Genomic DNA, 139224 nt, shown 5'->3' with positions numbered 1-139224 from the left:
CACTGTAATGTTGAGGCCTTTGAGGTCATCTAGCCCAACCCCATCTTAGATGTAGGAAATCCAGCATCCTAAGCAGTCAGCTGTCAGGACTCTGCTTGAAGACCTTCAGTGAGGGAGAGCCCCCACCCCACCCCGGCCAGGTAATTGGTTGCATTCTCAAACTGCTCTTACCGTCAAGACGTTTCTCCTAATGTTCTACCTAAATCTACCTCACTGTAATGTTGAGGCCTTTGAGGTCATCTAGCCCAACCCCATCTTAGATGTAGGAAATCCAGCATCCTAAGCAGTCAGCTGTCAGGACTCTGCTTGAAGACCTTCAGTGAGGGAGAGCCCCCACCCCACCCTGGCCAGGTAATTGGTTGCATTCTCAAACTGCTCTTACCGTCAAGATGTTCCTCCTAATGTTCTACCTAAATCTACCTCACTGTAATGTTGATGCCTTTGAGGTCATCTAGTCGAACCCCATGTTAGATGTAGGAAATCCAGCATCCTAAGCAGTCAGCTGTCAGGACTCTGCTTGAAGACCTTCAGTGAGGGAGAGCCCCCACCCCACCCCGGCCAGGTAATTGGTTGCATTCTCAAACTGCTCTTACCGTCAAGACGTTTCTCCTAATGTTCTACCTAAATCTACCTCACTGTAATGTTGAGGCCTTTGAGGTCATCTAGCCCAACCCCATCTTAGATGTAGGAAATCCAGCATCCTAAGCAGTCAGCTGTCAGGACTCTGCTTGAAGACCTTCAGTGAGGGAGAGCCCCCACCCCACCCCGGCCAGGTAATTGGTTGCATTCTCAAACTGCTCTTACCGTCAAGACGTTTCTCCTAATGTTCTACCTAAATCTACCTCACTGTAATGTTGAGGCCTTTGAGGTCATCTAGCCCAACCCCATCTTAGATGTAGGAAATCCAGCATCCTAAGCAGTCAGCTGTCAGGACTCTGCTTGAAGACCTTCAGTGAGGGAGAGCCCCCACCCCACCCCGGCCAGGTAATTGGTTGCGTTCTCAAACTGCTCTTACCGTCAAGACGTTTCTCCTAATGTTCTACCTAAATCTACCTCACTGTAATGTTGAGGCCTTTGAGGTCATCTAGCCCAACCCCATCTTAGATGTAGGAAATCCAGCATCCTAAGCAGTCAGCTGTCAGGACTCTGCTTGAAGACCTTCAGTGAGGGAGAGCCCCCACCCCACCCTGGCCAGGTAATTGGTTGCATTCTCAAACTGCTCTTACCGTCAAGACGTTTCTCCTAATGTTCTACCTAAATCTACCTCACTGTAATGTTGAGGCCTTTGAGGTCATCTAGCCCAACCCCATCTTAGATGTAGGAAATCCAGCATCCTAAGCAGTCAGCTGTCAGGACTCTGCTTGAAGACCTTCAGTGAGGGAGAGCCCCCACCCCACCCCGGCCAGGTAATTGGTTGCGTTCTCAAACTGCTCTTACCGTCAAGACGTTTCTCCTAATGTTCTACCTAAATCTACCTCACTGTAATGTTGAGGCCTTTGAGGTCATCTAGCCCAACCCCATCTTAGATGTAGGAAATCCAGCATCCTAAGCAGTCAGCTGTCAGGACTCTGCTTGAAGACCTTCAGTGAGGGAGAGCCCCCACCCCACCCCGGCCAGGTAATTGGTTGCATTCTCAAACTGCTCTTACCGTCAAGATGTTCCTCCTAATGTTCTACCTAAATCTACCTCACTGTAACTTAAGCCCATGAGATCTTGCCCTGCCTTCTGGATCAGCAGCACAGAACATGCCTTTTCCCTCTTATTCTCCATAGGGAAATTTATTCATTTATTTATTACTGGTTACATTTATATTCCGCCTTTCCCCTGCAAGGAGCCCAAGGGGATGTACATGAGCCTCCTCCTCACCTTTTTATCCTCACAACAACCCTGTGAGGTAGGTTAGGCCGAGAGTCAACACGTGGCCCAAAGTCACCCAGTGAGCTTCATGGAAGAGCGGGGAGTGGAACACGGGTCTCTCCAATCTAACACTAACCCAGGCATCCCCAATTTGATGCCCTCCATATGGAGGGCACCGCCGTAACCACTACACCACCCTGGCTTCTTGGTGGGGAAACCAGGTGCCATTGAACAAGATCTCCTAAAAGGACTTTAAAATCACGGTTCCCCCCAGCCCTTGGCCTTGATCTGACCTCTTCTCCCAAATCTTGGTTTCTGACTCTCGGGTCTTTCGGTTTGTGGCGTGAAAGAGTCATGTGTTTGAGGAAGGAGAGAGCAGGCCTACATCCAAGGGACATCCTTGAAACGTGAGTGAGTCGACTCGGGGAGGAAGAGGAAAGATGACTAAACTGAAAAGTATAGAGGAACCTCACATATCGTGCCAGCAGCACTCAGACTTCGCCCGGAGCTCTTGGGCTCCAGCCATCAGAGGCCTGGTAGGTTCCACGTGTGGGTCCCGCCCGCCGGCTCGCCAAACCACATGGCACAGGAACCCTGCAGCTTTGCTTTCTTTGCATGGTAAGTGGACAGGGGTGCCGAATGTCCACCAGTGATTGTATCTTTCTTGGTGGCGAAGGGCTCTCCTACAACAGGGGTGTTGAACCTTTTTCAGCCAGAGGGCCGGATTCCAAGAGCCCACACCCCAGCAGGGCCCCACTGATGACAGCCCCCTGGACTTGCCCCTCCTCTTCCCCCCTTGCAACCCGCTTGTCCCCCTGCCTTTCACTCCGGCCCAGACAACAGTGGCGGTGAGGAGGAGGAGAAGTGGGAGATGCCGTGGCCTGCTTGCTCCCTGGCACTCTGCCTGCCAAGCAAGCAAGTGGTGGCCATGATGAGGAAGAGGAGGAACAGCATCTGGTGACCATGGCAGGGAAAAGGTAGACTCACGGACGGAGGGAGAGGGCCTATGGAGGGTGTCTTGCCCAAGGACCTTCCAAAACCTGGAGCCAGGACTGGGGGTTTATTTAATTCATTTTTTAAATCCTGACCCATCTGCAAGGCGTTTAAGGCAGCGTACATAGTTCTCGCTCCCCTCTGCCCTTCGCTGTGCCTTCATCTGCAAAACAACCCTGCGAGGTAGGCCTGACTGAGCACGACTGGCCCAGGATCACACACTAGGCTTGATGGTTGAGTGGGGCCTTGGCCTCAATTGCCCTTGAGCCTAGTCGGGGACTCTATTCACCACACCACGCGGGTGTTAATGTCTGTTAATGGTTAAAACCACATTCCCAGAAGAGGCTTGGGATAGAGCTTTGGCGAGCCGTCATGGAACAACGTTTCACACTTCCCATGGTGGAATGATGTAGGGTTGAGGTGGCTACTTCTGAACAACCTCTAGCAGAGTTTGCCTTTAGCCGCACAAATGAACTTGAGGCTGGATCCTACCCAGTTCTTTTGGCGACCCAAAGTTCCTGCTTAATAGGGGGCGGCCTTTATTCTCTACTCCTTATTTTTTTCCCTTTGGGGGAAGGTTGTGATGATGTTGTGAGTGTGAGTTGCTAGAATCAACCACCTTTGGCTTTCCACTCCCTCCCCGGCAGGGTCTCCAGAAGTAAAACCTCAGAGCGGATGAGATTTGGGGCGGGGGTGTTTTTCTGTAGCGCGCTGTGCGGTGCGCATCCTGCCATTTCGCCCAATATCCTCCTCTGCCGGAGACCCCAGAAAATCAGCGCTAGTCGGAATATTTAGCACTGGGAGCAATGGACAAATAGGCTGACCAGATCCATAGCGGCTTCCTATGTTGTGAAAACTCAGCTGGTCTCTCAGCTTGGCTAGAAAGTTAGCTGGTGCTTTACTCCCTTCTAAATGTGCAATGCACCGTTTGGAGTGGTCTGAAAATCCTGCGGAGTGGGAGCTTTGGACGTCTGTTAGGGTGGCAGCGTCGGAGGGGACATAATTTATTGTGAAACCCAGCGAGAGCCAGTTTGGTGTAGCGGTTAGAGTGTTGGACTGGGAGCTGGGAGATCTGGGTTCTAGTCCCCACTCGGCCATGAAGCTCACTGGGTGACTTTGGGCCAGTCACAGACTCTCAGCCCAGCCTACCTCACAGGGTTGTTGTTGTGAGGATAAAATGGAGAGGAGGAGGATTATGTAAGCCACGTTGGGCTCCTTGGAGTAAAGGCGGGATATAAATATAACAAATAAATAAACCCCAGCTCTGTTGATGTTCAGCTGTTTCTAATAGGAGTTGTTAGGCTTGGTCCTATGGAGTCCTGGCCCTGAAACTATTTCCCAGGACCCCCGATCTACTATTTCCCAAGGTCCTGAACGTCCATTGGTACCAAGAGAAAGTTTCCCTCTCTCTCTCTCTCTCTCTCTCTCTCTCTGCGTAATTGCCATGCAGGGGGCAATTTTCAAGGGGGAGGATTCCAACTGGAAAGGGAAGGGTTAACTCTGCATCACACCCACCCACCCAAATCTCTCCCTGCATGGGTGTTATTCTTGGGGACGGGGACCAATGGGGTTTTCCATTGGTTTGGGATGATCTGTGCCAGGGTGCAAATGAGCTGAAGGATTTATTTGATGTGAGATTCTTTGGATTAGAAATGAATTGGCTCCCTTTGCCTCCTGTGAAATTGAAAAAGACCTTTGTAATTATTTCTGGATTTGCATATCCAGATATCAATCAACGTGCGCAAATGTTAGGCAGATTTGTGTCCTGGGAGCCTGGGCTGTCATCTTTTCAAAGTGCCTAGCAGCAATTTATTCCTTCCACCCCTCCTCCTTGGGAGGGGCTGTAGCTCAGCGGTAGCGCCCCTGCTTTGAATGCAGAAGGTTGGAGGTTCGATCCCCGGCTTCTCTAGGTAGGGCAGGAAAGAAGCCTGCCTGAAACCCTGGAGAGCCACTGCTGCCAGGCCGTGTGGACAATACTGGGCTAGATGGACCCAGGGCCTGGCTCAGGATAAAGCAGTTTCCTATGTTCCACCTCACCCGCCAGGGCCCCTCAAAACAACCCAAGGAGTCCCAGCTTCTCATGTCTGGGCTAGTCTCATAGGGCTTTTAAGTGCCCTCCTAGGCTCCTGCTAGCATCTGGGGGCAAGCCACACGTATGCTTGGCTCCCTCCCCTCCCCTCCCCTCCCCTCCTCCTCCAAGGTGAGTCACCAAAGTCCTATAAGGGTGTCTCATATCCTGCCGGATCTCAAGGGAAGACATTCTCCTCGTTAACCCTCACGGATCCAAGGGATGGTCAGGGAATCCCCTCTCGTCTGGAAATGAGCAAAGATGTTGGACCCATTTAGCTGTGATGGCGGAAACAACGTCTAGTCCTTGGGGTGGCGAGATGAGCAGTGCTAGAGAAGGCAGTATCTGATAATGGTTAGAATTAGATGCCTGAGGAAGCGGGGAGGGGGGAGGTTTACAATCCCAGCCATGCAGTGCCTGTCTGATTTTTTATGGTTTATTTGCTCAGCCTCAGTTTTCCCAGTGTGTCCAATGGGAATAAGTGGCCCACCTCCAAAGCCAAAGAAGCACATTCAAAAGGGTCACGTGAGTAGCGAGTGGCCATAAATGTTCCCAGCGGTTAGATTTCTAACATGAAGAAGCAACCCCTTTCCCCAGCTCACTGGGACTGTGATGGGGCACCCTAGGGATAAGATCTGGCCTTGGAAACAACTCTGAGGGATCGACCACCCGTCAGCCTTGATTCAAAGGGTAATGCATGCGTGAAATCCATCGACAGTGTAAATTTTACGCCACATGGCCTGTGGCCCTCTAGATGTTGTTGGACAACGACTCCCATCATCCCTGAACATTGCCCCTGCTGGCTCAGCCTGATGGGAGTTGAAGTCCAACAGAATCTCAGAGAGGTCCTCCACTCCTGTCTGACAGGATGCCGGGAGGCGGTTTCTTGCTTGCTCTGATTGTTTTCCATGTTAGGAACATTCAGTTTCCTTTTCAATTACTTTCTGTTCCTGGTTCTTGGGGCCAGAGGAGGAGAAAGAAAAGAAAACCTTGCCACCTGAATCCTACTCATACCTCTCTAGATTTTCCACTCACACTCTGAGCAGGTTCACCTTAAAACCACTACGTTGGCACGGGACGAAGTCTGAGACTCAAGCAGACATGTAGCCGGGGGGGGGGGCGGGGGGCGCCCCTCTGAATTTTCTCTGACCCACTAGTTTTTCTTTTTCACAAACAAATAATTAAAAAAAAAACAGTTTTCAATTTTGTCTTTGAAAGGCCTGCAAACCAGATTAACGGCCTCCCCTCTACTTTTGGGGTAGCTCCCCCCACACACCCTGAACTTTTAGACTGGCTCCAGGCTTGGACTCAAGTTGCCCCCCCCAAAAAAAAAATCTGGAAAGGGAGGTAACAGCAGTAGCCTGCCTTACAGGGCCGTTGTAAGAACTACAGCACAGTAACGTATGGAAAGTGCTTTGAACCCTCTAAAACAAGGGTGGGCAGAGGGCCGCTCTCCAGACATTTCTGGACTCCCAACACCCATCAGCCTCCGCCAACATGGCCAAGTGCCAGGGATGCTAGGAGTTGACATCCAAAACATCTGGGGATCTACTTTCTGCCCACCCTAAAGCAGGGAACCTGTGGATTCCATCACCCATCATGCCTGACCATTGGCCATACTGGCTGGGGCTCATGGGAACTGGGACACTATCTGGAGGGCCACGGGTTGAGTGACGGCCTTCTGTGCGGGGAGAGGGGGTGGAAGTTAATCTGGATTCTCTCCCCCTCTGAGCAGCTCTTCACGAATTTGGAAAAGAGACCCGGGGTAAAATCCAACATAAGTCCTCCTTAGAGCACACCCATTGAAATGAAGGGGACTGAAATTAGCCATGACTCACTTAAGTTCAATCCTTTTCAGTGGGTCTACTCTAAGCAGGACTCAGGTTGGATCTTACCCCCAGGAGTCCGGATTCCCCTTGTATTTCTTCAGAGACCCTGCTTTCTTTCCAGAGGGTCCTGATCGTGTGTGTGTGTGTGGGGGGGGGTCGGTCTTCGCCCCCCCCCCCCGCAACATCTCCAGGAGGAGAGCGGTTCTGTCGCCCTCCCTGATGAAACAGGGCGCAAGTGAGTTTCTCTATCTAGGTATCTTACAGGCTCAATTCCCAGTGGGGAAAGATTGGGGATTTCCCTGCTGAGCTGCCCACGGGGGCGTGAGTCACACCCGTGAAAAATGCAGAGTCGCCGACTGGATTAGACCGGTAAAATGAGCACGTGCCCGGCGGAGCGGGGTGGCGGAGAGGATATCACTTTCTCCGTTTCCTGACTTCTGCGCCCCCTGAACCAGGCCTCTCTCCGCTCCGGCGCCCGTCCTCCTCCAGTTCTTTGAGTGAAATCTCAGGGCCGGGAGCCATTGTTTTTTAAGGCCAAGATTCAGCAATAGCACAGACAATTATTATTTTAAAAAATGCTCCCAAGCATGTGCAGAGTGCCCCGTGCGCAATGAATAAGCACTTGAAATTAACAAGGGAAGGTTTACGGGGGAGGAGAAGGGAGCGATTTTTTTTAAAAAAAAAATCGAGACAGGTTTGAGCCCCGGCACCTCTCCTTTGAGCCCCAGAAAGCACGTCCTTCCATATCCCCAAAGAAGCTTTCGGGCGAAACAGGGCTTCTCAAATCATCAGCATGAAGAATCACGCACGTGAGAAAGCTGGGCAAAGGGGAATCCTTTTCTCAGCAAGCTAAACAGGAAGACATCAGGCCATTTAAGGTCATCTACGTCACCGCGCCGTGACTCACGCCGCGGAATGTACCAAGCGCGGCTTCGCCGTGGGGGAAACAGCGGCTCGGGCTATCTTGCGGGTTTCCTTAAGAGCCGCCTGCGCGTGTCTTTTTCTGTGTGGGGCCCCTCGCTAAATTTTATAAGATCCCCCCCGCCCCACAGAAATGTGCTGGGGGCGGGATTTGAAGCTGAGTGGCGGCTTTGCCATTTCTCGCCCCCCCCTCCGTAGAGAGCAAAGTCAGAGTAACGTCGGCCGGGAGTTCCCATTCATAAAAAAGTCGGCGGATGGAAAAGCGCTCATTCAGAGCGTGGGAGAAGCAGCGGCCGGGCTGAGATGTTCAAGGATTACGGCGGGGGAAGGCCACCCGCTCCCGGAGCTCATCGCCCTCGCTTGCAGGGCCTGGCAGCCGCCTTACGCCCAGGGGCACAGCAGCAGGTAAGCCTCCCCCTCCCGTTCCTTATGCACTCTGTACGTGCACTGTGAACTCCGTTGATTGGACTTGTCGCCTGAAAGTGACTTTGAATGCACGCATGATTTATCCTTCTCCTCCACGTGTCTTCCAAGGCTGAGGCCTGGTGTTGAAGAGACGTTCAGGGGCAAAAGAACCCTAACTCGAATTGCCTTTTATTCCTGGGGCGGGGGGAGAGGATGGAATCATTTTTATAATGATTCCAGGTTTGGTCTGAAAAAAATAATAATGTTCCCACCTGGGAGGAAATCGGTTGCTTTTGAAATAGGTGCTGGGGTCTATACCTGCCTTAGAAGCCCCGTTATGGCCCCAAAGAGCTGTTTCTCCCTCGTCGAGGACGGAGAGCGGGCTGCAATGCCTCGGTGGAGTAAGAGAGAGATTAATAAGCGTTACTTGGTGGCAGATATCTTGCAGATGAAATGATTGCCATTAGAAATTTCGTGGAACTCTATGAATCTATGTCTATACTTATTTATTTAAAGCGTTTCTACCCTGCTCTTCAGTCAGAAAGGTTGCCAGGGTGGCTTGCAGATCGATGAAAACAAGGCAGCCCTCAGGCTTAGAATCTGAATTTTAGATTCTAGACGGACACAACATAAAAGGAAAAAGGGATGAAGAGGGAAGAGGAAAAAAGCAGTCTCAGGCACCAATTTGTGTGTGTGGAGATAAATAGATGCGTTATATACCTTCTAAATCTGTCCTATAACTTATGTGCATGTTTTATAGGTTGCTTTATGCCAGACTTCCCTCAACCTGGTGCCCCCCCCAATGTGTTGGACTAACATTTCCAGCTTCCCCAGCCATCCCCATGCTAGCTGGGGATGATGGGACTTGCAGCCCAATGCATGTGGAGTGCCCCAGGTTGGAGAAGGTTGTTTCCATTAGCTATCAATTAATTATAAATACTCTGACTGCAGCATCGTTTAGAAGTATGAATATAAATTTACTGTGCATGGGCAGAGGGCCTGCTCTGGCTGCAAGAGACTGGAGCGATGCCCATGCTCTCCAGTCGAAGATGCTGGTATTTCAAGTCTGGCCTGCTTAGGATCAGATCAGCCGTTGCTGAGAAGAGCGGGGGGGAAACCACGTTATTCTGACTCGTCTTTCTGGAAAGGTCAAATAGGATTTGGGGAGTGTTCGCCTTGAGAAGGAAGCAGTCTTTGGGCAAAGGATGGTTCTTTGGGCAGCCAGGATATCTGGGTGCTTTGGAAGGAGAAAGCTGCAGGAGTGTATGTGGGGGGTGGGAGGGATTTGGGATAGCTTGGGTTTCATTTGAGCTTTAAGCTAAAGATGAAGAGTGAGCCTAGTATGCTGGCTGAGAGGAGCCATTTTTAAAACATGCTTATGTTTTGGGGCTGCCTAACCCAAAAGGCAGCCCAGAACTGCTCAGACAGCCTCAGCTGTTGGGCAGTATATAAATGTAATAAACAAACAAGTAAATAAACCTGGTGCCCTCCAAAAAGAAAAAAAGGCAGAGGAGGGAAGAGGAAAAAAGCAAGCTCCAATGTTGTGCATGTGCTCCTGTGCGCCTGCCTATCTATATATATTTCTGTTCCATATCTTATGTGTCTGTTTAGAGATTATTCTATAGCAGCATTCCCCAATCTGATGTCCTCCAGATGTTTTTGGACCACAACTGCCAGTACTTCTGGCCATTTGCAATGCTGTCTCAGGCTGATCAGAGCTGAAGTCCACAACTTCTGGTGGATACCAGGTTGGAATAGGCTGCTTTAGGGTGTTCTTGGGAGTGTAAAAGCCCAGATTTGGGAGACAGTGAGAGGAAAAGGAAGTCTGTCGGGGCAGAGGGAAAGGGGTTAGGAACTCAAGTGACGTTTCCTATCTATCTTCAATTCTGGTCATGGTAGGGGATTTGGACAGGGCAGAACCTATAAGAAGTCACCCTGTGGGTATGATGGGTGACTGGATCTTTCTGGTGGCGTGTATGTGCTTGCAGGGTGGATAGGCTGGGTCCACTGGAAACTGTATACTGGGGAGATGATAGTTCTTTAGAGTTCCGTTCTTATCTTCTGGAGGGGAGGTCTGGTCATTAGATCGAAAGGGAGGTTTCAGAGCAGGGGAATTGGAAACCAGTGCTTCTGAGTGAAAGATGCTTTGGGGGTGTTGCAGGTCACTGTTGATCATGATTGGGATCTTTGACCCAGAAGATAAGAGGCTCAACACATGAGCCAAGATTTCCCTCTCTCACTCTCTCTTTGACCTGTTGGTGAGGAAATAAGTATGCCAGCCTTTACGCACCACAGAACTCTTTGACAGGGGCAGAAAGAAGGGACTGGTGGAAGACGAAGTGCAGTGGATTGATAGCACATGGAAAGCAACCCTACACCTTGGTCTAATCCAGCCCCCCTCAAACCTGGCACCTTCCAGATATGTTGGACTACAAATCCCACTATCCCCAGCAGTACTGATTGCCCACTGTGCTTGGGGCCCTTTTCCTCTTAAACACCACAAAACAAATGTCATGATTTGGCATGTTGTAGGCATAAGGAGTTTGCTTTTCCACTCAGGGGGAGGTGGGGGACGGGAAGAGAGAAGGACTCCTACAAAGGCAGCCCTCTGATGGAGCAGACCAAAAATCCATCTTGCTCAGCATCCTGTTTCCCACAGCGGTCAAGCAGACGCCTCTGGGGAAAACCAGCCCTCCCTTCGGCTGTTTGTTTCTTGCCATTCAGGGATACACTGCCTTTAAAAATGGAGGCTCTATTAAGCTCCCTGGGCCGTTGCTAAACTCCTCATCCTCCATCTCTTGTCTGGTCCCCTTCGAAAGCTCTCTGAACCAGGGGCCACTGTAGCTTCCTTGTGGCAATGAGTTCCATAGATCTGAAAGCTGGGTTACCGCAACGAGCCGCTGGGCATGTGGGGAGGGTACCCTTAGTTGCCTCTCCAGCAACATCAGACCGGCAACCTAGGGGGGCTTCCGCCGTGTATAGGGGCTGTAATAGTCTTGGGGCAAAATAAGGTAATGCCCCCTTTTCCAGCCCCGGGTGAAATTATATTTAGATGTTCTTCTCTGCCACCCACATCCCAAATTCACATTTGTTTTGTTGGGGGGAGGGATGAGGGGAAGTGTGTGTGTGGGGGGGGGGCGTGTGTGTTAAATCACAAATATTGTATTGCAGAAGAAAAATAGCCTCTTTGAAAAGAGAGAGATTGAGGTTTTAACTGAGTAACCGAGGAACAATTTTCTCCACCCTTCATCAGCATCCCAGATGAATGACGGATCTTTCAGGTCTGTGTAGTTAGTAAAAAGGTGACCTCTTTCTCTTTTCTGCCCCCCAACCCCCCCCCCCCCACATACACACACCTGGGTCATTTTGCCTGGAGCAGGATGGGAGGATCTGTACTTTTTTATGCTGTGTCATCTTCTGCTGTGTCATAACAAGGTGACTCATCAGAACAGTCGTCAGACCGAGTCACTCCCTCGGCAGACGGAGAGGGTGGGGCCCCCCTCCTCCTCTCTCCATCCTCACCCCCAGTTTCAGTCGAAGCAGGGAGATTTTTCTCATCCACTCACCTTCCTATCCTCTTGTGAAATATATACCTGGGAACGCTCCCTCCTCCCCGGACCGCTCTGCGGGCCTACCTCGCAAGGGGGTTGTTTGGATGGCCGATGACACATTTGGACCCTCCCAATACTCAACGGCTGAGGGTATTTCAGCAGCGCGTTTCAAGAGCCGGGCATTTGCTCAGCCGTCCTTGCGACAGCCCTGCAAGGGAGGCCACTGTGGTCAACCTCAAAAGGCAGATGTGTGAGATGAGATTTGACCCACTGGGGTGGCGGTGGTGAGGAGGTGCTCCTCTCAGATTTACTTAAAATCTGGTGTGTCAGGGTTATGATCAGTCAATTGCTCTCAATGCTAGCCAAACCCCAGGGGTTTCTTTTTAGGCTCCCCAGTTTTCAGTCTCCAAAAAGCTGGGTCAAGACTCAATGGATGGGAGTGGACGCCCTTCCCCCGCACTCTCAGATATGTGTGTGATACGTGGGTTTGGGGGTGGCTTGCAGTGGAGAGAGGCGCTCTGTTGCGTCCTGACTTTTGACAACTGAGCCCTCCGCCCTGTTCCGGCCAAGAATAAAGACCTTGCTAAACCGGGCCAGACCCAAAGTTTCATCTAATCTAGCGTTTCATGGCCAGCTGGAAGCTCTCAAGAAGGGCTTTTACTTTTGGTTTTGTCCTCAGCATCTGGTGTTCAGAGATAGACTTCCTGTGAACATGGGGGATCTACTGAGCCATTGTGGCTCAGAATTGCTGATAGACAGATCCTTCGTGAATCAGCACCGCATAAGCACATCAGCACGTCTTGTGCTGGCAAGTGATTCTGTGTGTTGTGTATATACTGTGCAGTCTCAGCCCCGAAACTATTCCCTAGTGCCCTGAGCACCCATTGATGCCAGTAGAAGGCCTCTCTCTCTCTCTCTCTCTCTCTCTCTCTCTCTGCTGAATTGCCATGTTGGGGGGGGGCAGTTTTCAGTGGCGATTGCAGCTGGGGAGGGAAGGATTAATTCCCCCCCTCCCCACACGCTGCAACCCCACCCCAGTCTTCCCCAACATGGCAATAAAACCTAGAAAAAGAACTTTTTCTGTTGGCTTGAGATGAGGATGCAAATTAACCGGAAGACTTTATTTTACGTGAGATGGTTTGGATGAGAAATTAATTGGCTTTGCCTCCTGTGACATTTAAAGAAATCCTGGTAATTCTTTCTGAGTTTGCATATATAGATATAAATTAGCATGTGCAAATTTTATGGAGATTTGTGTGTCCTGTAGGCCTGGGCTCCAAATCTTTTACGTGTGCAGCAACACTGAGATGCTACTGCAGCATGTCGAGATCTCTGTCAGTTATTGAACCGAGTGGCCTTTTGCTCTAGCCACTACACCTCACTCCCCTCAGGGCATGGGAGTGTATTACTCTGGAATCGCAACTAGTCCAGCAGTTTTAGTTGCAGCTTGAAACATGCATAGCACCTAGTAGACCCTGACATAAACATTATGCTGCGTCTTCCCTCATTCCAACGTAAGTCTGTGACTAAATGCAGATTCCATCTAGACAGTTCTGCAGAACCTGAAAGCTTGCTCACTCTTCTGTGTAATGTTGGTTGGTGGCATAATGGCATTCCCCTGGCGACTATAAATTAGGGAAGTTTTATTGTGGGCTAACACATCTACCTTTGCTTTCTGGTCTCTTGTAACCATGCAGTGTAGTGGTTAGAGCTGCCTTTCCCAATCTGTGTTGGACAACAGTTCCTATCAATCCCGGTCGACAAGGCAAATGACTCTGCTGGTGAGAGATGATGGGAGTTGTCATCCAACACATCTGGCAGGCCCCAAGTCGGGGAAGACAGGGTTAGAGTGTGTCAGACCAGGACTGGGGGAGACCTGGGTTCAAATCCCCACGACCCTGAAGCTCACAGGGTTGAACATGGGCCAGTCGCGGGATCTCAGACCAGACTTCCTTGCAGGGTTGTTTTGTGGGATAAAACGGGAGAAGGGAATCTTGGCCAGTCACGCTCTCGCTGCCTGACTTACCCCGCAGGGTTGTTGTGAGGATGACATGGGAGGGGGGAATCAGCTAGGCTGCGCTGATCTCTTTGGAAGAAGGGTAAATAAACAATAAAAATAAAATTGTAATCCTGATTATGACCCCCTCCTATGCACACACACACACACACACACACCCAGAGATTCCACTTCTGAGATTCCACTTGCTGATCTGGCTGGGCGTAAGATCTTTCACGCTGCTCTAATCCTTTGTTCCCTTCCCCCACCTGGGCAGAGAACCCAGGAGTCCTGGTTCCCATCAGGCCATGGGGGATATCCGCCCGCCTGAGCAAGTGGGCACTGAAGTGCCCCGCCCTCACCTGGCTGGAGGCTGGGTGTGTCGCAGACAGGAGGCCGCTTCTGTGCCGATCCAAATGCCTCACCCAGCAAGTCAGGTGGCGGAATGACGCCACTGCCCTACACAGAAGGCCAGGGTGTGACTCCCTGTAGCGTGCCAGGATGCTCTGGGGCAAGGCAGAGGCTGCCAGGGGAAATGGGTCAAGAGGCGTGGAAAGGGCACAAGGTTCGTGTGATCCAGGGAGAAGGCGGCAGCTGCCGCCTCTGACCCACTTCTCGCTGGGCCTGGCAATCCCACAGAGTGCCGTCCCGCGGACCACGTTTTTCATTGCCACAACTCAGCCCCCAAATAAGGGAGGGAGTGGCAAAGTGCTCCTGAGCATGTCTAGACTGAGGGAGCGACAAAGTGCTCCGGAGCATGTCCAGAGTGCCCGACACCCTGTCACGCATCAAGGCGATGAAGGAAAGGCAGATTCTTGGCCAAGGCGTTTTTTTGCGCGGGGGGGGGAAGCGGGGGGCTGAGGTAGAAAACCTGGTGGCGTTCTTCTCTTCTCTCACCACCGCCACCCTCACGAGAATGTGGGGCCCAATCCACCAGGAAGTCCTGTGCAAGCTTTGTGGAAATGAACCAGGCTCCCTTCCCCTTGCGCAGTTCCTGGCCACGTCAAAGGAGGCTCGGGGAGGAGAGCTTCCCGGTGGATTGGGCCCTTGGTGTCAGTTCTGCCTCTTAATGGCAGATCAAGGGGGGGGGAAGGCCTTTAAGAGGCCACATAGGTTCGGGGCAGACCTAGGGCTGGCTGGGGAACGCTGGGCGTTGTAGGGCTTCTTTCTGTCTCAACATGCGTAAGATTGCACCTGAAGTTCAGGGCCGAAGATGACCTAGCTGTACCACCGCTCCTGCTCAGGGACCCAGCCAGCCAGGCCCTCTTCCAAGCAACTCCATTCCATTCCTCCGCCTTCCGGTTCCCATTCCATGCCTACCGAGCCTGCTCAGTCGTCGTTGGGCTGTTTTGGGTCACCCCCTTAGGGTCCCCCCCCCCAAAAAAAATATGTGGCGGCGGTTCTGCAGACCTTGGGGCTTCCCCGGGCTTGCAGATGCCTCCCCTCTTGTGCGCGGGTGATGCCGTTCTGGCGACATAAACCACAGCACGCCACGCCTGGGCGTTGCAAGTAGAGGGAAGAATGATGCTGCCGGTCCCAGCGCCAGGTTTTGAGGGGCCTTGGGACGGGCCCCTCCCTCCCTCCCTCCCTCCCTGAGCCCGCCTTCTCCCCGCCACAGTCCCCAGCTGCTCTCGCCCCTCCTCCTCTTCCTCATCATGGCCGCCGCTTGCTTGCTTGACAGGCAGAGAGCCAGGGGGCAAGGAGGCCGCGGCATCTCCTGCTTCTCCTTCCCACCAGCACATTGCCTGGGCCAGAGCAAGAGGCAGGAGAGCAAGCAGGCTGCAAGGGGGAAGAGGAAGAGCAGCTCCAGGGGGCCCTTGTCAGTGGGCCCCTGCGGGGGGTGGGCCCTCGGCAAGTGCCCAGCCATGCCAACCCTTGACAGCACCTCTGGATGCTGCCTTTGTGTGTTTGCTCTTATATTTCCATAAGCAAAAGGTAATTTTTTAAGAAAGGCCGCAGGGGATATCCACGGGGGCCAGCCCCATCCATGGCCACCATGTAGCTCTGCTCTGGAGCATGTACAGAGTGCCTTTTCCCTCCTCAGCCAGCGTATTTGGCACATCCGTGGCTTCTAAGCAGTGCAAACTCCAGCGCCTGTCTCCTCCCTGGATGCCAAAGCCCTGCCTGTAATGCTTCCTTCCTTCCCCACATAAATGTTGTTGTCGTTGTTGCTGTTATTATCATCAATACCTCTCTCCTCCCAAATGTGGTGCAGCGGCGAGAGTGTTGGACAGGGAGCCGGGAGATCCGGGTTCTAGTCCCCACTCGGCCATGGAAGCTCACTGGGTGGCTCTGGGCCAGTCACACACTCTCAGCCCAACCCACCTCACAGGGTTGTTGTTGTGAGGATGAAATGGAGAGGAGGAGGGTAACGTAAGCCGCCCTGGGTTCCTTGCAAGAGGGAAAAAGGCGGGATATGAATGCAAAAAATAAATAAATATCAAGGCCCTGTCTCTAATGCTTCCTCCCTCCCTCCCTCACAGAAATACCAGTCCGATCCCGGGGCGGGAAGCAGCACTAGCGTCAGTGGCTTCGTCCCCAACCTCAACACAATCACCACCAGCCACAACCTCCAGTGGATGGTCCAGCCCACCATCATGGGCGCATCTCCGGGAATCCCCCCCTACCCGCGGCCTTACCGCTGCCCACACTTTGCGGCCGGAATGCGGCCGGGCGTGATCCGCACTGCCGGCCCGATCCTAACGCCTCGGAGGCGTCATTCGGAGCATGTGAGTATTCGGGGGAACCCAGCTTGTCAAGGCTTGTGGGAAAGGCACTGAAGAATATCTTTCATTTAAGCGTCTGTATTTATGACGGGGGTGGGGAACTTTGGCCTGGGGGAACAAATCCGGCCGAGGTTCCCCAGATGACCGCAGCCCCTTTGCCCTGACCTTGAATCATTGGGTTGTTTCCTGTTTTTTGCGTAGTTCCTCCCCCGTTTCTAAAAGGTTGAAATGCCCCTCCTAAGGCTCAGCGACCAGCAGGAAGAGCTTTACTCTACATATGTTTGGGGGTGGGGCTTGTCTTTGACCCCACCCCTTCCCCTCTGGCTCCACCCCTTTTTCTTTGGCCCCACCCACCAATGGAATGTGGCCCCAAGAGCTTCTCCAGCATTGAATTTGACTCAATAATAACGATAGTAGTTAGTGCTGTGTTGAAAATTCCTCCTGCATATTTTTTCGACGATGCTCATTCAACTTAATAGGAAAGAAATGGCTTTCAAAAAGACATTCAAAGGGGGGGGGAATTTCAGAGCAATTCCCATGGGCTGGGTTCGGGTTCTTCAGTTTACCTTACTTATCAGGTGGCCATGGAGCGTACAGAGATTAATTGTGCAATTAATCTCTGCGGCTGCCCGTCGCCTCCTCGGCTTCCCACACTCCAGTCAAAGCCGTCATGAGGAAGACGTCATCAGGCAGTTCCTCCCATGGGGCCTTTTCAGTTTGGGAAGTGCAGGTGGCCGGGGAGGTTGCAGAGCAGCGGAAAGATGTGTAAGGGAGAGAGAAAACACACGCAGCCCCCTCGGCCCCCTTTCAGTGATTAGGGAAGCTCAAAAATACCTCCAAGAGAAATGCAAAATTCTGCCTGGGAAAAGTGGAAGCCTCAACCCAGCTGATTCTCTTGCCACCTGCAGAAGCAGGGCAATAAACCCAAAACCCCTTAGGAAAAAAGGAAGAACCTGTGCGACAACCCCTGCCAAGAGTGAGCCCTGTCTGTGAGAAACTCTTGGAGAATTTCTCCTCCCCTAGGAGAAATTCAGTGAAATTGTCCCCTCAGTTTCTCTGCCCACAAATAGGCTGGAGAAGTTTGAGAGGCCATTTGCACCTAGCTCTGATGGTGGTGGTGGTGATGATAATTTGAGCCAAAAGAGGTTCGCAGCCCCTGATTTATGATGTCATAGTTTTGGTTTTTTGCAGAGGTTACGATTTGTCCTCTGTCCTTCTGGATAGAGCAGGTAAAACACACACCAGGCCTTTTCTTTTTCTTTTCTTTTCTTTTCTCTTCTCTTCTCTTTTTAAAGAGGTTTCATTGATTTTTCAAAACAAAATTAAACAAACCAACGGGAGGGGGGGAGAGGAAAAGAAAACACATTGGATTTAAATTTAATTATTAACAGAGGGTAATGCATTAAAAATTTATTTATTTATTACCTTTATATCCCACCTTTTTTCCTCCTTAAGGAACCCAAGGCGGCGTACGTAATCCTCCTCCCCTCCATTTTAGCCTCACAACAGCCACCCTGTGAGGTAGGATGGGCGGAGAGCCTGTATACATACGCACGCATGCACGCACGCACTTTATATAGTGTGTGTGAGTGTGTGTGTGTGCGTACATTTTTCCTTTACCTTGCAAACCAAGCTATAGGTGGGATCCACATGCCACTTGGATTCTTCTTTTTGAGACAGGTTTGCCAGACTCTGCTGCAACATGCAAAGCACAGGCTAGAGTGCCTTGGGATATGTCCAGAGTGCCTTGGGATATGTCCAGAGTGCCTTGGGATATGTCCAGAGTGCCTTGGGATATGTCCAGAGTGCCTTGGGATATGTCCAGAGTGCCTTGGGATATGTCCAGAGTGCCTGTGCTAGGCCGCTCAAGCCAAGAGCGATTTGTAAAGGAGCTGAGCCAGCTAGCACACAGGCAGGGCCCTGTACCACCAGTGTCATGCCAACGTGGCCCTCTTTGGTTGGAGTGGTAGGACTTCTCGGCCATTTGTAGCCACATGATCTGCAAAAAAACTCCAAGGTACCTCTTTTTGATGGCACAGAGGCTGGTTAATTTCCCTGCCTGTTGTGTTACCATTAATAACATCATAGAATCATAGAATAGTAGGGTCGGAAGGGGCTTACAAGGCCATCGAGTCCAACCCCCTGCTCAATGCAGGAATCCAAGTCAGAGCATCCCCGACAGATGGCTGTCCAGCCTCGTCTTGAAGGCCTCCAGTGTGGGAGAGCCCACCGCCTCCCCAGGTAATTGGTTCCATTGCCGTATTGCTCTGACACTCAGGAAGTTTTTCCTGATGTTCAGCCGGAATCTGGCTTCCTGTCACTTGAGCCCATTATTCCGTGTCCTGCACTCTGGGATGATCAAGAAGAGATCCTGGCCTTCTTCTCTGTGACAACCTTTCAAGTACTTGAAGAGTGCTGTCATATCTCCCCTCAGTCTTCTCTTCTCAAGGCTAAACATGCCCAGTTCTTTCAGTCTCTCCGCATAGGGCTTTGTTTCCAGTCCCCTGATCATCTTTGTTGCCCTCCTCTGAACCCTCTCCAGTTTGTCTGCATCCTCCTTAAAGTGTGGTGCCCAGAACTGGACACAGTACTCCAGATGAGGCCTAACCAGTGCTGAGTAGAGGGGAACTAGTACTTCCCGGGATTTGGAAGCTATGCTTCTATTAATGCAGCCCAAAAGAGCATTTGCCTTTTTTGCAGCCACATCACATGGTTGGCTCATATTCAGCTTGTGATCGACGACAATTCCAAGATCCTTCTCGCTTGTAGTGTTGTTGAGCCACATATCCCCCATCTTGTAACTGTGCATTTGGTTTCTTTTTCCTAGGTGCAGAACTTGGCATTTATCCCTATTACATGTCATTCTGTTGTTTTCTGCCCAGCGCTCCAGTCTATCCAGATCACTTTGAATTTTGTTTCTGTCTTCCAAAGTATTAGCTATCCCGCCCAATTTTTTTGTCATCTGCAAATTTGATCAGCATTCCCTGCACCTCCTCCTCCAAGTCATTAATAAAAATGTTGAAGAGCACTGGGCCCAGGACTGAGCCCTGCGGTACCCCACTCGTTACCTCTCCCCAGTTTGAGAAGGTCCCATTGATAAGCACTCTTTGAATCCGATTCTGTAGCCAACTGTGGATCCACCGGATCGTTGTTTCATCTAGCCCACTTTGAGCTAGTTTGCTCATCAGGATCTCATGGGGCACTTTGTCGAAAGCTTTGCTGAAGTCGAGGTATATGATGTCTACAGCATTCCCACGGTCTACAAGGGAGGTTACTTGATCCAAAAAATTAGATCAGATTTGTCTGGCAGGACTTGTTTTTGACAAATCCATGTTGGCTTCGAGTAATCACAGCATTGTTTTCAAGGTGCTTCCAGATGGATTGCTTTATCATCTGCTCCAGAATTTTCCCAGGGATTGATGTCAGACTGACTGGTCTGTAGTTCCCAGGTTCCTCCTCTTTACCCTTTGTGAAGATAGGGACAACATTAGCCCTCCTCCAGTCGTCTGGCACTTCCCCCGTCCTCCATGATTTCTCAAAGAGAACAGACAGCGGTTCTGAGAGTTCTTCTGCCAGTTCCTTTATTCTCTAGGATGCAGTTCATCTGGCCCTGGAGATTTGAACTCATTCCAAGTAATTAGGTGTTCCTTGACCATATGCCTGTCGATCTCAAGCTGCAATCCTGCCCCTTCAGCCTGTACTTCGCCTTTGCCAGGGGGGTCATAGACCCCCTTTTGGGAGAAGACTGAGCCAAAGTAGGAATTGAGCACCTCTGCCTTTTCTTTGTCATCTGTTATCGTTTTGCCATCCTTATTTAATAGCTGAACAACCATTTCTTTCCTCTGCCTTTTACTATGCACGTAGCTGAAGAAAGCCTTTTTGTTGTTTTTAGCATCCCTCGCTAACCTCGGCTCGTTCTCAGCTTTAGCCTTCCTGACGCCATCCCTGCAATTCTGTGCTACCTGCCTGTACTCTTCCTTTGTTACTTGGCCTTCTTTCCACTTCCTATATGTGTCCTTTTTTGTTTTCAGGTCATCCCTAAGCTTTTTGTGAAGCCACATTGGCTTCTTCTGTTGTCTTCCACCTTTTCTTCTTGTTGGAATTGCTTGTGATGGTGCCTTGAGAATTTCCTTTTTTAAAAGCTCCCACCCATCTTGGACTCCTTTTCTCGTTAGCGTCGCTTGCCATGGGAATTCAAGGCACAGAACCCTTACCGGACTAAACATTCAAGGCACAGAACCCCTACTGGACTAAAAGGTGTCGACCTTCAGAATCTGAACCCACATCTTCTAGATCCGAGACCAAATATCCTTCCTGTTCCTGGGACAAAACAAAAAGACACTGGATTTCTGTGGCACTTGCGCCCTCTGGTGTCCACTGCTGGGGCTGCAAATGGCTTCTTCAACAGGCTCGACCAACGACTAGAATCACCCCATGTTGCTGCTAATACTACTAATAATTTTATTATTTTTATTTTTATTATTAATTGAATTTCGTAGTTGCCCTTCTCTTAGAAAAAGAAGAAGAAGAAGAAGAAGACCCAAGGTGACTTTCCAAATTATTAAAACATAAAACAATTCCCATGAAAATACAAAAAACAGTTCCCGGTTTTGTGATCCATTCTACTTTTCTAAAACAGGAACTGCCTTTGCTGATCCTGAGAGGCAGAATGCCTTGGAATAGGTGGTTTCCACTGAGTTGTCAGGGTTCATTTCCTTTGCTATTAGATTCATCCTGCAAGTCTGAAGAAGTGATTTTTAAAAGCTTGCCTCATGCCCACACATACCTTTTCAGCCTGAGGTTGTTGTCACCCATTATTATTATTACCATTTTATTTTTATTAATTTATGTTTGTTATTTTTTTAAATTACATTTATTATTATTATTTTATTCTCTTCTCAGATATTCACATTGTTTTATGTTGCTTTTGATTGCTGTTTTATGGTAGCGTTTTTAAATTTTGATGTCTTGTTTTATTTGTAACATTGAAAACTGCCCTGGAAACCTTTTGCTGAAGGGCATTATTTTTTTTAAAATTGAATAAATGAAGCTTAGATTCCTGTATTGAGCAGGGGGTTGGACTCGATGGTCTTATAGGCCCCTTCCAACCCTACTATTCTAGGATCCTATGAAGCAGTGGCCACATCCCACCTTGTGGCTCTGTCCGTTAGTTATGGATTGAGAGACGGCCCCGTTCCTCTATTCCTTCCTTGAACGTCGGCCCCACAACCTTACTGGTTCAAGGAGCAGGAAGGTCAGTCCAGCAGGGGAGCTGCCCAGCAGAGAGTGTTGCTTCAGTTGGGAGCAGCTTTATAGGAATGCTGATGCTCTAGCCCTTCCTGACTTGTCTGTAAGGCCCGGGATCCAGACCACATTTCCTCCCCATGAGTAGTGCTCAAAGATAGCTGACGTGTTGCCAGAGGTTCAGGTCCCCATGAGGGCTGGAGAATGCTAGGAGTTGCCGACTTTTTTCTGTCTCAACATGCATAGCATTACACTCTGATTTATGTATTTGCTACATTTATACCCCGACTTTTCCTTTAAGGAGCCCAAGACAGCATAGATTATCTTCCTGCAAGTTATCTTCCCAACAACCCTGTGAGGTGGGGTGGGCTGAGAGTCTGTGACTGGCCCAAAGTCCCCCAGTAAGCCTCATGGCCGCGTGCGGACTTGAACCCGGAGCCCCCCAGTCCTACACTGTCACCACTACACCCCTCTGGCTCTTGGTGGAGGGACAGCTTCTGGCTACTTAGGCTGCAGTCTAATTACACCCTTACCTGGGAGTAAGTCCTGTGGAATTCAATGCAGCTTACGCCTCCCTTCCTCTACTTGCCATCACTGAAACGTAATACGTGCTACCCCATGTTAACTTAGCCAAACCTGGTCCACTCCAGATGTGCTGGGTTACACCTCCCATCACCCCTAGCCAGAATGATGGGCGTTGTCGTGTAATGCGTCTGGGCAGCACCAGACTGGGGAAAGATTGGCTTCTTATACCTCATTGTAACTAAGCCAAAGCACGTGCAATTGAAGTAGCCCCATAGTCTTTGCCTCCATTCTCCCCGCCCCCACTTCCTCTCTTGTTTCCCTGTCTATATTTGAATGTAAGCTCCTTGGGGCAAGGGCCTATCATATGTGTTCTTTGTAAAGAGCCATGCATATAGATGGCATTATATACATCAATAACTATTCTTTATTTATCATATGGCACATTTACATCGCATTACAATAAAAACATTCGAACCGTGCTGCTGGAGAAGACTCTTAGGAGTCCCCTGTACTGCAAGGAGGTCAAATCAGTCCATCCTAAAGGAAATCAACCCTGAGTGCTCATTGGAAGGACAGATGCTGAAGCTGAAGCTCAAATATTTTGGCCACCTAATGCGAAGAGAAAACTCCCTGGAAAAGACCCTGATGCTGGGAAAGACTGAAGGCAACAGGAGAAGGGGACGGCAGAGGATGAGATGGCTGGATAGCATCACCGATGCAATGAATATGGACTTGAGCACGCTCCGGGAGAGAGCGCAGGACAGGAAGGCCTGGCGTGCTATGGTCCATGGGGTCACAAAGAGTCGGACACGACTGAACGACTGAACAACAACAACAATAAAAACATAGAGCATAATAAATATGAAATGTGAAATATAAAATATAGACAAGAATATTGCAAACGTATGTCCAGGTTACAGATATAGTTTTTTGCTTCAGTTGTCACAGCCAGGAAATCGGCAAAGTCTCCACTGCAGGCTCGGTTTCGACACTGTCGCTATATGTTGGATAGTTTGTTTTTCAGCCCCACAATCACAATTTGATGATGTTGTTTTGCCCCATTTATTCAGGGCATCTGCACATCTACCATGACCCGTGCGAATTCGGTTCGAGGTTGTCCATATCCATATTATTGATGTATATAATAATAAATAAAAGGTTGTGTGTCTCTCCATCTGTCAGGGCCATAGCCCCAAGACGGTAAAACCTAGACAACTGAAACTTGACATACATATTAAGGGGACCCTGGGGCTGTGTTCCTTGGAGTTATTTTGCTTCTAAAACACAGTAATTTTAATTACTTTTTTCTTTTTTTAAAGTTCAACGAAAGAAAACCACAGAGGAAAAACAAATTGTAGCTACATGGATTTGAATACATCAGTTTCAGTACATGCATATGACTGGTGTGTGTGTGTGTGTGTGTGAGAGAGAGAGAGAGAGAGAGAGAATACAGCTTTCTAAGAATTATACATAAACTTCAGCAAAGGCAGACTAAATATCCATATAGGTATCCATTCACAAATATCCCACCCGTTCAAATGTTGAAAGCATTGTAAGGTCCTCACTCCGTTGCATATAGGAGGTGAAGGTTCATCCTTCCAATGTTGTGATATCAGTCTTTTAGCTGTCAAGAGGGTGCTGAGAATCCATTTGCACTGATCGTGCATTGACTTCCAGGAAGCAGGTAGATAATTTAAAAGGCCACATGCATCAGTGAATATTAAATAGTGTTCCAATACAAAGTTTATCCGTATAATAAGCTCCTCCCGCAAAGAGGCAACTCTCAGGCACTGCCAAAACGTATGGTTAAAAGAAGCTGTATGTTACACACCTGCAGCAATTAGCCGACTTAGACAAACCCTTATTAATTAACTGTGATGTGTCTATGTGGTTGAAGCCTACAGTGGCATTTTCAGCCACTAGGCACAGGCTTCCCTAAGTAGCACACAGCCTTGCCGTCCATCCAGTTTGAAGCCAAGAGAGATTAGTAGAGGGATATAGGCCTGCCCCCTAACTCCTGCTATGGGGCAACCCCCCCCCCCCGGGAGAATGGAGAGGACAGACCCCTCAGGGGATTATAGGGGTGTGCTATGGCAGGGGCTGTGCCTTGGGCTACTAGCAGGCATGGCTTAACTCAGACGTGGCAGTCATAACGTGCCCAACTCTGACAGCTGCGTAGCTCTGCTTGAAGGCTTCTATCACACTAAGGGCTATTCCAACCCGTGTGAAAGCCGGGTCGGTTTGCTAGCAATAATATGTAACGCTAGACTTGTATAGGTTTGCAGGGAAGTGATGAGTTTCAAGCACTCTGTACATGCTCAGAGGCATTTTCCAAGGCTGAGCCCTTGCACTGTGGCTGGGTGGAGAGGCAGCTTCTGTGGCTGAGCCCCGGCTCAACGGAAATACTGCTTTGCCGTGGCCAGGTCCCGGTGCTCACCCCCAGGGCCTCCTTTGGCCTATAAACGGGGCGTGTGACTCCCAGCACAAGCCGCAGAAAGGCAGGAAGGAGCAAAGCAGAAAAGAGGTTAGTTCTGGGACCCATCTCGCTCAATTGACCACTCTTCCCTCTGCAGCTGACGCCCGACGAAGAGGAGCGACGCCGGTTGCGGCGGGAGAGGAATAAACTCGCAGCTGCCAAGTGCCGAAATCGACGGAAGGAACTAACAGACACCTTGCAAGCGGTGAGTTACCCTCCGGGTACATCTTTACCTGGTGGTTCTAGGAGGGGAATGTGGAATCTAACTGAGTTTGTGTTAATTGGGTATTTGTGGGTATGTATGAGAGGTGTGCGCCGACCACAAGATTTGATTCAGACCCCGATTCGGAAAACAACCCGATTCAGAGGCCACCTGATTTGACTCGGGTCAGCGTCCAAATCTTGATTCGGAAACCCAAACTCCACTGGACCCTCGCTGGAAATCAACGAACAGCTGTAACTTTTTTTCTGGCACAACTGGAGAATATTCTGCAGTCCCTTATGATGGGACTACAACTGCCACATTTCAGGCGAAGGCACGGGGCTTTTGCGCCACACGCCTTTCAATTTTGATTATTTCTTAAAGTGAATTGCCAATAACTTTTAAATTTTGTAATCAAATTGGATGGAATTTGCAGGGATAGTTGCCCCTTCTGAGGGGATCACACTTGCCACGTTTCAGATAAATCGGTGTGGAGAGCTTTGTGTAAGAGCAGCCTTTCCAATTTGGGGTTTCCCCAAAAAGGATGTGTTTATCCCCACCCCTTTTTGGGTGGGCAATTGTTAGTAAAATTACATAGAAGTAGCCCTAATTAAGAAACCTTAAGGATAGGTGCAGCATTTTTTGTGTGAGTGTTCAAATCGGGGATGGGGGAGTAAGTGATTTGCTTCGCCTTATCCCCCTCCATGGTTTTTTGGGGGGTAATTTGTGTGGGAATGGCATATGTCAGAGAAGTGTTCCTAGGAAAGAAACTTGCAATATTTCAGGAGGATCGGTGCAGGGGCTATGGAGTTATGATGAATGAAAAACAGTGTAAGGCTTTTTTGGTTTTGTGTCTTGCTTAATTGGCACCCAAATCATAGAAAGAGTAATAGTTCAGGGATGGGTGCGGAGCGTGCAGGGGCAGAACGACTTGAACATTCAGCATTTTCCAAGCAAGCACCCAACGTTACACCCTCTCGGGTCCCACACACTCCACCAAACCTCTTTTAACTGTCCTGCTCCTGGGAGAGAAAACTAGCAAGGAGCACTGAACATGCATGAGTCCTGCAATATATTACTTCCCCCGCCCCCTCAAAAGCACCGGGATTGGAGAGCCCTGGTAAAACCAAGCACTGTGATTAGAAGCTAGTGCCAGTCAGAAAACTACACCGCTGTTTTCTTTATATGGAGAGCTTGGGAGAAATGCATCCGTTTTTGGAGACACACTGACTGGGTTCACACAACACACTAACCTACAATCACTGGTTTAGTGTGGGCTGTTGGTTGAACCGTGGGTTAGTGTGTTGTCTGAACCCAGGACATATTTTCTGCAGGGAGGCTTGTTAACCATGCAGTGTGGCTTATCTTTCTCGATCAAGCCCTCTTGAGTACCCATGGTTTGTCATTGGGTTGTTCAGGGTGGTTAACAAGCCACACCGCGTGGTTAAGAAGCCACCCCGCAGAAAATGTCCTGGGTTTGGACAACATGATAACTCACCATTCAACAGCAACCCACACTCAACCACTGAGTGTGGGTTAGCGTGTTGTGTGAACGGGCCCAATATCTGCGTCTCCGTGTTCCTCTGAATCCCGAATCTCCAGATGTGGATGTTCGGATGTGGATTCGGTCAGATTTGGGAAGCGTCTGGATTGAATCAGCCTGATGCACTTCAGGATTTGGCTGAGTTTGAAGAACTACTCGAATATGCAGTGCTGGATGAGACCCTTTCTCCCTGCAGAGGAAGGCATGGTGCTCTCTGCCCCGCCCCCCTCTGCATAGAGAAAGGAAAAATGGAAGAGGGGCTTTGGGGGCCATCCGGCTTGGTCCGGGAGGGTCATGCGGCCCCTGGACCCATGCAGGCTCTCCGCCCCATCTCCCGTTTGCTCCTCCAGCCGCTGACCCGAGTCTCTCTCCGTGTGTCTTTCACCCTCAAGGAGACGGACGAGCTGGAGGCGGAACAGTCCGGGCTGCGGAAGGAGATCGCAGAGCTGCAGAAACAGAAGGAGCGCCTCGAGCTGGTCCTGGAGGCCCACCGCCCTGTCTGCAAAGTCCCGGGGGAGTCCTCGGGGGAAGAGGAAGAGGGGGGCAGCCAGTTTGCTGCCTTTAGCCAGCCTCCTGTCAAGCAGGAATCCCCGCCAGGGCCCAGCGTCCCCCGCCGACCTGGTCCGGTGCCCCCAAGCATCACTTTGCCCCCCAGCGGCATGCTGGAGCCAGAAGCTCTGCACACCCCAACCCTGATGTCCACACCTTCCCTCACCCCCTTCACCCCTAGTCTGGTCTTCACCTATCCGACGCCGGGAGACCCTGATGCGCCCTCCACTTCCGGCTTCCCGCCAGAGCCCTGCTCCTCTGCCCACCGGCGCAGCAGCAGCAGCGGTGACCACTCTTCCGATTCGCTCAATTCCCCGACCTTGCTAGCCCTCTGAGCGCCAGGAGCGAGACCCGGGGCTCTCCAGCACGGGAGAACGGTCTAGAACATTTTCTTTTTGTCGAGATGGCTGGGTTCTAGGCTGGCTCCTCTTCTGCTCAGGGTCACTTTTCAGGGTCCTCGCCTCCCATGCTGCTGAGCACCGAACATGGTCTTCTACCTCTTGCACCCGCGTGCGGGAGTCAAGTTGCCGGTCCTCAAGAGTGACCAGACAATCCTTTTGCTTTGGCAATGAATGTCCTTATTCCAGAGCAGCAGAACTCTGGCCATTACCCATTCTTTACAACACTTTTAAAAAATACAGCTTATACTTATATATTTTTTTTAATCCATTCACTTCTGAAACCACCATTTTCTGACTTGTGTCCTGTTGTAGAAACTTATGTCCTCTTTCAAACTAGGCACAGAAACACGGGGCAAAATGAACCTCAGCCTCACCCCCATCCTTTGGATTGATCCCTATGCCCAGAACGACCTATAGCCTCCTGGATGAGGTGGGATATCTATTTGTTTCTCCCACTGATGGAGCTGGTTGAATGTAGAGAGATATATATTTTTTATCATAAACTTATTTGTTTCCTCTCTCCTTGTCTTTATTCCTGGTGGAGATGACTGCATTAAAAGTTACAAGCGACAAGAGTGCGGGCATCTTTTCCTGCAAGTTTTAAGTAGGAATGCTGGAGAAATTCGAGACGGATTAAAATGAGCTTGGATTTCTGAGAATCCAACCTGCGGGATCCACTGCAGAGCGACCCTCTCAGGCTGCCCAGAGTCCGTGGACTTTCAGAAGTTTTTTCTTACTTTCCCAAAATTTACCGAAATGTATTTGTTGGAAAATACACGGGGAAAAGTTTAATGGGATAGAGGACGATACGCTAAATGTTACGTAGTGAGGTCAATTGTGTAAATAGTCACGAACCCTCTTACGGAATTACTTGTGTATTTTTCTGCACGACGGGGAAAAAATTGGATCTGTCTGTGAACGGATGACAGCACAAAAGGCGCCTGGCAATCCACGAAACACAGGCAGAGCGGATTTCACACAGCCTGTACATCCCTAGTTTTAAGAGGGTGGCTCCTTTCTCAACAAAGCCCTTGCAAAAAAGGATTTTTATATATAAAAAATAGTATACCGAAAGTGGTAACGTGTCTTACTTCTCGTTTGCACTGAAGGTTGCAGTCCTCTGTTCCTGGGGGCACCTCTTTCAGTGGGGGCGGGGGAGATTCAATTTCAGAGAAACTTTTGGGGGGCTGCATTCCAGTGGTGGGTGGAGCCGAAGGCAAAAGGGGGCAGGGCCAAACTTCCGAAAATTAAGCAGCGTCTTCCTGCCAATAACAAAGCCTTGGGAGGCATTTTAACCTTGTAGAATGAGGTGGGGAAACGAGAGCTGTGCACAAATGGCCTCTCAAAATTCTCCAGCCTGCTTGTGGGCAGAGAACTGGGGGGCAGGGGGATGACAATTTCACCGAATTTCTCTGACGGGAGGAGAATTGCTCCAACAGTTTTTCACAGACAGGGCTCACAATTGGCAAGGGGTGTCGCACAGGTTCGTTCTTTTCTCCTCAGGGTTTTCGGTTTATTGCACTGCTCCTGTAATAAACCTGCGTTGAGGCTCTACGCTTCTGAGGCAGAATGTTGCATTTCTTTTGGTGGTATTTTTGAGCTTCCCTGATCATGCCGAGGGGGCCATGTATGTTTTCACTCTCTGTTATGCATCTTTCCGCTGGTCCGCAGCCTCCCCGGCTGCCTGCACTTCCCAAACTGAAAAGGCCCCATGGGAGGAATTGCCTCATGACGGCTTTGACTGGAGTGTGGGAAGCCGAGGCGGCTACGGGCTGCCACAGAGATGGCTACGATGACAGACATGACACTCCAGCATGCTCCTCAGCCACCTCATAATCAACAGAAGCCCAGGAACCCCAAGCCTGACCCGTGAGAATTTCTCCGAAATTTCTCCTCCTCTTTCTTTTCGAGAGCCATTTCTTTCCTGTCAAGTTGAATGAGGCGGGTCGGAAGAAATGTGGGAGAAATTCTTGGCACAGCACTAAAAAAAACCTGCCTGAAAGCTAGGAAGCCACTGAATGATTGGTGAGTTGGGGTGAAGGGGGGGGGAGCAGAAGATCCTCTCTGATGCATGTGCGAACTTGTTTGGGTCGATTTCGTAGGGACGTTGGCCGACTTAAGTTAGCTTTATTGCAAACTATAAAGCCATATTTTATGGAAGCTATCTTTTCGAGGCAAAACCAGCAGCACTGACTGGGCTCAGTAGGTTTAAGGGACCCGAAATCCATTCATGCTGGGTTGAGGGAAATTTGCTCCAGGGCTTCATGAAGTCCGAAACGTTTTTGTTTCCTAGCAAGAACAACCCAGGTTCCTAGTCCTCATGGAATGCAGAGAGGCGAAAGCACTGAAGCCCAGGACCGCTGTTTTGGCAAAGGCTCAGAGGCACAGGCGCACGCACAGAATGTGGAAGTGATGTTAGGAGCAGGGATTCGGTTTCTTGAGGGCTGAAGAGTCGATGTTGAGAAGAACCCTCTTGGGTCACTTCCACTCGGAGGCCGCTGGAAAGCGGGGACTCGGACGCCACGAATTCTTGGGTCCTTCCACTCGGAGGCCGCTGGAAAGCGGGACTCGGACGCCACGAATTGTCTCTGAACCTAGCTAGGTTACACGTCCCAGGTAGTAGCAGCCATTGCTCGATTTAGCCTCCATGAGTCTCTCGTGTTCAAATGACAGGTCAGCCTAGGAATCGCAGGGTAGCTACGCTGCTTCTCCTAGCCTCTGCATCACACCTGCAAAATGGGAACGTGCGACGTACCTGGGATTGCAGAAATGATGCTCTGGCCAGCTCCCGCCATCGGTTATGAGGGCTGCTGGGTCGGTTGCCGACTTCTATCCAAGCAAGACCGCCAGTGATGGAAAATCACCCTGGCGCCAACCGGATATAAATGCCTGTTTACAAGACACTGCGTTGTTCTGACATTACACCAGTTTCCTTCCATTTCCCTGGGTGCCATGTGTTCTTATTATTACATTCACATCCTGCTTCCCCCCCACCCCTTGCAAGGAACCCAAAGCAACTTGCATAATCTCTTCCTCCTCCACTTTTATCATCACAACAACCCTGTGAGGTAGGGTAGGCTGAGAGTCTGCGACTGGCCCAAAGCCCCCCACAGTGAGCTGCCCGGCCAAGTGGGGACTAGAACCTGGCTCTCCCGCGTCCCTGTCCAGCACTCTAACCACTACGCAACACTGGCTCTGTGTGGTTTTTAGTTTGCAAGAGGGAAGGCGGTGCCCGTCTCTCATTTTTTTAAAAAAATGGATCTGAGCTGCTTCAGGAAACAATATTGGCCTGAAACACGGGATAGCAATATAATAAAAGCTAAACGCATTAATTATCTCACAGAGACGATGTGAGCGTTTTGAGCCAGGATCTAAGCCAGGGCTGCAGAGCCTCTTTCAGATCAAGGGCTGAATTCCATTTTGGAGACGCTCTGGAGGTGGGAGGAGCTTAGTCTAGGGGTGGGCAGGGCCAAAGGCAAGGGGGGGCCAGTCAAAGGCAAAGGGGCAGAGCCAAATATCAACAGACTATAGCTTAAAGCTCTTACTGTCACTAATATAAGAGAGGCACTTCAGCCAATTAGAACGGGTTGAAAAAAGACTGTGCAAACACCAGAGAACCACCTGGGTTAAACAATCAGGAGTCAAGAAACCCTCCTTGATGTACCACAAATCATCCCTTAATCTACCAGTCCAGCACCGACTGGCATTGGCTCCCCGGGCTACCAGACTGGGTTTTTTCCCCAGGCCTGCATCCTGGGATCCTGCAGGCCACGCATGCACAACCGAAGGGCTGGATGCGCCTGATCTCAGCAGCTAAGCAGGGCCAGCCCTGGTTAGTACTTGGATGAGAGACCGCCTGGGAACCAGGCTTCCTGCACTGAGCAGGGGGTTGGACTTGATGGTCTCGCAGGCCCCTCCCGATCCTAGGATTCTATGTTTATGGGCAAAGCGCAAAAAGCCAAACCGCAAACCTTCCTTCCTGGCATCCTGGTTTCCCGACTCCTCTTCCCTGAGTCACTGCTATAGCTTTTCTCCTACGTCCCTCACCCCCGACAGTGTTAGGAATGCCAGAGGTTAGGAATCCCACCCCCACCCCGCCCGCCCCTTTTCAGCCCGGGCGAGATCCAGTCTCAAGGAGGCAGGGCAGAGAGCATGTCCGGGGATTGTTGACGTTGGCTCCTTGTTATCAGCGATCGAGGATCCGGACACCTGCTTCCTGGCTCGGAGACCTTTTGTCTCCAAATAGGCTGGGCAGGAAGAAGCAGAGGCCTCCCAGCTCTCCGGTGTGTTTCAGTTTTATGCGCTGCGGGCTTCGCTGGAGCAAAAAGGGGCAGCCTGACCTAGTGGGTGGTGAACATTTGAACCACAGCAAATCAGCCAAAGCCACGTCCCTCTGGCAGCTTGCCGGCCAGTGTCCCATCGGCCTGAGTGCACCAGCGGCGGGGACAGCTCCAGAGACAGCGGTGCTGTCAGGCCAGGACTTTAGGGCAAATGTCAAGGGCCCCAGACCAGCAAAGACCACACCGAGCGAAATGGGCCAGCAGCCTGGCTCAGTAAAAGGCGTCTTCCTATATTTCTGTCCCCAGGGTGGAATCAGATGTTAATAGCCCTCAGGCAGGGATGCCTGGAAATAATTATTTCAGATCTGAATACTGCATCCTTCCTTCAAGGACCAGCTGGAAAAGAGGTGTGGGGCTGACTCCATTTTATCCTCCTAAACCCTACAACACGGAGAGAAGACGGACCTATTGACAGGATCCAACGGCACCTTCTGTTAATTGCGTAGCGTGTGGCTGAGGATAATCTGGGTGAAATCCAACACAAATCCTCCTTAGAGTAGGCCCATTGAAATGAATGGAACTTAAATTAGCCATGACTAATTTAAGACCCATTCATTTCAATGGGTCTACTTGGATTTTACCTTCTATTTGTTCTTCCTCTAGAATAAGTGTGCATGGCCCTAATTCAGATCAGGACCAACAGCCATGTCACCGGGTAGGGGTTCAACCCCCCCCCCCCCCAGCAGTCTTCCACTGCAATCCTTCCTGGGTGGTTTTTTATTTTTAAAAAAGCTTCAATCGATACCAATGGAGACTTTTTAAAACCCCTGCACAAGTGTGGGGAATTTTTTCGGGGGGAGGGGGAAATAGCGGGGGGGGAGTTTAATCCTCCCTTCCCGGTGGTCCTGATCTAAACTGGGCCCCTGCACACTTACTCTAGAGCAAGGTGGGAAACTTCAAAGGGTTTGGGGGGGGGAATCAGCAGTTCGCTACTGAAATTTGGCAGCAAACAGCGACAAAGGCTTAGAAGAGCCAAATCCAGTTTGTTTTCAAGCTGTATTTGTCCCTCTTCAAGCTGAAATTCAGCAGCAACCCACAACAGAGACTTAAGAGGGACAAATCAGCAAACAGTGGGGCAGGGGACCTCACTGCCTATGGGCCACACTGAAGGCCAGGAGGGGGAGCACACACAGCCTGCATGTTGCCCATCCCTTCTCTAGAGTAAGAAAACCAAGATTATTCTCAACGACACAGTATGCAATTAACAGAACTTGCCGTTGGACCTGAATCCAGACCTTTCTGGCGCCAGTCTAATGCTCTGGTCTAACCACTACACTACACTGCCAGAATCTCCAAACCAGTGGGAGAGGGGGTCTTCCTCTTTGTAAGCCGCTTGCACCCCACCGCTGTCCTCTGAAGAAGATTTTGCTATTCCCTTTTCTCCACTGCACCACACACCAGCCTTTTGCTGACCCCAGAATGTTGAGATCATGTTTAGCACGGGAGGAGGGAAGGAAGATTCACAGCATCCATTTCTCTCTCCCCCTCCCTGAAGTGGCAGCTGGGAAACTATGCAAGAGGACAGAATTTCCCCGACTTCATCCATGAAATATATCCCCTCCTCCACCGTTTTTTAAAAACAGGACGTTTCTCTGGCTTCAAAGTCCATGAAAATCAGAAGGAATTCCTCCCACCACCCTATTTGAAAGCCAGGGTTGAAGCCCCTCAAAAGAGAGCATCATGTCCGAGTTAGGCAAAGCGACACATTGCCCCTGAGCGTGCACAAAGTACTCTCAGACCCACACCGCACAGGAATGGTTTCTATGCAGGCTTCCAAGTTTAAACACTGGTACGTGCTGCTAAGGTTTGCTTTTTTAATCCTCTGGCCTGGGGGAAATCACCACGATCACACATCTCTGTTCCATGTTATGGGGCTGGCAGGCAATTTCAGAGTTGGGGGTGGGGAAGCACCCACCTGCTCCAACAGGGGCTGGGAAACTTCATTCAGCCATAGGGCCAAATCCCATTTTGGGGAAGCTTTCGGGGGCCACATCGGGGTGGGTGTGGCCAAAGCCAAAAGGGGCAGGACAAAAATACAAAGAAGCGCCTGCATATTTTAGCTTAAAGCTCTCGCTTCCAGCTACTAAGTCTTCGGAGAGGTATTTCAACCATTTGGGGGGGGGGGGCACATGCAAAAGCTGGAAAAATACCCCAAATAATTGTTGGCCCAGGGAATGGGGGCGTGGCTGTGGCTGTCCGAGTTGGCCTGTGGGCCTAAGGTTGCCCAACTGTGTTCCCGAATCAGTGCATTCCCATGGTCAAAAGACAAGGAGCAAACACCTCTCCAAAAGCAGCAGCTTTTAAAACATTTATTAGCATCCTGAGTAGGCAGAAGGAATTCCTTGCTGTTTGGGGTTGGAGCCCATCCTCGGTCCCAATCTCGGAGGCTGTATCAATGCAGCCACACGCTGCTTCCCAATGCAAGTTAAGAGGATATGCCCTCCCCACAGTTTGACTACATCCCGGAAAAGCGGGGGGGGGGGGGGTCAAATCCAAGAGACCTGCTTCAGGATCCTTGAGAGAGGGGGAAAAGGATGCTGTTTTCCAGGCCTCGATATCCTGCTGTCCAAGAATGACACTATCCTTTTAAAAAACAAAACGAAACGAGGGGCAGATGGATTTTTGCTTCCAAGCATCTCTCTGCACACAAGCCTCTTATGGATCGCAGAAGCTTGCTACTTTCACCGGCAGCCGTCTCTCCGACGAAAGGCATGGTTCCAACCCCGATGCAGCAACAGCCTTCTTCGGGAAAGTAAATCTTGCACGGAACATGCGCACCAAGTCAGTTCTGGCATAGATCAGGGGATGTGCCCCGCAGTTCAAGTGGAGGGGAGTTCCTAAGATCACCACCCTTGAACAATCTATGTTCTTGGTCTCAACTTAATCCTCCATGCTATTGCTAATCAGAAGTTTTTTTGGGGGTGGCTTCATCACCTTATGCTCCGTCAGGCAAATCTCAATCTCCCATTTATTCCCTAGGTAGGAAGAGGGTAACAATAAGGGAATACTTTAAATAACTGGAGGGCCGTTTCTTCAGCCCCCCAACCCAGAGACCCTCTAAATAACTGTGTAGGATGCTGTTTCCTCTAGGATCCCCTTCTAATATGGGGGTTCTCAAATATGTTTGGAGGGCAGCTATATCTTGTTTCTTCCAAGGAGCGGTACCTTGTCCCATCCAGATCTCCCATTCCATGCAGCTCTGATTTCTGCCAGGGGGCTCTGCTGTTGCTAGTGGTGGGCTGGGGATGCTAGGATTTGTAGTCCAACATGCCAGGTTGGGGAAGGCTGAGCTATGTGGCCTTTAAAATTAAAACCACCCCCCAAAAAAGAAGGGGGGGGGAGAAGTGTGCAACAAGGTCAAAGCCAGTAAGATCTTTTTGCATGGCTCAAATCTCATGCCCTCCCCCCAGATGGCATCTTGCTAACTCCAGCCCAGTTGATGCCTTGCAAAGCATCAACCGGGCCACCCTGTCCGCACCCCACACCGCCTCCACCAGGCCTAGAACCACTTGCAAGCTGCAGGAATCAAATGATCAACACCACTGCTCTGCCTTGCCCCCCGCCCCCCCCCCGATGTACAGGAGGCAAGATTTTCTGAATTGAGGGCAGGGTGAGCGAAGAGCGCCCCCCCCCCCAATTCCCCATCTCTCAGGCCAACTGGGGAAAGCCTGCCGCCAGAACCAGCACATTATTTTTTAAGTGCTGCGAGTGCAGCCCGACAGACGGTTTGAAGAAGAACCCTGTGCAATCCAAAACCTTGCTACTCTCTTCAGCCCACCCAAAAAGGGTTAAAAGTTTTTTTTTTTTTTTTAAGCCTCAATCAGATCACATCGGACTAGGGGTGATGGGACACTCCCGGTATATTCAGCTGGTCTCGTTTCCATCAGGACGGTTCGGAAGAAAATACATTCCCGCCCGGCGCCAGTGGTCCGATTTCTCCAGGGAGCCGGTCGGACGCCAGGAAGCACTTTCCCGCTTCCACGGGGCGGGACGGCTGGCAGCAAGAGGCGAGGGGCGGAGGCCTCCCGAGCAGAGCGCCAACGCTTCCCGCCAGGGCTTACCGAACCGAGTAAGAAGCGTCCGGTGCGATCCAGAAGCTGGCCGCATTCCCTGGAGCAGCTGACCACTCCCGAGCAAAACCAAAACAGATCCTCGCCGCCACGCGCCCACCCCCGGGCGTGAACTGAGTCCGGGGAGGGAGGGAAGGAGGGCGCCCCGTCGAGGCGCCCTCCAGCCGCGAAGGAGCTGCCCGCGGCCGGCGGGGCGCTCCCGCGCTTCAGTCGTCGGGGGAGCAGGCCGGGTGCAGCTGGTCCGGGCTGCCGACGCTGCCGGCGCTGGAGCTGCCGTCGCCCAGGTCGCGGGGCCCGCAGGGCAGGCCGAGCTCCGAGGAGCCGGCGGCGGGGCCGGGGCCGGCGGCGGCGTCGGGGCGGGCGGCGGCGGCGAGGGCGCACTCCCCCTCGAGCGCCAGGCACAGCTCCTTGAGCTCCAGGTTGTCGGCGGCCAGGCGCTCCTGCAGGCCCTCGAGGCCGGCCAGCTTGCGCAGGCAGGCGCCCACCTCGTCGCGCAGCGCCCGCGCCGCGTGGCGCCCGAAGAGCTGCCAGCGGCGCGCCAGCCGCTGGGCCCGGAGCCGGTCCTCGTCGAGGAAGCCGCACAGGTCGCGCAGCTCGCGGTTCTCGGCCTGCAGCCGCGCGTTGGCCGCCTTGAGCTCGCGGACCTCGCGGAGCTGCTCCTGCAGCTGCCGGTTGACGCCCTGCATGAGGCGGCCGCGCTGCACCAGCGCCGCCAGCTTCGCGGCCTCCTCGCGGCGCAGGCGGCGCACCAGCTCCTCCTGGCTGCACGCGCCCAGCTCGGCGTCGCTCAGCTCGGCGGCGCCGGGCGGCGGCTCCGCGCTCTGCGGGCCGGGGGCGTCGCGGGCCGGGAACATCGCCGGGGCGCGCGGCGCGGCGCGCGGCGCTCAGCTCCGCCCGGGGCGCGCCAGCCGCGGCATCGCCCGGCTCGGCGCCGGCGCAGCCCGCCCGGCTCGGCGCCGGCCGGCCTCCCTCCTCCTCCTCCTGCTGCTGCAGCTCCCCGGGATAGCGGGACGCCCGGCCGGGCGGCTGCCGCTTTGGAGAGGCGGGCGGGCGCTGCGGTCGCCCTTGCAAGTGCGGCGCCTCAACGGTAGGGGAGCAGGTGCATGCTCGGCGCCGGGGGCGCCTGCGCCGGAGGGAGGCGCGGCCGCGGCTGCCGGGGCTCAAAGAGGGCCGGGGGCGGGGAAAGCGGCTTTGGAGAGCCGGAGAGGGGCCCGCGGCCGAGCGGCTCGCGGCCGCGCGAGCGCCCGGCCTTAATCCGGATCGAGGCGGCTCTAATCCGGATTGAGGCCGCCCGCGCCGCCGGGCCTGCGCGAACGCTTGCCCCGTCGGATTCCAGCCGGACGCGTCGGGGAAAAAGGTCCTGAGCAACGCGACGATGGAGCCGACGACCCAGGGAGGGGGCGGGCTCTCCCGCGCTGGAGGCGTTCACGGCGAGGCTGGACAGCCATCCGTCGGGGGTGCTCTGACTCGGATTCCTGCACTGAGCAGCGGGTTGGACTCGATGGCCTTGCAGGCCCCTTCCAACCCCGCGATTCTGTGATCGTCGTCATCGTTGTTCGGGACTGGACGGCCACCTGGCATGGATGCATTCAGCCGGATTCCGGCGCCGAGCAGGACGTGGGAGTCTGTGGCCCCTTCGGACTCCCAATAGCATCCAATATTAGTCCTTTGTAAAGTTGGAGCCCTTGGAATGAATGGGATTTCAGTGAGTCATGACTCACATTTCATTCATTTCGGCCTACATAGGACTAACATCGGATGCTACCTTATGATTCCATGATTTGATGATGGTGATTAATAGTAATATTGCCAGTATGGTGTAGTAGTTAGAGCTATTAGTCCTGATGCTTATATGCTGCCCCCAGTATCAGAGGCAGGATGCCAGTGTGCGCCAGTTGCAGGGGACCATGGGCGGGAGGGTGCCGTTGCACTCATGTCCCACTTGTGAATTTCCCGTGGCAGCTGGTCAGCCACTGTGAACAGAACAAGGGACTAGATGGACCCTCGGTCTGATCCAGCAGGGCTCTCCTGATGTTCTGTTCTTACAGTGTAGGACCGGGACTTGGGAGATGCAGGTTCGAGTTCCTGTTCGGCCATGAAGCTCACACAGGATGGCTTTGGGCTCTCAGCCGAACGTACCTCGCGGGGTTGTTGTGAGGAGAAAACAGAGGAGGATCATGTAAGCCGCCTTGGGTTCCTTGGAGAGAGAAAAAGCTAGATATAAATGTAACAAATCAATCTATTAATAATAATAATAATAATAAATATACGCCTCTGTGAGTCTTTTCAGGGGTTATGAGGCTTGTAAAACACAATAAACAAAACCTTCCCCAAAATGAAGGGGGAATAAAAGGACAAAATCTCATCCACTTCCTGTATGTTGGGCGGTGAGGCTTCTTCAGTCACGGAATAACTTCGAAAAGCAAGCCTCAGGAATTGTGCGATGCAGTCCTATGTATGTCTTCTTGTTGTTCAGTCGTTCAGTCGTGCCCGACTCTTCGTGACCCCGTGGACCATAGCACGCCAGGCCTTCCTGTCCTGTGCTCTCTCCCGGAGCGTGCTCAGGTTCATATTCATTGCATCGGTGATGCTATCTAGCCACCTCATCCTCCGCCGTCCCCTTCTCCTTTTGCCTTCAGTCTTTCCCAGCATCAGGGTCTTTTCCAGAGAGTTTTCTCTTTGCATTAGGTGGCCAAAATATTTGAGCTTCAGCTTCAGCATCTGTCCTTCCAATGAGCACTCGGGGCTGATTTCCTTTAGGATTGACTGATTGGACTTCCTTGCCGTCCAGGGGACTCGTAAGAGTCTTCTCCAGCACCACAGCTGGAAAGCATCAATTCTTCGGCGCTCAGCCTTCCTTATAGCCCAGCTCCAGCGATGGGATCTCAATCCAGCCCTGTGTGGTTGCTGAGATGACCCCACCCCTTTCCCCTCAACCATCGATCATTTGGTTTCCTGGTTTTTGTGCAGTTTTTGTGCAGTTTTAGCACTGAGCTAAAATAGACTGTTCCTTGTATTTCTGGCTCCACTCCCTTTGCCCCCACCCACCACAGGAAGGCGGCCCCTGGAGAGCTTATCTGAAATGGAATTTGCCCCCTGGGCTGAAAGAGGTTCAACACCTCTGCTATATGCTATAATAGCAGACTTCATCTTCCATCAGCCCTAGCTAGCATTGCCAATAGTCAGGAGTGCTGGGAGTTGTAGTCCAAAACATCCGGAGGGCACCAGGTTGGGGAAAGCCAACATAGAGAGAGAAAAATACCTTGCATGGGTGAAGAGTGGTTAATAAATACTCTAAATCAAATCTGATTTATTGATGCTGGAATTAGATCATTCATTCATTCATTCATTCATTATTCTTGGCTTATTTTGTAAGCTGCCCAAAGAACTTATGTTTGAGGGTGGCCTATAAATTGTACAAATAAGTTCTGGGAATTATCTCCATTGCTTCCATTCTTGTTGCCAAATTTTGCCCATGTTGATAAAGAAGAGGAATACGCAAAATGGAAACAAAAAGGGTTTTATAGAATGAGAGATTTCTCACTGTGCCTCTCACTGTGGCAAAATTAAAAGAAAAGCTTCGGGGAATGCAAATAAATTGGGTTCTCCATCAAATATATTATCTAGTATGAATCCTATAGTAAGACATTAAACTTTATGTAGTTTTCTCTTTTGTTTGTTTGTGTGGATGTTTGTTTTTATTTTAGAAAATTAGTGAACATTTCAGATTAGTGAAATCTTTTTTGAAATAAATTTTAAAACAGTATAAACAACAAACAAGTTAAATTGGCTTTCACCTGTATGTTTTCCTGTCAAAGAACATCCCTTTGGAGTAAGGTGGATAAAGGTGGGAGACAGGGCCATTCCTTTTTGATTATTATGAAAATATTTTTTTAAAAAAAGAACAGGTTATACTATAGTAAAAGAGTCAACAAGAGATGCAGAATAGAAAACACAAGAAATACTTTACCGTAAAGAAAAGACAATTTAAGTTGGATTTTATCGTGGTATTTACTATTCCAAAACAAGTCTTTCAATAAAAGTATTTGTCTGTTATCCGTAAGTTGATCTTCTGTAACAAGTTAATTTTGATAAAATTGCAATATTCCATATTCTGCCATGCTGTACAGATGTCGATGAAGGAACTTTCTTCCAGTTTGCTGCAAATCACTTAAAAAAAAAAAAAGCTGCTCTAAGTAAACTTGCAACAACAAAGTCGATATTATTAACCAGGAGACCGGGCCTTTTCTGTTGTGGCACCTCATCTCTGGAATTCCCCCCACCACAAGGGCAATTTTTGTTTGCTTTTTGGTGCCAGCTAACTTCCTATTTGCCCAGCATTTGGTGATTGGCTGTGTCGTTTTTATGCTAGCACATTATTTCATTGTTCTGGTGTTTTTTTGTATTCTGGTGAATTCTTTTAAGATTCACTAATTTTAATGGCAATTTTTTAAATTTGGAAGCTGTTTATACCTAGTCAGACTATCCGTCCATCTAGACAGTTGTGGCTTACTATGACTGGCAGCGAAGTCTCCGTTTCTGGCAGGAGTCTTTTTTCCCCAGCCCTACCTGGAGAAGCCAGGAATTCGACCTTTTCCATGCAAAGCCTGTGCTTTCCCACTGAGCTATGGCCCTTCCCCTAAAAAGAAGAAAGATTCTAGTCCTCATGATTCTGAATAAAGGGCTGATTTAAATAGCATCGGAAGCTGCCTTATGCAAAGCCAGAACCTGGTTCCAGCTAGCCCAGTATTGTCGACACTGACTGGCAGCAGTGCCTCTCCAGGGGTTCAGGCAGGTGTTTTTCCAGCCCTACCTGGAGATGCTGGGGATTGAACCTGAAACCTTCTACACACAAAATATATGTTCTACCATCAAGCCATGGCCCCTCCCTGCAAATTGTTGTTGAACTCTGTCAGATGCTTGGGCAGATTTTTGCAGACGACTGGCCAATAAGCGCCCTACATAGAATTTAAAAATGACATCAATGCAATGTCCTGTTCAGCCTTCCTGAGGACACCCGAACAGATAGTTGCTTCCCTTTGCCTCCTGGTACGGCTGCTCCTGCCCATGGACTCTTTGGGCTTCTCTTTTCTCTGCTTCCAAAAAATGCTCTTGTGCTCTGGAATCAGTGACCTATGGAGACATACAGCAGCCAACCCACTGCGGCCCACAACTTCTCTCGCGCCCGGCCTGATCAACAGCACCCGTGCCAATGCCCCTGAGAAAGACAAAGGCCTTTTCTTCCCACCCACACAGGCATGTCAAGGGACTTGGAGCTGTTCCATCCCACCCACGATGCCTGGCGGGGCTCCTGTCCCTTTGAAAGTAGGGCGGCAACACCGAAGCTCAACAGGTGAAGCTTCCCCACATGACTGCATTGCACTGCTGCAGAAAGCCACACCGGTTGAATTTCTGGCTTCAGCCCAAGGTTGGGGAAGGCTGATCACCTGTTAAATTTAATCTGTGAAAATGTTGTAGACCAGCCTTCTGCAACCTGGGGCTCTCCAGATGTGTTGGCTATGCTGTGTGCAGATGATGGGAATTGCAGTCAACACATCTGGAGGGCGGCCGGTTAGGGAAGGGTATTACAAACCCACCAGTCCCATTGCTTTCAAGTCTGCTGGGTCTCTTGTGCATTATCAGACCTTCGTTTATTCCCCGTTTTTATTTCTGTATTGTAGTTTTAAACTTTTATATTGGATTTTATCATCCGTATTTTATTGTCTGGTATTTTGTGGTTTTAATTGTTGTGAGCTGCCCAGAGAGCTTTAGCTATGGGGAGGTATAAAAATAAATAAATAAATTTGAAAGGAGCCTGGAAGAATAATGTCAAAATCCCTATTTTTGAATGTAATACATTTATTAGGCCAGCTCAAAGATCACTTTAAAAAAATGCAAGCTTTCGAGATCTGCAGATCTCTTCAGCCCAGAAGTTACAAAAAGCAAGTTGACGGGCGGGATGGGGAGAATATCAAAAGCTTGCACATTTCTTGCGATCTTCTGAGTTGGCCCCAATAAAGGCATTACACTAATATGGCTCTTGGGATTTTCTTTAGGGCTGACACAGCTGTCTTCGTTTTTCCTTGCAAGAATAGTAAAGGGTTTTTTTTTTTGTCACCCCACTGAAAAGTGGTGTTATTGGTGAATAAATGAGGATTTTAAGGGTAGAATCCAACATAAGTCCTACTTAGAGTAAAGCCATTGAAATGAATGGGACTTCAGTTAGTCACAACTACCTCAATTCCCATGCATTTCAGTAGGGCCTCTCTTTTTTTTAACCCTAAAAGAGCTAAGGAAACACAGACGTGCAGCGCTTGGCAACAAAGCCCCTAGTCCTCAGACTCATCAGGGAAGATTCCTACTCCAGCGGCCCCCAATGAGCTTTAACCCATAGGTGGCACTGCCCTGCCTTGCCCGTCCTAAAGATGGAGAACAAAGACTTGAGGCGCTGGGCAGGGCGGCGCGTGCGCAGAACGTCCAGCTCAGGCGTGACCCGGAAGAGGATCTCTCCAGCGGGGTCATGTGAAAAGGCTCTATCCAAGGCAGCGGGATGGAGGTGGGTCGTTTGTTGGCAGAAGGAGAGCAAAGGGGTGGGGGCTCGGAGCCAGGACTCCTGGGTTCTCTGCGCGAAAGGGGGCGCTGGGGGGGCGGTGCAGGCATGGGGAGGGTGGGGTGGTGGTGCAGCGCCTTTGGAGGCGCGCCTTTCCCCTAAAGATGGTGGTGCTTCGGGCTGGGTGCCTCTGAGCATGTGCAGAGCGCCACCTTCCTGCAGCAAAACCTGTTGGGGAAGGATCTAAGGGCAAAATGCATCTGAGCATAGGCAGACTGCCTTCCTCTTCAGATAGGAGGGGAGAGAGAGAGAGAGAGAGAGAGAAAAAGAAAGGGTGCATGTTTAGACAGAAAAAAGCCCTACGGCTCCCAGTGTTAGACAGCTAGCTGTATTGGCTGGGGAATGCTGGGAGTCGTAGGACTTTCCTCCCCCCCATGGCGGCTGGGGAATGCTGGGAGTCGTAGGACTTTCCCCCCCCCCATGGCGGCTGGGGAATGCTGGGAGTCGTAGGACTTCCCCCCCCCCCATGGCGGCTGGGGAATGCTGGGAGTCGTAGGACTTCCCCCCCCCCATGGCGGCTGGGGAATGCTGGGAGTCGTAGGACTTTTCCCCCCCCCATGGCGGCTGGGGAATGCTGGGAGTCGTAGGACTTTCCCCCCCCCCATGGCGGCTGGGGAATGCTGGGAGTCGTAGGACTTTCCCCCCCCCCATGGCGGCTGGGGAATGCTGGGAGTCGTAGGACTTTCTCCTCCCTCCCCATGGTGGCTGGGGACTGCTGGGAGTCGTAGGACTTTCTCCTCCCTCCCCATGGTGGCTGGGGACTGCTGGGAGTCGTAGGACTTTCTCCCCCCCCCCCCATGGTGGCTGGGGAATGCTGGGAGTCGTAGGACTTTCCCCCCCCCCCATGGCGGCTGGGGAATGCTGGGAGTCGTAGGACTTTCCCCCCCCCCCATGGCGGCTGGGGAATGCTGGGAGTCGTAGGACTTTCTCCTCCCTCCCCATGGTGGCTGGGGACTGCTGGGAGTTGTAGGACTTTCTCCTCCCTCCCCATGGTGGCTGGGGACTGCTGGGAGTCGTAGGACTTTCTCCCCCCCCCCCCATGGTGGCTGGGGACTGCTGGGAGTCGTAGGACTTTCTCCCCCCCTCCCCCATGGTGGCTGGGGACTGCTGGGAGTTGTAGGACTTTCTCCCCCCCCCCCCCATGGTGGCTGGGGACTGCTGGGAGTCGTAGGACTTTCTCCCCCCCCCCCCCATGGTGGCTGGGGACTGCTGGGAGTCGTAGGACTTTCTCCCCCCCTCCATGGTGGCTGGGGAATGCTGGGAGTCGTAGGACTCCCCTCCCCCCGCATGGTGGCTGGGGAATGCTGGGAGTCGTAGGACTCCCCTCCCCCCGCATGGTGGCTGGGGAATGCTGGGAGTCATAGGACCCTTTTCCCCCATAGTGGCTGGGGAATGCTGGGAGTCGTAAGACCTTTTTCTGTCTAAACATGCATGGGATTGCACCCCATTGACTCCCTTTTAGCACAGCTTTGCCCTCCTCCCCATATCTACACTTCTCTTTTTTTAAAAGCATCTTTCAGAATACGGAAATGTTCAATGATATTGTACATCACCCAGGACACCTGATGGCAGAGGGTGCATTTAATCAAATTAATAAACATATAAGGAAATTATTTTAAAAACTGGATGCAGTATTTAGTGTGCTTATGGGTTTTTTGTTTTTTTTTAAACCCATCTCTTCCCCTTGCTCTGCAATTGGTTAGGAAGATGGCATTTTATTATTAAGTGTTTCTAAGGCACCGCTCTTCAATTCTAAATGTCCAGGGTGTTTGCAATAACTCTGAAAAGAGAATAAAACACAATTTATTTATTTATTCAAACTGTTTTTATCCCGCTCCTCAGCCAAAAATGCACCAGGAGCTTTTATATATAATCGGTCAAACAAGACAGTCCCCGCCCCTGCAGGCTTACAATCTCAAAAGGCACGACAAACAACGGGGAAAAAAAGATGGGGAGGGAAGAGGAAAAAATAGTTTTTTCTGCAGGGCTGGTGCAATGGCCCTTGTCTTCCTCTCACCACCCTCAGTTCAGCCTGCAGGAATGCTGCAGGTGGGGACAATGGAGGTGGTCTTATAAACCAAAGAATCGGCAATAATCATGAAATTGGGGTCAGGATGGTGAGGTTGTCGGCCTGGGAGGCACCCCCTGCATAAAGGTACAGTCCCGTGCACGTGCTGTCGAACACCTTGGAGCTGCGGGAGCAGGGAGCCGTGGCGGGTGGGTGAACAGCATTCGTGGACTGGGGAGGGCCTTCCTTTGTTCCCTCTGCAGCTGCCCCTCTGATCTCCGGAGGCCCTCGGGTGCAGCCGGGAGCTGGCAAGCCAGTGACGGGTCTCGAGCCAGAAGGGCCCAAGCCCCGTGGGCCATGACCAGCAATCTGGACATCTTTGTGGGGAACACCACCCTGATCGACGAAGAGGTCTACCAACTCTGGCTGGATGGCTACTCGGGTAAGGCTGGAAGCGTCGGTTCGGTCTACCCTCACCTTCCTTTTTTAGGGGGTGGGTGGGTCGGGTCTGATGCAGCCAACCTAAGAACATAAGTAGAACCCTGCTGGATCAGGCTAAGGGTCAGGCTAGTCCAGCGTTCTGTTCACATAGTGGCCAGCCAGCTGCCCACAGGAAACCCACAAGAAAGATACGAGCGCAACAGCACCCTCCCGCCCATGTTCCCCAGCAACTGTTGTGCATAGGCAGACTGCCTCTGCTTCTGGAGGTAGCACATAGCCACCAGGACCAGTAGCCATTGATAGCCTTCTCCTCCATGATTTTATCTAATCCCCTTTTAAAGCCATCCAAACTGGTGTCCGTCACTACATCATGTGGAAGCGAGTTCCATAGTTTCACTATGCTCTGTGTGAAGACGTCCTTCCTGTTATCTGCCCTGAACCTGGTGCCCAATATGTGGGACTACATCGCCCATCACCCCCAGTGGCCACAGGCGGCATGCTGCTTTAAGTCATGACGTTTTAGTTTATCTTGGGTCGTACCCAATGTTAGGCCTATGTAGAGTGGATCCCACTGAAATGAATGGGACTTAAGTGGGTCGTGACTCATTTAGGCCCCCTTCATTTCAACAGGTCTACTCTGCGTAGGACTAGCATTGGAGTCTACCCCTTGATTGTGTTGTTACTGCATTTCTTTTCTGCATCTATCACCATTTCCTGCATCATTTCATTTTATTACTTCATTTTCTGCATCTATCTGCATCATTTTATTGCATTGATTGTGTTTCTTTGATAGCTGCCTGGAAGTTTTGGGAAAGCCAGGATTTAAACCAGACTTCCTCAACTTGGGGCCCTCCAAAGGTGCTGGGCTACAACTCCCAGCATCCCCCGCCAGCCGGGCTGGCAGGGGATGCTGGGAGTTGTAGTCCAGCACGTCTGGAGGGCGCCAGTTGGGGGTGGCAGGATCTAAATGTTTCGCGTAAATAAATCCCACCCGTCGCAGCGGTAGGTTTCCTGCTACGCCTGTGCCTTCAGCCCTTCGCTGTCCCGCAGTGAATGATGCGGTGACGCTCCGCCTGCGCAGCGGGATCCTGGAGCAGACGGGGGCCACGGTGGACGTGCTGCAGAGCGACACAATGGACCACTACCGCACATTCTACATGCTGGAGCGTCTCCTCCACTCACCCCCCAAGCTGCTGAACCAGTTGCTGTTCCAGATCCCGCCCTGTCGCCAGACCATGCTGATTGAGAGGTGGGGCGGTTCGGGAAAGAGGGCCGGGGAGGGAAAAGAGACAGGGACGGGGGGGCAAACCCCCGGGGGGGTGTCTTGGAGGAAAGGCACAGGCTGGGGGCAGGAGTGAGGCAGCTGCTTTGCAGGTTTGGGTGGGGCTAAAGACGTGAAGCCTGAACCAGCCTTGTATGTAACTACTCCCCTGGTCGCCATAGGCGACACAGAACGACATGCAGGCGAGCGTGCGGGCTAGGGGAAAGGGGACCAAGTATTCCTCTGTGCCCAGTGTAGAAACCACGAAGGCTGACAGGGAGAGAAGCCCCGTCTTCTGCAACCTGCATAGGATTGCAGTCGTCCTCTGCTAGATCACAGCAGATGAGTGGGTTTGGTCTTGTTCTGCAGGCTGGTAACTTTTGTGGGCTTATTTTGCTTGGCCTGCGTTCACCGACTAAATAAGTAAGGGCGCGATCCTATGCGTGTTTAGCGGTCTCTTGCTGTTCCTTGCTGCCACCTCTGTCCGGCTCCAGGTACTATGCCTTCGACGAGGCCTTCGTGCGGGAGGTGCTGGGCAAGAAACTCTCGAAGGGCACCAAGAAAGACCTGGACGACATCAGCGTCAAGACCGGGGTGACCCTCAAGAGCTGCCGTCGGCAGGTACCCTTCCACGCTTGCGGCTGACCCCGCCAGCCTCTCTGAACTTCTCGTCCTGTTTCCGCAGCGATCTGTGAATATATTTTTAATCTGTGTGAACAGTTTTGCTTTTAAGTATACATTTTATGCATATATATATATATATAGGCATTTAGTTTCAGAATGCACCATTTTAGGTGTCTATCCCCCCCTCCCCCACATGTGTGTGGGGGGGGAATAAGACCCCTAAAATGGCACAACTGCCCAATTGTAGGTGCTTTATCTTCCCTTCCCCGCCCCCAGATGTGCCATTTTAGGCACCTTATCTCCCCTCCCCCCAAATGCACCATTTTAGGTGCTCTATCCCCCCCCGTGCCATTTTAGATGCCTTATCTCCCCCCGAAACACACTCCCAAAATACACCATTTTATGTCTCTATTTTGATACTTTTTTCGAGCCAAGAACATTTGGGGAGTTCAAAAGCTGCTGGATAATCTAAGTTCCGCTCCTCACGTTAGCCTGGTATTTGAGGCTTCAGTCATTTCATGACAGAATCATATTTGTCGATTGTCCCTGGCAACCGAGGAACAGGAAGAGGTTGCATTCCTCATCCCTTGTGCTATTTCACAGAGTTTGGTCCAGCTATGTCTGCTGGGTTCCTTTATTACTGGGGGAGGTGTCTCACTAAAACCGTATCGCTTTTATACCAGTTTTTATACTATATCAGTTTTATACCGGTTTAAATTGCCATGACCAATCCACTCCCCCCCCCCCCCAAATAGCCTTGGGATTGTTGCTTGGCTCAGGGATCCTCAACCTTTGTGGGTAAACACATTTGGAATTTTGAGTGTTGTGGGCACTCTCTCAAAATGGCTGCTATCGGGAGCGTTGCCCATTCATAAAATGGCTATCATGGTGTCCATGCCTGGTCACAAAACACTTATTTCCCAGAAGGTAAACCAGTAAGAGTAAAAGGAAACGATCTCTCCCATGAACCTAAGTACAAGGCAGAGGAGGGCTTTGAGCTCCAAAACACAAAACAACTCTGTTGAACCCAAATAAAGATGGCCCTGGAGGGCAGCACTTTGCTTTGCAGCAGGCCAGCCTCCCAGTTAATAATAACTAATCTTAAGACATAAAATAAAAATCCAGAGGGGGCAGAGAGCCTGATGGGTACCAAAACAGGTGTTTATGGGCACCACGTTGGTTTCCCCATCCGTAACCTCACCGAACTTCAGTTCCCTGTGGGAGAGGAGTGATTATTAAACCAGTTTAAGCCCGTTATGTACCCACGCCCTGACCGTTTCTGCTCTATTTCAGTTTGACAACTTCAAGCGGGTCTTCAAGGCCGTCGAAGAGCTCCGTGGGTCGCTGGTGGAAAACATCCAACAGCATTTCCTGCTCTCGGACCGGCTGGCCAGGTGAGGGACTGGGGAGGAAGAGGCTTGGGTGCGATGTCGTGAGCTTGCTGTGGCATTGTGCCACAGCAACCCCAGCTGACCTGAGAGGGGAGGTCCCATCACCTCACCTGGCCTGAATGGGGAGGCCCAGGTTGTGGGTCGCTTGGCTTGGATGTTCCACAAAACAGGTTCTGGGCAGTAGGGAGAAGGCTGTGATATGTAGTGGAACAGCTCTTAAAAAATAAAAGCGTAACATAGTGCCAAACCCCCAACCCCTGCCCCCTCTGTCTTTTCAGGGATTATGCGGCAATCGTCTTCTTCGCCAACAGCCGCTTTGAGACAGGTAAAAAGAAGCTGCAGTACTTGACGTTCGAAGATTTTGCATACTGTGCTGAGCAGATGATTCAGAACTGGACTTTGGGAGCAGTGGGTGAGTTTGGCCCAAACAAGGTTCTAGTCCTCATTGTGATTATGAAAGATAGCTTGGAAAGTTATCTTTTTTTTCTTTTGAGTTTCAGTGTTACTTTTCCCCCCAATATTTTTTGGTTTTTAAAAGAAAATATGGTTTAAAAAAAGAACATTAAAAACAATACCCAAATAAATTATAAATGTCCTATAGAAATTAAGAATTCCCAAATCCAGCTCAAATGGAAAATCTTAACCATGCTCTCAGAAGGTATTCAGGTTTGGCCTTTAACAGATATATCTCTGAGCCAGATGTTCGGTGTTGGCAGCTGAGGCAGATCCAGAAGAACCATTGAAGTGGATTCTTTGATTCCTCAAACTCTATCTCTATATTTGGAATGATGACCCCCGCAAATTGTCCCAAATATGTGCATTTTGGGGGGTCTGCAGTGCCAGTTCCAAATTCTTCACAACGAGCATTAATCTTGTGCTGTTGTCCTAAACTCACTAGGGAGTAAGCTCCATTGATCACACTAGCACTTGCTTCCAAGTAAACACTTGGAAGTAAGTCTTACTTATGGGGTGCCCTGGGGACCCCTCCCAAAGATTATTATTTAGTAAACCAAGATGTGAATGAGTAGTGTGCTCATGCATGAAGCCCATTTTTCCGGCTCACATGACGGGAAGTAACTAACCAGGAAGGGGATAGCTTCTAATAATGTCCAAACCCAGGATTATTGTGAAACAAGCCGTGATTCATAAACCAGCCTTAAACCACGGTTTGTTCTTGGCTTACAAATCCTGGTTTGTTTAAGTGCATGCAACAATAACCCACATTTGGATGTGTGAGATGCTAACATTATGAGGTGTTAACCCAAGAATGCTTTATTCGAAAGTGGAGGCAAAGTTTTAAAAGGCATCCCATCTTGTGTCCTCCTTTGTGTGGGAAGGGGGGAACTGGAAATTAACAGTGCAATCCTATGCATGTCTAACCAGAAGTAAGCAAAATCCAAGAAAATAGGAGATCCCGCAAAGGATGCCAGAAAGCAATGAGGTAAACAGAAGAGGTATTTTATTCCACAAAAATAAACAGTTCCAATGTGTTTCAGACCACATGTCAGTCTTTCTTCAGGGAAATCTTTAACAACACACAAAATTTATATTACAGACCTTCAACTTGCTCCCGGATTTTTAAATTCAGTATATACAACGTAACTACAAGTCCGTTGTTGATCAAAATGAAAAAATCTGACGAAAGAGAGGCTCAGAGTTCCAAATCGTTCATAATCCTAACATATATTGAATGATAGCAGAGCTCAGGAATAAACAAACTTATGCCGTGGGGCCAAATCGATACTACTTGCTCTTCAGTTCCCTCTGCTATATGGGTCCAAGGAGAAAACGTCAAGCTAACATGCACACAAATCCTAATTGGGAAACAGATGCATTTTAGAGTAGTGTTGCAAGGTTGAGAAACTCATTAAGGCCAAAGAGAGTAAGGGTGCAATCCTATGCATGCTTAGATAGAAGAAAAAGTCCTACAACTCCCAGCATTCCCCAGCCAGCACAGCTGGCTGGGGAATGCTGGGAGTTGTAGGACTTTTTCTATCAAAGCATGCATAAGATTGCACCCTGATTGTATTTAACCTTAGAATGCCAGGAGTTGTAGGACTTTTTTTCTGTCTAAGCATGCGTGGAATTGTGCCCTGACTGTATTTAACCTTAAAATCTGATTTAAAGACCTCTTTGAATTAAGGTTCCTTGAGTTTAATGGGGTCTTACTCCCAAGTAAACGTGCTGATGAATCAGTGAAATTTGAGATCCTCTCAAATTACTGGGTCCGTTTCACAAGTTTGTGGTCAAATCACTCTGTCTCACCCGCTTCTCCCATCCCTCTGTGCCACCGTTTCTCCTGTAAAAATAAACATTTTCCAGATAAACTGGCGTATGATGGGCGTCGGGAAGACCTGAGCCATTGCATCTACCTGGTCGATCACGTACCATCTGTCTTTCCTTTGCAGATAGTAATGTAGACGATATGGACGTCGACCTCGACAAGGAATTCTTGCAGGGCCTGAAGGAGTTAAAGATCCTGATCGCGGACAAAGACTTGTTAGATCTCCACAAGAGGTACCACAGACGGGGTTGTGGGTCAGAGGTGTTTGCAGAGTATCAAAGTGCAGTTGGAGCAAGGGGCAGCTGGGGTCGTGTGGAAGGAGGTCTGAGGCGGTGGTGTGGTCAGTTTTGAAGGGCAAGCATTCGTCATGAGTATCTCCATCGCCACACCCCCAAGCAGGGCCGGCCCTACCATGAGGCAAAGTGAGGTGGTTCCTTCAGGCGGTAATTGCTAGGAGGCGGCAGCAAGGTGGCGGAGGAGAGAGCCTGCCACCTTTCTTGCCTGATGCAAAGGACAAGGTGGTACATGTACAAAAGCCGACTGGACTGGCAGCTGAATCTTACCTCAACATTAGTAGTGGGTCCCTTGTTGCTGAAGCCAGCAGGCCGTGTGGCACAAACACCTCTCTCCTTCAACTTCTTGCTGCCGCCTCCCAGCATCTGCTGCCTGAAGCGGCCACCTCACTTTGCCTCATGGTAGGGCCGGCCCTGCTTATCAGCAGCATCAGAAAAAGATTCGACTGCCGCCCCAGTCTGCTTTCGTACTTGGAAAGGCGGGAGGGGACGCCATCTTGTTCTTTGCCTCAGGCGTCAGAATGCATTTGGGTGGCCCTGCCCTCAAGGAGAGCCCAAAGTGGCTTAGATAGTCCTCTTCCTTTTCCATTTTGTCCTTACAACGACCCTGTGGGGTAGTTGAGGCTGAGAGAGGCAGTGACTGACCCAAAGTGGGTTTCATGGTCGAGTCGGAACTTGAACCCGGGTCTCCCAAGTCCAAATCCAACACGCATTCCTAAATAGGTTTGGGTGCTGAGATTTTTCAGGCCTCCTCTGACGGCTCCTCTTTTATCTCTCCCCACCCAGTCTGGTGTGTACGTCCCTACGGGGGAAGATCTCCGTGTACAACGAGATGGAAGCCAATTTTAAGGTGCGCCGTTGAAACTGTGAGGAACCCACACTGGGATGCATTCCCTAGTTTTGAGACCTGGCACCCCCACCCCCCTTTCCGGGAGTCCCTTCCTCCTTTGGAATTCCTGGCGGCCCCAAATTTTGTTGCCGCATGGCCTGCTACTTTTCTGTTGGCCATCAGAGGGGGCAGTTGTCCTTCCGAGTGCCTCAAGGCAGCAACCCTCGGGAGTGATGAGAATTTTGTTTCTGTTCGCAAATATCAGAACTTGCCATTTGCAACCCAGAACGGTCATGCTTCTCCCCAAAAAAGCATGCACGTTTCTAAACTTTTGACCGCATTGGAAAATGCGAATTTTTTGAAAAATGTGCACTTTTTAAAATTATTTTTTTACTGTAACATTTCGGCAAAGCGTGTTTGAATATATCAGTTTCAATGCCTGCCCATGAAATGTGTGTGCGCATTTATAATATGGCTTTCTAAGAGTTATACATAAACTTCAACAAAAGCAAGCCAAATATCCGTCTGCCTCAAGCGACATCTGCATACCACCCGTTCAAACGTTGAACGTGTTGTTAATGCATTAAAAATACGCATTTTCACACATTGGGGGAAAGTACACATGTGAAAATGTGTTCAGAAATGCGCACTTTTCCTATTCAAATGAAATGAAAAACCAGTCACAATCAAGACCGGAAGCGAGGTTTGGTGTTGCAGGGGTGGGGGTGGGTGCGGGAGGGAAAGGGGAGAAAAGCTCCCTCTGTGACACCCCCCACCCCCGTCACCCCTTACAGAACCTTTCTCGGGCCCTGATCAACATTGCCTCGAAGCTCACCCACAGCAAAGATGTCCGGGACTTTTTCGTCGACCTGGTGGAGAAGGTAGGAGGTTTCCCCACCATTGCCTCTCCAGGGTGGGTAAACAGAGGGAAAGAATAAGATGTGGTGTCTTCTGTGGCACGTGCTTTGGCTTAGTTTCAAAATGGCAGGGAACTAGCGGGTTTTGTCAAAGGTGTCACAGAGGGGAAAAAAAAGAGAGAAGAGATAAGCTCCATAAGACCATAATTGCCCTCCTGGATCAGACCAAGGGTCCATCTAGTCCAGCATTCTGTCCACACAGTGGCCAACCAGCTGTCGACCAGAAACCCATGAGCAGGATATAAGTACAACAGCACCCTCCTGCTGATGTTCCCCAGCAACTGGTGTACATAGGCTTACAGCCTCTGGTACTGGAGGCAGCACATAGCCATCAGAACTAGTGGCCACTGATAGCCTTCTCCTCAGGAATTTGTCCAGTCCCCTTCGAAAGCCGTCCAAATTGGTGGCCATCACTGCATCCTGTGGCAGCGAATTCCCTAGTTTAACTGCACTGTGTGAAGACATCCTTCCTTTTATTTGACCTGAATCTCCCATCAATCAGCTTCATGGGATGATCCCGGTTCTAGTATTGTGAGAGAAAGAGAAGAATGTCTAATTTTGTACACCTCTATCACATCTCCCCCGACCCTCCTTTTCTCCAAGCTAAACAATCCCAGATGTTGTAACCTTCTCTCATAGGAGAGATGCTCGAGCCCATTGATTGATTGATTATTTATTTATTTATTTCTCAATCGCCCATCTGGCCGGTCACCTGGCCACTCTGGGCGATGTACATCAATACAAACAGTTTTAAAACAATAACATTTTACATTAAAACATCATATTTCTAAAAATACCCTAACCCACCCCAAAAGCCTGCTTGAACAACCATGTTTTTAATGCATGGCAGAAGCTCATTAAAGAGGGAGCATGGTAGAGTTCCCTAGGGAGGGAGTTCCACAGACCACCACAGGGAAGGCTCTCTCCCTCATCCTCACCAGCCTAGCTGTCCTGGCTGATGGGACAGAGAGACCATCCGAGGCTGATCTTGTTAAGCGGCCTGTCTGGTGTTGCTGGAGGTGCTCCTAGAGATAGGCTGGGCTGGAACCGCATAGGGTTTTAAAGGTCAAAACCAACACCTTGAACTGGGCCCGAAAAACAACTGGTAACCAGTGCAACTCCTTCAGCACTGGAGTGATGTGATCTCGCTGGTGGCTGCCTTTAAGGCTGCAGCTTCCGAACCGTCTTCAAGGGTAACCCCACATAGAGCGTGTTGCAGTAGTCTAGACGAGAGGAGACCAGGGCATGTATTACCGATGGGTGCAGATGGTCGGGAAGGCAGGGGCGCAGCCGCCATATCAGATGGAGTTGATACAGCGCTGTCCAGCTCACAGCTGACACCTGAGCCTCCATGGACAGCTGGGAGTCCAAAATGACCCCCAGGCTGCAGACCTGGTCTTTCAAGGGTAGCCGTACCCCATTCAACACCAGGTCAACATCCCCCAGCCTCCTCTTGTCTCCCACCAAAAGTACCTCGGTCTTGTCAGGGTTCAACTTCAGCTTGTTCCTCCCCATCCAGCCACTCACCGTCTCCAGACATTTGAACAGGGATTCTATGGCCAACCTTGGTGAAGATTTGAATGAGAGGTAGAGCTGCATGTCATCCGCATACTGATGACACCCCCTGCCCAAACCTCCTGATGATAGCCCCCAGCGGCTTCACATAGATGTTAAATAGCATCGGGGAGAGGATGGAACCCTGTGGCACCCCGCACGTGAGCGGCCATGGGTCTGACACCTCCTCTCCCAGTGCTACTCTCTGGTACCTGCCGGAGAGGAAGGACTGGAACCACCGTAATACGGTGCCTCCAATGCCCAATCCCTCCAGGCGGTCCAGGAGGATACCGTGGTCAATGGTATCAAAAGCTGCTGCGAGGTCGAGGAGAACAAGGAAGGAGCATTCGCCCCTATCCAAAGCCCTCCTCATATCATCCACCAAGCCGACCGAGGGCGTTTCTGTCCCATGCCCAAGCCTGAAGCCCGATTGAAATGGGTCTAGATAATCAGCTTCTTCTAAGTGTGCCTTCAACTGCATCGCCGCCACCACCCACTCAATCACCTTGCCCCAAAATGGCAGATTCGAGACTGGGCGAAAGTTGTTCAGAACTTGGGAATCCAAGGAGGGCTTTTTTAAAAGCGGTCTTATCACTGCCTCCTTGAGGGCTGATGGCATCACTCCCTCCTCAAGGGAGGCGTTCACCACCACCCTGATCCCCTCACCCAGTCTCTCTCTGCAGCCCATAATGAGCCAAGATAGGAAAGGATCCAGTAAGCAGGTGGTCTGGCCTTACAGATGAAAGCACCTTGTCCACTTCATCAGGAGGAAGAAGCTGGAACCGATCCCACAAAACCAGTTTGCCACAGGCCGCCTCTTGCTCACTAACTGTATCCACAGCGTGCAGAGTAACACTCCTGATCTGATCAATTTTATCTGCAAAGTGCCTTGCCAAGGCCTCACAGGAGGCCTTAGAATGCTCCAGCGGTTCCGGAGCAACTGGACCGACCAGGCTCCGGACCACTTGGAACAGCCTCCTGGGACAGCACTCTGCAGACGCGATGGAGGCAGCATAATATTCCTTTTTTGCTGCCTTCATTGCCATGTGATAGGCTGAAGATACAGCTCTAGCCCATGTCCAATCATCTTCGGAGCGAGACTTCCGCCACCGGCACTCTAGCCGTCTCGCCTCCTGTTTCAGGGCTCGTAACTGCGGATTGAACCATGGTGCAGTCCGAGCCCTGTTCAGGGGGAGAGGGCGTTTCGGAGCCACCCGATCTAATGCCCCAGTGATTGCGGCATTCCAGCCACCCACCAGGGCCTCGACCGAGTGGCCATTTGCGTGCTCCAGAGAATTTCCAAGCGCGCCCAAGGATCCATTCTGATTCATAAGACGCCTGGGGCGGACCATTTTAATGGGTCCTCCACCCCTGCGGAGGGGTTGTGGAACCGAGAAGTCCACGTCACCAGATAGTGATCTGACCATGACAAGGGGGTGGTGGATATACCCCCGACTTCCAGATCACTCCCCGCTTCTCCAGAAACAAACACAAGGTCTAGTGCATGACCGGCTACATGGGTGGGCCCAGTTGGAATAGGGTGCAGCTCCCAGGAGGCCATGGTCTCCATGAAGTCCCGAGATGCTCCTATGAGGATGGCCTCCGAATGTACGTTGAAGTCCCCCAACACCAATAAGTTAGGGGACTGTACACGCACATCAGAGACCACCTCAAGCACCTTGCCCAGGGAGTCAGTCATGCAGCGGGGTGGGCAGTACACGAGCAGAATCCCCAGACTGCCCTTGGGGCCCAACCTCCAGTACATGCACTCAGCAACCTTGGTCTCCCGGAGAGGGGGTCTGGTGAAGACCGAGAACTCCTGGTAGATAACAGCCACTCCCTCTCCCCGATCCCCAGCTCTCAGCTGCCGTGTGCATGAAAACCCGGCTGGACACATGGCCACCAGAGTTGGAGCAGTGGCCTCGGCCAGCCAGGTCTCCGTAGTACGTGCCAGGTCTGCACCCTCATCCTGGATCGTGTCATGGATGAGGGATGTTTTCTGGGTAACAGGCCTGGCGTTGCAGAGCAGCAAACGAAGGCCAGAAGGTGGAGTCACGCCTGCCCCAGCCATCCTTTGGTTCCCCCCACTGCCTCTGTCAGGTGGACACATGCCCCCTCACTCCTGCCTATCAAGCAGGCTACCCACCCTTACAAACACAACAACCCACCCCTAAAAACACAACAACACCCCCCCAAAACCCACAACAACACCCCCCAACAGTTAAACAAAAATCAAAACAAAGCATCCCCTTTACCAATACTGGCTCTCCCAGGCCACCTCAGCCAGCCAGCTTATATGGTCCCTCCAAGGAGGAACAGGTGATGACAGTCAGCAGCAGCCGGCTCAGTACCCGGGGCCCTGATCATGCAGGGAGTGGCGGTCTGCCAGGCAGAAGCCCACAGGAAGAGCGGTGGTGGCAGCCGCAGCAACAAGCAGCAGGCACTCCCTCTTCCTGGACGGTGGCGCTCCCACAGGTACCGGCTGCTCATCGATCATTTTAGTTGCCCTTTTCTGCCCTTTTCCAGCTCTCCAATATCTCTTTTTAGGTGCGGTGACCAGAGCTGTACACAGTACTCCAAGCATGGTCGCCCCATAGATATGCATCAGGGCAGGATGATTCCAGATACGTTAAGAAAGCAAAGGTAGCTGTGTTGACCCGTAAGAAGCAGCCCAGCATATGCAGCCCAGCAGTGCCTTCATTAGGGTCAAACAAAATGTCCCAAAATAAGAAACACACTTTCAGGTTCAACAGACTCTTCATCGAGGTGGCTGTTAAGGAAAGAGACGCTGCTGGTCTCGGGGTTCTGGGGGTGGAGAGAGAGAGAAAAGCTGCCTTGGTGTTGAAAGCAGGGGTGTAGAACATCAGGGTCCAAGCTAAAACTCTGGGGTTCTCCAGGTGGCCTCCGCCATTTCCCCAGTGATGGAGTGTTTCGTGTTTTCCCAGGTTTCGTGCAGTTTTTTCCCCATTCTCAGAGGTTGAAATGCCTCTTCTAAGGCATCATTACTGGTAGTAAAAGCTATGATAGGCTGGCATGTTTTGTATATAGACTCTGCTCCTTTTGCTTTTGGCCCCACCCACCCCTGGAACGTGGCCCCCGAGAGCGTCTCTGGAATGGAATTTGGCCCGTGAGCTGAAAGAGGTTCCACACCGCTGGGTTACAGGGATTTCACAACTTTTGGGAGACCTTTCCCACAGAAGCGGGGTGCGGGTGGAATCGAACCTGTGAACGAGGTGAAAGGAGGATCCCGTGAAATCGATAGCTGGGATCCAGCAGAACTCCGAGTTCATACCGCTAGTATCAGCACTGACAACACGAAGAAAGGAGACATCTTTGATATCAAAGGGAAAAGAGCTTTTGTCAAGAATGGCGGCCTGTTTTCCATCCTGAGATTAGGCCATGTTGCCCCGTCTAATGCAACCACCTGGAATAGGATGTTATCTACAGGCTCCTCTGCCCTTCGCTGGAGGCCAAGCGCAGTCCCTGCAAATGGGGAGTGACAGCAGCTGGGTTTGGTGGGGAGTTCCAGCCTCTTGGAGGCCAGGACAGTCCATCCAGGGGCTGGCTAAAGGAAAATCTGCCCTGGGTTGCCAGGACTGGGCTTTAAAAGAGGGCTCAGGTAGAGCACGGGGTCTCCCTTCATCCTGGTGGTTCTGGACCTGCTGATGTCTGGTTGCTGTCCTAGGAGACCCATACTTGGGTATGTGAAGGATAGGCCAGGTAGTTGGGTGTGCATTTATGAAGCTCTCTGTGTATGTTTAAGTAATTTGGCTTTGTCCCCTCTGGTGCAACTTGCTACTTCCTTTCTTCCCTTCCCCTCTACCCTTTTATTTTTACCTTAATAAACCTTGATCCAGCCTTTAGTTAGTGCATAACCTCAGCGGTAATTTTAGTGCCTTTTGGCCTGGGAGGGTGGCTACTGGGTATTTTGGGGGACTGGAAGGCCTGGTTTGGCCAGTCCCATTTTGCAGGAGAGTTGGAATTAGTTCCAGAGCGGTCCTACCTTGCAGGAAGGTTGGAAAAAATCCAAGGAAGCACCAAATGATGGGTGGTTGGTAGTGAGGGGGCGTGCCTTGGAGAAAGGGGGCGTGGTTTTCTGGGGAACTCCGGAAGGCCGAATTTGTCCTCCGGGCCTCATACCCCGGCTGTTGTGCTGCCATGGTTAATGCTTTTATCTAAGGGATTTCTATCCCCAACCTGGCTTAAAATGGAAAGCAAAGAAAAACCAGTGTTTGGCTCGGTTCGGGGACTCTCGTGGGATCGCTATTCAGTTTCTTTTCCTGCCTTTCGTCTATGGGGCATCCTGCCCTGTCTCTGCTTTGATGCTTGCTGTTTTCCCTCGCAGTTTGTGGAGCCCTTTCGGTCGGACAAATGGAGCCCCAACGACGTGCGCCTCTTCCTGACGCAGTACGCGGCTTCCGCTCACACGCTGGATGCGTTCAGGTGCGTGCGAACTCCGGGGGGCACCCACTGCCAGCAGTTCCTTTCTCGTCCCCACCCCCGCCCCCCAGATTCTCCTCCAAAGCTCCAAGCCCCACACGAGAGCCAGCCCTCCTTCCTCCCCCTCCTCACTGCCTTTGCCAGAGAGTCCCTGTGGCTCAGGAGGCAGGACGTGGAGCCAAGTGTGCTCATAAAATCCTGCTGCTCTCTTCGAAGAACAGTGACTCTTTTGGGAGCGACGGCCACCAGCTTAGGTTGGATTAGGCAAATTCATGGAGAGTAGGACTATTTTTGATAGCCGCATGCCTAGGGTCTTCAGCATGGTCCCCGTGGCTACAAATTTGTCTTTAGACACCTCACTCGGCATCTGCCATGCTCCCTTTCTCTCCGGATTTTTATTCTATTTCTTAAGATTTTTTTTTTTTAATCATTACATTTTTTTAAACTGGGAGGCTTTCTTTGAGTCCCACCACTTTGCCTTCTGGGAAACGAGTATTTTTCTGGCAGGCCACGCTCACTGTGGCACCCAGTTTTTGAATGGGCAGACCTCACCGCCAACCCCCCCACCATGGCAGCCATTTTATAAACAGACAGGCCACACCCGATAACAGCCATTTTGTGAGAGCACCCACGACACACTTCCAAATGTGCCCACTGAGCTAAACATTTGGCGCCCCCTGCCTGCTAACCTTGCAGTCAGAGGCAGCATGCGTCTCACTCCCATTTGCTGGAGAACAAGAGCAGAGGAGGGCTGCCGTCCCCGTGTCCTGCTTTCTTCAGGAGCAGAAAAGGGCATCTAAAATGACCAAGGGGCTGGAGCAACTCCCCTATGAGGGAAGGTGGCAACAGCTGGGTTTGTTTAGCATGGAGAAATGGCGAGTGAGGGGAGATGTGACAGAGTTGTGCAAAATTATGCGTGGTGTGAAGAGAGTGGATGGGGAGACATTTTTCTCCCTCTGTCATAATACTAGAACCCCGAGTTAACCTTTGTAAATCACCCAGAGAGCTTCCCCCCTGGGGCGGTATAGAATTGTTAATAATACTACTACTGATAATACTACGAAACTGATTGGTAGGAGATTCAGGACAGATCAAAGGAAGGACTTCACACAGCGCATAGTCAAACTATGGAACTCGCTACCACAAGACATAGCGATGGCCACCAATTTGGTGGCTTTAATTTGGTGGCCACCAATTTGGTGGCTTTAAAAGGGGATTAGATAAGATCATGGAGGAGAAGGCTATCAATGGCTACTAGTCCTGATGGCTATGTGCTACTGCCAGTGTCAGAGGCAGTCTGCCTACACACACCAGTTGCTGTTGCACTCGTGTCCTGCGTGTGGGTTTCCCGTGGGCAGTTGGTTAGCTGCTGTGTGAACAGAATGCTGGACTAGATGGACCCTCAATCTGATCCAGCAGGGCTCTTCTTAGGTTCTTAAGTTGTGGACTTCCTGTAGGCCAACCTTTCCCAACTGCAGGTCTCCAGATATTCTGGGACTACAACTCCCATTGTTCCAGATCCATGCTGGTGATGGGGGAGGGATTCCAATGCCATCTTGGAAAGGCTGCTATAGCCATCTATCTGGCCACTGTGGGAAAGGTGACTAGATGTACCCTTGGCCTGATGCAGTGAGGCTCTTTTCATGTTCTTACGCTCTTCTCCCCTTTTTCAGTTCACTGAAGTTCTAAGATGTGTCATTTCTTTTCTCCTCCTGCAGGCATCAAGCCCTCTGGGAGAGATATATGGGGACGCTCAAGGCTTGCCTTCTGAAGATGTACCGCGACTGAGCCCCTGTGTTTCGTTTAAATTTTCGATGTTAATTCTCCTTTAGGAGAGGCACGTTGAAGGCAAAAAGGAAAAGGAAAGATTCCTGGCCCATCAGCAGCGGAGTTCGTTGCCGTTCACTCCGCTTCCCCAAGCCCAAATCTCACCCTTTTTTCCTCCGGCTCTTCAGAGACGGCAGCGAGATTATTGTTTTTAAGGAATAAAGGAGTGGCTCTGTCACAAGCGCCTGGGATGTCTCTCGGTTTGCCTGACTTCTCTAGGATGCAGCGGACTTGTGACTCCACCCAAGCGCGTTCAAGTCTGCGGCTGAAGTGAAAGCTCAGTCGTACATACAAAGCGCTCTCTCTCTCTCTCTCTCTCTCTCTCTCTCAGAGGCCCAGAACTCAACAAAATGAGCACAAGGGCCCCCAAACGTGGCATGGTTGGCATACGCCTTTCGATGTAAATGAAGTAAGACACATTTCCCATCTAAAGTGCAAAAAAAAACCCCAACAGGCGGGGGGAGTAAGGCCATTTATTTATTTATTACACTGATATGCTGCCCAACGGCCAGGTCTCTCTGGGCAGTTTGCAACCATGAAAACCATAATGTACGTTTGAAGTCATTGAAGTGAGACGCATCGCCCTCTAAAGAAGGACCAGAGTCTAAACCAAGGGTGCAGAACCCCTTTTGGCCAGAGGACCACATTCCATTTCTGCGAAGCTCTCGGGGGCCGCATGCTGGAAGTGGGCGGAGCTGAAGGCAAAAGGGGTGGGGCTAAAATGCCCGGGATTTTAGCTTCAAGCTCTTAGTGGCCGTAACAGCCTTAGGGGAGGCATTTCAACCTTCTAGAATGCGGGGAAAAAACAACCGAAAAGCTGGGAAACCACCCAATGATTGGTGGCTGGGAATGGGGGTGGGGGTGGGGCCGGAGGAAAGTGTGTGGCTTTCTGGAGAACCCTGGAAGCCTGTGTTTTGGCCCCTGGGTCTGAGGTTGCATACCCATGGTCTAAACTACCTAGCTGTGCTATTGTCCATGGGCTCCCTTATCTTTCTTGTATCTTCCCTGCCCCCCCCCCCCGACACTTTGCCCCTGCAAAGGATCAATTTTATTAAGATATTTTCCTCCCCTAAAGACCAGGCCTCCAAGGCAACTCGTAACAAACTTTAAAACAGTTCCTCACAATACAATAGTTAAAGTATGCGAATCAGTGACAAACCAGCAGCCCCCCCCCCCCCCCGTGAATAGCGTAACATAGTGAACTCAGTCAATCCACTGGTCAATCAATAATTCAGTCATCAAATCACCCTCTATATCTTACGTGGCCTGGCACTGAAACAGAGTACAGCCACTGGTTTCAGTGGCTTCCTCATAATTTGAGGAGGGAGCCCTCTTCACACAACCGTAGCTCGTGGCAGCTGCTCCGGGGGTGAGGAGGAATTCCGTACATGCTCAGGAGACGTTGTTTCATATCATCCAGGCCTGGCACGGAGGATTCAGCCTCACATTTTAAGCCAAACTTGGCCAAAGCCGCCTAGTTCATTTAGCTGGTGGATTTGAACTCATGCCTCAAAGGCTGGAGTGAGTTTCTTTGTTCTTGGCCGGTTCTATTTACATTCTTCCCCCATCCCCTAATTTGCCTCCTCTGTCTGCACACCTGCCCTGCTGGAAGAGACAGAATGTGGATGTTACCTGCAGTTTAATCACGCCCTGCAGCTATCTGTCGCCCCTGCGTCATTCCTTTGTAACTACCCTGCAACAAAAGCATTTTCTCCCCTTCAGCTTCCTTTCCCCATCCTCTCTCAGCAAGCTGCACCTGGCTAGGGGCTGCCAGGAGCTCTGTGTCGGTGCGGGGGAAGCAGGAGCCCCGAGTTCCATTCCTGGTTCAGAGAGGGGAGCAGGGGGAAGCACTGTACCCCTGGTGCAACACATATTTAGCCGAAGGTCGCAGGCTCAATTCTCCAGGCAGAGTGTGGAAAGACCCCTCTTCAGACATAACCAGTGAACTTCGACAGGCTGTGCTTGAGGAACTATAAGGCAGCTTCCTATATCCCCATTTAAGTCAAACCCACGTTTAGTTTTAGGGGAAAGACCATAGGATAGTTCACAGGTGTGCAGGAAGTAGATCTCCAAATCTTTTGGACTTCAACTCCCAGCATTCTTGGCCACTGGGCATGCTGCTGGGGGCTGCTGGGAGTTGAAATCCAGAGCATCTGGAGATCTACCTTCTGCCCAACTCTGCCTTAGTTCAGTCCTCCAGATCCGTTGCACTGCAGCTCCCATACTTCTCCCAGCCAGTATGGCTGAGAGGCGAATACAATGGAGTGTGGAAGGCTGACCAGGTGACCTGCGTGCCTAGCTGTTCAGTCTGCTGTTCAAGTGCTAGCTGTGGATGCACCACAGTTCTTGCAGTTCTTTATCTTTAAACCAGAATTGGCCAGGACAGCCCTTCAAACAGAGGACTGTAAAAGAGGACACAGGGCCACCAGTTCCAAGTTTTTGTTTTTGTTTTAATCAAGAAGCATTAAACAGTTCCCTTGATGAATATATTTTTTAGATGTGTTGGGAACCAAGTTTGTGTTATTGTATTTTTTTGACAGCTGTTTCTCCTGCTCCTTCCACTGGCGTTTAGAATTTCACATTCCTTGCTTATAAGCTTTGAAGCCCACCGTTGCGCCTTAAGGGCTAGAACCTTGCTTTGTAAAAGGGAGCGGAGATTCTCCGGATCTTGAACACCACCATGCCGATTTCTGTGCTCACTGCATCTGCCCTGGCAAACCTGGGCAGTCGTCTCTCGGGTGCTAGCTCTGTACGTATACCTGGCAAGGAAGAAAGAAACGTACCACGGCACGGGCTGGAGTGCCCAGTAATGCCCACGTACAAGAGACAAATGAACCACTGGAAGCATTTTTCCATCACATGAGGAGCACAGGTCTGTGGGGCTGAACGGTCCCTTTGCATGGAGCGGTGTGACGGCTGAGAACAGCTGGCCAGGAAAGGGTGTTCGCTGGAAGCTAAGTGGAACCAGATGTTGGGTGGAATCCTTTGGCAACTCCTGCTGCTTGGCTGGGGGCCAGGAATTCGGCATGGGGGGGCTGAAGGGGGAAAGCCAGCGCACACTCCCAAGGAGCGAGTGTGCGTCCGCCACTGCTTGCTCTGAGCCCAGCCGGGATTGGGGGGTGTTTTGAGTGCGCCGCTGGAGACCCAAAGAGGGGGTACCGGTGCGTCCCCGGGGGCTGTCAGTGTGGTGAGTGACGGGTGGTTTTGGATTTGTTTTTGGGAGGTTGGGGTGGTGTTGAAGGAGGAGGCTGGGGCCTGAGCCACGGCGAAACAGGGCCAGAGGAAAATCACCCTGTGTGCTCCACTAAGTTGGTACCACAATCGTGCGTGTGTTTGTGTCGGGGGGATGTTCAGCCCAGCTTCGTCGTGTGTGGAAGATCATGGATGCCCACTGATGTGTCAAGTGAGAGATGCCTTCCTTAGTCTGGTCATGGGACATCTTTGGGGTGACGGGTCTAGGACCTCCCCGTGAAAAGTTTCCCTTTGCGAAACTGAGGAACTTCACAGGTGGGCATCTGGGAGAGTTCTCGCGCTTTCTTCCCAAAGGCTGCGGTTCACTCTGGGCCCGCCTGGCTCCGTCGGGTCGCCCCTGGAGTTTTCAGCCTGGTCTTCGCTAAGCACAAGTCAGTCCTGGGGTTTGTCCGTTCTAGCTTTGGAGGGGAAAGCAGACTTTCTTGGGCTCTGGGGAGAAGCTGCTGGGCTCCAGGAGTCACAAGGTCCAAACTGTCTTGCGACGTTTCCGCTAGGCTGGTGGCATTTGGGGGAAGAGAGGCTTTAGTCTCTAAACCTCCCTTCCCCAACCACGTGCCCTCCAGGTGTTCCAAACTCCAACGCCCAGCATTCCTGACCACCGGCCATGCTGTCTGGGGCTGGTGGGAGTTGAAGTCCGAAACGTCTGGAGGTTGCGAAAGGCTGATTTAGGCCATGCCAAACCATTCTCCCACTCCCTCTCGGCTCTCTCCTTTATTATGGGATGGCTGCCTTTTAATTTGCTTATATATAAATCTGTGTTAGGTGCTAGGCTCCTTCCCCTCCGTATCTTTTTCTCTTTGGAAGTCCGCATTGAAGGGGTATAACAGTCAGAGGTTAATGTGTAGAATAAACGTGTTGAGGCCTAGCGGAAGCGTGCCTGGAGTAGCCACAGCCTTTGACCTGGAGGCTCAGTCCCACAATCCCAAAGGTGGGGTTTAGGAGTGGAGGAGCGGGTTTGGCTGGGTTGCCTCAGCGTTAAAGGACATCGGAAGCCACCTCATACTGAGTCGGACCCTTGGTCCGTCTATCCCGGTGTTGTCGACACTGACTGGCAGCAGTGGCTCTTTGGAGGCGTCAGATGCTGGGGACTGAACCTGGAACCTTTGGCATGCCAAGCACCTTCTCATTGAGCCATGGTCTTTCAGCTAAAAAGAAAGGTTCCAGTCCTCATTGTCCTCAATAAAGGGCTGATTTAAATAGGAACATAGGAAGCTGCCTTATACTGAGTCAGAACATGGGTCTATCTAGCCCAGTGTTGTCGACACTGACTGGCAGCAGCGGCTCTCCAGGGTTTCAATCAGGAGTTTTTCCAGTCCTAACTGGAGATGCTGCTAGGGATTGAACCTGGGACCTCCTGCACGCAAAGCGGGGGCTCCACTACTGAGCTATGGCCCCTCCCAATCTGCACAAGGAAGGGTGATGCGTTCTGCACAAGAGCAGAAGGTGTATGCTCCTGTTCCAGATCTCAGCTCAGACTTTTTATTTTCTTTTCTTTTATAATAAAGTGTTTTAATATTCACGGAAGTAGCAACTTGCAGAAGCGTATCTGCGTCTTATCTGTTGCGGCAAAACCCACTAAGAGTCTAGCTGGCTGGCGGATGCTGGGAGTTGTAGTCCAACACAGAGGGAGTCAGCTTGAGGAAGGCTAGTCTTGTTTTGTGGCACTTTCAAAGACTTACCAATTTATTAGGGCACAGGCTGTCTTAGATCAGAGTCTATCTAATGCAGGAAGGCCCTTTCCTTCTCTAAATTTTTTATGTTTATCTGTATACATACCCAATGACTTGGTTCACACGTAACAACAAACCATGGTTTAACCATGGTTTGTTGAATCGTAGGTTGTTGTTCCGTGCGAACCCAGAACTTGTTTGTTAACCACAAACAATCCATGAAAAGAACCTATGGTTTGCTGTTAGGTTGTGAATTCTGGGCTATTTAAATCATGGGTTGTCATTACATGCAAACCAGATCGCTGTGGCAGAAACTCATTCATCCCCTCATTCACTTCATCTGCCTTTATGAAGATCCTTTCCGGATACCTCAAACTCCCAAGAGCCAAAGTGGTACCCACACAACAATTAGCATCCCCCCCCCGCCCCACTCCCCTGAAACTCTGATTGGTTGGCTGTTGTCCTGTCAACTCCTTCTAGTTGATGACAACTTGAAACCCACTACTTGATGATGGGGTTAAGAAGGATGCTAGGAAAAACTCTGCGGCTGGGTGTGTTTTATATATAGGTATACATTCGTCCAAACAAGGGTTATATTTAGCGCAGGCTGGATACAACTTCTCCTTTGAAGAAAAACATGCACACAGAGAGGGTCTGTTCATCTCCTGAAGGCGGTGGATTCCTGTAATTAAAAGACCAGGACCCCAGGAGTCAAACCTGAATTTATTTTTAACTACTGTTTTGATACTAAATAAATTCCAGTGCTTGGGGGGATAGGGTACCCCACCACACACACGCACACACCACCTCTCTTTAGGGACCTACTACGTGTGATGGTGCAGCTAGGTAGTTTAGATCCTGGGCATAGGCTGCACTTACTTGGGAGTAAGTACTATTGCACTCAGTGGAGCTTCCTTCTGAGTAGACATGTATAGGCGAGAATTGTCGGCGTCTTACTGGGGGTAGGGTTGCAGCCGGCCATGTTGTGTGGCGTCTTGAAGGATACAACTATGCTTTCTCTTCTTTCCCCTGCTGATATTCCATGCTTCTGCAAACGCTTCTAAACTCCTGACACATTAGGGCGAAGAAAACGGCAACGGCACCCACAAAAACCAGCATGTGCCAAACCCGATCCAGAAAAACGAAGAACGATGCTCTTCACATGGCAGTTTTGCAGTTTGAGCTCAAATCACAGCACTGGCAGGACGACGGGCATAAAATGGAATTTGCTTCTGCTGCCCTAATGCTGAACGCATTGACTTGGGAAGAAGCATCATTTTGTCGGAGAAAGGAGTAATATATTGCTAAAGTAAAGAATAATAAAATCAGCAGCCCCTCCCAGGGGAGGCTGGTGGCTCCAATGTCAATGGGGCAGTGAATCCACTTCGGGTTTCAGCCAGAACCAGTCAGAACTCTCTAAAGGAGCTCTGCAAGGTGCAAAGCAATATATGGTAGATCAGAGGTGCAAAGAACCTTGGAGAGCTCCTTCAGAGTTCTGACTGCTTGTGACTGAAACGAGGAGCGGGTTCACCGCCCCACTGTCATCGGAACCACCAGCCTCCACTGGCCACTGCCTCCCTCACCTCCTACTCTCTGGGTGGCCAATTGAGTCGTTCCCCCTATCCCCCGGGCTGCAGGGCCTTGAACTTCAGTCCCAAGTTTCAGACCCAGCTGCACCAGTGGAGACGTGATGTTGTTCCCGTCTTGCCCCGCTGCCTGCCCGATTGTATTAAAAATCATAGCTGGTGGGGAGTGGGGAGCTGGATTGGGAAGGTGACTGTAAGAAGCTCTGTGCTGGATCCAGTCTCCTGTTCCCAAAGTAGTGAAACAGATACTTTCGGGAAACCGAGAAGCCGCACACGAGTGCAGGAGCGCCCTCCTGCTTGTGTTCCCCAGTGTACTGCCTCTGATACTGGAGGTAATACATAGGCATCATGACTAGTAGCCATTGGTAGCCTTCTCCTCCAGGAGTTTGTCTACTCTCCTTTTAAAGCCATCCCACTTGGTAGCTATCACTCATGACTGGCTTTAGGTTTTGGAGCTTCCTGGGGCAAGGAGGCTTCCTCCATGGGCCCTATTCCTCCTCTCTCATATCATGAGTCTTCCTTCTGGCTGCCATTGCCTCCTCCTCTCTCATATCATGGGGCCCACTCGCTTGCTTGGCAGGCGGAGAGCCAGGGAGCAAGGGGTGTGGGGCATCTCCTGCTCCTTCCCCTCACCTCCACTGTTGTCTGGACCAGAGTGAGAGGCAGGTGATCAAGCAGGTTGCAAGGGGGAAGAGGAGGAGCAATTCCAGGGGGCTGTTGTCGGTGGGCCCCTGCTGGGGTGAGGGCCCTTGGCAGCTGCCCGACCAGGCCCACCCTAGGCGCTGGTATCTTGCATCCTTTGGGCCCGATGTGGGCAGCCAACCCCTGCGTGCTGTCACCCTTAGTTTCTAACCGGCCTCCTTTTCCCCAGGCAGAACAATGAAGCCCGTTTCATGCCTCCTTTTGGCGACACTTTTGAGAGCTGCAGTTTCACAAGAACCAGACGAAACCTACACGACAAACGTAAGCCGGAGCACGTGCTGCGGGGTGGGAGGGGGGTCACGCTGCAAAGCACAAACCTCGCTCTCAGCCGAACTGACCTCACAGGGTTGTTGTGAGGATGAAAGGGGGAAGAAAAGCCATGTACTGTACGTCCCCGTGAGTTCCTTGGAGAAAACATGAGACAAAAATGTGACCTGGTCAGGGTTGCAGCCAGCCATGACCTCTTCTGGGATACTCTATTCCAGAGGTGGGCAATTCCAGGCATCCAAGGGCCAATCCCCCCACCACTGGAACCCACCAGGGGTTGCTCCCCCACGGCCAGCACACTGCCAAATTTCCTGCCAAAATTTAGACACCGTGGGAGCAAAAATGCCCTGATTTTCTGCCCATTAAACCAAGGACAAAGTGGTCCGATTTTGCTGCTACCATGCAACCGAATTTTGGCAGCAAACCGACCGTTGTTTTCCTTGCAATAAGGCAAAAACATCGCTGTATATTGGGGGGGGGGGGACAGAAAAAGTCAGGGGGCTGCGTGCAGCCCACCAGGGCCAGATCCAGGGTTGGGAGGGACTTTGGCAAGGCATCCTCAACAGGCCCCCTCCCTCGCTGGGTCTGCCTTCGCACCGCCACGGTCCCCAGCTGCTCTTGCTCCCCCTCCTCTTCCTCATCATGGCTGCCGGTCGCTCGCGTGGCAGGCAGAGAGCCAGGGGGCAAGGGGGCCGTGGCCTCTCCTGCTCCCCCTTCTCACCACCACCGTTGTCTGGGCCAGAGCGGGAGGCAGGCGAACCAGCAGGCTGCAGTGGTGAAGCTGAAGAGCGAGTCCAGGGGGCTCTGGTCAGTGGGCCCCTGCTGGGGCGAGGGCCCTCGGCAGCTGCCTGACCAGGCCAACCTTTGCTTGCCCTGGGCGGTTGTGGGAACTTGCAGAGGCTCAGTCACGTGTACTTCTTAAGTTAGATTTCCCACGTTTAGGGACTCAACCTGTGCGGTCTCCAGGTTTCCCTAATGGGAATCCCTAACGGTCTCCCTAACGGTCTCCCTAATGGGCTCCTCCCTCCGTGAGTCCACCTTCTCACTGCCACGGTCCCCAGCTGCTCTTTTTCCTCCTCCTCTTCCTCATCATGGCTGCCGCTTGTTTGCTGGACAGGCAGAGAGCCAGGGAGCAAGCAGGCCGTGGCACCTCCTGCTGTTCCTTCTCACCACCACCGTCGTCTGGGCCAGAGTGAGAGGCAGGTGAGGAAGAAGGTTGCAAGGGGGAAGAGGAGGAGCAACTCCAGGGGGCTCTTATCAGTGAGCCTCTGCTGGGGTGTGGACCCTCGGCAGGTGCCCTACCATGCCGACCCTTGGCGCCAGATCCTGTGCCGTCTGCGTGTTGCTCAGCTCATGCTGTCTGCCATCCCCCCTCCACCACCACCATGGACTTTCCAGGTCCCCCCAGTTAAGCAGCGCTCCACAGCCACTGAGCTCAATCTTCATTGGGCTGTTTTGGGGTCTCTCACCCACCCTTAGGACTGTTTTTTTGGACACCTGCAAACCTCGGGGCTTCCCTGCGAACCTGCTAAGACTTCCCTCTTGCGCATGGATGGTACCGTTCCGGCCGCATGCGGTTCGGCGCTCAGAGAATGCGTTTGCTCTCTTAGGACAGGATGATGACATGATGGTGGCGATGAATGGAGCCAAAGACGATGGCCCAGCAACGGCAGAGAAGGGGCGGTTCAAAGGCCTTAATGCGAGCCTGAGCTGAGCCCCCGAATCTGTCTCCAGGGCTGGGGCTCAGGGCTGGTATCAGCAAGTGAGAGAGAGGAGAGAGTGTCTCTGAGAAAGCACAGAGTGCTGCTTCCTCAGGACCAACATGGAATCGCAACAAGCATCATATAGGGGAGGGGGGCAACACTTCTAGCCAACAATGTGATGTGGCTGCAAAAAAGCCCCGAATGCTATTTGGGGCTGCATTAATAGAAGCATGGCTTCCAAATCCCGGGAAGTCTCTCCTCAGCACTGGTTATGGCTCATCTTGAGTACTGGGTCCAGTTCTGGGCACCAGACTTTAAGAAGGAGGCAGACAAACTGGAAGGGGTCAGAGGAGGGCAACGGAGATGATCAGGGGACTGGAAACGAAGCCCTATGAGGAGAGACTGAAAGAACGGGGCATGTTTAGCCTTGAGAAGAGGAGACTGAGGGGAGAGAGGATAGCGCTTTTCAAGGACTTGAAAGGTTGTCACAGAGAGGAAGGCCAGGATCTCTTCTTGATCATCCCAGAGTGCAGGACACGGAATAATGGGCTCAAGGTGCAGGAAGGCAGATTCCGGCTGAACATCAGGAAAAACTTCCTGACTATTAGAGCAAGATGACAACGGAACTGATTCCCTAGGGAGGAGGCGGGCTCTCCCACACTGGAGGCATTCAAGACAAGGCTGGACAGCCACCTGTCAGGGATGCTCTGACTTGGATGCCTGCATTGAACAGGGGGTTGGACTCAATGTTTTTATCGGCCCCTTCCAACCCTACAATTCTATGATTCTAGGATAGGGTACTGTACATGCTAGGCCTTCACCCCACAACATGTTTCCAATGCCTTATACTGAGAGGGGTCCCTCTGCACATGCTTAGAGGCACTCTATTTTTTACTCCATGTATTCTGAAGCAGTCTTTCCCCAGCTGGCAGCCTCCAGGGATGCTGGACTACAACTCCCATCATCTCCAGCCAGCATTGTGGGGATTACGGGAGATGTGGTGCAACGCCTCTGGAGGCTGCTTGCTTGGAGGAGGCTGCTTCGGAATACACAAATGAAAACAAAAGGGAGTGCCTCTGAGCATGTGCAGAGGGGACCCCTCCCAATCACAGACCGAGGGAGAGAATTCAGAAGACATAAGGTGGCTGTGTTGTTGTCTTTGTGGGGGTTTGGGGGGAAGCAAGCACCTCTGCACCTTTCCATTTAGAAATAAGCACCAGCTCCCAGCTATTTCCTGAGCTGCAAGGATAACAACATTTCCAGGCCGGAGAATGGAAGAGCTCATTTAAAAGCCTTTCCTATTTTCCCCCTTGTTCTAGGAATGCACGGACGGCTACCACTGGGATCCTGACAGCCAGCACTGCAAAGGTACAGACATGCTAGAAAGCCACTGCATCGAAGGTGGGGTGGGGGACTTGTAGGGTGGGAAGAGAGGGGGTTGTGTATCAAACACCTGTCAGCTGGGCTCTCCACCTTGGCCTTGTTGCTTTGGGAAAACGCAGCATTTCCCCAAAGAGGAAGCCAAATGAGACCTTGGCATCCTGGAATGCTGGGTGGCCGCCGTTTTGTGGGGCAGCCACACAGCTTTAACCACTTCATGCAAGGCAGAAAGGCGACAGGTGAAGCTTGACATGGGGGTGTAGTGGTTGGGTGAGCTTCTTTACCTGTCAAGTTTTTCCCACCACGTTGGTGTTCACCAAAAAGGTAGCAAGGCAGTTCCTGGGCCAAAGATGTGTGGGGCTCCAAAGATGCTGATGTTGGATTCTCGCCCCAGAACTCTGGAAGGGATTGAAGTTATGGAACATTTATTTCAATGATATGCCAGGTTTTGCACAAAACACAGGAGAAAACTGAGCAAGATTACAACACTATACTTTAAGTAGAGTTTTGGGTGCTTCCAGCCCTTTGAACTTTAGCTGCTCCAGTAACGGTATCAATTTGTTCATTCCGTTCCCATTATTGTTGTTGTTGTTGTTGTTGTTGTTGTTATTATTATTATTTTACAGTTCTATACTGCCCAATAACCAAAGCTCTCTGGGCAGTTTACAAAAGATTTAAACCTTAAAAATACAATATAAACCAATATAAACCATTTACATATAAAAACAATTTAAAACCGTCGACAACAAACATCCCGGGACAGGTCCTATGCCATCAAATGCCTCTGATTTATAAAAGAACAATCAAGGGAAATTTAGAACGAGGGCTACAGGACTGGATTGTTCATTTTAATGATAAAGGTTATGGGTGGCTCTTACTAAAAGACAAAAGAGCAACAACCGACCCCACATGATGACAAAGAAGAGGATTTTTTTTGAGCCGTTCAGTAAGTGCGGTTTCAAAATACGAATTCAGACGGGGTGATGTCCGAAGCGGCTGCCGCAGTTGGCCTGGGATGACAACTAGATTTGCATGTATCAGCCGAAAAGAGGACACCGACTTGCTTAAAAGTTTCATGTGCTAATTTCTAAGTATAGATGTGACTTTAAAAACCCTGACTGTCGTTTAAATAGCGATACACAATACATCTCACCATCCTAGCGGGAATGACCTTGACCAGGTGAGCTGTGTCTCACCTCCTCAGTTTGGTGTCTGGGTGCTGCTAACGGTGGATGGGCGACTTTAAGGCCCCCCTGCAGAACTTCCTTCTTTCTGTTTAAATCGGTCTTGGACCGGACGGCTTTTCTAACAGAAGACACCTTCAAATGGAGGACGATGGTGTTTTAAATGCCTGGGCAAATCAAAAGACACTAGGCCCAAACCTAAAAGATAACAACGTTGCAATGACTCCGGATGGAGTGCCCCAGACGAAAAAAGCCCTCTCTCTAGTTGACGTCAGTTTCACAAGGGGACACTTGGAGAAAGGCAGCAGCAGATGGCCTTAGAGCTCAGGCAGGTTGAAACGGGGGGTAGGTGCTCCTTCTGCTACGGATTGGGCCCAAAGGAAGAAGGGATAATGCTAGCAGCCAGTGGCATCCTCCCATGAAGCCGATGGGTGAGAGGTTCGGGGCAGATCAAAGGAAGGACATCTTCACACAGAGTCAAACTAGGGAATTTTCTATCATGAGATGTAGCAATGGCCACCAATTTGGATGGCGTTAAAAGGGGGTTGGACAAATCCCTGGAGGGGAAGGCTATCAATGGCTGCTAGGCCTCATGGCTATGTAGTACCTCGTCTCAGAGGCAGTCTGCCTATGTCACCAGTTGCTGGGGAACATGGGCGGGAGGGTGCTGATGCGCTCAAGTCCTGCTTGTGGGTGTCCCGTGGGCAGCTGGTTGGCCACTGTGTGAACAGAACGCTGGACTGGATGGACCCTTGGTCTGATCCAGCAGGGCCCTTCTGATATTCTTAAGGAAAGTGGGTGGATAGCAATGATGGTGCTGAGGAAGAGGTGGGTCCACTCAGGTAGCCAATGTCCCCCTGCCTCCAAAAAAAAAAAGTGTCCACAAGTCCCCGCAAAAATTGTTCACAAGTCCACAAAATCTGCACAACTTGGAAAAAGCCTGTCGGCTGCGGAATCCACAGATCAGGTTCACAGAAATCTGAACTCAGTTGAATCGATTGCAGATTTCTCTGACTTACCTATTTCTGATTCCCAATTGTCTAACAATAGGAACTAAAGAGCTTTGTTCTTTTTCTTTTTGGTTGCGGAAAAAAGAATTCTGCCTCATGTGATACTCCTGCTCTCAGAATACTAGAACTAGTGGTCACCCCATGAAGCTGATTGGTGGGAGATTCAGGACAGATCAAAGGAAGGACGTCTTCACACGGCGCATAGTCAAACTATGGAATTCGCTACCACAGGATGTAGTGATGGCCACCAAATTGGATGGCTTTAAAAGGGGATTAACAAATTCATGGAGGAGAAGGCTAGCAATGGCTATGAGTCCTGATAGCTTTATGCTACCAGCAGTATCACAGGCAGTCTGCCTATGTACCCCAGTTACTGGGGAACATGGGCGAGAGGGTGCTGATGCGCTCAGGTCCTGCTTCTGGGTGTCCCATGGGCAGCTGGTTGGCCACTGTGTGAACAGAACGCTGGACTGGATGGACCCTTGGTCTGACCCAGCAGGACTCTTCTGATATTCTTAAGAAAAGTGGGTGGATAGCAGTGATGGTGGTGAGGAGGAGGTGGGCCCACTCAGAGAGCCAATGCCCCCCTGCCTCCGAAGGTTGGATCCAAAACGGGCTGAGAAGCATCCAAATAGGGTAGCCAGGTGTCCTCTTTTACGTAGGGTGGTCCTCTATTTGAATGCATCTTCTGTTTGAAGGGTTGTCCTGTCCAAGTCCGGTCTCAGTTTGAAGAACCATCAGAACTGTTGCCCGCCCACAGTTTGCACCTGAACATCTGACTGAGCAGGTGGGCGCACCGGTCGCCTAGTCAGTCTTCCACACTAGGGTGAGATTTGGTGTATTCCTATTTAAATGCCGATAATTATTTCTAGATTTGCCTCTCCACGGATTGATTAGCGTGTGCAAATTTTATGCCAATACACAGCCTCTTTTGTGCTCTTTGGGGGCGATTCGTCAGTGGCCGCCCCATTTATAAGCGGAAAGAGAAGAGAACCTGGGTGCCTGTATACAGCCATATCCCCCCACCACCACACCACCACCTGACTCTCCTTTCTTCCTCTCTCTTCCACCTACCCCCCCCCCCAGATGTGAACGAATGCGAAACCATCCCCCATGCCTGCAAAGGGGAGATGAAATGCATCAACCATTACGGGGGATACCTCTGCCTGCCCCGCTCAGCCTCCGTGATCAACGACGTGAACTCTGAAAGAGCCCCTCCGCCCAGCCCGCCACGGCCCCCCCGCCCCCCCTTTCTTGCATCCCGGCAGAACACCTGCCCCCAGGGCTACGAGCCGGACAGGCATGGATCGTGTTTGGGTGAGTGAGGGCTAGAGGGTGAGGCAGGAGGGGGATTCCAGCCACCAGGATTCCAGGGGTGGTTCCTGCAGTGGGATCTGGGGGGGGGGATCTCCTTAATTCGATGATACTGCAATAGCTCGGCTATATCCGATATGCATACAGAGAGTCAGGAACTGGCTCCTGGTATCTCTCTCAATGTGTGTATGCTTATACACACATCCTGAGAGGATATTTGGTAACACTAAGTTAAAGGGCTTCTCCACACCAGGCTTTTTATCTCACAACTTTCCAGAGCTTCTGCTTCTGGATTCTTTGCGGGATTAAGATCGGCTCCTTACACAGGCTGACCGGGGCTTTTTTCCAGGACTTCCTTTGTCTGCAATCTCTACATGTTTCATTATACAGCCACTAGATGGCACTGTGCGATAGCAGAACTGTGCAATTTCACACGGCCATTGAAGTCGATTAATATTTATCACTGCATTTTCCCCAATCATTTAAAAACTGGGATAAAGGTCAGAAAGCGCGGGAGATGCCCTGGAGGTTGACAACGTCATGCAAAGGACCCGCAAACTTCCACGAGTGACCAATCATGAACATGCAATAAAATTTAGTGTAGAAATGCTCACAGTGCAAAACTCTCTTCTCCAAAGGTAAATGACCTAGCATAGGCAACCCAGAACTATTTTAGGAAGAGGGGGGCAAAACCATGTTCTTCTAAGCGTGTACAGGGCAGCCTTATCATGATGAAGATACAGGCCATCTAAGTGAACCCTACAAGCAAAGTGCTCTAAAAAATTTCCGGGAGATTCCTTGAATATTTCGTGTTCAACTCCAAGAAGTCCAGGCAGAATGGTCTTGTGTTCCTCTCTCCTCCTAGGAGAGCTGTCTGACTGAGAGGGGCTGTAGCTCAGGGGCAGAGCACCTGGTTTGCATGTAGAAGGTTCCCACGTCAATCCCCGGCTTCTCCAGGTAGGACTGGAAAGAACGGCCAAAAATGCACATTTCCCCCATAGGCTTAAGCGTAAAAATTCACATTTCCCCCATAGGTTAAAGCGTAAAAATTCACATTTCCCCCATAGGCTAAAGCGTGAAAATGCGCATTTGGGGGGAATCTCCACATTTGGGGAGAATTTGTACATGTTAGCATGTGCAAATTTGTGCGAATTTGCATTTGTGCAAATGCGACTTTGCACAAATTCGAAAACTAAAAAATCCGATTCCATCGATGGGCAGACGATAGAACGAAGGTGCCTGACAATCTACAAAACACAGCTGGAATGGATTTCACACAATACAAACATCCCTAGAAAGAGCCCCCCCCCCCCCGAAATCCTGGAGAGCCGCTGCTGCCAGTCAGGGCTGACAATACTGGGCTAGATGAAGCCATGGTCTGACCTGGTATATGGCAGCTTCCAATGTTCTGATACGACGAAGTGTTTTTGTTCTGCACAGACACAGACGAATGCGAATATGATTTGCACGACTGTCAGCCAAGCCAGCAATGCATCAACACGCCTGGCGGCTTTCACTGTCAGTGCCCGGATGGCTATCGGAAGATTGGCACAGAATGTGTGGGTGAGTGGGTTGGATGGGGTAGAGTGGGAGGGAAACACACACCCCTTGCTCACTGCAGAAAATCTAGAATTAGAACAGATATCCCCAGCAGACGGCAGCCTTTGCTGGAAGAGGTCCAGCGAGGAATGAGAGACACCCTCCCCCCGGTAATTGGTTGTCACTTGGTTCAGTTGCACGCACGATCAAGACATTTCTCCTAATGTTCAACCTAAATCTACCTTCTCCTAAGGCAGGGGTGTTGAACCTCATGGCTGTGGGCCAAATCCAGCCTGCTGGGATTCCCCAGAAGGTCACACCTCCTCCCCTCTGGCCGCAACCCTTTTCCTCCAGACACTGATTGTTTGGTGGTTGCTCAGCTTTTGAGCAGTTATTTTCCCCGTTCTAAAAGGTAGATATGCCTCTCCTAAGGCTTAGTTACCGACAATGAGAGCTTTTGGCCTTTTGAGCCCCGTACCTGTTGCCTTATAGTACCACATTCCACTCTGTTTATTTTATCGATTTGATTTGTACCTTGCCTTTCTACCAAAAAATGGCACTAGAGGCGACTTAATGCAATTTAATCGAATCCTGGACAGGAAAGGGTCAAGCTGATGGTTTCTCAGTGAGCAGGGAAAGGCCCTTTGCACATGCTCAGAGGGGGGCAGGGAGGCAAGGAATAATATGACACAATCCGGCGACTTCCTCTCCTTTCCCCGTTCCAGACATCGATGAATGTCGCTATCGCTATTGCCAACACCGCTGCGTCAACTCACCCGGCTCTTTTTCCTGCCAGTGCGAACCTGGCTTCCAGCTGGCCAGCAACAACCGCTCATGTGTGGGTAAGGGAGACAGACAGTGTGGTGTAGTGGTTAGAGTGGTGGGCTGGGGCTCGGGTGACCTGGGTTCTAGTCCCCACTCAGCCTGACCTACCTCACAGGGTTGTTGTGAGGCGTAAAAGGAGAGGAGGACTACGTAAACCCCCTCCAGTTCCTTGCAAAAGGAAAAACAGGCAGTGTATAAATGTGATAGCAAATCAAAAAATGAGTCCTTGTCCTGAATGCCCTGGTCTCCACCCTCACGGGGCCTGGATGCCATATACACCCATAGATGGGCTGCTTTCCCCGCTGGAGGGTTGCTGTTCCTTATAATCTCTCCTCCCCTGTGTATTTTGAAGTCGGGTCTTGGGGAGGGACTGTGGTGTTAAGAGCGAGAGGGGAAAATTATTACCCCAATACTAGGGAGGCTCTCCCTCCACACCTCCCACATGCCAGCCACACCCTGCTTAAGCCAGGTCCTTTGCAACCTCCCCCCAGACGTGAATGAGTGCGAGATGGGCGCCCCGTGCGAGCAGCGCTGCTTCAACACGTACGGCACGTTCATTTGCCGCTGCAACCAGGGCTACGAGCTGGACCACGACGGCTTTACCTGCAAAGGTCGGTGAGGGGGTGGGTCTTCCCCCCACTTTGCACCTGCCCTTAGCTTAGCTCCTCCCACTTTCCTTCTGCCCCTCCCCTCCCACCCTCCAAGCTCCTCCCATCCCGTTTGTTTCTGACGTCCTTTTGCTTGTATTGCTACGTCCTCATCTGGACAAAGATGGCATAGCTAGTTATCCATGCCCTGATAATTTCTCATCTGGATTACTTCAATGCAGGACTTCCAATGGCACCCACGAAGCTCTCCCCTCCCTGTCCCCTTCAAAAACTGTTTTAAGAAAAACCTTGGAAAATGTTAGGGCGGTCTTCTTTCTCTCCCTTTCTAGCCTCTAGCCTTGCTCTTTCTCTCCCACCTTCCCCTTTGCTGTGCTATTTCCCCAGCCCTCCCAGCCACTGGCCTGGCTGTTTCTCAACTTCCCATTTGCTGTGCTATTTCCCCCACCCTCCCAGCCTCTAGCCTTGCTCTTTCTCTCCCAACTTCCCCTTTGCTGTGCTATTTCCCCTGTCCTTCCAGCCTCTAGCCTTGCTCTTTCTCTCCCACCTTCCCCTTTGCTGTGCTATTTCCCCAGCCCTCCCAGCCACTGGCCTGGCTGTTTCTCAACTTCCCATTTGCTGTGCTATTTCCCCCGCCCTCCCAGCCTCTAGCCTTGCTCTTTCTCTCCCAACTTCCCCTTTGCTGTGCTATTTCCTCTGTCCTTCCAGCCTCTAGCCTTGCTCTTTCTCTCCCACCTTCCCCTTTGCTGTGCTATTTCCCCCGCCCTCCCAGCTTCTAGCCTTGCTCTTTCTCTCCCAACTTCCCCTTTGCTGTGCTATTTCCCCTGTCCTTCCAGCCTCTAGCCTTGCTCTTTCTCTCCCACCTCCCCCTTTGCTGTGCTATTTCCCCCGCCCTCCCAGCTTCTAGCCTTGCTCTTTCTCTCCCAACTTCCCCTTTGCTGTGCTATTTCCCCTGTCCTTCCAGCCTCTAGCCTTGCTCTTTCTCTCCCACCTTCCCCTTTGCTGTGCTATTTCTCCCGCCCTCCCAGCTTCTAGCCTTGCTCTTTCTCTCCCAACTTCCCCTTTGCTGTGCTATTTCCCCTGTCCTTCCAGCCTCTAGCCTTGCTCTTTCTCTCCCACCTTCCCCTTTGCTGTGCTATTTCCCCCGCCCTCCCAGCCTCTAGCCTTGCTCTTTCTCTCCCAACTTCCCCTTTGCTGTGCTATATCCCCTGTCCTTCCAGCCTCTAGCCTTGCTCTTTCTCTCCCACCTACCTGTCTTCCGATTTAAATCAGACCTTTATTCAGACCCATGAGGACTAGAATCTTACTTGCTTTTAGAGGACTGTGCTGTCACTGAGTGGTAGGGCACATCTTTTGCATGCAGGAGATCTCTTATTGAAACCCTGCATCTCCAGGTAGGACTAGAAAACACCCCTGCCTGGAAAACTGGAGAGCCACTGATGGCTGTTTTTTCTCCAAAATAAAAGTAGCTGGGTAAAGCATGCTTTTTTTAAAAAAAGTGAGAATAACGTACCATCAGCTGTACTGCGGGGGATGAGAGTGGAAAGTGGAGCCATTCCACCAGCTATGCCAAAAGACTTTTTAAAAAAAATCCTCTTCCCTCCCCATTCCTTTTCCCCTTGTGTTTCATGTCTTTTTGGTTTGTAAGCCCGTGGGGTAGGGACTGTCTTGTTTTACTGATTATATTGAAGTCGCTCTGGGAGGCTTTTTGGCTAAGGAGTGGGATAAAAAAAACTGTAAATAAAAATAATAAATCATGTGTAGTTTGGCCCGAAATGGAATCTTCTTCCTCTTTCCCAGATGTGGATGAGTGTAGCTACTCCACCTATTTGTGCCAGTTCCAGTGTGTGAATGAGCCGGGACACTTTTCTTGCGCCTGCCCCCAAGGATACCAGCAACTCAGCACCCGCCTCTGCCAAGGTAACTGTACAGCACATGATGTTGTCTTAGGCTGTGTCATGGATTTCCCGCTCTGGCTCAAAGGACTCTGAGGTGGAGGAGGCATTGTCCAGTGAAGCATCATCTGTCACCCCAGGACCTTCAAGGCCAGAGGACATGGACTGAGAGGACACCCCCAGCCCCTGATGCAGTCCTCACCATCCCCATGCCAGAGGAGCTAGCATCGGGCAATGTCCCTTTAAGAGCCTGACAGCTCTGCAGAGGGATGGGGTTAACAGCAGGCCCAGATCAGCCAGCCTTCATAAAACCTCAGAGGGCCTCTACATGTTTCTGAGACAACAGGTCTTCCCTAGTGAGCTCCAGCCAGCATAGCACTGTCCAGGGTCCTGAAAGGTCTGCCCTTGCCTTCTTGGACCTGACTGTACCTTGCCACTTGTAGAAAGTGCAACTGCTTCAGATGGGTTCCCCTGGGAACCTTGATTTGAGTTAGACAGGACAGGACATTTGGGCAACGCAGCTAACAGGGTGCTTTACAGGGGACTGACCCCAAATCAGACCATTTAATATGATCGAATATACTAAATTGGAACTATGTACATCGGTTCTGAAATGAACTATTTTAGCAATAAAGTCAAAGTAAAATGTTATTTTTACTACAAGAATACTTGTAAAGCAGTCAGATTAAATATTTTAAGATACAGGAAGGTGATTTCTACCCAATGGTCCTAGTTTCAGCCATGTACCATATGATGTTATCCCCTTTTTGGAGGGCACAGAAAGGGGGTATGCCCCAACAAAATCAGCCAGACTGGACAGCTCAGAATGACATACGTTGTTCCCCAAGAGATGCTGGGAACAGATGTACATGCTTTGTCCATGTACATGATGATGTAATTCTTGGCCTCGAAAAGGGGTTTGGGGGGCTGCCACACCCTCAGCTCCCCAGCCATTGCACATAAAAGACTGAGAGTTTGGGGGATGCCACAACTTTAGTAAGACACCCAGGTAGTCAAATCTTTTGTACTTTATGACCAGTGGAGACTGGTGGCTTTGATGTCAGCAGGGTGGTGAATCCGCTCCGGGTTTCAGTCAGAGCTATCCAGTCTTAGACAGCTCCTTTAGAGTTCTGACTGAAACCCGGAGCGGAGCCACTGCCCCACTGACATTGGAGCCACCGGCCTCCACTGTTTATGACGTATATTTTTGGACACAGGCTCCTGGACTCGAATTTGCAAACGTTTCTCAGGGGGCGGGGAAGTGCTCCTGATCGCGTTCCCGTTCAGGATTGCGAACGAGATATTTTCACGGGATTTGTGAACAGACATGAAATTCTCGTACATTGTGGCAACCTTTACTGACCACAGCCTGGTGCTTGGGGGACCAGAGAGGAGGGGGGAATTAAAGGCCACACAGGGGGGTGAGAAGTAAGCTTCCACTGTAGCAGGCAGGTTTTTTGCTTGGATGACCCCGCAGAAACTTGGGAGTTGGGTTTGCCTTCCTGATTTGTCCCTCTATGTACTTTGGTATCGATAATGGTACCAATAATGGTACTGTTAATGGGAGGTGGGTTTGCCCTCCTGATTTGTCCCTCTGCATACTTTGGTACCGATAATGGTACCAATAATGGGAGGTAGGTTTGCCTTCCTGATTTGTCCCTCTGCATACTTTGGTACCGATGATGGTACTGATAATGGTACCGATAATGGGAGGGGGGTTTGCCCTCCTGATTTGTCCCTCTGCGTACTTTGGTACCGATGATGGTACTGATAATGGTACCGATAATGGGAGGGGGGTTTGCCCTCCTGATTTGTCCCTCTGCATACTTTGGTACTGATGATGGTACTGATAATGGTACTGATAATGGTACCGATAATGGGAGGGGGGTTTGCCCTCCTGATTTGTCCCTCTGCGTACTTTGGTACCGATAATGGTACCGATAATGGGAGGGGGGCTTGCCCTCCTGATTTGTCCCTCTGCGTACTTTGGTACCGATAATGGTACCGATAATGGGAGGGGGGTTTGCCCTCCTGATTTGTCCCTCTGCGTACTTTGGTACCGATAATGGTACCGATAATGGGAGGGGGGTTTGCCCTCCTGATTTGTCCCTCTGCGTACTTTGGTACCGATAATGGTACCGATAATGGGAGGGGGGTTTGCCCTCCTGATTTGTCCCTCTGCGTACTTTGGTACCGATAATGGTACCGATAATGGGAGGGGGGTTTGCCCTCCTGATTTGTCCCTCTGTGTACTTTGGTACCGATAATGGTACCGATAATGGGAGGGGGGTTTGCCCTCCTGATTTGTCCCTCTGCGTACTTTGGTACCGATAATGGTACCGATAATGGTAGGTAGGTTTGCCTTCCTGATTTATTCTTCTGTGTACTTTGGTAATGATAATGCTCCTTTTTCTCTCTCCCATCACCCTCCTCGCCCCCAATCCTAGACATTAATGAATGTGAAACGGGAGCCCACCAATGCACCGAATCCCAGAATTGTGTCAACTTCCACGGCGGGTACCGCTGCGTTGAGAAGAACCACTGCCAGGAACCCTACGTGCAAGTCTCAGAAAAGTAAGCACTGGTGGCTGGGGCGGGGAGCGAACAGGGAGAGGAGGAGCTGTGGTTATTCTCTCGAGCGGAACAATGCATCACTGAGTTGTGGGATTCCTACCACCCCAAGATCTAGCAATGAACAGTAGAATCAGAGTCAGAACAATGAAGAGTAGCTTAGATGACTTAAGGCAGGAAGGGGGGAGGGGGGGAATGGGAGTATTACACGAAACAATGGAGGATAGTTTTCTTTTTAATGGCTACTAGTCCAAATAAGTAAATGAAGCCTCCATATTCGACGGCAGTCTATCTTTGAGCACCAGACGCGTGGGACAGATAGCAAGGGTGGGCCGTTAAATTCATGCCCTGCATGTTGGATCAAGGTTGGTGCTAGCATTTGGCTTCCTGGGGTAGGCCTCAGGTCGTGAGGAGCCCCCCGCCCCGCCCTTGGTCCCTCCCTTTGGAAAAGTTTTTTTCCAGACCACTGCTGGGCATCCGAGTCAAGCTACCATTTATATTTCCCCCAGCGTCGTTCTCTCCTCCTGAAACAAGGTAGCGTTGCTCCAAAGGATTGTGGGCAATTAAAGTGGCAGCTGGACTTAGCCACCCAGCCCTGCTTAGAGCGCTCCTTAGTGTGTCCTGCTTTACAGAGGGCGGTCCTCTACTTGAAGGGGTCTTCTATTGGGTGGCCTGCCCAGTCCAAGTCTGGTTTAAAGATAAAGACCCCTAAGAAGGAACCATCAAGGTGGTCAACAGCAGTTAGTACCTGGATAGCAGATGGAGCAGACATACAGGTGCAGTGGAGGCCGGGGGTGCCGATGTCCGTAGGGCAGAGAATCCGCTCCGGGTTTCAGTCCGAACCAATCAGAACTCTAAAGGAGCTCTCCAAGGTGCTATTCAAGCTCCTTTAGAGTACAGTAGGTGGTCACCTGGCGGCAACCTTCCCCACTGTGGCGAGAAGTATTGCGTTTCTATTTCCATTAGAGTTAATTTTTTCAAAGTTGGTATTTATACACATTTATATGCATATGCAAATGTTATGCAAATTGGTGTTCTTTGCGGGGGGTGACACATTTCCTCCTTTGGGGCAATGCGTAATCGGCCACCCTACGGCCACCTCTGCCAGCAGCTCCCTGCAGCAGTTCCTTCTCTGGCCGATGCAGGGGCCAGGTTGGCTTCCCCCCTTGCTGTGGTGGCCTTCCTGGGAGGCAGGGGCTGCAGTCTCCCCGGGCTCTTTGTCTTCTGGCTGATTAAGGAGACCAGGGTCTGCAGTCCCAGGCAACAGTCCGTTGGAGCTTGTGTGTTCCTTCCAGCAGGGAGGGTGAAACGAACTCTCTGCAGCTTCTCTCTCTGACAGTATGTGCGACAGCCACAGGCTCTGTTACTAAAACATTCGCCCTCGTGGTAGCTGCCAAAATACCGCACCCCCAACCCACTTTATTCTCACTGTAGCCGCTGCCTCTGCCCGGCCACGAACCCACTCTGCCAAGACAAGCCGTCGTCCATCGTCCACCGATACATGAGCATCACGGCTGACCGGACGGTGCCCTCGGACATCTTCCAGATCCAGGCCACCAGCGTCTACCCAGGGGCCTATAACACCTTCCAGATCCGCTCGGGCAACGACCAAGGAGAGTTCTACATCCGGGTGAGCCTGTCTCTTGGCAACAGCCAATCAGAGAGGCCGCTGCCTGAGTCTGCCATCTTTCCGGGCAGGGGAAGGCTAGCTAACGGTTTACAAACTGCACAAGCTTAGGTGTCTTTTATTCTAGGCCTTAATCAAAGGAGTGTTTATTTATTTGAAATATTTTTATCCTGCTCTTCAGCCAAAAAAAAAAAAGGCTCCCAGACCTGCTTATAATCAGTCAGTAAAACAGACTGTCCCTGCCCGCAGGCGTACAATCTAAACAGACACAACACACAAGAAAAAAGAGAGGGGGAGGGAAGAAGAAGAAAAAAATAGACAGGCAGCAGGGCTGGTAGAACGGGTCAGTCCAGCTGGCGTTCCCTTTGCCTGCTCCTGTCTCCCTCGCTCTTTTTTTGTTCCCGCAGGGCAGCTGACGTCACGGTGTTCACAGACCCGTGGTACGATGAATGCAAAAACACAGCTCATGGAGTGGGAAAGGGATGGCTTTATGTCTGTGTTTTGGTCAACTTGGTGACTTAAAGTGGGTTGGAACGATGCTTGCCTCTGCACCTTTCTCCCTATCTTAACCACATGCCAGCCGGCCCGCCCAAAACAGGTGTTTTTGGTGGGTTAGGAGAGCGCACCTTCACTGGGGAAGAAGGTTCCCGGGGAGGTGTGTTGCCAAGAGGCAACGGTCCTTTTTAGGATTTAGAATATGCTGAGTAGGTGGAGGCTAAAGGTTTCATTAAGCAGAAACACACTAACAGCGCGGAAAAGAGAAAAACACTACAGGGCAAGGATGTAAGGCTTCCGTCTCTAAAATTGCTAGAATCCCATCAAAATGGCAATGAACGGACTCCGATAATGGCCTGTTACGCAGCACCTTTCTGGATTGGCCTGAGTGGAGATCCCACCCTGGGAGTGTCTCAGAGTGTATACTCTTATGCTCATATTAATCCCACCTCTATGCTGGCCATATGCCAGTGACTTTGGCGGTGTTTGCACACTCTTGCAAAGTGAAAGGCCAGAGTTCTAGCAAGGGGCACGCAGGCAGCATAGACAGCTGCATGATGGTTCTGGACACTCCCACCCATATTCTGTGGTGGGACTTGGACTCTCGCCAAGGACTATCTAAAGGAAAATAATAGCCTCTCCAGTCGTACCATTTCTGAGAAATAGCTGACCCTGAATCATCATAAGAAAGCAAGAAGCTGGTTACTTAAATAAACGACCAACATCTAGGGCCTTCATCTGAGTACCGCTTCCAAGGGAGGCTCGGAAGGCAGCAACAAGGGAGAGGGCCTTTTCAGTGGTGGCCCTCTGATTCTGGAATGACCTCCCCACTGAAGCCCGCTTGGTGCCAGCATGGCCATCTTTTCGGTGCCAGGTCCTCTACTCCCAGGCATTTCATGGCATAGGATGGGGCTCTTATGTCAGCTGTCTGAACAGCTCCAGTATTCTGCTGAAAATGCTTTTAGCTGTTTACACAGTTTTAAATTTGGTATATTTTGATTTGTTATGCTGTTATGACCTGTGAGTTGTTGTGAACCACCCAGACAGCTTTGGCAATTGGGCAGCATAGAAATGAAATTATATTATTAATTATTATTATTATTATTATTATTATAATAATAATAAACACGCCCAACAGAAAACCTAGGCACAAAACAGAGCAATCCCCCTGTAGCCTGCTGAACAGTGACACAGCAGGGGGGTGTAAATTGGGGGCTGTGGCAAAGGCCTCCGATGGCCATATGTAGCCTGCAAGTTGCCCAGTGCAAGACCTACAGCATCTTCCTCTAATCTGGTGCCCTCCAAATGTGTTGGACTCCAGTTCCCAGCAGGGAGGTGTCATCCAACACATCTGGATGGTGCCAGTTGGAGAAGGCTTTCGCTAGCGCACAACGTCCAGCTGTTTTGCCCAAAGTGAGATGGATTGGGGGGGGGGATATTCAGGGCACAATGAACACACTAATGGGTAAAGGAAAGAGATTGATTAGCAAGAATAAAACGAAACGATACAGAATTGCCGCAAACAGGAATGATAAATCAAGGGCAATGAGAACCCACACATCTTATTGAGATCAGATCAGCGGCGAACGTGACCCCAATACGTTACATAGTACCCATCTGACTTGGCCTGCGCTGAGTTTCTTCCCTGGGGAGGGTCCTGGGGAATCATACACTATACCATTGGTCTCTCCCATTCTGGATCTCTCCCATTCTAGTCTAATGACTTCAAGAGTGTTTCAGACTGGAAGAAAACCAGCCTTAACAACTAGAGGCCAGCCCAGCACAGATAAGAACATAAGCAGAGCCCTGCTGGATCAAACCGAGGGTCTATCTTGTCCGGCATTCTGTTCACACAGCGGCCAACCAGCTGCCCGCAGGAAACCCACAAGCAGGACAGGAGTGCAACAGCGCCCTCCTGCCCCTGTTCCCCAGCAACTGGTGCACATAGGCAGGCTGCCTCTGGTACAGGGGGTGGCATAGAGCCATCGGGACTAGTAGCCATTGATAGCCTTCTCCTCCAGGAAATAACTTTCATCTCCGCTACCCTGGGTGACAACAAGAAACTTTAACCTTGAGATTTTGCCAAAGGCTTCTCTACAAGGCTTTTGCTGCACAGCATCAACAGAATTAGTCCTGGGAACTAATAAAAAGGCATCGCTAGCCAGCTCAATAAACAGGCCCAAACGGCACTCTAGACACAGGCGGGGGAATTCTGTGCACCACTAACTCCTCGACATAACAAGGGTCTTCCATGTTTCCACTACGCCAGCAAAAAATTCTCATGTGCTCCCTCCCCGGGGTCACCCGCTGCCTCTTCTTCTCCCTCGCAGCAAATCAACAACATCAGCGCGATGTTGGTCCTGGCCCGGCCGGTGACAGGCCCCCGTGAGTTTGTCCTGGATTTAGAGATGGTCACCATGAACATCCTGATGAGCTCCCGCTCCAGCTCTGTCCTGCGTCTCACCGTCTTCGTGGGCGCCCATTCCTTCTAGTCATGCCACGGCTCGCCCTTACCTGGCCGAGGAGGGGACGGGTAAGTCTGGCTGTTGAAGTGAAGGGCTGGCAGCCTCCGCCCCACTCTAGAAAAAGGGAAGGGTGTCATGTCTCTCTCCAGGTGGGGAAGAGCCATCGTTCAAGTGGAAGAGGGTCAATCCTCCCAGGTTCGGTCCCTGGCATCTCTAGGCAGGGCTGGGAAAGAACTGAAGAGTCGCTTAGTCTGTTAAGACGATACTGAGTTTAGATGAACCAATGGTCTGAATTGGGATCAGGCAGATTCCTACGTTCCCGTTTCCATTAGGGATGTCCGTCGTTGGGAAATCCGGTTCTTTTTTGGCTCGGTGGAGTTCCGCGGAGCGGATGACTCTCGTCGCGACTTTGAACCGAGCTGCGGGCTGCTCCCCAGACTTCAGGAACTGTTTTGCGCCTTTTGGGGTGGAAGGTTCTATGATTTGTGCAAATTTCTGAGCAACGTGCACAAATTACTGCCGAATTTGTGCGCAGTGCACAACTCTGGCTGCAATTTGCACAACTTGCGCAAGTTGGGCCACAATTTGCGCAAGTTGCTCAGAGAAGTGCTCAGATTGCAAACCTCCTGAAAAAATCCACAAAATTCCTAGAAAATCCACAAACTGGCCCAACTCGCTGCAGATTGAGTCAGGTGCTGCAGCAGGAACCAAAACAAAATCCGGGGGACTGAGCCTAGGAAAACTCGTTGAATGGATTTCTCCAACACCCCTAGTTTCCATCAGCCCTTTATTCAGAACCATGAGGGCTTGAATCTTGCTTTCGTTTAAGGGGAAGTGCCAAGGCTCAGTGGTGGCGCACCTGCTTTGCTTGCAAAAGGTCCCAGGTTCAATCCCTAGCATCTCCCAGTACAGCTGGGGAAAAGCCCCCATCTGAACCCCTGCAATTTAGACAATGCTGAGCTTAGAAGGACCAGTTGGTCTGACACAAAGTGGCGTCAGCAGTGGACACCAGTGGTTTGACTTCCTGTAAAAGGCACAGGAACATAGGAAGCTGCCTTATACCGAGTCAGCATCCTGTGTGCCTTTCCTGGGCCTTTTATTTGCTTAAGCCAAAGTTCATCACCACTGTCCAGTCCTAAACGTTGCAGGCAATATTTATTCTTTTCCCCTCCGATCCAAGGGGTTACATGTTCTGAGCTTGCCCCCTTGCAAAGGGAGAGAAGTCACACCAAATGGCAATGTTGGAAGAGGCCTAAAAAACAGGTATGTCCCGGACCGCACTCTCTGACCGGAACACGCAGGAGACCCTAGTCTCAGATTTGTTGGAGCTTGACTCGGGTTACTCTGTGGCAAGGCAAAGGCCCTCTGCACATGCTCAGATGCCCCCATATAGTTATTTTTATCCCCCTGCATTCCAAGGCATCAAAAGATATTCTTGGGGCTGAGCCTCAGATTTCAGTAAAATAAACCTTAAACTCTACGCACGTTTAGGCGGAAGTAAGACCTGCAGCTCCCGGCATCCCCCAGCCAGCAATCCCCAGCGGAGGGGACGAACGGTGCAGTACAGCTTAACCGTGCAGATGAGCGGGGCTAGGAGTGAAGTCGGCCTCGCTGATCAGGGTCCTGATCTCGAATCGAGGGGGGGTAGGGTTGTATTGTGTGCAGTGCTGGGGGGGGGGGGGCTTGGGCAAGACCTCCGCAACGGGCCCCCTCCCTCAGTGAGTCCACCTTCTCAGCGCCATGGTCCCCAGCTGCTCTGCTCCTCCTCCTCTTCCTCATCATGGCTGCCGCTCGCTTGCTTGGCAGGCGGAGAGCCAAGGAGCAAGGAGGCCGTGGCATCTCCTGCTCCCCCTTCTCAGCACCACCGTTGTCTGGGCCAGAGCGAGAGGCAGGGGAAGAAGCGGGTTGCCAGGGGGAAGAGGAGAAGCAACTCCAGGAGTTCTTGTCAGTGGGCCGCTGCTGGGGTGTGGCCCAACCATGCCTACCCTTGACGCTGGCCATGTGCGTGCGTATGTGTTCCTTGTTGCTTAAAAGCACTCTTCGTCACTAATGCTTCACAGGTTTCAGGTCTGAGCCACTAACTTCAAGGAGGTTCTGGGGTGGGGCACTGTCCTCAAATTAAGACCTGGGCACCACTCATAACAGCCCCATCTAATTCTCATTTGCCACTCCAGGGCCGTGCAACCCCTCCGGGGGATTGGGAGGGGTGCGCCGTGCATGGCTACACTCTCTTCTTTCTCTCTCTCCCTCGCAGAAAACACCTGGGGGAAGGAATCCAGAGACGAGGCATCGTGACCCCAAGTGCCAGGGAAGGAATGTCACAGCCTCGCGTCTCTCCCACCCCCACCCCCCATGACCCACAAGCACCGATAGCTGTGATCGAGTGAAGCCTCTGGCAGCCAGAGCCGTGGCTTAAAGACGTGCGCTGTTACCATGGAACGACAGCCAGCCCCCTCCAGTGCCGCCCTTTGAGTCACAACACTGCCCAACAATGAAACCCTGTTCCCTGCTCCCAAGGGTGGGGGGAGCAAGGGAGAGGAGCCAACCCTGCATCTCGGAGAACGGAGGGGACTTTTGAACCTAGCGAGAAGGCTCTGGTCCTGTCTTTCTGGTTAAAAGAAAGAAAGACAAACAAAAAGTAGTAAAACATATATATTTTTTAAAGGAAACAATTCAACGAAGACAATTTGTGGTGTCTGTGTGTTGCCCCAACCACCCAAATGCTTCAGACCCCATTCAGGTTCCATGATCTGGGTTTTCCCTAGCAGTTAGGAAGAACCTGTTTTCCATTCTAGGTGGTGGATCTGATCACCCCATCTAAAAAAAAGACAAGGAAATGGAAGAGCTGGAAAAGGTGCAGAAAAAAAGGCAACCAACTTGATCAGGGGTCTGGAGCAATTCCCCTACAAGGAAAGGCTGAAATATTATGGACTTTTTAGTTTAGAATGAAAGTGACAGAGGTTTATAAAATTATCCATAGTGTGGAGAAAGAGGAGAGAGAGACATTTCTCCCTCTTTTCTAACCCTTGAACAGGTAATAAAAATCACAGTTGGAGGTGATCTTTGAAGTTTCAGAGGTAGTCTGCCTTATATGCACCAGTTGCTGGGGAACATGGGCGGGAGGGAGCTGTTGCACTCCTGTCCTGCTTGTGGGTTTCCTGTGGGCAGCTGGTTGGCCACTGTGTGAACAGGACGCTGGGCTAGATGGACCCTTGGTCTGATCCAGCAGAGCTATTCTGATGTTCTTATGACCTGATTCGCACAACTGCAGGGTGGTTAATAAGCCACCGTGTCTTAGTAACCATGGTGCAATCATGTGAACTGGCCCAGTTAATCAGCTTTTACTTTTTCAACTCTTTAGAATGGGGGGAAAATGTACAAAAGCTGGGGAAACCATCAAATGATTGATGGCTGGGGGAGAGGGGTCATGGCCTGAGGTTCCGCACCTCTGACTTAAAGGAACAAGTGTTTCCTCCACAGCGGCAAGTGAGACCACTGGCCATTTTTCTGTAGCACAGGGGATGGCAAGATTTCACCATCTGAAAGGCCAAGCTAGGCCCAGAGATGGTGTGGTGGTGGGGAGAGGTTGGCATATCCCTCCCCCCCACTTACAGTGTCTGACCCCCTGGAAGGGGTCAAGCCATACCCCTCCAAACACACACATACACCACTTCTGTGCACCTCTGGGACTGAAAACCAAAAATCTTTTGCAAAAACAATCTTAACAATTTTATTAGAATATTAAGAGCAGAAGAAGAACTTAAACAAACAAAAATAGGAATGAGATAGGCCCTGCCAGAACTCGACACCCAAGAGTGCGGACATTGCAGAGCATCCAGTAATGAGCTCTTCCCTAAACACTCTTAGTGATGGGGTAGAATCAACTTGATCCCCCCCACCCAACTTCTAAGCTGGTGCGAAAGAACTGCATTTCAGGCCAGTCAATTTCCGTCACGTAATGCTGGGCCAATAGATCACACATGCCCTTTTCCCTGCAGAGTTTTTTTTTTTTACAAGCGGTAGTGATGGGTATTTCCTGGGCCGACTTTTAGCCAGCTTCCAACTATGCAAGTAATTCTGGTCACCACAGCCTTTCCCCAAATCCAGTAGAGGAAAGATATATTCCAATGCAAGATGGTAATACACACACACAGTCTTCATTGATTCAAGGCAGAGGTCCCGGTGTACAGTACAACTGGGCCAAAGTCTTGCTCAGGGCGGGGCCCAGGTTTCTGCAGAGGAAGTAAGGAGAAAGAGAAGAAGAACAGGGGTTACAGAATGGCAGAAGGGAAGGACAGGCCCAACATCTCTTCTTCACACACACAACCTCCCAAAAAGTCACAACAGGCCAATTCTCAAGGCAACTGAGTTCAACATGGGTGCACCCTCGGGGGATGGATAAGACAGACTGGACCTTCCCTTCACGCTTTCTGTGGTCTCATCTCCCAAATTTATTTTGTTTGTTTCTCCGTTACATTTATGTCCTGCCTCCCTCCAAGGAGTCCAAGGCGGTGTACGTGATCCTCCCCCTCTCCATTTTATCCTCACAACCCTGTGAGGCAGGCTAGGCTGAGAGTCAGTGACAGGGCCAAAGTCAGCCAGGGAGCTTCATGGCTGAGTGGCGAGTAGAACCTGGATCTCCCAGGTCCCAGTCCAACACTCTAACCACTAAACCATGCTGGAAAAAAGGCAAGTAAGGGGAGACAGGTAGAGATGTACAGAATTATGTCTGGTGTGGAGAACGTGGATAGGGAGACATTTTTCTCCTTCTCTCATCATACAAGAACCCAGCTCCCATGAAGCTGATTGGTGAGAGATTCAGGGGAGATAAAAGGAAGGACGTCATCACACAGAGCGTAGTTAAACTATGGAACTCGCTGCCACAGGATGTCGTGATGGCCACCAATTTGGATGGCTTTAAAAGGGGATTGGACAAATTTCTGGAGGAGACAGCTATCAAGGGCTTCTAGTCCTCATGGCTACATGCTACTGCATCTCAGAGGCAGTCTGCCTATGTGCACCAGTTGCTGGGGATGATGAGCAGGAAGCACTCTTGCACTCAATGAAACCCAAGACAGAGAGGGTGCTGCTACTTTGGAATGAAGGCCAGAGGACATTCCCGGTGCCAGTTATGAACTGTGACACCTGGAATGTTTCTAGCCTGTGTACACCAGTTCCTGTGGAACATGGGCGGGAGGGTGCTGTTGCGCTCCTGCCCGCTTGTGGGTTTCCCGTGGGCAGCTGGTTGGCCACTGCGTGAACAAAATGCTGGACCAGATGGACCCTCGGTCTGACCCAGCAGGGCTCTTCTTATGCATGTTCTGACAGAAATTCCAAAGCAAAAGCCTCCACTAGGCCGTCGATGCCCCTCACCGCTGGACCCCCAATTTGTCGCCGGAGGCTCCGGAAGCCACGTCCTTTGTGGTTCAATGGGGCTTTTGCGCAAGATGCCATTGCGCATACAGCCACTGAGCTCCAAGCCCGGGGGGTGGGGTGGGGGAGGTGCAGCTCCATCACTCACCTCTGCAGCTTGCCACATTTGACGTTGCTCAGAAGCTGCTCCTGGCCCTGTGGAGTCGGGCAAGCGGCGTAGGCGGCGAGCAGGCTGAGAAAGGACAGAAATGCCGTGAAGGGTCCTGGTGACCATTGGTCCCACCGCCAGCCAACATGCAAACGGAAACTCACTCAGAGCGCTGGTAGCCTGAGACGGTGCCTTAGAGCTGGTCAGACTGTCCGTCCCTGTCACTCAGTATCATCTACTTTGACTAGCAGCAGCTCCCTAGCATCTCAGGCAGGGAAGGGTTTATCTCTGAGGAAGAGCCATAGCTCAGTGGCAGAGGCCCTGCTTTGCACACAGAAGGTCCCAGGTTCGATTCCCGGCATCTCCAGGTAGGGCTGGAAAAACTCCTGCCTGAAATCCTGGAGAGCCGCTGCTGCCAGTCAGTGTCGACAACACTGACCTAGATGGACCCATGGTTTACACTGAGTCAGTTTTCTATTTCCTTATTTAAACCAATGTTTTATTTAGAACCATGAGGACTAGAACCCTTATTTTTAGGGAAAGGGCCATAGCTCAATGGAAGAGTACCCTCTTTGCATGCAGATGGTCTAGGTCTGATCCCTGGCATCTCCAGGCAGAGCTAGGAAAACTCCTGCCTAAAATCCTGGAGAGGTGCTGCTGCCAGTCAGTGCTGACTATATGGGGGCTAGATGGACCAGTATATGGGCTGACTTGGTATGAAGCAGATTCCAGCATTCCTAAGACAGACAGCTACTCCCCATGGCCATTTTAAATATGCATCTGTTTTTAAGTGGGAGATTTGATCGCGGATCTCCTGCAGTTTCAGCCAGTCCAGCCCTCAAATGTCCCGTTTTCTAAACTAAAAATCCCAGGATTGGGCCCCATGCACCAGCTTGCTCTTTCTCCCCCTCTGTTGCCTCAAATAGCACCCAGCATCTACCACCTGGGGAGGCGACCATATGGGAGGCATGTCTCTATAAAGGAAGGTGCTGCATCTTTCTCTGATCATGTCAGATGTAGTTTTCTGCACCTTCAGTTAAGATGGGTGAACAATAAATAACCAACGAGGGCTGGGAGCTCTCTCTCTCTCTCTTCCTTGCAGAGGTTACATTTTTAATTTGGACAGACACGTAAGCGACATACGGCCCCTTCCCGACTGATTTATCCCTTTAATACCCCCCTGCCCCATAAGCTACGGCTCTCCACTTTCTTACCTGGCTGGTGTCTTGTATCTCTCCAATATGGCTGCCGCCTTCTCTCCACTGATGCCGCTGATCTGCAGGAGTTGCCGGGCAAAGACCTCCTTCACCGTCTGGGCCTGGGAGACAAAGGGGTGAGAGAGACAGCAAGGATTAAGAAGGGTGACTCTCCAGCCCTGAAATCCGCTTATTTTATTTATTTGTTACATTTATATCCCGCCCTTTCCTCCTACAAGTCCTCCTCCGGGTGCCTTCTCCGAGGGAGGCTCAGAAGGCAGCAACAAGGGAGAGGGCCTTCTTGGTGGTGGCCCCCCAATTAGAGAATGATCTCCTTGATGAGGCCAGCCTGGTGCCAACATTGTTATCTTTTGGGGGCCAGGTCAAGACCTTTCTCTTTTCTCAGGCATCTGGCAGCATACGATGAGTTTAATCAGGTCCTGGATTTGTCTTATGGTCCTAGTTGATTGCTTAAGGGTACAGTCCTATGCATGTTTAGATGGAAAAGAGTCCTGCAATTCCCAGCATAGCTGGCAGGGGCATGCTGGGGATTGCAGGACTCTTTTCTGTCTAAAAATGCATAGGATTGCGCCCTAAGGTTGTTTTAGATATACAGTATGTTGTCTGTGTATCTACTGTCTGTTTGTGTGTTTTTATGTAAATGGTTTTAAAACTTTGCATACTGTATTTTCAATGGTTTTTAATCTTCGTAAACCGCTCAGAGAACTTCGGCTATGGGGCGGCATAGAAATGTAATAAATAAAATAATTATAATTATCCTTATCTACCTCTCCATTTTATCCTCGCAACAACCCTGTGAGGTAGGTGAGGCTGAGAGAGGCGGTGACTGGCCCAAAGTCATGCAGTGAGTTTCACAGTCAAGTAGGGTCTCAAACCCGGGTCTCCCAGCCTAACACTCTAAACGCTACACCACGCCAGCTCTACATTTCTCTCCTGTCAGTTAAAAAATGGAGGAAGAATAGTGACTGAGCTCACGGGGAGTGCAAATGACAGAGAACAACACAGAACCTTGAGAAGTTTAAAGGGAGACATGATAGTGGTCTAAAAACATTTGAAGGGCTGTCAGGAGTAAGATGGAGCAAGCTTGTTCTCTGCTGCTCCAGAGGGCAGGGCTAGAACTGATGGGTGGAGATGGCAAGGAGGCTGATCTCAGCTGAACATTTGGAAAAGCTTCCTTAACTGTAAGTGCTGCTGGGCAGTGGAGAAAGATTGCGGTGGTGGTGGGGAGGGGGGGCTCTCCTTTGCTGAAGGCCTTTGAGCAGAGCTTGGACATTTCTCTCAGGGACATTGTAGATGCATCCTGAATTGCAGATCCTGCATTGAGCAGGGGGTTGGATGACACAACCTCCAATTGGCCGTTTCCAATTCTACATGTCCCACTCAGGGCTGGAGACAGAACTGAGTCACTACTAGATTTTATCATTCCGAAAAATTGGGTCGAGGACCCATTTTTGCTTTGCCCCAGTGGCGTATGCTGAAATCTATCTCGCTCCTAATGCTGTTCCATCTGTGTAACTCCTCCTGCAGTCCATCTTAGAAACTGCGATGAACTGCAGACTTTGGGGCAATAACAGGATAATTTTGGGTCAATAACAGAACACCCTGGTTCTCTTTCTCTCTCTCTCTTCCCCCTCCTTCGGAAGTTTGTTAAATATTCAGCCTGATAAAGGGTTCTGGAGCACTCAAAAGCTTGCTCACGACTTTGTGATGTTTTGGCCGGTCCGAATGAAAGACGTCACCCAAGGGTGGCTTTCACATAATCAGAAATAGTGCTTCTGCCGGCATTAAAAACAGGTGGAAAGTGTGTGGGGACAGAAGAACACATGAACACATTGGTTTTTGGTATTCATAGACCACCTTTTGATCCACACACACATACACAAATACCCCATTTAGGAACAGAGGAAGCTTCCCTTATATACCAGGTCGGACTGTTTGTCCATCTAGGCAGAGGAGGGTCTTTCCCCATCACCTGATCCTGGGACCCTTGGCATGCAAAACAGGTGTTCTACCAATGAGTTATGGCTCTTCCCGCATTTCCTCACTTAAGAAGGATTCCTTCTGTTGCATCAAAGCACCTTGTTCTTCACAGCTCCTTCGTTAAACTCAGCAAAGGTCAGAAGCCGGCAGGAGCCATGGCTGGGCTGCAGGGGGCGCTCACGCTCCAGCTCCTCCTTGGTACAGCTCACTAGCGTTTTGTCCTAAAGCGGGAAAATAAAATAAAAGAGAAACCGCTCCTTGCCCAGCAGCTACAAGGCTTAGAGCAGCCTCTGGATGTGTTGGACTACAATTTCCATTGCCCCCATTCCTGGGGGTGATACGAGTTCTAGTCCGTCACATCCCAGGTTGGTTAAGGCTGGATTAAAGCCTCGTCTTCCTCTTTCTAGATGTACAGCATCACCCCTCTTTCATTTCCTCCCCGCCCAGCAGCGTTCTCATACTATGACCTCATATCCTTATAACCCTTGCTAAGTTCTCAGTCATGAGGAGAAAAAGTAAAAATAAAACATGCAAGCTAGCAAAGGACTTCCTTCCATTCAAGCCAGGGAATGGAGAAGTCACCAGTTTAAAAAAAAAAAGAGAGAGAGAGAGAGAGATTGACACTCGTACGAAGTTTAACTGATTCACTGGATCTGCATGTGAGTTTTTTAAAAACGAAGGAAAAACGGCAGCCTTCTCTTTGAGACAGAGGGCAGACCCTCCCTGAAGAGGAACTCCTCCTACGAGTCTGTAAGCACCTGTATTAAAAATAATTGACCATTAAGAGCGGTTGGAGATCTCCTGCAGAACTAAGTACGTATTAAAATAGATGGGGAGGGCAATCCTATGGTCCCTAAACAGCGTCTGGGAGGGCTATTAGGATAAAATAAGATACTCCTTATTAGAATAGGATACTCCTGATTCCTGGATCCGAGGTCGGGGACCCAGGAGCCCGAGCTCCCTGCCCCCTCGCACCCAACGTGGAGATCCATGCCAACTGCCTCTCCACGGTCACAAAGGCAACCTCGGAGAAAAGGGCAAGGGGGCGGTTATGTGTGTGGGGAGGAGAGGGGCATTTTAGTTTTTTAGGTTGTAATCTGCCCAAAGTACATCAGTTATTGGGTGGATTAGAAATGTATTAAATAAAATAAATAGCTCGGCTGTTATCAGATCAATGGTCCATCTAGCCCAGGATCCTGTTTCCAATGTTAACCAGCCACAGGCCCCCGGGAGGCCCACAAGTAGGACATGAAGACATTCACCCTTCCCTACTGTCTGACACCCAGCATCTGATACTCATATGCTACCTCTGAACGTGGAAGTGTGACCTGGTGATCGTGGATGTGGATTTGGGGCACTGCTTGAGTTCCACCATCCATCATTTCAATTAAATTTTAATTTAAACACATAAGTCCTACAACTGGGGTGGACAACTGCATCCCTCAGCCTAATTTCAAAAGCCCTCCAGAAGTGATAAGTTCAGACTTCTGTCCCTTTTCCAGCAGCCTGTTGGGTAGGGAGGACCGAGGCGGCAGGGGGGGGGAGAGAGCGGGGGGGAGAGAGCGGGGGGGAGAGAGAGCGGGGGGGAGAGAGAGCGGGGGGGTGGCTGTGGCCACTTTTGGCTCTAGCTTCCCCCACTGTCAGCATGGGGCCCCCAACAGAAAAAACATTCCCTATGTAGGGTTGTAGCCCTACAGCTACAAGCATATTTTATTTTAGTTTAAAAATTTGGATCCTGCCATTCTTTTATAAAACTCAGAATTCCTCCCCCTCCCCAAAAATGCAGTAGCAAAATAGGCAAATTACCAGATGTGAACGCAATAATTGTAAATGTTTTAATATGTAAGACACAGATGTCAGTGACCTGAAAGGAAGAGTTGGGGGAAGGAAACATGGGGGATAATGGAGGCTTCCCGTTCTGTGTCTTGTAGCATCACCTGTATAATTGGGAAGGAGGGAGGGGGTTTATTTTATTGTTACCATCACAAAAAACTTTCCATAAATAACAATAAATAAATATACTCAAAATTGGCTTATGGACAAGAGTTTGAAATAAAGCTAACATAACCTCCAATTATAAAATTCACAAACCAGGGGGAAAAACAGAGCAGCAGAGAGACAGAAAAGTTCAACGTGCCACCATTCTGGGGCCAAGACGCCCATTCCCCACTTTGCTCTGAACTCACCCTGTACAATTTGATCAGGTGGCGTGTCATGAGGGTCAAGTAGGCAGCAGATTCACGAAGGTCATGGGTGCGTTTGACGAAGAAGCCGTCCACCACCTGGAGAAGATGATGGTTATGCGGCTGGTCCCCTCCGACTCTCCCTCTCCTTCCCCCCACCATGTGAGTGACCCCAAAGCTGGGGCAAAGGCAGGGGCCAGGTTAGCAACGGAGGCAGAATCCAGGGTCAGAGAGAGAGATTGAGCTCTGGGTCAGCTATGAAGACGGTATAGTGGAATTGCAGAAGACCACTGTATATTGAGGAGTCAGTGGTACATCAGTTCTCCTGCCCATGTCTAGACTGCCTGTTTGTTGAGCTGATTGGGTGGTGGTGGTAGCTATGCTAGTTCCCAGAGAATCACTTGTTGATGCTGTATCTTGGGTTTTTAGATAAAGCTGTAATCTTTCAGACACCAGGTGAAGACCTTTTAATTTTCCCAGCATTTTAGTGCTCTAGTCTTTTAACATTGCTGTTTTAAATCTGTGACTGTATTTTAAATCTCTGCATTGCTGTGAGGTTTTGTTCTGGTTGTATTTTCATACTGTAGTTTTAAGCTTTTATATTTTATACTCTTTTTATTCTGTACATTGTGGTTTGAATCACTGTGAACTGCCTAGAGAGCTTCGGCTTTGGGGCGGTACAGAAATGTAATAAATAAATAAAAACATTGGCAGAATGTGAAGACCAGCCGAGAGTGAAGATGGGAGCTATCTGCGTTGGGCTACCTGCCTGCTAATTGTTGAGGCTGGTTGTTTTGCAGTCTACAGGAATGCAGAATGTATGAAGTCCAGGGACCATGTTCAGAATGGGACGGATTAAGGGGTATATGATTCCCTGGGGCCCTCCAATTCAGAGCCTCTCTGTGGGCTGAGTCGTCAGGTACCAGGGGCCAGATCTTTGAAGCTGTTCATCACCGCTCTTATCTGCTTTGCTGTTCTTAAGATAAGAGTACGGGGTTCCTGGTGACTGAAGGAATGTAGAAAATTACGCCTGGTAATTTTCCTGGTGTGGATAACGTGGATACAGGAACCTTTTCCTCCCTCTCTCAAAATACTAGAACCCAAAGGGGTCATTCCATGAAGCTGATGGGTGGGAGATCCAGGACAGGTAAAAGGATTTCTTCACACAGTGCAGACTTAAACTATGGAATTCGCTACCACAAGATGTAGTGATGGCCACCACTTTGGATGGCTTTCAAAGGGGGTTTGACAAATTCCTGGAGGAGAAGGCTATCAAGGGCTACTAGTCTTGATGGCTACGTGCTACCTCCAGTACCAGAGGCAGTCTGCCTATGTACCCCAGTTGCTGGGGAACCTGGGCGGGAGGGTGCTGTTGCGCTTCTGCCCTGCTTGTGGGTGTCCCGTGGGCAGCTGGTTGGCCGCTGTGTGAACAGAACGCTGAACTAGATAGATCCTTGGTCTGATCCAGCAGGGCTCTTCTGACGTTCTGCGAATGCATTGTTTTATTTTTTCCTTGCTTTACTGGCCTGTGTTAGCTAAATAAACTCCTTTCTTTCACCCATCAGTGTGTCCGTTGCCTCTGAACATCCAAAAAGAACCACTGCCTCTCGACAAAGCGAGTGGCAGAACAGGGGATTGGCAGAGCTGGGGTGGAAGCATCCACAGGGAAGCCCTGCCGGGGTTGTGCAGTATATAAGCAGGCAAGGTGAAATGCTGACCTTCCTGGGGAGTCCATACCTGGGTATTGGTCATCGCTTGCTGCAGGGTCTTTTCAGGCAAGCTGAGGTGCTGTGCGGAGCCCACATCCTCCACCAGGTAGATGGGGTGGGAGATGCCACACTGCCGCAGGCGGAACTGGGTGTGTGATGGGTGGGGGAGAAAGCAGGTGGTTTACGTTTTATATTATATTTTATGGTTATCATAATTTGCTTTTGTTCCTAACGTAAGCTGCTTCGGAAAATGAGTTTAAACAATGGGATACAAACAAGAACTTAAATAGAATACTGAAACCAAGATCAAGGTGACCTCTGCGTCAGCTTCCAGGAATCTCAGCCCCTTCCTAACTCTAACAAGGCCTCCATTTGCTGTTCCCAGGCCTGTAGTACCTTCTGCTCGCGAAAGCGGCCATCAATAATACTGCTGCACAGGTCAGGCATCCTTTTTCGTTCCACCACGTAGTCTAACACCAGCTCCCAAGCTGCAGGTGGCCGCAGCTGCCCTGAAAAGGGTGGGGGAAAGACAGGAAGGAAGGAAGATGAGGGTAACTGTTGGAAGAATGTCAAGGATTTTATATCCTAGGACAGCCTTTCCCAACCTGGTGCCCTCCTGGGAACACTGCCCTCGAAAGCTGGCCTGCCCTCGGGCCTCCCATGCAAGAGGGTTGTTCGGGTGGCTGATGACGTGCACAAAGGACTCTGAACACCAAATGACGGAGGATATTTCAGTTTCAAGTGCTCCAAGTGCATGGCAGCCATTTGCTCAGCCATCCGTGCAACAGCCCTGCAAGGCAGGCCACTGTTTTTAACCTCGTGTGGGAGATGGGCGAGGCTTCCTAGGCTGAGGCGAGATTTGACCATGGGGGGCGGGGGGGAGGGAGCTCCCTGGCTCACCTTCTTCATCAGCTCACCTTCTTGGCCAGCCTTTCCCAACCTGGTGCCCTCCAGATGTGTGGAACTACAACTCCCACTATCCTCAGCCCGCGTGGCCAATGAATTCACATTAATTCTAATGGGATCAAACGCTAAAGCAGCCTTCCCCAACCTGGTGGTCTCCAGATGTGCAGGACTACAAAACCCAGCATGCCCCAGCCAGCAGGGCTGGCTGGGGCATGCTGGGCATTGTAGTCCCACACATCTGGAGGGCACCAGGTCGGAAAAGCTTACCCTAGGGTGCAACATCAAAGTAATAAATGAGGAGGGGGCAAGGGACAAGACACACTCAGAGCCCCCTCCTCCAATGCAGTTCAGCAGGCAATGCCCACCATAAACAGCAGTTCCCAGTTACCTATGTTCAGCTTCAACTAAAGTCAACTTTCTAGCCCTCACAGAGGTAAGCATTTTTTTTCTTTTCTTTTTAAGTGAGCGATGCCTACCGTAGCTTCAGAGAGAAAAAAGAAAGGGATGGAAGGAGCTTTACTGATCAAAGAGAAGGGCTCCTACAGCCTTCTCTGTCTCTTCCACATAACCCTTACCCCCATAAGAGAAGATGCGGGTTTGGGCGGGGAGTAAGAGGCCCCCGTGCGGCCATGAGGATGGGGGGGGGGGGGCTGGAGTGAGAACGGAGGAATTTCTCCTCCCCATCCCAAACAATTCTTGGTGTTCTTCTAAGTCATCTTGCACAGCGAAACCAGGAGGACAAAGGCAGGAAAGAGATCCCACCCCTTGCTAAAGGTACGGCCAAGAGGCACCAGCTCTCCAGCAACGCAGGTGGGTGCTGGATGAAGTTCAAAGGGAAGGCAAAATCCTGGTCCGGCCCTCCAACAGCTCCACCCCTGCCATAGTGCCCCCCCCACACACACACACACAACCCGACCACGCACACCTGCAACGGGAGGGACCCTCTCCTTGGCTACCCAGAGGAAGTCTCCGACGTGCAGCTTCCGGACGCTGAAGGGAACGTTGTTGCGTTGGAGCTCATTCAGCAAGTCCTGTTTCCGGGATGCGGGGCCACTGAAAGGGAAAGGGTGGGAGCAGCTATTTAGAGCTGGAACAGGCAGACTTCAGGCTTGGCAGCTGTACTTTGTTTTTGTTTTTATTGGGGATGTCTGCCCTTTCAAAATCTGGCCCTTTTGGGGCCCATCAGTTCCCCACTGCCCACCCAACTCAGCTTGCATTTGTGAGCCAAGCCACAGGCTTTCCCCGAAATCCGGGAACGGGGGGGGGGGGGTCCTCTCCTTCTCATCAATAGAAAGTTGCGCACATTGCAGGTGCAACTGGCATAATTTGCGCAAATTCCAGCCACATTTTGCACAAATTAAGCAATTTACAGCTGGAATTTGCACAGAACGCAAATTGCACCTGTAATTTGTGCAACTTTCTATTGGCAAGATAAACAGAAAAATGGAAAATCTGCGAGCTGGCCTGACAGGTGTCACATTCTCAGTTCCATCATCACAGCTGCCACTCACCCTGTGGTCTCAATGACATCTACACAGAGGATAACATCAAACTGCCCAGGGTGAAAGATAAACTGAGGCTGAAACAGCCCTGCCCTTGGCTCCCCACAGCTTGACCTGGAATAAAAAACAGAAGAATCCCATCAGATCCTATCTGGAGATTACACCAACGGCACCATTGTCTAGTAGGAAGTGGATTCCATAATCTTGCTAGCACAGGGAAGTCTCAGCACTTTCCTTCCCTTTGGTGTTTTGTTCTTAAGACATGCCGTGGCCAAGGTGTGCCAGGGAGCGGGGCTGGCATGTGTCTGGAATTTCTAGGGAACTGTGGGGTGAGGGCAACAGGTAGCTTACAGACAGAATTTAAAACAAAAAGCATAAGAACATAAGAAGCTGCCTTGTACTGAGTCAGACCCTGGGTCCACCTAGCCCAATATTTTCGACACTGACGGGCAGCAGTGGCTCGCCAGGGTTTCAGGCAAGATTTTTTCCTAGCCCCACCTGGAAAGGCCAGGGATCGAACCTGCAACCTTCTGCATGCCAAGCAGGCGCTCTTATTATTGAGCTATGGTCTTCCCTAAAAAGAAAGGTTCCAGTCCTCCTGATGCTAAATAAAGGGCTGATTTAAAAAAGAAAATAGAAAGCTGCCTTATACTGATTCAGACCATGGGTCCATCTGGCCCAGTATTGTCGACACTGACTGGCAGCAGCAGCTCTCCGGGGTTTCAGGCAGGAATTTTTCTGCCCTACCTGGAAACGCTGGGGATTGAACCCGGGACCTTCTGCAAGCAAAGCAGGTGCTCTTCCACTGAGCCACGGTTCCTCCCCTAGACACAGCTGTGAAAGGGCGTCACCTACACATTCACGGTCCCCCCAAGGCAGCTTCTCCACCTCTGCCTTCAACTGAAATCCCAGAGAAATGGCAGACAGCAGCTGAAGGCAGCCTTCGCCAACCGGGCATCCTCCAGGTGTGTTGGACAGCAGCTCCAATAATTCTCAGCCAAAGGCCATGCTGGCTGGGAATTATGGGATGTGGGTCCAACACATTTGGATGGCACCAGGTTGGGCAAGTCTGGTTTAGGGAATGGGGCGAGGGGAGTGGACTACTTACTCGGGCGAGGCACCCCTGTCCAACCTGTCCGAGCACGGCCCGCCTCCATCGTCCCCCTCCAAAAGCAGCAGGGCTTCTCCGGCTTCAGCTGCTGGTGAGTTGGCGTCCTTGTCCTTGTCCTTTGGCTCTTCCAAAGGTGTCAGCTCCTGAGCTAAGGCCAGCCCTGCCTCAGTCAGAGAATACCTGGTGGAGCAGAGCAGACAAGTCAACACCACCTCCACTTGGGCTCTGCTTGCCTCTCCATCCCCCTTCCATCCTGTTGCCACTTCTCTTACATCAGAGATGCAGAACCTTGGGCTTTGGGGGCCAAGCCCAGCTGTCCTGAGGTCCCGATCCGTCCCTCTGGGATTCCCTGAATAGCCACACCCCCTTCCACCTGATCTATTTGGAGGTTTCCCAGGTTTAGTGCACTTTTAATTCTAGGAATATAGGAAGCTGCCTTATACCGGCTCAGAACCTTGGCCCACCTAGCCCTGTATTGTTGACACTGACTGGGAGCAGGAGCTCTCCAGGGTTTCAAGCAGGACTTTTCCAACCGTACCTGGAGATGCCAGGGATTGAACCTGGACCTTCTGCATGCAAAGCAGGGGCGCTACCACTGAGCCATGGGATTTCAACCTTCTAAAAGGTCAAAATGCCTTCTAAGGCTTAATTACTGGCAGTGAGAGCTTAAGCTCCAATAGGCTGATATTTTTAGCCCCACCCCTTCTGCCTTTGGCCCCGCCCACCACTGGAACGCAGCCCCTGAAAGTTTCTCTGAAATAGAATTCGTCCCTCAGGCTGAAATTGGTTCTGCGCCCCTGTTCTAGGAGATAAATATATGCATACATACACAACTTCTAGGACTTGTTCACTTGGACCAAAGCTTGGATCAAATATGCGGATCATGCTAAAAGCTCGCACATCTTAACTCCAACACAAGTTAAATCCATGGGTTCTCCCTCTCCCCAAATCTCTGGGGCAGTATATTCACCTGGCTGGGATATTGGTCTTGAGGATTAGCTCCTTGCGAATCAGAGTGCTGACTGCAGACCAGGCAGTGTTCTTACTCCCAGGATCAGGCTGTAAGGGGAGGGAAAACCCCAGCAACAGTGAACGTGATAACCGAAGAGAGAGGGTGGCAAAATAAAGTGGGGTTGAGCCACATTTGGGAGGTAACAGGCAGACAGACAAAGCTGTTCCACAACCTGATGTTCGCTCTGGACCCTAAGGACAGACAAACAGCCTTGGAACTCACCAGAGAGAAAGATTTATCGCACAGCGGCTGAGCTGCTCTCTGCAACTCTGGCTTTGTCAGGTAACCCCTGGTGTGAGGATTCTGGGAAAGGAATCAAGAAGGCAGGACAAGTTTACGTTCCCTCCCAAGATTCCCTTCTCTTAGCCTCATCTCACCTTTGCTGCCCTCTGAGTCAGATTTCCACACACACACACCCAAAATTCCCCTCACAATTCCCCAGTTTTAGGGGCACGGGTGCTACATCTTCCTGTGGTCTCCCCACACACTCCTTCTTCAAGGGCTCCAGGGCCACAACTGCCCCCCATCCTACCTGCAAATGCCCTCCTTTGGAGCCCACTGGGTTTTGCACCAACCAGTTCTTACCCTACTGTCCCGGTAGAGAGCCAACAACACAGCATAGGCGGCAGAACGCTGAGCCGGGACGTGTCCCCTGGCACGCTGGCGTGACCCAGGCTGCTTTTTCTAGAAGGAGACAGAAGGATGAGCTGTGCCTGCTTCAGAGACTCTGCCAGTAGAGTTTTCTCCCCCATGCACCTCTCTCCATCATGGGCAGACATGCTTGAGCGTCTGCAGAGGGCCCACACCCCACTGACAAGAGACCCCTGGACTCACTCCTCCTCTTCGCCACTGCAACCTGCTGGCTTGCCTGCCTCTCACTCTAAGAACCTCAGAAGAGCCCTGCTGGACCAGACCCAGGGTCCATCTAGCCTTGAGAAGAGAAGACTGAGGGGAGACAGGATAGCGCTCTTCACCGACTTGGAAGGCTGTCACAGAGAGGAAGGCCGGGGTCTCTTCTCGATCCTCCCAGAGTGCAGGACACGGAACAATGGGCTCAAGTGACAGGAAGCCAGAGTCCGGCTGAACATCAGGAGAAACTTCCCGACTGTTAGAGCGATACGACAATGGAACCGATTACCTGGGGTGGTGGTGGGCTCTCCCACACTGGGGCATTCAAGACGAGGCTGGACAGCCACTTGTCAGGGATGCTTTGACTTGGATTCCTGCAGGGGGTTGGACTTGATGGTCTTGTAGGCCCCTTCCAACCCTACGATTCTAGGAGTCTAGTCCAGCATTCTGTTCACACAGTGGCCAACCAGCTGCCCACGGGAAACCCACAAGCAGGACAGTAGTGCAACAGCACCCTCCCACCCAGGTTCCCCAGCAACTGGTGTACAGAGGCAGACTGCCTCTGATACTGGAAGTAGCATACAGCCATGAGGACTAGTAGCCATCGATAACCTTCTCCTCCAGGAATTTGCCCAGCCCCCTTTGAAAGCCATCCAAAGTGGTGGCCATCACTGCATCCTGTGGAAGCGAATGGCATAGAATGGCATAACTCTGCGCTGGGTGAAGACGCCCTTCCTTTGATCCGCCCTGAATCTCCCACCAACCAGCTTTATGGGAGGACCAGACAATGGCGGTCGTGAGAAGGAGCAGCACGTGCCCTGGCTGTCTTACTCTCTGCCTGTCAAGCAAGCAAATGGAAGGGAAGAGGAGGAGGAGCGGCTGGTGATATGGTGGTGAGAAGGTGGACTCGCTGGGCATCTCTACGCCAGCCTAAAATCCTGCATTTAAAACGGGGCTTTCTGCTTCCGTTTTACATGCAGGATCACGACGACCCCCCTTTTCACGTGCTTCCTTTCCCCCCATCCCTTCCCCCTCCTTCTCCCCCGTATCTGAGTCTTCCATTATCACTGATCTCGCTCCTCTTCTGGCTGCTTTTACTCTTTTAAAATGTCTAGGGGCAGCCCTGACCTACTGCCTTTTAAAGCCGCTTATAACAAGGTCAGGATAGGATCATGCATCATGCTACTCTTGTTCTTGCTGTTGCTATTATTATCATTTATTCAATTTATGTCCCGCCTATATACAAAATACTCCAAGCGGCATACAAAAGCAAAAAACAAATGAAACAAGGAAATCAACAATAAAAACAATACAGTATAAACACAGGATGTCACAATCAGCAAACAGGAACGAGAATGCTAAAAAGGGAAGGCCTGCCGGAATAATATTTTATTTATTTACAATATTTATATACCGCTCCACATCGAAGATCTCGGAGCGCTGAACAGAAATAGAATGGAATAAAAGAGTCTTTAATTCCAGCTTTAAAACGTTCAAGGAGGGGAGCACGAACATTTCAACTGGTAGGCCAGTTGGTGAGTGCCAACAGAAATGGAGCCGAAAAGGGTCACTGAGAAACAAGAGGGATGCAGCAGCACGCTCAGAGGAACTCCAAGCTTTGCAGGAGTACAAACAGTCCTTAAAAAGAAAGAAACCAAGGGCCAACATCCTTTCCCCCAGACACACACACACACACACACACACGCACACACACACACACACACGGTGTGCTCGGTCGCCACGAAATGTTAAGTGTGCTCAGTCGCCACGAAATGTTGAACATCAATTGGAAAAGAAAGAAAGAAAGAAAGAAAGAAAGAAAGAAAGAAAGAAAGAAAGAAAGAGAGAGGATGGGGACAGAATGGAGTATGCTGAAGGAGAACATGTCACCCTGCCCAGAAATGAGGACACATTTCATTCATTCATTTGTTTTATTTTTATTTCACGCCTTTTTTCCTCCTTCAGGAACCCAAGGCGGCTTACATGATCCCCCTCCTCTCCATTTTATCCTCACAACAACAACCCTGTGAGGTGGGTCGAGCTGAGAGTCTGTGACTGGCCCAAAGTCACCCAGGGAGCTTCCATGGCCGAGGGGGGACTAGAACCCAGATCTCCAGGCTCCCACTCCAACACTCTCACCACTACGCCACGCTGAACTAGGCCATCTTGTCTTAGCTCTACAGCTGCACCTGACCAACGCTGCAAAGAGTCCTCGGCCGCGTCTCTCTGAGATGTGGTGCAGCATTTTGTGGCAATAAAGCATGTTGGCAATGGCCTTGCAAAGAGCAACAAAGGCAGTTAAAAAACAACAATTGCACCAAATGTTTAAAATGCAGGATGCAAGCTTTCAAATTACACAGGATTCTGTATCAGGCCAACTTTTAAGAAGAGGGGGAAACATTTTTAATTTAACCGTGGGGAGGATTTTAATTCACCGAGCTGTAGTCAATTAACTGTGCAACGATCAACTGACGTTTGCTAACCCATTCTGATTAGTAAGAATGCCAAAACATGCATTGACTCCTCACCTTTAAGCGCTGCCCTTGACACTTGTCTGGCTCTGTGGGGCACACAGCAGGCTGTAGCACTGGGATATCACCAACAGATAGGACTTCGCAGCTGGGGAGGTCACCATCTTCTTGCCCCCTCCAAGAGGAAGCTGGGGCCTGCAGACCTGGAATTCATGGTATGAACTCTCCAAATCAGCAGCTGGCAACCTTTTAAGACCGTGGGCACATTTGCCAATGTGAGTAACTGTCCTGGGCACCATAAAAAATGGCTGCCACCAGAGGCATGGCAAAGGACAAGGAACCTGCCGTAAAGACCGAGAACAAGGCAGAGGTGGGGGTCTGAGCTCTCCCCAAAAGACTACGCAACGCTTTTGAACCCACAGTGGTCAGCGCCAACAGAAATTTATTTCACAGTAACGCCAGCGGCCGGTAAGAAAATGTGTTAATTTTTTTTTAAAGGCTGGAGGGATAGGGCACCTCGGTGGAAGCCCAGAAAGGTGTCCACGGTGCATTGGTACCCACAGGCACCATGTGGCATAGCTCTGCTCTAGATCAAGCTATACAGGAAAGATTGTGGAAGATGCACACGAAGCAAATCCCACCATCTAAACCGATCAAGGAAGGGTGCACACGTGGTTCTGCTTTGCGCAAACTTCTCTCTCTCTTTTTCCCTACAAGAGAGGAAGAGGGCCAAAAGAGCTGGCCATAGCACTAAAGACTCTGCACCCGGACAGCAAAGTCATCCATCCTTTGCCTTCTGAGATGATACCAGTTTTCAAGTTTGAAATTTCTCAGCCATAAGGGCTAAAAACATGTGATGAGAGTCCCAAACTAAACAATGCTCGTTTCATCCTGTGTCTGCCTTGTTCATATCTGTACAAAACAGTCGGGGCAAGGATACCTTAAGACAGGGGTGTGGAACTGCACCAAGTCCCAATCTGGCCCTCGGGGTTCCCCAGATGACCCCACCCCCTTCCCTTGCCTCCACCCCTTTTCTCCCAACCACCAATGGTTTGGCGGTTTCCCAGATTTTGTGCAGGTTTTCCCCCCACTGTAAAAGGTTGAAATGTCTCTCCTAAGGCTTTGCTCCTGGTAGTAAGAACATTAAGCTAAAATATGTTGGGGGGGGTTGGCCCCACCTCTTTTGCCCACCCCTGGAATGCGGCCCCCAAGAGCTTCTCTGAAATGGAATTTGGCTGAAAGAAGTTCTGCATTCCTGCACCGGCTTCCGGTCCATCTCCGATCCCAATTCAAAGTATTACTGTTGACCTTTAAAGCTCTAAACGACTTCAGACCAAAGTATCTAAAAGCACATCCCCCCTGCATGTACCCACTCCGTTCCCTAGGTCATCTTCAGAGGCCTTCCTCTGGGTGCCCCCGCCAGAGGAAGGTGGCTACAACAGACAGGGCCTTCTCAGTGGTAGCATCCCACTACAGAATAAACTCCCCCCCCCCCGAAGTTCACCTGGCACCTACTTTATCTTTTCAGCGCCAGGCAAAGACCTTTCTTTTCTCCCAGGCATTTTAGAGAACTACTAGGTTATTATGGCTGTTTTATTGATTCCAGTGCTGTTTCTTGTTTTGTATTATACTGTACTTTAATCTTTTAAATATTTGTATTGTATTTTATATTTTTAACTGTTATATATGCCATTTTTGTTTTTTTTACTGTTTGTAATCTGCCCAGAGAACATTAGTTATTGGGTGGATTAGAAACGTACTAAATAAATAGACAAATAAATTAAGGACTACCTGATTCCCATAGGAATCTACCCCCCAGACAGCCCAATATGCCCCTTTTGATATTAATATGAGACAATACTTGATACATGAATGGAGTAGACGTCACGTCTCATTTGACCCCTGAGAAGCTGAAGTCTGTGCCCCATGCCAAATTGAGAAGTCGTAGAATATTCACAACTCGGCCTATAGATCCTGCTTTATATGATTTCTTATGTATACCAGGCTCAGGATGAACCTTCAATGGGCTCCCTCCACACTCACCGGTCAAGGCTGTGCCGTCCTGGGCGCTGCGGTGTTTCTCCAGCTGGTCATCTAGCTGGCGGCAGATCTGCTCCCCGAAGTACTGAAGGATGCGGGCCTCACGCCCACTGCACAAGGGGAGCGGATATTTGCGGAGGGAACTCAGTGCCTGGGCATGAGGAAGAGGATGAGACATAAGACAGGCAAGACAGAGATGCTCATCGTGAAGGGTCCTAATTCAGGTATTGAGGTATGTCAATCAGTCCTGGATGGGGCTGCATTCCCCCGAAGGAGCACGTTCGTAGCTTGCGGGGAGGGCTTCTTGACCCAACCCTGCTCCTGGCACCCCAGGTGGAGGCAACGGTAAGAAGTGCCTGTTATCAACTTCAGCTGATACACCAGCTACACCCATTCCTGGAACATGTGGACCTGGTAATGGTGGAGCACACGCTGGTCACCTCTACGCTTGATTTCTGTCATGCACTGTACTTGGGGCTGCCTGTATATTTGGTTCGGAAACTTCAACTGGTACAAAACATGGCAGCCAGGCTGGTCTCTGGGCCATCCCATGGACACCATATTACACTGGTTTTAAAATCTTTACACTGGCTGCCAATTTGTTTCCGAACAAAATATAAAGTGCTGGCTCTTGCCTTTAAAGCCTTACATGGTCTAGGTCCAAGGTACCTTAGGGAGCGCCTTCTTCCCTATGTCCGGTCCACCATCCAAGGTCCTCTGAGGGCTCTCTGCTGGAGCTGCCTAATGTGAGATTGGCAGCCACCACAAGAGGACCTTTTCCTTGGCGCCCCTCGGTTGTTGAATGACCTACCGGTTGAAATGCACCTGCTGACCTCCTTGAAGGTTTTTAAGCCGGCATTAAAGATGCTGTCATTCCGGCAGGCCTTCCCTTTTGAGACCTCTTGTTTCTTTGCTGACTCTTGTATACTGTTTTTAAGCTGTGTTGTTTTAAAAAATTGGATTTTTAAAATATTGTTTTTAGTTCAAAGTTGTTTTTAGTTATATGTTGTTTGTATATATTGTCCGTATGCTTTTACGTAAATGGCTTTTAAACTTTGTATATTGTATTTTAATGTTTTAACTTTTGTAAACAGCCCAGACAGCTTCAGCTATGGGGCGGTATAGAAAAATAAATAATAATAATAATAAATAATACGACAAGCTGTGGGAGAGTGGCAGGGATCTTGTCTCACCCAAGAGGTTCATATATCCATTTGATCCCCATTCCAGGTCTTGTGCAATTGTTACAATCTCTCTGCTAGGTCTGCTGCACACCAGAAATCAGTTTTGCCTATGGCAGGGGTGGGCAACTTGCAGCCCACCAGATATTTTGGCCTATAACTCCCACCGGCATTAACATGCATAGCTGATAGTGAGGGATCACGGGAGTCATAGACCAAAACAATTACAGGGCCACAAGGTGCTCACCTCTGACCTATGGCCACCCCTGCGTCTCGTAGGCCAGAAAAGCAGACTTATGGGAAAACAACAGAGATGGGTTTAGTGAGTGATGGGGGGGGGGGAGACACACAGAGATAATGTGCACATTAAAATGTGTGCTGTGGAGGGGGACAATATCCAAGCCAGTGGCTTGTGTTTAAAGAAGGCGTGGCTTGTCGGAGGGGGGTGTCAACCCCCCTAAAAGGAGCAGGCAATCCTGACAAAAGGGATCTGTAATGGGCGGGAGGGTGCTGTTGCACTCGTGTCCTGCTTGTGGGTTTCCCGTGGCAGCTGGTTGGCCTCCGTGTGAACAGAATGCTGGACTAGATGGACCCTTGGTCTGATCCCGCAGGGCTCTTCTGAGGTTCTTATGATCTGAGGGCAGATTCTGAACCCTGCCCAGGTGGCTGTCCATGGGGAGAAGGAGCAAAGCCTAGAAGGGGCCGTGGCTAAATCACAGAAGGGGTGTTTGGCTCATCATGGAAGCGCCCAGCGCACTGAAGTACACATGGCATCATTCCCTGAAGAACACAGAGCATCCAGGGGCGTGGAGCAGACCCTGAAGAGGCGTGGCTTAACCAGGGTCTATCAGCCTTCCCCGTCCTGGTGCCTTCCAGCTGTTTTGGACTAGAACCCCCAGCATTCCTGAACATTGGTCATACTGGCTGGGGCTGATGGGAGTTGAAGTCCAAAACATCTGGAGGGCACCAGATTTGGGGAGGCTTGGTCCGGGTTCTCCATCAAGGTGGGGAGAACCACGAAGAAGAGTGGCCGATGTAGACAGAGGGTGGTGCCTGGCCAAAATTATCACAGGGTCAGTCTTAATCAAAAGGGACATAGCTCCGAAGTCAACCCGATGAAGAGGAGGAAAAGCCTTTTGAAAAGAAAGCACCTCTTTTGTACAGCGCCTAGCACTTTTAAGGCCTTTATTACTGCTAAGTCATTGTCTGCAATATCAAAAAAATGGTTATGTATTTTAGTAATCCATTCTGCATTATTAATACTCAGCAATTATTGACCTTAATAATTAGTGCTTATTAATAACAATTGCTTAATGAGTGGTGGATAAATATTAATAAATATTTAATAGCATATTCAATATGAATATGTTGCATTCATTATACATTGTTAATAATCCAAAATTATCGCTTTAAATAATTAGGTTACTGTTATTATTAATTAACAAATATTAATAGTAGTAATGATTGATACACTGCCATTAATAATTAATAATTGCTTAATAAGCAGTGCATAAATATGAAATTATTTCAATAACTGCTTTCAAAAGTTAGGTTACTGTTGTTATTAATTAACAACTGCTAACATTAATGGTATTAATTATAGATACATTGCCATTAATAAGCAGTGACTATTAATAACAATCGCGTAATGATTGGTGCACAAATATGAATACGTTGCTTTCATTATACGTTGTTAATAATGTGAAATAACTTTCATTAATGAAGTAATAGCTTTCATTAATGAGGTGACTGTGACTGTGACTAATTAACGACTATTAACATTAACAGCGTTAATTGCTGGCACATTATAGCAATACACAATAATAATATATGTTTAAAGGGCTAAATTCTGGGGTGAAAGGATGGGGTGGGCGGAGCTTGGGCGGAGTGGGCGTGGCCTGTCCCGGGGCGTGGCCTCGGCGTGGGGCGTGGCTTACCCTGTCATAAGCGCGTTGGCTCCTGACGCGTCCCCGCTCGGCGGCCTGGTCGCGCCACTCCTGGAGCCAGCGCGTAAATAAGGGGTTCGGACACCCCTGGCGAGGCCCCGGCATCTTCCGAAGGCGCCGGGACTATTTTCCCGCCTCCCGCCCCTCTTGCTCTTTATCCCGGAACTCGTCGTGCTCCCTTACCATAGAGCCGCCGGAAGGGCAGGAGGGTAGAGCGTCCGCGACGGAAGGGCTCGCGCACGCGCGCTTCGCCCTTGATGGCATGCGGGTGAACCACAGAGGTAGGGCGGAAAAATGGCAGACGCGCATCACGCCGGACTCTGCGGGTCCAATATCTTCATTTATTTATTCATTCCTCCCCAGGGCTGGAAGTGAGATCTGCTGCCTATGGAAATCAGTGGAGAAATCTTAAGATTTTACTGTGGTTGGGGAGCAGCGTGTCTACCGCCTTCCCGAGGCGGGGGAATTGGAGTTTTTGAGCATTTACAGTGCAATCTTCTGCATGCCTACTCGGAAGTAAGCCCCACTGAGTTCAATGAGACTTGCTCTCAGATGAGTGTATAGGACTGCAGCCTGAAAACACAACCGATTTGCCTGCAAGTCAATGGACCAAGAGGCTGAGCTGCAGGCACCTAAGCGCTGGGTCTGTTTTCAGGGGAAAGTCCAAGGGGCAAGGTTAATAGAACTAACCTCTGAGTGTTGCTTTATGGGCGATGCTCCGCTGGGAAGGAATCTAAACCAGCCTCATCTCAGTCTCCAGCCTGAAATATAACTAATTGCAGGGATGTCGTAAGCTACACTCCACTCAGGCCCCCAAACTGCAATATTAATATAGAAGTGGACAACACTGCAGGATTGTTGCAAGCTACCTTTTCAGCCCCTACCAACCTGCAAAAGGGAAAAGGGGATAAGAAGGAGAATCCGAAGAGCCCTGCTGGATCAGACCGAGGGTCCATCTAGTCCAGCATTCTGTTCACACAGTGGCCAACCAGCTGCCCACAGGAATCCAGAAGCAGGACAGGAGTGCAACAGCACCCTCCAGCCCTTGTTCCCCAGCAACTGGTGCACACAGGCTCACTGCCTCTGGTGCTGGAGGTGGCACACAGCTATCAGGGCTAGTAGCCATTGCTAGCCTTCTCCATGAATTTGTCTAGAGCAATATGACAATGGAACCAATAACCTAGGGAGGTAGTGGGCTCTCCAACGGAAGACATCATCTGGACACCCACCCGCCCCATAAAATTCCATGTTTGAGGCAGCGCAATTGCACAGTAAAAGCTTTGCCTGGAAGCACCAATGATTTTCTCCCTAGCTTTTATTTCTGGATCTGAAAGGATGTTCAAACTGTGGCTCGTTCTGATGCGGCACTGCTTCCGATTCGTTCCAGATCAAACCTTTCCGGGCACGGTGAAAACTAGCACTGAAAGTCTTGCCTGCTCAGTTTCTTGTGTCGAATGTCTAGAGGAGTCTTTGCCACAACCTGCTCCCAAGGATTCGTCTGCTTCTAAGGGCATCCTCAGGGTCACTTAGTAACAACAAGTAATCTGTATTGTTGTTATAATTATTATATAATAATTATTATATTATTATTATTAAATTTTTAAAGGTGCAATCCTATGCATGTTTGGACAGAAAAAAGTCCTGTAACTCCCAGTTATAACTCCCCAGCAGTGCTGGCTGGGGGAATGCTGGGAGTTGTAGGACTTTTTTCTGTCTAAACATACATAGGATTGTGTTCTTGGATGCCTTATCTTTTTCTGAGAAAGGTGACTCACAACAGAGATTGCAGTGTACAAATATTTAGAACAATAAACAACTAAAAACAATAAGAAAATACCAAGACCCGATAAAACAAGTAAATTTAGAAGCCCTTTTCATGCCATCAAGTGCCTGGGAGTAGAGGAAAGTATTCACCTGGCACTGAAAAAACGACAATGTCGCTGTCAGGCAGACCTCACCAGGGTCCATTCCTCAATCGGGGCCACCACCAAGGAGGCCCTCTGCCCTGTTGCCATCCTTCTATCCTCCCTTGGAGGAGGTGCCTGGAGGAGGGCTGTAGAGAATGAGCTTAGTATATGGGTCAGGCTGTACCAGGAGAGGCGCTCTGTTGGGTATTGCAGTCCTGAGCTGTGTAAGGCTTCATAGCTCACAACCTGCACTTTGAACTGGGCTTGGAGATGTACAGGCAGCCAGTGCAAGCGGGCCAGAATCGGCGTCACATGCTCTGACCTCGTCCTGGCCATCGATCCGGCTGCTGCATTTTGCACAAGTCATGGTTTCTGAACCGTCTTCAAAGACAGCCTATGCTTAAACTATGTCCACAAATACCATTCGCTGGGGAACACGAGGGAGAGGGTGCTGTTGCACTCACGTCCTCCTGGTGGGCTTCCCATCAGAGCATCTGGCTGGCTGCAGTGGGAAACAGAACAGAACGCTTGAAAAATGGGCCTTTGACCTGATTTAGCCGGGCAGTGCCAGCCCCACCTTTCTGAGGGCCCTTAGGCGAGTCGCCCTCAACGGGTCTAATTTTCCCCACCATGGTCACCAGCTGCTTTTCCTCCTCTTTCTCCTCATGGCTCCCGCTTGCTTCCTTGACAGGCAAAGAGCGAGGGAGCAAGTCAGCCGTGGCATCTCCTGCTCCTCCTCCTCACCATCCCCGTTGTCTGGGCCAGAGCGAGAGGCAAGCGAAGAAGCAGGTAGCAATGGTGAAGACGAGGAGCAACTCCAGGGAGCTCTTGTCAGTGGCCCCCGCTGGGGTGTGGGACATCAGCAGCTGCCCAGCCATGCCAACCCTTGATGGCAGCCCCGGGTGGTTGTGGGTCCTTGTAGAGGCTCAATTAGGCGTACTTCTTAAGTTATATTCCCCATCTTTAGGGACTCAACTGCGGCTGGCTCCAGGTTTTGAGGACCCTTGGGCAAGGCCCCCTCAACGGGCCCCCTCCCTCCGTGAGTCCACCTTCTCAGTGCCATCGTCCCCAGCTGCTTTTGCTCCTCCTCCTCATCATGGCCACTGCTTGCTTGCTTGGCAGGCGGAAAGCCAGGGAGGAAGGAGGCCGGGGCATCTCCTGCTCCTCCATCTTGCAGGGGGACAAGCAGGTTGCAAGGGGGAAGAGGGGGAGCAACTCCGGGGGGCTCTGGTCAGGGGTGTGGGCCATCGCCCAATCAAGCCGACCCTTGACGCGGGCCCTGCAGCAGGCCTCTTCCGAGAAAACCTCACGATGCCCTCTTGCTTTGCAAAGTTAAAAACCCACCAGTGAACCCAGAAGGTTCTCATCAAGGTGGAAGCAGACGGGGACAGGACTGAAGTCGGCCCGCCTGCTCCTGCTACAGGGCGTGTTTTCATTCCGTGTGCTTGGATGAGACGTCTCTCATCAACAGGCAGGACAAGCCGAGGCGTTATGCACCAAAGGTGCGCTTACGCATAGTTTCACCGGAGCCAAGAGTGGTTTGTGATGCCAGCGACGCCGAGGTGCCGCAGAGGCAATGGCCTGCAGTCAAATTCGTCAGAGCTGTACGGCGGATCCTCCTCATGGACACCGTGTGCCTCTGTCGACACCTCCCGAGGGGTCTTCCGGCAAATGACTCATCGCTTACCATGGGGAGGCGCTCTGATGGTTCTTCGGGGCGGAGGGTGTCTGATGAACCCCTTCTGCCTGGCTCGGTGGGTGGTGGATAATCCAGACGGAAAAGCTACAACTGGATCTAGCAAGAGGGAAAAGAGCAAGGGGGAGACCAGACTGAGAGGCAGGGTTTCTGATCCGTCGTTCTCGCCTTTGGACCGGGATTAGGTTCGAAAGAGAGGGGGAACTGGAGAATGTCTTGGGTGGCCCAAACATCCCCCTGCCTTTAAAATGATGCGTAAATCCCTTCCCAGACAGCACCCCCAGCCCACCCCAAATGACAGTCTCACTTTGTTCCAAAGGAGAGGAGAAATCTTCTGTAATCCTTGGGGACTGATAACTCCCACGGTATGGAACCGGCCAGGGTCTGGCTGTTCCAAAAGACTATTCTAGGATTATTCTGAATAGGAATGGGGATTAGGGTAGCCACTTACGCAACCCGCCCCCCCAATGAGGAAATGCCCAAAACGAGGGCAAAGACTACACAGATTTGCATAACATCTGCAACAGTTACCCATGCCTTGGTCACATCGCGGTTAGACTACTGCAATGCGCTCTGTGTGGGGCTACCCTTGAAGAGTGTCCGGAAGCTTCTGTTGGTTCAAAACGGGGCTGCTGGGCTGGTGACTGGTGCACAATATTGCAATCATGTCACACAATACTGAACGATCAGCACTGGTTGCCAGTCCACCCCTCCCCCCAATCCCACAGGGGCTAAACAAAGGAAAAAGCCTCCAGTGGTGCCAATTTAGGCTTTTCTCTCTTTTTTTAGACCCCATGAAGGGGAGGGAGGGCAAATTCCATTGCAATTGAAACCAATGAGGCTTACTTCTGAGTAAATACTTATATGATTGCACTAGTGTATTAATAAAAGCTTGTGGGTGCTAGAGTTTATTGGTAAGTTTGATTCTATTCATTTAGGACCCAACCAGGACCAAGGTTCTTTTCCCCACCAGAGCTATTGAATTAGTATAGCAATGCTAGGAAGACAACGTTTTACTCATAAGAACACAAGAAGAGCCCTGCTGGATCAGACCAAGGTCCATCTAGTCCAGCATTCTGTTCACACAGTGGCCAACCAGGTGCCCATGGAAACCCACAAGCAGGACATGAGTGCAGCAGCAACTTCTCGCCCATGTTCCCCAGTAACTGGTGTACATAGGCAGACTGCCTGTGATACTGCTGGTAGCATAAAGCCATCAGGACTCATAGCCATTGCTAGCCTTCTCCATGAATTTGTTAATCCCCTTTTAAAGCCATCCAACTTGGTGGCCATCACTACATCCTGTGGAAGTGAGTTCCATAGTTTGGCTATGCGCTGTGTGAAGAAGTCCTTCCTTTGATCTGTCCTGAATCTTCCACCAGTCAGCTTCATGGGGTGACCACTGGTTCTAGTATTATGAGAACAGGAGTATCACATGAGGCAGAATTCTTTTTTCCGCAACCAAAAAGAACAAAGCTCTTTAGTTCTTATTGTTAGACAACTGGGAATCAGAAATAGGTAAGTCAGAGAAATCTGCAATCGATTCAACTGAGTTCAGATTTCTGTGAATCTGATCTGTGGATTCCGCAGCGGACAGGCTTTTTCCAAGTTGTGCAGATTTTGTGGACTTGTGGACAATTTTTTAACTTGGGAGGGATTTGTGCAAGCAAATGAAATTCTCGTACAAGAAATCCAATTCCGCCAATGAACAGTCGATGGAACGAAAGACACCTGAAAATCCACAAAACAGAGACGAAATGGGTTTAACAAAATCCATATATCCCTAGTGAGAAACCCTTGCCACTCTTGTTGGGGCGGGCACTGTGCTGAAATTGTGGATATCTGAGCTTTGCCTAGAAATGTCACAGACTGGACGTCTTGTATTTCATGGTCTTTTGGCCCCACTGTTAATTTTTTTCTCAGCGCACCTTTGTGTTCATCTGGCGACTGTGTAAACCTGTTAGGATAACCTTTCATGCATCTCATGTCATTGGCTCTAGTCCCCAAACGCCTCTGCCACCATCAGTCTATTAGTCATTAAGAGTCCAACTTCTTAGCATGGTGTTGATAGAGAAAATGGCCCAGAATGGTGGATTTAATGCCCAGAATTCCCTGTTTCAGCCTTGCCAAGCGACAAAACGTTTATGCCATCCGTTCATTGATCTGTGGAGAAATGTGAACTCTCCGTTAAAATAACTCCTGATTTTCAATTCTAGATCATTAGCCAATACAAACTTAATATAATAATAACTTGATGTGATAATGATGATGTTTGTATTCCCCCCCTCACCTAGCATCTTCCAGATGTTTTGGACTACAGCTCCCATCAGCACCAGCCAGCATGGCAAATTTGTTGGTTTATTTCAAATGAGACACGTTATATAAATATTGTTAATAAAAAATGAATAATAACAATGATGGGAGTTGTCTAAAACATCTGGAGGGCACCAGAATGGAGAAGAATAGAGAGACTGGGTTCACACAACACAGCAAGCCAGAGTATGGGTTGTCATTGAATCATGGGTTGTTGTGTGAACCCAGCCATGTTAACAAACCATGGTTTGTTATTGGGCTGTTGGAGTGTGGGTTGTTCGTGGTTAGCAAACCATGGTTTGTTAGTGCCACTGGGTTCACACCTCGCAACAACCCATGATTCAACACAAACCCACGGTTCAGCCCATAGTGAACTTGTACTCTGGCTTGTCGTGTTGTGTGAACCAGGTCAGTATGTATGAAGCGGGCTCTGAGCTCATTTTCCAAAGTATCCAGCAACTTGGAAAATCAGCACAATTAGGCAAAACGGACAAGATTCTCACTGAACCATGCCTCTTGTTTCTTTTGCAGAATTTACACTGCTTGTTTATTAATAATCAGGTTAATCAATCAATCATGAAACAATATTAGAGATGAATAAGTCGTTATGAGCCTATTTGAGGTTCATATTGGTGGTGTTACCAAGGAGCAAAACCCATGGGAACCCAAGACAGGTTCAGGAGGTTCATGAAGCATTCTTAGCAGCCATCAATTTTATTTCAGGCTGGAATCTCCCCCTTTTCACAGCTGCCTGGCAAGCAGAAATTCAACGGGCAAAACAAGTTTCTGGTACTATGGCACTTACAGGGTGGTGGCAAATGTTTCCTTTAGCTGAATGTCCGCTTATCACATACTGGCTAGTGGCAGAGGTGCCTTGCCAGAGGGAAAAAACAGACAAAAGTTGGCAATCCTGGGAGAGGTTTTGGAAATGAGAATAGCAGTCTAAAAACGATTGATGCAAGAGGGCTGCAGAATTGGCCAGAGATGTTACAGAGGAGTGGGAAGTGCACATGGGTGTGTCTGCAATATTTGTGCAGATCAAATATTTAATTTTACTCGGGAAGAAGGAAACGATCGACGTCTTTGAGGAGCCCCATGTCGTAATCAACAACGAGACACCAAAAGTGAAAGATTAGCGTAGTCAGGGTGCATGCTTAGGCAGGAAAATGCATAGGATTGCATCCTTAAGTCATTTAACAGGCTTGCGCGACTGGACTTAGGATCCAACCCTGCACGTGCTCAGAGGCACTTTTAGAAATTAAAAAAAAAATGGGTCTCCCAACCTGGGGAAACTAGGTTTGAACTTCTGTGTGACTAATTTTAACAACTAGGCACTGCCTTTTGCCCCCAGCAATAGTGAACAAAAAGTCATGTGTGTCACCAGGACCAGAACCCACAAAGGGTTGCAGCTCCTTAACCGCATGCTTAATTTAGGGCAAAGAGAGAATTAGGGCACAATGCTATGCACCTTTAGACAGTAAAAAAAGTCCTACAATAAGAAGTTCTACAGTAGAAAAAGCCCTACAATTCCCAGCATTCCCCAGCCATCATGGCCAGCTGGGGAATGCTGGGAGTTGTAGGATTTGTTTCTGTCTAATCATGCATAGGATTGGGTTTTCAGTGTGGTAAGTTAACCCTGCTGCATCCTCTGTGGAGCTTTTTAGGTGGTACTACACTTACTTCAAAATGTGGTAAGCCAGCCCTGTTTCCTTGGAGACCCTCCTCATTCTGCTGTGTGGTCCCCAGACCTCTGCCCCAAAGTCCTACCCCGGTGGCATCACTGTGACATGCCGGGGTTCCATTCCCAGGGGTTAGCGGGAAAACAGCAGAATGGCCTGGAAGTGCAATGTATTGAGAGAGATCGGGTTTCTCCACACCAGGCTTTTTATCCCACAACTGCCTCTGGATTCTTTGCGGGATTAAGCTCGGCTCCTTCACACGCACTTCCTCTTTTTCCCCTGGGGATTGCCTTTATCTGCAAGTTCTGTATGTTTCATTATACAGCCGTCAGATGGTGCTGCTGTTACAGCGCAACTCCCTCTTTACACGGACAAATTCAAATTGCATTTCTTTTTATTAGCTCATTATTTTCTGTGTCAAAGCTGTGGAAATGGTCGGAAAACACGGGAGAGGCCCTTGCAGGGTGACGACGTTGTTAAAGGACCCATAAACTTCCATGAGTAACCAATCTCAGTCGCAGGATAAAAAGCCCCGTGTGAAGGAGCCCTCTGTGAAGTCTGAAACCCTGTCATGGCCCAATAGTCATAGTGTGTAGGATAAGGGTGGGTACCTTGTGGCCCTCCAGAGCACGTTTTGGCCGACAGGTCTCTTCATCCCTCACCATTAGTTGTGCAAACTGGTAAGACTAAATGAAAAGGAACTTGCCGAAGAACAGAGGCGGCTCTCTCTTTGGGGAGAATGGGGCGGCAACTCTCTGCCTCGCCCCCACCCACTTGTGGCAGAGAAATCCCCCCACAACCAGGGACATTTGCTCCAATGCATGGCCTGCAGCTGCCGATTTCCATCCATGACCTTCCCCTGCCCTCCTCCGACTATCTCAGTTGAATATTGAGGACCCGCCCTGCCCTTCGCCTCCCCAGCCCGCATGTGCACCAGCTGCCACTGCCCAAGATTTTAAGTCCAAGGCAGAGGTGGGCTCTGAGTTCCCAAACAGGAAACCACACTTTGGAAACCAAATAAAGATGGTGCTGGAGGGAGGCCCCTTGCTTTGCAGCATGCCAGCCTCCCAGGTAAAATAATAATAGATAACATCTTAAGAAATAAAATTAAAATCAGGCGGGACAGGAAGCTTGGCAGGTGCCAACAGAGGGGTCCCTATGGGCACATTGATGCCCACGGGCACCATGTTGGAAACCCCAGGCCTGCATTGACTGGCAGCAGCTTGCTTGTGTTTTCCCCAGCCTTACCTGGAGATACCAGGGGTTGAATCTGGGGCCTTCAACACTCAAAGCAGGTGCCCTACAACTGAGCTACAATCCTTCCCTTAAAAATAAAGTAAGATTCCAGTCCACATGGTTCTGAATGAAGGGCTGGTTGGAGTGGGAGCACTGGAATCTACTGAGTCAGATCACTGGGTCCATCCAGCTCAGTCTGCTCACTACCAGCAGCTCTCCAGGGTTTCAGAAGGGGAATCTTTCCCAGCTGTAACTGGCGGTGCTGGTGATCGAAACTGGGAGCTTCTGCTTGCAAAGTAGGTACTGTATCACTGAGTCACCACACTTCTCCTTCCCTTGGAGGAAAAGGTGGAATATGATGTAATAGTGGAATACAAAGGTGAGGTGGAATATGAATGTAATAGTGGAATACAAATGTAATAGTGGCATACAAGGTAAGGTGGAATACAAAGGTAATAGTGGAACACAAGGTAATAGTGGAATACAAAGATAAAGTGGAATACAAAAGTAATAGTGGAACACAAAGCAATAGTGGAATCCAAGGTAAGGTGGAATACAAATGTTAATAGTGGAATACAAGGTAAAGCATTTTTATGCATTTATTAGAATGAAAGAATACATTTATTACAAATGTAATAAATAAATAAATAAATAAAGGGGGTGGTAGCAATTAGCAGAGCCTGGCGGGCAATCTCCCTGTTCATCTTACATCAGTGGAAAAACAAGAGTAGAGAAGATGGGCAAGCAATGAATGGATTGTCACAACTCCCAGTTGGGATTTTTTGTTGTTATGAAGGTCTCTCTCTTTTTCTCTCTCTCTCTCTTACACACACACACATACACACACAGGTGGAAATCTCCAGGAGATAGATAGATAGATAGATAGATAGATGAAGGTAATGTCTGGTGCAGCTAGGGAGAGTTTGATATAACTTAGAGCCATATCTGTCTATCTATCTGGCTCTAACTTGTCTCAAACTCTGTCCAGGGCAGGCAGGTGACTTCGATTTTGGTGGGGCTGTACATCCATTCTGGCTTTCAACCAGAACCAGGCAGCACTCTAGAGGAGCTATCCAAAGTGCTGAACGCTATCCCCACCATGGTTTCAGCATCTGGGAGAGCTCCTTCAGAGCCCTGGCCGCTTCTAACTGACGCCCAGAACGGACGCATCGCCCCGCCGAAATCGGAGCCACCAGCCTCCACTGGCTCTGCCTCGCTTTCTCTCCCGGCCCCGGATCGGCCAAGCAAGCGCTGCAGTGCCCCGCCGCGGCCGCCGCGGGGCGCCCGCGCGCTAGGCGCTGCGCCGCCGCCGCCGCTGCAGAATGCCCTAATAAGGGCAAGTCGGGTCGTGGGGAGGGAGGCGCGTGCGGGTTCGGCTCGCTCGACGCCTTATTTGGAAGCAGCGAGAGCGCCGCGGAAGGCGAAGAAGGGGGGCGGGAGGGGCGGCGGTGGGGGCAGCGCGCGCGCGCGCCGCAGCAAGGGAGAGGCGGGGCAGGAGGGGCGCGTGCTCGTCTGAGCCGCCGCTGCACAGGCCGCCTTTGTTTCTCCTCGTGCATCTTGCAAGCGCGCAGGCTGCCTGCGGGAATAAGCGGAGCCCGCGTCTGCTCGCTCTCTTGCTCCCTCTCCTTCCCCTCCCCCAGCTGCGCAAGCCTGCCCAGGGGTTGCAAGCAAGAGAGAAAGCGAGTTGCTGCAACGTGGTCTCCGTCTGATGAGGCAACAGACCGGGACCGCTTGCGCATTTGTGCAAGCAAAAGGGAGAGAAAGAGAGGTGCTACGACGCTTTTTCTCTCTGAAGAAGCCGCTGCCTGTCTCGAGCTCTAATGCATTTTTTTTTTTTTGCAAAATCGGCTATTTTTCTGGATCGTTTACGCATTTATTTATTTTTTACAAAAGAGAAAGACGCTAAAACGTTCTCTCTCATATAAACCAACTGTCTTTCCGGATCTCTTCTGCATTTTTTGCAAAAGAAAGTCACTAGAACGTTCTCATAAACCAACTGTCTTTCTGGAACTCTTCTGCATTTTTTACAAAAGAGAGTCACTAGAACGTTCTCTTTCTGATATGAACCAAGCGTGTTTCTGGATCTCTCATGCATTTTTTGCAAAAGAGTCACTACAACGTTTTCTCTCTCATATGAATGAACTTTGTTTCTCGAGCTCTTATGCATCTTTTGCAAAAGAGAGTTTCTGCAACGGTGGGTGTGTGGCAGCGTATTTTCCTCAATGAGCCTCTTCCTTTTGATGTCTCTTACTAACTGATGTTTGGACGCTGGTGAAAAACGCAGCCATGGGTGTGTGTGCGCACGTGTGCCAAGCTGCAATCCATATACATACCTGGGAGTAAGGCTGGTTGAACTTAGGGTGGACACTTAATGCATCACCGTAAAAAGAAAGAGGACACCCATTTGCACAAAGTGTGCATATGCTCATTTATGTGTATAGGTGCAAATTTGGAATGAATTGCGGCCATTTCATTAGGAATATAGTGCATTTCACCATCATACTGAGGAAGATGAGGGGTTGCTGTTGCGCTCATGTCCAGCTTGTGGGCTTCCCACAGGCAGCTGGTCGGCCACTGTGAACAGAATGCTGGACAAGATAGACCTTTGGTCTGATCCAGCAGGGCACTGCTTTTATTTATTTATTTAATATATTTCTTGGCTGTGTTTCAGGACAGAAGCCTTCCCACAGTGGCGTACAACAATAAAACACATAAAAAGGATATGATACTAAGAATGATAAATATACAATAAAAACAGTACGAACACAATAAAAGCAGCAAACCAAACCCGCAATAAATACAGCAACAGCAGCGATCTCATCAGAAGGCCGGAGTAAAATAATATGTTTTCAAGGCCTTCTTAAAAGCCTGCGATGATGGAGCATGGCAAATTCCCGATAGTAACTTATTCTAGAGGTGTGGGGCCATTACAGAGAAGGCCCTGAAACATCTGATGTCCTTAAGAGTGTGAGCAGGTAATCTGTGTTCTTGCTCAAGTCTGCTGTTCAGGTGAGAATTGGGTTTCAGCATCCTCAAGGCTCTTGCTGTGCTCTCCCTCCTTAGGGCTCTTTGACTTTAAACCAGACTCGGACTGGACAGCCCATCAAACAGAGGATGCCTTCAAAAAGAGGACTGTTCTCTATAAAGTAGGGCACATGGCCACCCTAGCTCATGAGCCAAGAGGTCTCTGGTTCATATCTTGCTTCAGCCACGTGCTTGGTGGTGGTGTGAAGGTTGCCACTATGTGCAGGATTTACAGCTCCATCGTGACCATGTTTACTCAGAAGTAAGGCTGCAACCCCCTTGTCCTGCAATCCATTTGCCCTGGGCTGCAGGCACACGTCATGTTTAATTTTTAAAAAAACATGCGCAGAAAAAGCAGTGCCAAATTGCAGCTGAGAGAAGCACCTGCTTCAAAATGTCGAGAGACGGAGGGGTGTGGCAATAGCAAGGAAACACGAGGAGACAATGTGGCCCGCTTGCCAATGTCACGCCCTCTGCATGGATGGAACATAGTGAGATGCAGGCACCCAAAAAAGCCGTGTAGTGTGGAAAGATGGTGGAAATTTCGCTTTTAGTTTACAGGGGTTTCTCTGCCAGCCCTGCCACCACCTTCCATCCCTCACTGTTTTGTGTGGAAAGTTATAAAAAGATGACAAAGTACCACCCAGCATCTGCATTTCGCCACCCCATTAAACGAGCACAGCTTGTCCCAGCATACTTAAAATGAACAGGGTTTCCAGGGCAGAGAACTGGGATCCCATTGTTCTAATAATAACACCTCTTGTTATTTTTGTACTCTTCCGAGCATTTCACAGACATTTATCCCGGGTATCCTTCCCGATGCCCCGACCCTGCGAGGTAGCATTTTCCAGAGGGGTGGTCCCATCTTTTTGTTGTTTGGCCTGTAAGGTGGTTGCCATTATTGAGGCTGAGAGGAAATAGGCCATCATGACATCCAGGTGGCACCATCCTTTTCTTTTTTTTCCCCAAGGGATGAAGCCCTTCCCATATCTCCCTCGAGTTCAATTTGCAAACAGCAGACCCTCCTCACCCCAAAGATTTCTGAACCTTTTAAAGATTTCCAGGTTGGGGCTGGAAGTAGATCGGAACGAACGGATCCATCCCTGTGTGATTTGCAGTAAGAGCAGGGTTTTTCTGACTCTTAACAGTGTAGCAATAGTGACAACAAACCGGGTCTCCTTCCCTGCAAAAATGTAGGGTGCTGAATCAAAAGAAAACTTAGGGGGGAAAATCAGGAATGTTGTTCTTTTTTTAATGTGAAAAAACTGAAAGCTTAGTGCTGGTTTTGAACACAAATTCCTGGGCTGAGCATGTACTTCACTAACATGTTGCTCTTCCATTTTTTTTCAGTCAGGCAGGCAACCAGAATGCGGTGGGGGCTGGATGAACCCCCACCAAGCCCTCCATAGACCCCCTGATGTCATTTGGTCCCTGGTGGGTCTGTTGGCAAGATTGTTCTCCTTGTGCATTCACCGGGAATTGGCTTCGCCGCACGTGGGTCTTCTCCCAACGGCCTTGTTATCTCCAATCTGTGATCGGAGATAACAAGGGGATGCATTGGCAGGGGAACAGCACGCACAAGAATCCCCTTTGTTATCCTCAACATTGTTATCTTTTTGCCGCTGGGTTAGAACTGTCCTCTTCTCCCAGGCGTTTGACAGCATATAATGAGTTTTTAATCACATTTTGGGTTGTCTTTGATTGATTGTTTAAAAATTGTTTGTAGATATATGTTGTCTCCCCTTCATGGATCACTGCCTTGTTGTGGCGAAGGGGCTTGCGTAACTCAGTGAAGCCATAAGCTATGCTGTGCAGGGCCACCCAAGACGGACAGGTCATGGCGGAGAGTTCTGACAAAATGTGGTCCGCTGGAGAAGGAAATGGCAACCCACTCCAGTATTCCTGCCAAGAAAACCCCATGGAACGTATCACAAGGCTAAAAGAGATGACTCCGGAAGATGAGACCCTCAGGTCGGAAGGTGTCCAATATACTACTGGGGAAGAGCAGAGGGTATTTCCAAGTAGCGCCAGAAAGAGGGAAGCGGCTGGGCCAAAGCCGAAAGGACACTCAGCTGTGGATGTGTCTGGTGGTGAAAAGACAGTCCGATGCTGTAAAGAACAATATTGTTTAGGAACCTGGAATGTAAGATCAATGAATCAAGGCAAGCTGGAGGTGGTCAAACACGAGATGGCAAGATTGAACATCGACATGTTGGGAATCAGGGAACTAAAATGGACAGGCATGGGCGAATTTAATTCAGGTGACCATTATATCTACCACTGTGGGCAAAGATCCCTTAGAAGGTATGGAGTAGCACTCATAGTCAACAAAACGGTGGGAAAAGCAGTACTGCGGTACAATCTCAAAAACGACAGAATGACTCAGTACGAATCCAAGGCAAACCATTCAACATCACAGTAATTCAAGTCTATGCCCCAACCACTGAGGCCCAAGAAGCTGAGGTTGATCGGTTCTATGAAGACCTACAACACCTTCTAGAACTAACACCAAAAAAAGATGTCCTCTTCATCATAGGGGATTGGAATGCCAAAGCAGGAAGTCAAGAAATCACCGGGATAACAGGCAGGCATAGCCTTGGTGTACAAAATGAAGCAGGACAAAGGCTAATAGAGTTTTGTCAAGAGAACACACTGATCATAGCAAACACTCTTTTCCGACAGCGCAAGAGGCGACTCGACACATGGACATCACCAGATGGTCAATATCGAAATCAGATTGATTATGTCCTTTGAAGCCAAAGATGGAGAAGCTCTATACTGTCAGTAAAAACAAGACCTGCAGCTGACTGTGGCTCAGATCATGAGCTGCTTCTTGCAAAATTTCGGCTTAAATTGAAGAACGTAGGGAAAACCACTAAACCATTCAGGTATGACCTAAATCATATCCCTTAAGAATATACAGTGGAGGTGAGGAATAGATTTAAGGGATTAGACCTGCTAGACAGAGTGCCTGAGGAACTATGGACGGAGGTCTGTAACATTGTTCAGGAGGCAGCAACGAAATCCGTCCCAAAGAAAAAGAAATGCAAGAAAGCAAAGTGGCTGTCTGATGAGGCTTTACAAGTAGCTGAGGAAAGGAGGGAAGCGAAAAGCAAGGGAGAAAGGGGAAGATATATACAACTGAATGCAGAGATCCAGAGAATAGCAAGGAGAGACAAGAAGGCCTTCTTAAATGAACAATGCAAAGAAATTGAGGAAAACAATAGAATGGGAAATAGAGATCTCTTCAAGAAAATCGGAGATCTCAAGGGAACGTTTTGTGCAAAGACGGGCATGATAAAGGACAAAGAAGGCAGGGACCTAACAGAAGCAGATGAGATTAAGAAGAGGTGGAAAGAATACACAGAAGAACTATAGAGGAAAGATCTGAATGTCCCTGATAGCCCTGATAGTGCGGTCACTGAACTTGAGCCGGACATCCTAGAGAGTAAAGTCAAGTGGGCCTTAGGAAGCATTAGTAACAACAAAGCTAGCGGAGATGACAGTATTCCAGCTGAGCTATTTAAAAACCTAGAAGATGATGCTGTTAAAGTGCTGCACTCAATATGCCAACAAATTTGGAACACTCAACAGTGGCCACAAGACTGGAAAAGGTCAGTTTACATTCCAATTCCAAAGAAGGGCAACGTCAAAGAGTGTTCAAACTACCGTACAATTGCGCTCATTTCACATGCCAGCAAGGTGATGCTCAGAATCCTACAAGCTAGGCTTCAGCAGTATGTGAACCGAGAACTACTGGAAGTACAAGCTGGGTTTCAAAGAGGCAGAGGAACTAGAGATCAAATCGCCAACATTCGCTGGATCATGGAGAAAGCAAGAGAATTCCAGAAAAACATCTGTTTCTGCATCATTGACTACGCTAAACCCTTTGATTGTGTGGATCACAACAAACTGTGGCAAATTCTTAAAGAGATGGGAGTACCAGACCACCTTACCTGTCTCCTGAGAAACCTGTACGAGGGTCAAGAAGCAACAGTAAGAACCGGACATGGAACAACCGATTGGTTCAAAATTGGGAAAGGAGTATGACAAGGCTGTATATTGTCGCCCTGCTTATTTAACTTATATGCAGAGTACATCATGAGAAACGCCGGGTTGGATGAATCACAGGTCGGAATTAAGATTGCCGGGAGAATTATCAACAACCTCAGATACACAGACGATACCACCCTAATGGCAGAAAGCGAAGAGGATCTCAAGAGCCTCTTGTTGAGGGTGAAAGAGGAGAGTGCAAAAGCTGGTTTGAAACTCAACATTAAAAAAACTAAGGTCATGGCATCTGGACCCATCACTTCCTGGCATACAGAAGGGGAAGAAACGGAAGCAGTGACAGATTTTACTTTCTTGGGCTCCAAGATCACCGCAGACGGTGACTGTAGCCATGAAATTAAAAGATGCTTGCTCCTTGGGAGGAAAGCTATGGCACACCTAGACAGCATAGTAAGAAGCAGAGACATCACCTTGCCGACAAATGTCCATATAATCAAAGTTATGGTTTTCCCAGTAGTAAAGTATGGCTGTGAGAGCTGGACTATAAGGAAGGCTGAGCGCCGAAGAATCGATGCTTTCGAACTGTGGTGCTGGAGAAGACTCTTACGAGTCCCCTGGACTGCAAGGAGGTCCAGTCAGTCAATCCTAAAGGAAATCAACCCTGAGTGCTTATGGGAAGGACAGATCCTGAAGCTGAAGCTCAAATATTTTGGCCACCTAATGCGAAGAGAAAACTCCCTGGAAAAGACCCTGATGCTGGGAAAGACTGAAGGCAAAAGGAGAAGGGGACAGCAGAGGATGAGATGGCTAGATAGCATCACCGATGCAATGAATATGAACTTGAGCACGCTCCGGGAGAAAGCGGAGGACGGGAAGGCCTGGCGTGCTATGGTCCATGGGGTCACGAAGAGTCAGACACGACTTAATGACTGAACAACAACAACAACATATGTTGTCTGGGAGTGTGCTCGCTGTTTATATGTGTTTTTGTAAATGGTTTGGCACTTTGAATAATGTATGCTTAATGGTTTTAAATTGTTGTGACCAGCCCAGAGAGCTTTGGCAATGGGGCGGTATAGAAATATAAAAAATGAAGATCTTCATCTGCCCCATGACCTTGAGGAGGCACTGTCAGGGAGTAGGCAATATGGACTAGAACCTTAAACCAGACTAAGGCAATTTCCTATGTTCCTACAGGGCCAGGCTCTTTCTGTCTGATGCATTAAACCCATTGCTTCTTGGCTCTAAGGACAGGGCAGCATAAAACAGGAGTATATTAATACATTCCTCTGTGTGCATATGCCAGCAAGTGGGAAGCAGGTGGTCTATGGGATGTCTCATCCTTCTCTCTCTGCTTTGGCAGAACCGCGTACACCAGACTGTACACCAACGACATCTGGGTGAGCTGGATGCCTTCTCCTCCCTCCTCCTTAAGCTGGGCTATTTTCCTGCTGGCAAGCTGGAACCCTTTTCTCCATCCTTTTTTTCTTCTTCCTAAAATGGGCATATAATCGATGTGCCTACTCTGTCTCACTTACCATCCTTTGGACCCAAGAATTCCCCTTGCCTCTGATTTCCAGAGTAAAATTTCCAGTGCGTTTGCTGCCACCCCCCCCCACCCCCACCCTTTTCTTCTTCCCAGGCCATGAGGAATTTTTTAAAAAGTAGGGAGGGGAGAATAAAACCACACAACCACTGTGCCCCTTTGTGTTTCCCTCAACCTTTCATTTCCCCCCCCGCCCCCCCAGCCATGTGGTTAGAAACTCTGCTGTGGTGGGAGGCTGGCTGAGTTATGCACGTTCTGCTGTTGCCAAGACATTTGACCGTGGGAGTCCAAATTCCCATTGACACACACACACTACATCACTGGCAGCCCCGAAGTCCTTTGGAGAAGGTTTGATGTGTTCTGAGCCAGGGAGGTGACTTTCTTAGGGTAAGGTATACGCCACCCACACAGGCTGGGCGAGCGACTGGCAATGGCAAGAGAAAGAGCAGCAGCAGAAGGGCCTTCTCTGTGGAGGCTCCCAGGGTATTGATTCTGTGGAACTCCCTGCCGAAGGAGGCTAGGATGGCTTCCTTTGTGTTGTTCTTCTGCCGGCAGGCAAAGCCTTTTTAAAATTCAAGCAGGCCTTTGGCGGGTCAGCTGGCTTGTTGGGTTGGCCGCCGTTTTGATTCTTAGTGTTGCTTATCACCGTATTTCTTTGGTTACGGTTTTAACCAAGGTTTTATTTTAAAAGCTCGGCTCCTAGGATTGGTAGACACCTTGAGCACTGTTTTCTTGGCAGAAAGGCAGGGTACAAATCAAATCAATGCATATGCAGCAGAGGGCTTGGGGGAAGGTGAGCACTGGGGGAGGCCTTTTCAGGTGTGGGCCTTGAGAGGTGCCTCAAAATGCTGACCCCTGGTGCTGACCCTAAACTAGATCCATTATGGGACAGAGTTGGCTCTCCAACCAATGGGAGAAGCAGCACTTGTCAAATTCTCCAGCACACCACTGAGAAAGGTACAGGAGTTCCAGGCCTGTCCTGAAAAGAGCAAACTCATATATCTTCCTGACGAAGAGAAGTTGGACAAGGATGGTACCCTTTTCCTCCTGCCCCGAACATTGCAGGATTGGGTTGCCAAGCAAATTGGGTTGTTCAGCGCCCCAGCAAGTGGCCAGAGCAGAGGAGGGGATGTTGGTCGACGGAAAATCTTGCACATTTCATCTTGTTGCTAGTTATCTTTCAGATTTTTTTGTGGCCATCTTCTTTCAGAGCAGGAAGCACGCTGCACATTCTCAGAGGCACTGTGGCTGTAGCATCACTTTTAAAAAAAGGAATATGATTCTCTTCACAAAAGGAAACGCATACTGTATATTCTCAGTGGTACTTTACCTTTAGGTCCTTTTGAAAACTTGGATCTCCTGGGGGGCGGGGGGCGGGAAGGCACTTTGCACAAACTCAGAGGTACTCTTCCCAAATAGCAAGAAGTGTTGTCTTTGATCATCACGTCTGACTCTGCTCTCCCATTTTCCTGTTTCATGCTGGGTTTTTATTCCCACTATATGGTGCATTTTTATATTGGAATCAGCTCCGCCGAATTGTTGCGTAATAGCAGGGTTAAAAGGTTCTGAAATAAATAAAATTAAATTGAAAAGTGTGAAGGATATACAAAACAATGTTTTGCATTCCCTTTCCCGAAATGGGATTGTAGCCAAAGACTGCCTAGAACATGGGATGGGCTGAAAGTAGATCTCCAGATGTTTTGGACTTCAGCTCCCAGCATTCCTGACCATTGGCCATACTGGCAGGGGCTTCTGGGAGTTGAAGTGCAAAACATCTGGAGATCTATTTTCTGCCCGCATCTGGCCTAGAATCCATGCTTAAGAGAGCTCTCTGATCCGCAATACATGAAGACCAGGCATGGTTACTTCAGAGTCGGGTGAGGGAGGAGGAGAGTAAATGCTCTCTGCACATGCTCAGAGGCACGCTGGCCACACGTTCCTTGAACGCTGAGGCTGGGATTTGGATTTACACGTTCTTGAGGAGAAGTTTTGCCTCAGAAATAAGTCCCGACGAACATCTTTCCCCTCACGGATTCCACTAAATCCCCCAAACACCTTCCCCCACACGCCCATTAGCCCGCTCGAACTACATTGCCCATGTATCCCTGGGAGGAGGGGGGGAAAGTCCCACAATCCCTTTCGAGAGGGTACAACGTGTGACAAAAGCGTTTCTATTTTCTCGACGATGAAACAGATATGGTTATGTAGACTCTTGCGCGTGCACCGTTTGGGGTTGATAATAAATACAACATAACGCAACATCGATCCATAAACGGACTTTCACACACACCCCGCTCTGTCTCCATGACAACCAACCGCCCCAGAGCAGTGACAGGGAGGAATACATTTCCCAGGATGCCCTGGGCGGGGAGCCCTGTGGAAAGACGAGGGCTTATGCCTGGGGAGGAGAAGGCGCGGGACTCGCTTTCCCGTGGTGCTCCGCGCCGCCGGGCCGGAAGTGGCTCCTCCTCGGGCGGCGCCTTAAAGCGGAAGCGCTGAGCCGGGGCGGGGCCGCAGTTCCCTTTGGGCTTCGCTGGACGCGCAGACCGAGTCGAGGCGCCGCCGCGGAGGAGGAGGAAGCAGCCGCCGCCGAGCCGAGAGCCGTCCCAGCGCCGCCGCCGTCTCCTTCTCCTCGCTCTCCTAGCCCGCAGAGCCATGGTAAGGCCCGGGAGCGCCCCCTCCCCGCGCCCCCCGTCTGCCTGGCCGCCATCTTGTCTCCTGGCCGCCATTTTGTGTGGGGCTCCTGGGGGCCCCTTCCCCGCCCGCTTGGGGAGGGGGGCAGAGAAGGCGCCTTTGCAGCCCCCTCGCCGTCGTTACCTGCTGCTGCTTCTCCCCCCCCCCACTCCAGTGTTGGTGGACACAAGGCTGCGGGGGGGGGCTTTTTTCTTCCTCCCCCTCCGCCTTAGATGGCCCCTCTGCTTCGTTATGCGAAGCTTTCCCCACAGCCTGCCTTCCTTCTACTCTTCTTTTTTTTTGTAGGGGTGGAATAGAGCCCAGGAGGCCTGGGGGGGGCTTCCCCCCCTTCCAAATTGCATTGTGTCTCCTTGCTCCCTTTAGAACTAGGGAGGGAACCCAGGAGTCCTGGCTTGCGCCCCCACCCCACCCCATGCACCATGCATTATCCTTTCTCTTTATGACCCTTCCCCCATCCGAGTGGTGGGGGAGAGGGATACAGAGGAGCCCATTGTGTGCCCTCACATGGGGATGGGGCGGTTCAGGATTCGGGGGGGCTGTCATGTGGCCAGGGGATTGCAGCAGCAGCACCATCCACAGGAGACCTGGGCGCAGAGCCATGCATGCCGCTCTCCAAAGATTGTTTTTGGGCACCTTGGCTCTTGAAATGGTTCCTCCATCTCTTTTCTAAAATGCAAACCTCGTTCAGTGTTCTGGTTTGCATCTTTCCTGCTGCCTTTTTTCCTCCTCCTCCTAACTACCAGCCTGCCAAAAGATGCCTTCCTGTGCTGTGGGTACCAGCCCAGCTGGTTTATAGCTGGGCTTTCAGACCTCCTCTCCATCGCTTCACTCCCCCTCTCTCCCCAGATAAGCCCCATTTTCCCTTTGCTGCTGGCTGCTGAATCCAGCAGTGCCTCTCCCCATCTCCCCCAGCAAAGGTAAACCAGCTGGACTGCTCCCCAGTGATGAAGCTCTGCCTTTTGTGCTCTCTCCCAACTTAGGATACTGACAATAGATATCCCGCCGCCGCCATTGCGCACACATATCCTGGTTGCTGCCACTTAACCTTCTTCCCCCACTCCCCGCCCCATGCGGCACAACTCTACTTCCTTTTCTGGCGCTGGCAGCAGGCATCCGGCATCCAAGCACCTCCTTCCAAGCTGGTGGCTCTGGGCACCTGCTCTCCCATGCTGTTCTTTTTCTCCACCCCAGACAGTTTGTACTGGACTGCAGGAGTCTCTGCTCCTGTGGGCAGGCATGGAATCAAGGAGACCCTGATTGCCTAGGCACTCCCTAGCTGGTTTGTATCCCAGTTTCTGAGAGGTATTTTGCCCAAACCTGCCACTCCCAGATCCTGCCTAGAGCAATGGAACTTCAGCCCTGGTTCTTTCTATGCTCTTCTTGTGGGATGGAACCTCTGACTCCGCTTAAAGGTTAATTGGGGGCATCCTCTCTGTTCTGCACATGGAGTTTGTCTAGCCTTTTGAAGTAGTACTTGTAAACTTTTTGCAAGAGCTAGGTCAGATGATGAGATAAAATGCTGGAGTCCAGTTCTCCACAGAACTGGCATGGAGTAGGATGGGGAAAGGCATTTGGTCTTGGGCACTGGCATCTCATCCTTGGCTGCTTGAGGCTTTCTGAGCAGGGCCCTGCCAACCTTGGCTGGCCCTGTTAGCCGGCCCAAACTTTGGTTGCCATGAACCTGCCCTTCTCCTAACTGGGGAGTGGAGTGGTATCTCTGTCACACGGAGCTTTGAAGTGCTTCAAGTGTCTCCACAGCACAAGGCCAAAGATGATCCCTTGCTCCCCCAGTTCCAAAATCAGGAAGACAGCAGGGTTTGTCTATGTTGTGCTGTGTTTCTAGAATACTTCTGCCTGTGGGTCTAGCAAGGGCCCCTGCTTGCCGGAGTGGGGAGGGATTTTTGCTGTAGCGAGTGAACTTATGGATCCCTGTTTCTGAGCTCTGTTAGCGTGGGAAAACAAAGAGCACTGCTGGGTCAGACCAGAGTCCCATTTACACTGTTGTCCTGTTTCCCGCAGTGGCCAGTCAGATGTTTCTGGGAAGCCCATGAGCAGGGCATGAGGGCAAGAGCCCTCTCCTGCTTCTGTTTCCCAGCAACTGATACTTAGGCCTGTGAAACATGGGAGGTAATATATAGCCACTGTCAGATTTTTCCAGGAATTTGTCTCATCCCGTTTAGAAGCCATCTAAGCCACTGGCTGTCACCATGATCTGTGGCAGACAGTTCTGTAAATTGCCCACCACTCGGCTTCATTGGCTAACCCTGAGTTCTAGCATCATGAGACAGGACGGAAAGTTATCTCTGCCTTTCTCCGTGCCGTGTGGAGGCTCCAGTGTGGCCAGTGCTGACTCCTTTCCCCCTCCTTCCTCCCCCGCCCTGGCAGGCATCTGGCGTAGCTGTCTCCGATGGAGTTATCAAGGTCTTCAATGACATGAAGGTGCGCAAAGCTTCCACCCCAGAGGAAGTGAAGAAGCGCAAGAAGGCTGTGCTGTTCTGTCTGAGTGAAGACAAGAAGAACATTATCCTGGAGGAGGGGAAGGAGATTCTGGTGGGAGACGTGGGAGACACCATCGATGACCCCTACCTGCACTTCGTCAAGATGCTGCCTGACCGTGACTGCCGCTATGCCCTCTACGACGCCACCTACGAGACCAAGGAGAGCAAAAAGGAGGACCTTGTCTTCATCTTCTGGTGAGGCCCCACAAAACCACCCTAGGACTGCTGCCAGACCGCCCCTCATTCAGCCCTGCTTGGTACTTGCTGAAGCATGAAAGAGTAGTTCCTTAGACACTCCTGGCTGTAACCAGCATAACACTTACAAGCAAATGTGAGCCGAATTGAGATTCTGGTCTATTTGGCACCCTTCCTATTTTGAGGCTTTTTATTTGGAGATCTGTTTTATTTTGAGGTTTTTAAATCTCCTTTTTTTTTGTCACCAAGGAGTGAGGTCTCAAAATAGACCCTCTCTGTTTGGAGCCCTCTCTCCTTGGTGATAAAAAGCCTGAACAGGAAACTAGAGCCACTGTGCCATCTGCTCCGGCCCCCAGCCAGTGTCCAGCCTTGCCTCCAGTCTCACAAGACAGCTTGCTTCCTGTTGAACAAAGGGTTGTCCCTGGTTCAGAAAGGATTGAGGACAAGCCCCTCGAATTTAGGTAGCATGTCACGGGGGGCATGGGGGAGGACTATGGGCTTTTCATGGGTCTCCAGCAGAACAGAGGTGTTCTATCATCTTGGTTCTCTTTTAACAGCTGATATTGGGGAAGAAGGTTCTTTGACCTGCATGGGAGTCTTAGGGTAGGGTGGGATATCCCATTGCCTTGAACCTAGCACAATGTATTTCAGTTTTAATGGCTCTTGTATGTTTTTAATCCTAAATGAGGCAAATTATCTTTCCTGCCACCACTACCCTGTGGAGTTAAGGCACCCTTAGGGGAAGAATTGGTAAATCTATACTATTCATGTGCATCCCTCCCTCCTCCCCACCCCTGGTTGGGGGAAATAAAAATGCCTTTGTACCAGTATTGTGATGTTGTGAGAATGACTGGACAATTTGTATATCCTAGGTAATTGGGAAATGTGGACAACCCTGGAACGATGGGGAAGGGTGGTCATGGGAAGATCAGAAGCTTCCTTACACTGAGTCAGACCGTCGGTCCATCTAGCCCAGTATTGTTCAACGCTGACTGGCAGCAGCAGCCCTCCAGGGCGTCAGGCAGGGTTCTTTCCTAGCCCTACCTGGGAATCGAACCTGTGGCCTTCCGCATGCAAAGTATGCACTCTGCCGCTGAGCTACAACACAGGTCTGTGTCCCATGTGCAGGGAAATGACCACTGGGCTTGTAGTTCTCGTCCCATTGGAATTCCTGTTTTGAGGTCTACACATGATATCTATCCTCTAGCCTGTCAAAGGGCGAAAGGTCTGCAAGTGCTTTGCTTAGAGGTAGTTGCTCCTTTCGGCAGGTGGATAACATACTGCAGCCTTGCCCACCCTGGCACCTTCCAAATGAGTTGGATTGCAGCGCCTATAATTCTCAGCCAGAATTGTGGGAGTTGCAGTCCATGTCTGGAAGGCACCAGGACAGGCAAGCCCAACTGCAACAGCCCAGGGCACCTGCCTCGCTGCTGCCACGGTTCCCTGTCTGCTCTTTGCGCTCCGCCCATCTTTCTTCATCCCACTGAGCCTGGCGAAGGAGCACATTCCTGCTCTTCCCTGGGACGGGTTTAGCTCGGCTCCCATGCTGAGCTTGCTGTTGTCTCTCCCTGCAGGGCGCCTGAGTGTGCCCCACTGAAGAGCAAGATGATCTATGCCAGTTCGAAGGATGCCATCAAGAAGAAACTTACAGGTGAGAGCTGGCAGGGGTGCAGCTTGTACACCTGGGGCTTGGTGCTGGGACTCTTCCACTTGGCCGGCCCGTGTCTTGCTCCTGAGGCTTGCCCTAGGCGCACGTGGTAATGCCCAAGCGCTGACTAGCTACAGCCTGGTTATGTATCTGGGACTGGCAGGCCGGATCTCCAGCACCTTGTTAGAGGATCAGCCCTCTGCTTAGTTAGCAATGCAGAAGGCGCGGTGTGGTGCCTTAACTAATTATCATCTGTGTAGCATTTAGCTGCGCAAAATGCTCGGCCCTATCCTAGCCTTTTGACATCTGTTATCTTGGAGTTGTAGAAACTGAGGCGGAGAGGAGCAAGTGAGAAGCCCTGCCACTGCCGCATGGGTTGCCTTCTTTCTGTCCGCAGTGAACGCCCCCAAAAGGGAGGTGCTCGAAATGAGCAGGACACTGATCATTGGGGGAGATGGTTGGGTTGTCTTGAGAGGCACTTGGGAGCATGTGTCAAAAATACTATGGGTTGGATTTGGAGTAAGTGAGTCACACTTTGGTCCCATTTTTCTGCTGGCTTCTGCCCTGTTTTTATTTTTGTTTCAATGTTTGTATTTTAGGTTTTTGAGCTACACTGCCCAGAAAACTTTGCTTTATTGGGTGGATTAAAAGGACAGAAAATAAGTAAATTGAGATCAATGGGACACATTAATCTGGCCTTCAAAAAGCCACATTGATTCTGATGAGATTAGGCCTTCCTCAACCTGGTGCCCTCCAGGGATGTTGGACTACAACTCCCAGCTTGCCCCAGCCAGCCTTGCTGGGAGTTGTAGTCCAAAATACCTGGAGGGCACCAGGTTGGGGAAAGGTGCATGGAACGGTAACTTCCTTACTCTGGGTCTTGTCCTGTATATCTTTGAGATGTTCTAAGGCAGCTACAACCAGACAGTGAAATAAGATTTGGCCTGGCTCCAGACTTAAGTTCAGTTTTAGTCCCATTGAAGTCAGCAGGACTTGTTAGTCACAATCAGCTTGTCTCATTGTCTTTCGATGGGGCTAAAGCATGATCCCTCCCTCCTCTTCCACTTCATGGCTGCAGCCTGAAAACAAGGTGCTAAGACTGCTTCTGTGTCCAGCTCCACCAGCCACTGACCGGCACGATCTCTGTTGCTCTGCGTCTTGCCCCTTTGGTCCGTTTCTTCTGACACCGACTTGTTGCTGCCCCCAATTTGCGCCTTGCTCTGGGCACCCAAAAGCCGGTGGAATGGCTTTGGGTGCTGTGACTATGAGCATTGGGGGCTGACGCCCTGCCCTCCTGTCTGCTGCTTGGGAGCTGAGGTGGTGTTGGGGCAGCGTCTCCTGTCTGGCTGTAAGACAATGTGACCCAGCCTTGCTGCAACTTTCCATGGCTAGCAGAGGCAGTGGCTTGGTGGACCAGATGTTGCCCACCCACTGAAGATTGTAGGGGAAGTTAAAGGGACAGGTCACCTGTTCTGCAGGGAGAGTTGCTCCTCCACCGCACGTGGCATTACAGTTCTTCGTTCTCTGCTGACTAAGAGCGTTTGGGGGAAAGCCAGTCTTGCTCCTGTCTCCTGCTTGGAGAGGGCTGGGGTGTTCCCATTGCCTGTGCGGGCAGCTGGCCTTGGTGACAGCAGGCCAGCGCCTCCACTCACCACCATCCTCTTCCTTTGCAGGGATCAAGCACGAGGTGCAAGCAAACTGCTACGAGGAAGTGAAGGACCGCTGTACCCTGGCGGAGAAATTGGGCGGCAGTGCCGTTATCAGCTTGGAGGGCAAGCCCTTGTGAGCCCTTCCCCTCCCTTGTCGTGCCAGCGTCTCCGGAGCTTCCATGTTAATGGCCCTGTGCTACCGTCTGGGGTTTGGTGGGCGGGATGTGGGGTGGGTTCTCCTTAGTTACGTTCCAGTTTTCTGCCTTCTCACCTTTTTACCCCTCCCGTGCTCCCCTCCTGTAAAAAGCGGCTGCCCCCAGCTGTGCAGCTGCTGTTGAAACTTGCCAAACCAGCTACAACTCCTCCTCCCCCTCCCTCTTCCAAGCCCAGCCATTAAGGTGACATTCCTTGGGGGGCCCCACTTCTTGGCTGCCTCCTGCACCCTGTGGGGACCACCAGCATCCTCCATTCCAGCTTTGGGACCACTCTCAAGCAGGACTCCGCTCCTGGACAAGGGTTGCTGGGGGGGGGGGGGGGCATGGAATCTAAAGGCAGGGGTATTCAGGGCCCCTCATTCCAGAATTAGTCTATCTTTCCCAGTGTGTAAATTTTTTTTTATTGGTCTCTGTATGTGTGTTTTGGAAAACAGTGCGGAATGGCAGCTGCGTTCCCAGCCCCAGCCCCCCCCCCCAACGACCCACTCCCCTTCTTACTGCCATAGTGGCTTTGTGCTTGTCTGTAGTACTGTGTATAAATGAGATATTGTGGAGAAAGTTGCACCCATCTCAATGTTGGGGGTGGAATTAACAGAATAATGGAAGCAGCACCAGTGACCTTCAATAAAAAAAAAAATTAATGCTGCCTCTTCTGTGTTGCTGCTTTCTCACCTGAGCTTTGGGCTTAAGCGTGGGGCTTTGTGGACTAGGTGCTAAATTATTCCTGGTTCTGGGCCAAGAAAAGCAAACTGTTCAACTGGCTCAAATGTTGCTGGTCCATTAAATCTGGACGTTTTTGCTTTAGTGAAGTCCTGCTTCTACTAGAGTGAGTGAGAGAGTGTGTGTGTGTGTAGGGGGGAGATAGGGGCACTGAGCTGTATGCACGTGCCTTCTGTTCTCCCTGCCACTACTGAAAAATATTCAGCCACAGCTCTGCTTCAGAGAACTGCTAGGTACTGCCCACAGGCTTTCCAGCCCATTTCTGCATTATAAGGGCTAGAAACGTCCATTATTTAAAAT

The 139224-nt window shown here is 50.4% G+C and overlaps 6 protein-coding genes across 16 annotated transcripts; 4 read left to right on the top strand and 2 right to left on the bottom strand.

Moving 5' to 3' along the window:
- The first annotated feature begins 7936 nt into the window (after positions 1–7936).
- On the top strand, positions 7937–28357 carry FOSL1 (FOS like 1, AP-1 transcription factor subunit). The gene is made up of 4 exons (XM_084824289.1): positions 7937–8073; positions 16104–16349; positions 24689–24796; positions 26729–28357. Exons 1-4 carry the CDS (start codon positions 7972–7974, stop codon positions 27218–27220), a joined length of 948 nt encoding a protein of 315 aa, XP_084680415.1. The 5' UTR covers positions 7937–7971; the 3' UTR covers positions 27221–28357.
- Positions 28358–33917: 5560 nt separating this feature from the next.
- CCDC85B (coiled-coil domain containing 85B) lies at positions 33918–36646 on the bottom strand. Its single transcript, XM_084824033.1, has 2 exons — positions 35688–36646; positions 33918–34601 (listed from the first exon to the last, which is right to left on the bottom strand). Exon 1 carries the CDS (start codon positions 36548–36550, stop codon positions 35903–35905), a length of 648 nt encoding a protein of 215 aa, XP_084680159.1. The 5' UTR covers positions 36551–36646; the 3' UTR covers positions 33918–34601; positions 35688–35902.
- Positions 36647–42216: 5570 nt separating this feature from the next.
- FIBP (FGF1 intracellular binding protein) lies at positions 42217–60482 on the top strand. 5 transcript variants are annotated; one of them, XM_084824030.1, is made up of 12 exons: positions 42217–42286; positions 44390–44461; positions 44578–44756; positions 45806–46004; positions 46511–46637; positions 47934–48034; positions 48310–48443; positions 50440–50548; positions 51395–51458; positions 52232–52318; positions 58254–58351; positions 60067–60482. In XM_084824030.1, the coding sequence occupies exons 3-12, from the start codon at positions 44672–44674 to the stop codon at positions 60134–60136; spliced, it is 1074 nt and encodes a 357-aa protein (XP_084680156.1). In that variant the 5' UTR covers positions 42217–42286; positions 44390–44461; positions 44578–44671; the 3' UTR covers positions 60137–60482. The 5 variants fall into 5 exon arrangements, with proteins under 5 accessions (XP_084680156.1, XP_084680154.1, XP_084680153.1 ...); XM_084824028.1 differs by having other exon boundaries at positions 44333–44461; XM_084824029.1 differs by lacking the exon at positions 42217–42286 and adding an exon at positions 42640–43030 and having other exon boundaries at positions 43571–44461.
- A 2716-nt stretch (positions 60483–63198) lies between these two features.
- Positions 63199–90027, top strand: EFEMP2 (EGF-like fibulin extracellular matrix protein 2). Its single transcript, XM_084824362.1, has 12 exons — positions 63199–63362; positions 67555–67646; positions 70675–70723; positions 74016–74246; positions 75684–75806; positions 76508–76624; positions 77099–77218; positions 79013–79132; positions 81555–81681; positions 83113–83308; positions 86131–86333; positions 88520–90027. Exons 2-11 carry the CDS (start codon positions 67563–67565, stop codon positions 86290–86292), a joined length of 1329 nt encoding a protein of 442 aa, XP_084680488.1. The 5' UTR covers positions 63199–63362; positions 67555–67562; the 3' UTR covers positions 86293–86333; positions 88520–90027.
- MUS81 (MUS81 structure-specific endonuclease subunit) lies at positions 88900–113182 on the bottom strand. Of its 7 annotated transcripts, none has more exons than XM_084824353.1 (16): positions 112077–113182; positions 108770–108917; positions 106784–106929; positions 103992–104090; positions 103629–103709; positions 103365–103453; positions 102392–102574; positions 101293–101397; positions 100707–100834; positions 99272–99384; positions 98904–99020; positions 97170–97265; positions 95082–95204; positions 93001–93104; positions 91787–91870; positions 88900–90497 (listed from the first exon to the last, which is right to left on the bottom strand). In XM_084824353.1, exons 1-16 carry the CDS (start codon positions 112200–112202, stop codon positions 90431–90433), a joined length of 1809 nt encoding a protein of 602 aa, XP_084680479.1. In that variant the 5' UTR covers positions 112203–113182; the 3' UTR covers positions 88900–90430. The 7 variants fall into 7 exon arrangements, with proteins under 7 accessions (XP_084680479.1, XP_084680482.1, XP_084680484.1 ...); XM_084824356.1 differs by having other exon boundaries at positions 111885–112079; XM_084824358.1 differs by lacking the exon at positions 98904–99020 and having other exon boundaries at positions 111885–112079.
- Positions 113183–131814: 18632 nt separating this feature from the next.
- CFL1 (cofilin 1) lies at positions 131815–139007 on the top strand. Its single transcript, XM_084824026.1, has 4 exons — positions 131815–131963; positions 134385–134692; positions 136267–136343; positions 138014–139007. Exons 1-4 carry the CDS (start codon positions 131961–131963, stop codon positions 138124–138126), a joined length of 501 nt encoding a protein of 166 aa, XP_084680152.1. The 5' UTR covers positions 131815–131960; the 3' UTR covers positions 138127–139007.
- Positions 139008–139224: the final 217 nt, after the last annotated feature.

Source organism: Heloderma suspectum, chromosome 17 (assembly GCF_057233095.1).
Source record: "Heloderma suspectum isolate Gila_16-S chromosome 17, 16-S_ref, whole genome shotgun sequence".
Taxonomy (NCBI): domain Eukaryota; kingdom Metazoa; phylum Chordata; class Lepidosauria; order Squamata; family Helodermatidae; genus Heloderma; species Heloderma suspectum.
This window is presented reverse-complemented; position numbering and strand designations above follow the sequence as displayed.

Bases quoted from the DNA above. Each gene is read 5' to 3' on its own strand.
- CCDC85B (XM_084824033.1), bottom strand. From the start codon at position 36,550: ATGTTCCCGGCCCGCGACGCCCCCGGCCCGCAGAGCGCGGAGCCGCCG.
- EFEMP2 (XM_084824362.1), top strand. From the start codon at position 67,563: ATGAAGCCCGTTTCATGCCTCCTTTTGGCGACACTTTTGAGAGCTGCA. The intron at 75,807-76,507 runs GTGAGTGGGTTG...TCCCCGTTCCAG, and splicing joins GATTGGCACAGAATGTGTGG to ACATCGATGAATGTCGCTAT. The intron at 77,219-79,012 runs GTCGGTGAGGGG...CCTCTTTCCCAG, and splicing joins CGACGGCTTTACCTGCAAAG to ATGTGGATGAGTGTAGCTAC.
- MUS81 (XM_084824353.1), bottom strand. From the start codon at position 112,202: ATGCGCGTCTGCCATTTTTCCGCCCTACCTCTGTGGTTCACCCGCATG. The intron at 99,385-100,706 runs GTGTGCGTGGTC...CACCCTTTTCAG, and splicing joins GAGGGTCCCTCCCGTTGCAG to GGCAGCTGCGGCCACCTGCA. The intron at 90,498-91,786 runs GTGAGTGATGGA...CTTCCTCTGCAG, and splicing joins AAATGTGGCAAGCTGCAGAG to AAACCTGGGCCCCGCCCTGA.
- FIBP (XM_084824027.1), top strand. From the start codon at position 44,672: ATGACCAGCAATCTGGACATCTTTGTGGGGAACACCACCCTGATCGAC. The intron at 48,035-48,309 runs GTGAGGGACTGG...CTGTCTTTTCAG, and splicing joins CTCTCGGACCGGCTGGCCAG to GGATTATGCGGCAATCGTCT. The intron at 51,459-52,231 runs GTGCGCCGTTGA...CACCCCTTACAG, and splicing joins AGATGGAAGCCAATTTTAAG to AACCTTTCTCGGGCCCTGAT.
- CFL1 (XM_084824026.1), top strand. The intron at 134,693-136,266 runs GTGAGGCCCCAC...CTCTCCCTGCAG, and splicing joins GACCTTGTCTTCATCTTCTG to GGCGCCTGAGTGTGCCCCAC. The intron at 136,344-138,013 runs GTGAGAGCTGGC...CTTCCTTTGCAG, and splicing joins CATCAAGAAGAAACTTACAG to GGATCAAGCACGAGGTGCAA.
- FOSL1 (XM_084824289.1), top strand. From the start codon at position 7,972: ATGTTCAAGGATTACGGCGGGGGAAGGCCACCCGCTCCCGGAGCTCAT. The intron at 16,350-24,688 runs GTGAGTATTCGG...TTCCCTCTGCAG, and splicing joins GGAGGCGTCATTCGGAGCAT to CTGACGCCCGACGAAGAGGA. The intron at 24,797-26,728 runs GTGAGTTACCCT...TTCACCCTCAAG, and splicing joins TAACAGACACCTTGCAAGCG to GAGACGGACGAGCTGGAGGC.